Source organism: Dasypus novemcinctus, chromosome 6, assembly GCF_030445035.2.
Source record: "Dasypus novemcinctus isolate mDasNov1 chromosome 6, mDasNov1.1.hap2, whole genome shotgun sequence".
Taxonomy (NCBI): domain Eukaryota; kingdom Metazoa; phylum Chordata; class Mammalia; order Cingulata; family Dasypodidae; genus Dasypus; species Dasypus novemcinctus.
In genome coordinates this window covers 97,472,123-97,615,859 of record NC_080678.1, presented here as the reverse complement: position 1 = coordinate 97,615,859, position 143,737 = coordinate 97,472,123, and the positions used below count along the sequence as shown (strand labels likewise).

Here is a 143,737-nt window from a genome sequence, read left to right as displayed (position 1 = left end):
ATAATGTCAATAATTCACCATTAATTATATTGTTTGTGGTAGGTTTTTATTAGCTCAAAGAAAAGGTTTCCTTTTATTTTCAGTTGTTAAGAATTTTAAAAATCATAAATAGGCATGGGGTTTTATCAAATGCTCTTTTTGTATTTATTGAGATGGCCAAATTATTCTCTTTTGTTCTCTTCAGGTAGGGAATTATAGTGTTCCATTTTGAATATTAAAAATAAATCATATTCCTGGAATAAACTTTCCCTGGCCATGATGTATTATGCTTTTTATATATTGATGGTATTCAATATTGAGTATTACAATCCATAATTGTATATGGGGACCTCATATTTTTTAAATGTAATATTGAAAAAATAAATAAAGACAAAAACAAAAAAAAATGAATCCAATAGCATGTTAAAATAAGTATGCACCACGACCAACTAGGATTTATCCCAGAAATACAAGGCTAGTTCAACAGAAAACAATCAAACAAATTCACCTCATTAATAGAATGAAGGAAAAAAACATACACAGTCATCTCAATTGACACAGTAAAGACATTTGAAAATATCCAACACCTGTTTGTGATGAAGACATTCAGAAAAAATTGAGAGGAACTTCCTTGGCATTCTAAAGGGCATTTATGAAAATGCCATAGCTAATATCTTACTCAATGATGAAAGACAGAAAGCTTTCCCTCTGAGATCAGGAATAAGATAATGGTTTCTGCATTCATTACTGTTCTTCAACATTGTACTGGAAGTTCTAGCCAGAGCAATTAGACAAGAATAAGAAATAAAAGTCATCCAAATTGAAAAGGAAGAAGTAAAACTCTGTTCATGATGACAGGATCCTTTGTATAGACAATACCAAAGAATTCACAAGAAAAGTAATAGAGTCAAAAACAAATTCAACAACCTTGCAGGGTACAAGATTAACATTCACTGGGACCCCTTCTCCTCTGCCTGGGAGAAAGGGAGCCTCCCAACCTGGTTCCCAATGCTATAAGGTAGACACTGTTTTTCCTGCCATTTTGCAGAGGAGGAAAGTAAGGCTCAGATCTGGAGGCCTTGTCTAAGGTGAAAGGGCTTCTGAGGAGTGGGGATAATTGGATGGGGGAGCCCAGACCCTTCCCCTGACCCCTGAGTGAGGGGCCTCTCAAGGACTGACTTTGGAAGAGGGAGTGGATTTATGGCTCTGGGGGCCTGGGGCAGAACTAGGATCAAAAGGATGGAAAGCAGTGAGTCCTCCAACTCTCAGCTCCTTTCACCTTCACAATTGCCCTCTCTCCTCTCAGGCCTTCCTCACTGGTTGTCCTGCACCTAAAATGCTGCTCCCCAGATGTCTGGATTTTGGGTTTTCTCAACATTCAGATTCAGATGCTATTTCCTCCGGAAGCCTGCTCTAACCCGCTGTAACTAAACTGTCCCCTTCCTGCTTCACTGGGTGTCCCGCTGTCTCTAATTTACTAGGTTCTAGTCTTTTCAGTTGGGAGCTATACTGTGATGACAGTAGGCACTCAATAAAGATGTGGCAGATGCTATAGGCTTGCCCTATAGGTTTGCCCCCTATGTCCCCTCAGCACCCCACTACTGTGTACCCAAACCCCAAAACAAGAACAGCACCTGCAGTTCTCACCTGGGGGCTTTTCAAGTCACCTGAGCCTGCCCTGTCCACACACTGGGCATGCTGGAAATGTCAGGGAGTCAGTGCCCCTTGCAGGGAGGCACACAGGACACAGGAGCTGGTGGGCCACTGCCCCAGCCCTATCCACTTCTGCAGGGAAAACTCAGATGAGTGGTCTACACTGTCTCCTAAGAGCCCCAGGACTGAGCTCAGGGGCTCACAGCAGTCACCCTCTGAGACCTGCTGCCTTGCACTCTCTGCCACTTTCTCATCGCCGTCTCCACCCCACCTTCCCTTCCTGAGGTACTTCCTGGGATCAGCCTGCAAACTACTTGCACTGAAAAAAGAAAACTATAGCAAGGGGGTTGCAATCACCTGGCAGCGTAGAGACGCTCTCTTTTCCTTTGCTGGCAGACACATTGGACCTTCCATAACTGGTGCCCTGCGGCTCAGTGTGCCTCAGCTGGCTGTCCCCGAGGTTTGGTGTGCCTCAGCTGGCTGTGCCCCGAGGCTCAGTGTGCCTCAGCTGGCTGTCCCCGAGGTTTGGTGTGCCTCAGCTGGCTGTGCCCCGAGGCTCAGTGTGCCTCAGCTGGCTGTCCCTGAGGCCGGGTGTGCCTCAGCTGCCTGTGCCCTGGGCTCAGTGTGCCTCAGCTGCCTGTGCCCTGGGCTCAGTGTGCCTCAGCTGGCTGTGCCCCGAGGCTCGGTGTGCCTCAGCTGGCTGTCCCCAAGGCCCAGTGTGCCTCAGAGCTGGCTGTCCCCGAGACTCACTGTGGCTCAGCTGGCTGTGCCCTGAGGCTTGGTGTGCCTCAGCTGGCTGTCCCTGAGGCTCGGTGTGCCTCAGCTGGTTGTGCCCGAGGCTCGGTGTGCCTCAGCCGACTGCGATCCCCTGACTGTGTGAACCGAGCAGGCCCCTGCCCACGCCTGGGGCTCTGGACTCTGGAGGAATGGGTCTGACCTTCCTACAGACTCCACGCAGTCCCGCTGAAGCCACCACGTCCTCCTACAGTGGAGGCTGAGGGCACTCTTAGTTAAACCAACGCGAGCTTGGCGTGGCCCCTCATGCCTTCCCTGCACTCGAGGACACAGTGGCAGAGCAGGGCTTAGGTCAGAGGTCATCTGTCAGGTCACTGGGCCCCCTGACGGCCACACCTGGGACTTCAGACCTCGGCTTCTGCTGAGAACTGAACATGAGGCTTCAGGAAAATGGGATTTCATGGACAGTCCCTCCCTGGCCTTCTCTCACCCTCCCTCCCCTCAGCTGACCCTTGGCTGGGGCCTTGATTGGGAGCCCCTCAACCCTAGTGAGGGGAGAAGGGGTGCAGCCCTCTGTGACCCCCCCTGCCTGAGTCCTCGGGGCTGGAGAAAACGAGCCTCCCCTCTGAGCTGCCCACATCTGAGAGGAGTGAAAGGGGGACTCTCCTGGGGAATTCTTCCTCCTTATTTTAAATCAGAGCAATAAACGCACATTTCCCGAGAGACAGAAATGAAGCAGACCCTGCAGAGTCAGAATGAGCTGGAATGGGCACGGGAACAAATAGCCCCACTCATGAAATGCCGCATGGGAGGACTCCCTCACCCTGACAGGGCAGAGGGGCTCCTGGCCACAGTGGGTGCTGAGCCGCCACGTGGTCACTCGAGGCCAATGACAGTGGCGGCCCTGCTAATTGGAACGTCACCCAGGAGGCAGAAGAGCTGGAGAGGCTGGCAGGGGCCTGCCTGGCCACGTGCCCTGACGTGAGCTCAGACGTGGCCCCACCTGACCACGGGGGCCCTGGGGTTCAGTCCAGGCGCGAGCCCAGGTAGGGAGGAGGGACACGTGGAGAGTCCCCAGGCTCTGGCACAGACCCCTCACGAGCAGGAGGACCTCGGAGCCAGCCTTCTGGTGTCACCCTGGCGTCCACGCGGAGGGGCCACGGCAGTGACACCCACGGGGCCTGGTGGACCACGTCAGCACACCTGTGCTAGCTGACCTCTTCCAGGTGGCTCACCTGAGCTAGAGGAGACCAGGGGATGCAGGCTGGCCTGGGGGCTATTACTGTGTCAGGACATGCTCTGGGAACAACGCTGAGGGGAGGCGCAGTTGGAGCCAGACCTCGCGGAGAGGTGGCAGCAGGACGTGATGCAGCCGTCATCCCAAATCACCTGCCAGGGAAGGGGCGGTGGGGGACGGGGGCTGCCCTGTGCGGAAACGCAAATGAAGGGGCTTTTTCTGGGCCCTGCACTGCACCTGTTAGCCCAAAAGCCCCCACGGTGAGGGTATAGGGGGCTGGAACCCGAGCTCCTGGTGGCAAGATGAGTCCTGAGGGTCCCCCACCCCACACCCACCCCACTCGCATGGCCTTCCCTGCTGAGGCCTCCACAGGCAGGGGCGAGACCAACCCAGGGAGGGGTCAGAGCCACGGGCCCCACTGGCCTCACAGTCCAGGGTCCCCTGCACCCCGAGAACCCCCGCCTTCCAGAGCCAGGGCCTCGGGCTCGCCGACCTCCTCCTCCTCTTCAGGCGCTGGCCTGGCCGGGCTCCTGCAGTGCCCGTTCACTGTCCCCCTCCTCAAGCCCTGGGCTGGGGGCCAGACCCTCTGCAGTCCTGGGTGGAGGCTCTGCCCACTCAGGAGCGAGGAGCAGCGCTGGTTGAGCAACGGGGGGGAGCAGTGCTGGTTGAGCAATGGGGGGAAGGTGCAGCCCCCAGCTGCGGGCACGCTCGCCCTTCCCACACGCACAGGTGGCCCCTTCTCTGGGCCCCAGTGGATGCCTGTGGTCCAGACCTCAGCCTCCCACATTCTGTCTTTGAAGGAATTTTCCTTCCATCTGTCTTTTTCTGTCCCTTCCAGTCCAGGCTGGCAGGGGTTCCTTTCATAGGGATCTCTCAGAAGCTTGTTGGTTTTCACGTGCTGCACAGGGGTCCAAGCCATCAGGCAGCAGGGCGTTCCCAGCTCCAACCTGGAGAGCCGCATTTGCAGTCCTGACTTGGAAGGAAACCACTGCCCGGTTCCATGCTCAGCTAAACCCTCACAGGGAGCGCTATTTTCTGGGACTTGCTTTCTCAAAGCTCAGAATTTTCCCAATCATCAATGTCTGTTTTTTTTTTTTTTTTTTTCTGTATCCAAGAGTTCAGTTTCCAGTTATCCCTTTCCTCTCACGTTTTATTATAAAGTTCAAGGAGAAGCAGGCTGCACTTTCCACCCACACTTAGCTTGGAAATATCCTCAAGTTCATAGCTCTTAAGTTCTCCCATCTGTCATCAGGACTCAATATTGCCAAGTTCTCTCCCATTTTAAAACAAAGACTGCTGTATTAGTCAGCCAAAGGGCTGCTGATGCAAAATACAAGAAATTGGTTGGTTTTTATAAAGGATATTTATTTGGGGTAGGAGCTTACAGATACCAGGCCATAAAGCATAAGTTACTTCCCTCACCAAAGTCTATTTCTACATGTTGGAGCAAGATGGCTGCTGACGTGTGCAAGGGCTCAGGCTTCCTGGGTTCCTCTGGGCTCAGCTTCTCTGTTTTCTCCACAAGGTCAACTGTAGAATATCAAGTGAAGGGTTCTGTCTCTTTCCCTGGGACTCCAGCTTAAGATTTCAGCATCAAACTCCAACATCAAAACTCCAACTTTGTCCTTTGCCATGCCTTTTATCTGTGAGTCCCCACCCACCAAGGAGTGGGGACACAAAGCCCTAATAACATGGCCCAATCAAACCCCTTATCATAACTCAATAACACCCAGGTACAGACCAGATTACAAACATAAACCAATATCTATTATTGGGATTCATAAACATATCAAACTGCTACAACTGCCTTTCTTCCAATTTTCAATAACACATACATTCTTTCTAAGGACTCATCAGAAATACCTTTTGCATTCATATTCCTACGAACAGGCTCTTCAAATAAATTTAAATGCTTATCTTTCAAGCACCTCACAATTCTTACAACCTCTGCCCAACCCAATTCCAAAGCCCTTTCCTCTGTTTTGTGTTTGCAATAGTAGCACCCCTCTCTCCTGGTACCCACATCTGTTCTGGTTTCCTAGGCTGCTCAAAGCAGATACCATGAAATCAGTTGGCCTAGACAATGGAAGTTTGTCCGCTTACAGCTTGAGGCTGAGAAAATGTCCAAATCGAGGTGTAGCCCAGAATGGAGATGGAGGGTGCCTGGAGGAAACTGCTTTTCTCAAACGCGCACAGGTGCTTCTGCCTGCGCTGTGCTGGGCAGCCTGTGCCAGGTGAGGCAGTGGCAGCTCAGCCACTGCTGTCCTCTGTCTTCTGATCCACGGGACAGGCTGGTGGCCTGGCCCAGGTGCTGGCAGGGGAACGAGAGGCCTGGGGTCAGCATCCCCTCCCAGCGTGGGCCAAGGCTGACGCTCACCCCAAGGGATGCTGTGTCTCTAAACACAGGCAGGGTCAACAGAGACAGAGGGCAGAGGTCAAGGTCAGAGGTCAGAGGGAACCAGCCTGAGGATCCAGGGCTGAAGCCCGAGGTCACTGGTCCCAGGGCTGTGTGGTGACGAGGACTTGCCCTCCCAGAGGTCCAAGGGTCTGAGGCCTTAGCAGGCCACGACCAGGTACCAGGTGAGCCGGGCAGCCCCGAGGACAGCAGTGGGGCCAGGCCCCTCTGGACTTTGACACCAGCCTGGGGAGGGGGAGCTTCAGGAGCTTGGAAGGCTGCATATTGAATCTGGGGGTTTCTATCGCCTAACATGGAAGCTTCCAGGGACCCACGAAACCTGCACAACTTTCCACAGGCCACTTCCAGATGCCCTCAGCCTGCGGTGTCCCTCAGTGCCTCTGTGCAAGGGGCGTTTCTATGGAAACATCAAAGCAGCCCTGCCAAAGGCTGCTCCTAGCAGCACAGGCCTGACCTGCCTCAGGCTGAGCAGAGGCAGCGACCCCAGAGCAGAGGACAGGGCTGAGGGGGTGGGGCCAGGGTTAACTGAGGGGCGTGGCCTGGAGTGAACTGGAGGTGGGGCCTGGGCATGGCCTAGAACTGAGCTGAGGGGCGGGGCCCGGGGCAGGGTCTCTGGCCTGGGGGTGGGTCCTGGGGTTGAGCCAAAGGGCGGGGCCTGGGGGCTGGGCCGCACAGGTTGAGCAATGGAGGCGGGGCCTGGGGCCTGAGGGTCGGCCCGGGAGGGCAGCCAGGACCAGGGCTCCAGAAGCTGGAAAGCCTTGGGAACCAGCAGAATTTCCTCCTGCAGGCTCCTGCCCTCTGGGTGCTGCCCGCACCCCCTCTCCCCCCGCCCACAGCCCCTGCACGGAGGACTGAGGGGCTCCCAGACATCTGCCCGGTACCCCTACTAGTCAGGGTCCCTCCTGGCAACCCACTGGTCACATGACTCCAACAGAGCTGCTGTCAGGGCCCAGACAGGGGGAGGGGCAGTTAGGAGGGGACCCCAGGGACTGTCAGGTGCTCCCGGAGTTCTCTGCACATGTTGGGGAGCCTCTGCCTCTGTCCTCTCGGGGTGCCCTGCCCCCTCCTGATCCTCTTCCCACAGCTGCTCCTCCTCATGGCAAGCTGAGCCCTGGGGTCACGCTGAGCTCCTCTCTGCCCCCTGCCCAACACCTGCACCCCCGCAGTCCCCCCTGCTGCCCCAGCCTCCACAGGGCTGTGCTGCCTGGGAGGCAAGGGCGGTTTGTCCCTCACGTGCAGGAAGTGGGGGTCAGCGCTCAGCCCACACCTCAGGAGCCCCTCAGGAAGTGGGAGGTACTGGGGGTAAAGGTGACCTCTGAAAAGACCCCCGAGCTTTGGCAACGGTAAGGCTTGACCCCGTGGCCCCAGGCACCGTTGTGCAGCCACCACCAGGAGGGTGGAGTGGAGCCCGGTGGTCCTGAGGGTGGACGAGGCTCTGCACAGCTCCCAGCAACCCCCAGACAAAGGGCCCGGGGGCGGGGCTGGACGGGGACCCCGCTGATCAGCTCAGGTGGCTCTGACACGTGGGAGCAGGAGAGTGGGTGAGACCCCATGGGGCGGGGCCCCAGTGACGTCCTGTAGAAGAATGACCAGCGGATCAGCTCCTGAGCCCAAAGGCGACGTGGGACCCTCATGCCCGAGGGACAGGATTCCTTGTGTCTGGGAACCCAAGCCCCCCCCCACCTGCACCCCCCACCTCACCACCCCACCAGGTGGGGCCTCCATGGGAAGCAGATTCTTGCTCCTGTAGCACCCGCCCTGGGAGGTGTTCCCTGGGACCCGGAAACCAACACAAGGCAGGAGGTGGGGGGTGGGGGACCCTGCCCTGGCTGGGGGCTTTCTCAGAGATTGGCTGGGAAGCCTGAGCCAGGGTGCAGGGCCAGAAGGCCTGGGGCTGAGGGTCACCCCCTAGTGCCTTCCTGCCTCAGCACCAGGTGCCCAGGTGCCCAGGTGGGGCCTGGGGGTCGGGGAGTCCCCTGTGACGTGCACTTGGCTCCAGGAGATGGCTCTCGTGGCTTACAGTCATCCCTTGCCATTTTAAAGAGCTGATCTCAAAACCAGTGTTTGCAGTCAGGGGACACACAGGACTAGGACTTCTGTCTCACCTGGAGCTGGTTTCCTGCCGTCGTGTCACACGTTTCACCACGTTTCCTTGGTTAGGCTGATTTTCCCCTTTCTGCAGGCAGGCGTCAAGCTCAAGGCGCCCCTTTGCCAAAGCTCAGCCTCTGCTGGGGATCAGCAAGTCTGGCCCTGAGCCCCCAATCCCAGCCCCCCAGCCCCCTGCAGCCACCCTAGTTCCAGCGACGTGCAGGGCCACAGGCGACGAGCCGAGCTGAGTCCTGGAAGCCACACAGGCCAGCTGGTCCCGTCATCACCAAGCCCACGGGGTCTCAGCATTCCTGGTCCCTGTCCCCGCAGTCCCCCCTTTCCTGACCAGCTCCCCCACGCTGCTCCTCCCAGCCCACGTTACCCCACGACGCCCTTAGGAGCACCCATTTCACGCCTGGAACTTGCAGCCTCCACCTTCCATGGCACCTGCTCCCCCTCCCGTCCCTCAGTCAAAGCCTGGATTTGCTCCCCGTGACTGTCACGTGAGGACGATCAGGCCACGCTGCTCAGCCAGCGCCAGCCCCGTGGTGCTGTGGAGACTGTGGGTGACCGACGTCCACACCCCATGGCCATGGACCAGGCTCTCAGCCCAGGGCTCCTGCCCTCCTGTCGGCACCGGAGGGCCCTTGCCACTTCACACCCAGCTAAGGGACGGCAGGTGAGACTGCCACAAAGCCTCGGGTCAGCAGGTGTGAATTGTAATCCAGTTCTGGGATACGCTGCTCACATTCCGTAAATCCCTTCTATCCAATTGAATCACTCCGAATCCCAATCCTGTGGTTCCAGTGGAGTATTCAACCTATCATCATTGAATTTTTCCCTGTCCCTCTGGTGTCTGGAAAGTTCTCCAGCAGCCCCACCCCAAGGATTTAGCCTAACTCTGAGCCTCGGATGGACTCCCCATCCTCTGCTACCCTCAGGCAGCCCCCACCCCATCCTCTCTGTAGCACTTTGATATGGTTATGAATTCAGAAAATAGATATTGGCTTACGTTTGTAGTGTGATCTGTACTTGGGCATGATTGGGTTTGGATTAGGGCTTTAATTTTGCCATGTCTTTAGGGTGTTGAGTCCCCACAACCTTGGTGGGTGGAGACTCACAGATAAAAGGTGTGGCAAAGGACAGAGTTGGGGGGCCTTTTAATATTGGAGTTTTGATGTTGGAGTTTGATGCTGAAGCTGGAGCCCCAGGAAGAGAGACTGAGCTATTTTCCTGAGAGTCTACAGCTGACCTTGTGGAGAGAGGCAAAGTCTAGAGAGCCTCATGGTCTACAGCTGACCTTGTGCAGGAAACAGAGGAGCTGAGCCCAGAGGAACCCAGGAAGCCTGAGCCCTCGCAGATGTCGGCAGCCATCTTGCTCCCACACGTGGAAATAGCCTTTGGTGAGGGAAGTAACTTAGGCTTTATGGCCTGGTATCTGTAAGCTCCTACCCCAAATAAATACCTTTTATAAAAACCAACCCATTTCTGGTATTTTGCAGCGGCACCCCTTTGGCTGACTAATACACTCTCCTACCTGCAGGCAGCTCCTGGGCTTCCTCTTCTTTGTCCCTGTCCCCAGAGCCCCCTGTCCTGCCCCTCCACCTCCCAGAGGGTCGAGGTCTTGGTGGTGGTGGTCTCTGCAAAGCTGTCTGCAGGCATGTACTGAGCAGAACTGAGGGCGTGGCTCACTTCACAGAACAGAGGAGGGAAAACACATACCTGGAAAAATGAAATCACATCTCAATAAGTTATCTTCCAGCATGAGCGGCTAAATTAAGATGTTGAAAGTTGCCACAATGAGCCAATGAGGCTAGAATAAGACATTTTGATTTCAGATGAATTTTAGTGATCCATTTTAGCCAAGAACTGGCTTTCTTTCCATCTTTATGTGGGAGAGAAATAAAACACCACGAGGCCAGGATTCCAGATTTCGACTACTTGCCAATTCCAGAACCTTCCGGCCGGGGTTCTGACCACCAGACGACTATCCCACAGGTTGGTGAAGGTGCGAGGAGCCCCCTGCTTGGGGGTGGGCCCTTGGCGCCTGTGCCCTGTCCTGGGAGAAGGGGCAGCGGCTGGCTCCCGGCACCGGCAGATGGCAGGCTGGGGGAGGCTGGAAATGAGGCCTTTAGGGAGAGGCGGTTGTGGACTGCTGGGGGGGAGCGTGGACCCCAACTCTGTTCTGCCCCAGCCTTCAGCACGTCCGGCTGCACCGGGGGCTTCTGAGCTCGCGCAGAGCACCCTGCTCCCCCGGGTGCAGGAGACCCAGCTTAGGGGTGAGTCGTCAGCAAGGTCCTTCCCAGGGCGCCCGGGACCTCCCTGGCCTTGGAAATGGCGGCGCCCCCGGGGGCGGCAGGCCCCCTGCAGGCTGCTTCTCCAGGAGGGGAGGTGATGGGTGACTCGCGTAATTTTGGTTCAGTTTTTAGGATGCAGGCTGGGGGCCTAAAGACCATGCAGCAAGATGCGAAATCCCTAGAGGAACCCTTTCCTTGAAAACCTCCTTATCCGATGGATGTTTGAGCTGGCGCAGCTCTGAGCAGAGAGGACTGGAAACGCCCCGAGAGGGGGCAGGGCGGGTGGGAGGAGCAGGGACTGGAGGCGACGCCTGCCTTCCGCTCCCCGCGTGTCACCCGGCAGGCCGCCGCGGGCCTCGCCCCGCTGCCCCGGCTGCCTGGAGGAGGCGCTGCCTTCAGGGCCGTGGCCAGGGGCTCCCACCAGGGCAGCCCAGGCGGGGGGCACGCGGGCGGGGCAGGTTTCCCCAGGAGCTTGCGGGGCCCGCGCGCCTCCCCTCGGCCACTCCTCTCGGGCATGAGGCCGCGTGGGCAGCGGGGACCTCACCACAGCTGACCTGGCCGCCCTGGGCCCGGGACCGCGGGAGGCGGCCACAGGGGTGCGCCCACAGGAGGGGAGCAGGTCTGGGGGCCCGTGGGCTCCTCCTGCGGGCGCACCCCGGGCGAGGTGGGGGGCAGGTGCTGGGGCCTCAAGGCCTTTCTGGGTGCTGCGCTCCCCAGCTCTCCAGGCCCCCTGCCTCGGGGCCGGGCTGAGCCCCCAGGCCCTGAAGATGAGGTGCTCTGGCCTTCTCTCCTCACACTGTCCAGCAGAGAAGTGGCCTGTTCCTCACGGAGACTCCCTGGACGCGGCTCAGCGCCCATCCCCAGCCCCAGCCCTGCCACACCCGGCTCCTGGGTGGTCATCACCGTCTGGTCACCCTGCCTCTGCCCACAGTGTCCTGGTGCAGCGCCCAGCTCTCCTGTCCCACCTGCCCCTGGGTCCTCTCTGCAGCCCCCCTGCTCCTCCCCTTCCCTGGGGACGGCCTCTGGGGGACAGCCCCTCATTCCCCAGACCCCTTCTCCTTCCTGCGGTCCCAGGATGGACCCCCGAGGGCCCTGCCCAGACAGCCAGCTGAGGCCCTGCCAGGGTGAGGCCCAAGCACTCGGGGCCTTTCCAGTCCCTTTGTCTTCCTGTGCTCCCACCCATGCCCCAGCCGGGCCTCCTGGGACCCCTGTCCCTGCCCACCTGGACAGGGAGGCCTCAGGCTCCTGCAGTCCCCCTGAGCCTCACTCCCCACAGCCCCCCAGAGGGCCAGGCAAACCCCCCTCATCTTTGCCCTTCCTGGGAACTGGGCCCTGCCTTCCCTCAGGCTGTCTGAGCTGAGCCATCCCCTGTCCTGTGTGCCCGGCAGGGGTTAGGGATGGAAGGGGACACGCCCAGGACAGTGTCCACCCCTGAGGACTGGGAGAAGGTGGGGCTGATAATGTGGAGAGAGGAATGGGATGCCTGAGGATAGGGAAGAGCTGAGAAGTCAGGAGGGGACAGAGGCCAGGGAGGAGGTGTGAGGTCAGGAGGTGTCAGGCATGATTCAGCAGGGGTCAAAAAGGGCTCAGGGAGGGGCCAGATGGAGTTGGGGGCTTCCCCAAGCACGTGGCCTCTGAGCCTGGGAGCACGTGGGTGTTTGGCAGGTGGAGAAGGTCGGTGAGAAGCATGGCAAATGCAGCGCAGTGTGGGCGGTGGCTGTGATTGAATCCAGCATGTCAAAAGGGTGGGGTACTCCAGGGGAGGGCAGCCTGGGCAGTGGGGACACCCTGGGGGTCTGCAACCCCCCAGGACTGCATATGACCCAACAGTAATAGAATGTGAGCCACGTATGCAAGCTGCCACAGCATTTAAGTTTTCTATTATTGAAAGTAACAGATATTACTTTTAATAATGTTTTATTTAACCCACTGTGTCCAAAATACGTTCCCTTCAAAATGCAGTCTTAGTTTCCTATGCTGCTCAAAGCAAATTTCAAGAAGTGGCTCATAGTTTGAACAATGGGAATTTTTGCTTCATGGTTTTGAAGCCAAGATGATGTCCAACCCAAGGCTCATCAGGGCGAAGCTTTCTTCCCCAAGACCAGCTGCCTGCAATCCTTGGCACCTCTGTCACATGGCAAGGCACATGGTGGCACCCATCTCTTCTGGGTTTCATTGATTTCAGCTTCTTGCCCCCTCTCTGAACTCCAGTAATAGGATTAAGGACTGTCCTGAGGAAGCTGGGCCACACCTCAACTGAAGTAGCCTCATCAAAGAGCCCTACTTATACTGGGTCCACACCCACGGGGTCAGATTTAAGAACATGTTTCCTGGTGTACAGACAGCTGCAAACCACCACACAGTCAATATAAAAGTGAATGGGATGTTTATATTGTTTTGTTCATACCAAACCTTCCTACCCAGTGTATTCTTTGCACTCACAGTTCAGTTTGGGCCAGCCATGTGCTCAGGAGCCACACGTGGCTCGAGGCTCCCACATTGGATGGCTCAGGTGTAGGACCCCGTACTCAGCAGACCTGCATCTATTTGTAATTCCTGTTTTGAATATCTCTCTGAATCAAAAACTAATCTCATCCTCATTTTATCTGCATTTTGCAATATTATTGAACTTATCTCATGAAAGTGACATCTAAATGCTTATGGAACCATAAATGACAGGGAATGGAGAGCATGCATGTGGTTCTGGTCATAGGCATACCCAGTGTGTCCCTCCAGCCTCCTCTTACTGATGGGAGCATGGGTTCCTTAATTGCGCATGCTGGCAAGGGAAAGTCCAGGGTTCATACATCAGTCTACTCAGCCAGACCCTCCCACGGGGCAACAATGGCCCCATCTACTAGAAAGAAGGACACTATGCTCTAAAAAGAGACATAACCTACTCAGTGAAGGAAGAGAAGTTTAAAAGCATTGCAGCTCAAGAATTAGGTTTATATTTAAAAATTGGTCTGATTACCTGTTTTTAATACCACCTCTGGTATTTCTGAGGAAATATTCTGTTAAACAAAGCATGACAATTCTAGATCCTTTGAAAGCATGCATATCACCCCCCAATATTATGATAAATTGGTTAATGATTTAAAAGGCAGTTTAACTCTTCAATCCAAAAAAATAAGTCTCCCAAACCAAGTTCCTCATATATAACTATGATTTCTTCTGACATTCTTTGCTCTAGAGTGAAAAAATTCTTTTTTAAAACACACTATGATGCTCCTCTATAATATCATATTTTTGTTCACTTCTGCATGATTTATCAACTCCCAAATTCTTTTGAATATCAACTGTAGAGTCAGATCCATGAAATATGCCAAATTATTAAAGATAATAATAAACTTTTAAAAAAGTAATTATTTATAAGAACCCAAAACTTGAGGTGGTGACATCAGCAAAATGGAATAAGATGTTTCTGGTGAATGGCTCTTCTTAGAATAGTGGAAACCTGGCAGACTCTGTCAGAAACAACTTTCCCAGAATTCTGGAAATTGACTGGCAATAGATAACTTTTCAGTAAACAATGAATCAGGAAAAAGAAAACCTAAAATTGGTTGGAAAGCTGCAGAACACCTTCACTTGTGAGCCCCTCCCCAGCTGTTGGCTTGGCCCAGCATCTGAGGCTTGATGGTTTGGCAGCCTGCACATCTTGAAGTGCTGGTCCCTGATGCCTGGTCTCTCACCCAAACACACACATTATATGTCTTTGTACATCAGCTCCAATCTGCTTCTTCGAAGACTGACTTAAAGCACGTGTTTGTTTTGCCTAACATGGAATTTGCCAAGGATGGAGAAACAGTGCAGAAAGGAGGAGCAGAGCAGGGGAACAGAGCTGAGATGACTGCAGTGCCTGGGGTGAAAGACTGTAATTGATACAAACAGCACAACCCAGGGCCCAAAGAGGAGAACCAGAGAAGAGAAACTCCTTTTGTAGAGAGAAAAGAGTTGCACATACTGAAAAATTCTTGAAAGGTCCCAAACATGCCAGGGCAAGATGCATGCTTAGAAACCCTGAGAAGAATCTAACTTTTCACCATAAGCTGATCTGTAGATTCAGTATAAACTGTGCTGGATATTGAAGAAGAATCTCAACACACAGCCAATATACCCTAAAATCTGGTAGAATTCCAGAGTCAAGAAGCCAAAGGAATTAAAAGCCCAGACTTTGACAAAAGATCACAAAGCATACAAAGAAACAGAAGAGATGGTCCATTGAGAGGAACAAAGTAAAACAACAGAAGAAGCACAGATACTGGACTAGTAATCAGGGATTAAGTCAACTGTCACAAATAAGTTCAATGAGCTAAAGGAAATTATGGACATAGAACTAAAGGAAATTGCAAAGGTGATGCATGACCAAAAGGGGCAATTAGAACATTTTAAAGAGAGAGAACAGAAAGTCTAGAGTTGAAAAGTACAATAAGCAGAAATATAAAATATACTAGATTTGAACAGGTAGAAGGAAGATTTGGTGATCTTGAAAATAAGCTAGTTGAAATTATTCAGTCTGAAGAGGAGAAAGAAAACAGAATTTAAACTGTGAGTAGAGCCAAAGAGATCTGAAGGAAATCATGAATTGTACCAACATATTTGCTATGGGAATTCCATTAGAAGAGAAAAGGAAAGGGGCAGAAGGAACATTTGAATAAATAATGACTGTAGCAGTTTGGTATTGTTTATGAATTCCAAAATAGATATTTGACTGTGTTTGTAAACTGTTCTGTTCTTCTAGCTGTATTAGATTGTATTAAATTCAGGGGTTTCACTTTTACTTGAGTAAACTATGATTGGCACAGAAGAGAGTTTGAATTTTGATGCTGGAGCCCTAGTAAGTAAATACGTGGAGAAGAAGAGCACAGAGAAAAAGTATGCAGAGGAAGAGAGACAGCTCTTTAGACATGGCAGAGGCCCCAGGAAGAGAGATGAGCCTCTATAGCTGACCTTGTGAAAAGAACTGAGCAGCTGAACCCAGAAAGAATCAGCCCTGAGGAGAGAGACATTTATCCCAACCTACAGCTGAGATTGGAAGAAGCTGGGACCACGGAGCCTGAAGAGGATGAAGGAAGGCTGAACCCTCATAGACATCACCTGCCATATTGCTTCAGCATGCGGCCAGTTGCTTTGGGTGGAAAGTACTTCTCATGGTACCTTGAGTTGGGCACTTTAGGGCCTGGTAACTTAAAGCTTCTTCCCCAAATAAATACCCTTTATCAAAGCTAACATAGTTCTGGTACTTTGCATCAGCACCCCTTTTGCTGACTAATACAATAACCAAAAGCTTCTCAAATTTGATGAAAGACATGAATATACACATCCAAGTGGACCAATAAATTCCAAATAGGGTAAACTTAAAGAGATCCGCACAGAGACCCATTATTATTATACTGTCCAAGGGCAAAGAGAAAGAGAAAATCCAGAAAGTAGCAAGAGAGGTGTGACTCATCACATACATGGGAATCCTCAATAAGATTTAGCACCTAATTCCCATCAGAAATGAGGGGAAAGAGCAAGCAGGATTTGAAGTGCTGAAAGAAAAAAATAAAGCCCTAAAATGTATATCCAGCAAAACTGACCTTTAAAAATGAGTCTTACTGTAAGACATTCCCAGATAAACAAAAGCTGAGGAAGTTCAAAAACTACTAAATCTGCTCTGCAAAAATCTTAAAAGGAGGTCTTCACATTGAAAGGAAAGGTAGGCAGTAGCTTGAAGACTTAGGAATAAACGAAGTTCTCCAATAAAGGTTCTCCAGCAAAGGTAACAACATGGGTAATTATAAATGCCTGGATTACTACACTCTTGCTATGTAACTCTGCTTTTTTTTTCTCACATAATCTAAACTACAAAGGCATAAAAATAATCCTATTTCAGGTTACTGGAAATACATAATATAAAGAGCTAATTTGTGAAAAGAACTAAAAAGAGGGAACAGAGGGGTATAGAAGCAGAGATTGCATATGGTTTTGAAGTTTTTATCAGTTCAAACTACATTGTTATATTCTTAGGATGGTAAATATAAAACTCATAGTAACCACTAAGAAAATATTTTTTAAATATACAAAAAAGGTAATGTGAAGAGAATTTCAACACAAAAGCAGTTTCAATACAAAAGATCAACTATACACAAAAGAGGAAGCAGGGAAATGAGGGACAAAAAAGGTATAAGATGTACAAGAAAAAAATGACAAAATGGCTTTACTACATCCTGCATTATCAGCCATTACTTTGAATGCAAATGGATTAAACTCTCCAGTCAACAAACAGAGATTAGCAGAATGGATACAAGAGCAAGATAGAACTATATGTTGTTTAGAAGAAATACACCTTAAATTTCAAAGACACAAATAAGTTGAACATAAAAGGATGAAAAAAAAATCCATGTATATAGTAACCAAGAGAGTTAGGGTGGCTATACTAAAATCAGAAAATAAACTTTGTGAAAGTTTGGGGTATGAACCCCAGGGGAAAAAGGATGTTCTTAATCTTAATCTCATTCATGTGGGAGAACCCTTTTTAAGTAGTACCATTTGAAGATGTTATTTTTAGTTAAAGAATGGCCCAACTGAATCAGAACGGGTCTTAACCCTTTTACTGGAGGCCTATTAAAAAAAAAAGGCCCCAGGGAGGAGCAGGAAGTTAGAAGTCAGTGGAACCCAGAAGAGAAAGGAGAGAAAATCACCATGTGATGGCAAAGTCAAAGAACCCAGGAATTACCATCCAGCCTGGACAATACCAACCCAAGGGAGAAGCAGTCCTCTTAGTCTTTGAACCAATGGGCCAATGAATTCCTGTTGTTATGCCAACCTATTTTATGGCCTTTGTCATAACAGCCAGAAAATTAAGATGGACTCTAAATCAAAATCTGTTACAAGAGACAAAAAAGGGACACTATATATTAATAAGAGGGTCAATGCAACAAGAAGATATAACAAATATAAGCATATGAGCACCTAATAATAGAGCCCCAATACATAAAGTAAACATTGGTGAAAATGAAAGGAGAAGTAGACAGTACTACATAATAGTTGGAGATATCGATGCACCACTTTCATAAGTGGATAGAACATCTAGACTGGAAATCAATAAGGTAACAGAGGACTTGAATAATACCATAAGCCAATTAGACCTATATGACATATAGAAAACAATCCACCCAATTACAGCCTAATGCACATTCTACTCTGTACATGGATCATTCTCCAGGACAGAATGTATGTTAGGGCATAAGACCAGTGTCAAATTTTAAAACATTGAAATCATACATAGTATCTTCTCCAACCACAGAAGAATGAAATTAGAAATCAAAAACAGAAGGAAAACTGAAAAAACTCATAAATATGTGGAAATTACACAATATATTCTTAAATAACCAATGGGTCAAAGAAAAATTTACAAGGGGAATAAGAAAATTTTTAGAGATTAATGAATGTTAAGGAAGACACAACATACCAAATCTATGGGAAGCAACAAAGGCAGTGCTTAGAATGAAGTTTATAGCTATAAACGTCAACATTTTAGAAGAGATCATCCATAAACTAACTACACATCTTGAGGAACTAGAAAAGAGTAAGGTAAACCTAAAGTTACCAGAAGGCAGGAAGTAATAAAGATCAGAGCAGAGATAGAGAATAGAAACACAATCAAGAAAATCAACACCAAAAGTTAGCTCTTTGAAAATATATTTTTTTTAAATTGACAAAATCTTTAGCTGCTCTCACAAAGAAAAAAAGAGAGATGATGCAAATAAATTCAGAAATGAAAGTGAGGACATTCTAATAATCTTACAGAAATTAAGAGTAGAAGAGAATACTTATGAGCAATCATATGCCAATAAATCGGATAACCTAGAAGAAATAGACAAATTCTTAGAAATGTAACCTTACCTAAACTAACTACTCTTGCTTCTCTCTGGGTTCAGGGTTCCTCTCTTCCTGGGGCTCAAGCTTAAGGCTTTGGCTTCAAACTCCAGCATCAAAAACCCCTAACTCTCTCCTTTGCCATGCCTTTTATCTGTGAGACCCCACCCACCAAAGGGTGGGGACTCAATGCCCTACTGGCAAGAGAGGATTACATGACTACACAATCAAGCACACCTCTGAATCCAATATAATCTAATATGCTCAGAGGAAAAGATCAGTTTACAAACATAATCCAAAATTTCTTTTTGGAATTTATCAATAATATCAAACTGCTACAACATCTTTCCAACAAGACTACATTTTCAAAGATGCAATAAAAATGCCTTGATATAGAATACTTTTACCTTATTCCTCAAAAATGAATCAGCTTTGTTTTTCTAGGCTTCTTAATGTGTCTAAGAAAATCTTTGATATTATAAGATGAAATATTTTCACCCTGGTCCATAGTGTATACAAAAACATTAATTTCGAATGCCACAATTATTGCTAAAAAACGTGTAAGGGCTCACTCAACAGTGATTATGCCACTTAATTTCTGAACGTCAGCTGCTCTGAGAAGTATATATGTATTTTAGTCATTTATAGTTAATCCCTTGTGTCAACTCTCACCCAAAGTGTTTCAAGGGCAAAGCTCGGCCTCCCTATTGTCCTCCCAGAGCCAGCGCTCCACCAGGCGCTGCCCCTCCACAGGAGGAGGGCGTGGGTGGGCTTGTCCCCACGGAAGGCTGAGCTCCTGCCAGGTGGGCGCGCTGTGCCCTTACAAAGGCAAGATGCCTAGAAGAGTTTTGATCAACGCGTCGTCTCAAACAAGCTATTTCCTGCAGCTCCCCCTGAAAACTCCAGAGATTTATGATTTGACCGTGTGTGTATTTTCCCACGACAGGCAATGAACAGATTTTTGGCTATCAAGTGGCGCAAGCTTTACCCCAGCGCCCTGCACAAGCCGTGGCTGAGCATAATGGAGCGGCAGCCACGGGTGGACAGACCGACGGATGGAGGACGGGGGAATGAATGAAAGAACTGCAGCCGAGCTGTCAGCCTAGGAGAAAAAAAAACAAACACAGAATCTCGTGTGTGGAGAAGACAGGAAACAGACGATGAAGACAGACAGACAGGAAGACGTGGAGGCGGGAGGAGAGGGAGGCAGGCGGAGACGGGAAGACGGGAGTGCGCCCAGGGCCTGGCGGAGCGGGCCCCCGGGCCCCTTGCCCCTCGCCCCAGGCGGCAGGAGGGCGCTCCCCACCTGGGCTCTCCGGGCGCGGGGCCGGCGCGGGGCCGGCGGTGAGGGCGGGCGCGCGCGTCTGCGGCTTTGACTCCGCCCCTCCCGCCCTCCCCCCCGCCCCCCTCCCCCCGTCCCCCTCCCCCTGTTCCCCCCCCCCCCCCCCCCCCCCCCCCCCCGCGCCACGGCGAACTCAGCGCTGGAGCCAGGGACGCCAGGTCCGGCCTTCCCGGGCTGCTCCGCCTCTGGGGCGGGGTCTCCGGGCGGGAAGGAACAAATGAATTAAATAAATACGAAAATATAATAGTAATAGCAGAGGCAAAATTTGTTTGAAAAGTATCCTAACACAAAAATAGTCTTGTAAAATTGAATATAAAGCAAACAGTGTTTCTCATCCTTTTTTTTCATTATAGCCCCCTCATAAGAAACATTTTTTCACTTTTTCCTAGTTAATCCCATGACGTTTTTTATGTTCTGTTTTGTTTTTAAAGATGCACCAGGGATTGAACCCTGGACTTGGTACTTGGGAAACAGGTGCTCACTACTGAGCTACACTGCTCCCCTCTCATGAAATGTTAATACCACAGATGTGCTCTTTACCTCTTATGTGCTGTATGTGCATCTGCGCTTCACCCGAAGAATGAAGAAGAATCCCCCCTCTCCCAAAAACTAATGTTTGCCCCTTTTGACGGATACTGTCCTTGTTGAGAATGTATACATTTAGAGAAGGCACAATTAAGCAATAATAGGAATAAGGTATAACTATAAATAGAGCAGAAATACTTTAAAAAGTCAAACATTCTGAACGACTTTACATCAACATGTGAATTAATAATCAAATTCCCAAGTACATAACCTGAGCCAGCTTTTAAAGGAAATGGAAACAATAAGGCTGGAGCTGCTAAATAAACTGCATTTATTTAGATCTAAATAATCTTCTCACAGAGAAAACACTAGGCTCAGATGATATCATACCAAATATTCACGCAGATTATGTTGGTCATGTACAAAATGTTTTCAAGGAGAAAGAAAGAAAATACACTCCTAGGTGCACTGAATGAGAATAGTACTACCAAAATATCAAGGTCAGTTAAGGATGGCACAAAAATAGATTACAGGTCAGCTTCCCTCATGCATGATTATAGATGAAAAAAATTCTAAACTATTAGCAAACTCGGTCCATCAGAATTAAGAAAAAAACATCACAAAGTTTATTTCAAAAATTTAAAATTAGTTAACATTAAAAATGGATTAATGTAATTGTCCATATTAATAGAGTACTGGAGAAAAATATGGCCACAAAATGTGAATAACAGTATTTAGATAAAATTCAACACTCACTCATGATACGTGGCAAACTTAGAAGATCCGGGTAAAGGATTTCTGCCAAAAGCTTTCTTCAGCGTTGTTGCTAGTAACATATTAGAAGCCCACTACCTGAAATCAAGCCTGCCTCTATCATAGCATCTATTCAAAAACTCATTGAGGACAAGGCAGCACACTCATTCATCTTTCCTTTCATCTTACACAGACACCCAAGCGATACATCAGGCAATTGTTACAAGTAAGAAGAGAGTATGCAAGGTGGCTGGATTTGTCATTAAATAATACAAAGTATGTCATGACAGCAATAAACAGTTGCAAAACAATACAAAACTACTCTAACAAAAGCAGCAAAATATAGGGTATTTGGGGGAGATGCTTGAAAAATGCTAGTTAAGGCCCAATGAATGAGACGTCCAATCAATAGGCCAAAATATTAAAATATGACAATTCTGTTGGCATGAAGGATGTCGGCCAGGAGACTCCTATAAGCGTGTTAGAGTTCACCAATTCTAAAATACTGTTTCTCTAAGATACTCTTTTATTTTAAAGACCTCTACAAAGACGAAAAAACCATATGTTACACATAATGAAACTTATACCTCTTAGAATTAACTAAGGCTTTTAAAATGTTTTTTTTAAATCAATTTGTATTCCCTTCCTTCCCATTCCCCAGCCTCCCACAAGGTGGCTCCCTCATCTGTCGGCTCATTGTCTGTCTGTCCCCTTTAACTGATGACCAAACCCAGGACCTCCCTCGTAGGAGAAGCTCATTCCCTTAAATAAGAATTTTATCGTATATCACTCTTGCACATACCAAAACTACTTTGGTTAAGGTATTTCTACATGTTTTTACATGCGCAGGTTGACATTTTTGAAGTTCTTTTTTTTTTTTTATTTTTATTTTTTAATATTTATTTATTATTATTATTTTTAATTACAATAAAAAAATATATATGAGGTCCCATTCAACCCCACCGCCCCCGCCCCCCACTCCCCCCACAGCAACACTCTCTCCCATCATCGTGATACATCCATTGCACCTGGTAAGTTCATCTCTGAGCATCACTGCACCCCATAGTCAATGGTCCACATCATAGCCCAGACTCTCTCACGTTCCATCCAGTGGGCCCTGGGGGGATCTACAGTGTTCCGTAATTGTCCATGAAGTACTATCCAGGACAAGTCCACGTCCCGAAAACGCCTCCACATCTCATCTCTTCCTCCCGTTCCCCACACCCAGCAGCCCCCATGGCTACCGTTCCCACACCCATTCCACATTTTCTCTGTGGACATTGGATTGGTTGTGACCATTGCACACCTATGTCAAGTGAGGGCTTAGATTGCACATGGGTACTGGATGCACTCTTCCTGCTTCTAGTTGTAGACACTCTAGGCTCCATGTTGTGGTGGTTGACCTTCTTCAACTCCATGTTAGCTGAGTGGAGTTAGTCCAATAAGTCAAAGTGTAGGAGCTGAAGTCTGTTGAGGCTCTGGGCCTGGGTGTCATATTATCAGTCCAGAGATTCAAATCCCCTACATATATCTTAAACCCAGCACCAACTACAATTCCAATAAAGTAGCATGCAAGTCTTGTGAAAAGAGATCCCCTCTGAGTCCATTTCCATCACGCAGAAACACCAGCTCCAAAGAAGGGCCATCTGTCATGGCAGTGAACCCCTTCTGCCATGACCATAGAACCCGTGGGTCTCTTTATCCCTCAAAAGAACCAATACCTGGGGTTGTATCTACCTTATCTGTCTCTTAGACTCTGTTCAGTTGTACATAGGGGTATTCCTTCTGACAACCTCCAGACTCTTTTTTAGAGACTCACAGCCTTATAATCTCATTTCTCCTTTCCATTTCCCCCTTACATTAGGTCAAACCGCTTCCCGAAGTCATGTTATTATATGTAGACAGGTATATTCTGCTGTTCCGCATTGAATCTTTAATTCAAGGTCATTTTCTAGTTGCTTCTTCAGCGGGTATGTGGTAGTGATCCCTCGGTGCCAGGGAGGCTCATCCCCGGGTGTCGTGTCCCACGCTGGGGGGAATGCATCACATCTACACGCTGAGTTTGGCTGTGAGAGTGGCCACATTTGAGTAACATGAAGGCTGTCAGGAGGAAACCCCCAGGCACAATGCTACTCTAGGCCTTGTTCTTATTGCAGGTGCATAGGCTCAAAAGTGTAGCCATTAGTATCAAGAGCCCACTGTTGGGCCCTCCTTCCTTCCTGGTTCTTGCCGTTGCACCTGGAGGATTGCCGCTGCTCTCCCAGGGCCCACAACAGTGACCCCCCGGCCAGGAGCCCAGTACCCCCCTAGCTGTTGTTATTAATTGTTTCCACTATGAGTATATATAGACATTACCATATACCCTGGGCATATGCCCTGTATAACTCCCTGTCAACCATATATATCCTGTCAATAACATCCCATATCAGTATTCCTCTGCTGCCATTGTTGAACCACTCTGTGATCCAAAACTTCCCGTAAAGTGAATCCCAACATAATGTCAGCTTCAGAAGAGTCTTAGATCACCAAAATTCATATATACAATATACAGTATTTCCCCAGATCCACCATAAAACCTTTTCCCTTCCACAGCAATAATCTTTTAACTTATTCATATCATATTTCCTGAAACTGATGTACAGATTCCAAAACTATAGTTTTCAAACAAGGTAACATTTGTGCTTACTATGTGGTCCATACTTTAGGTTGTACAGTTTTCTAAATTTTTTAGTTATCCTATGTTTTGTCTTATGGTTTTCATTATTAGTCTGTCGTCCCCTATATGTTTTTGGTGTAATATTAGCTGTTTTATATTCATCCTCGTGTACTCTCACATAACTCCTCTTTTGCCCCCTTATTTACCTTTATTCCATCCATTGCACGTCCATTTTCCCCTCCCCTTAGGGCCCACAACGCCTGCCAATCTAATGCCCTGGGAGCCGTCCTTTCTCACGAGAGATACAGTTCTCTCTATTCGACGGCATTAGTCTTCCCCAGGATATGGGTCCACCCCACCCAATGGTAGAACCCACCTTGGCAAAATGAGCCTTCAGCTATTCCCTCCGGAGTCCGTCCCGCATCAGACCATACCCCCTGAGCGTCCTAACCAGGTAACCCTCCTACTTATACTTTGATACGTTTTACTCAACATTTAGTTCTCAATGAACTTCTGGCACTCTCCCATGTTTGTATGTTGCCCCTCCCTCCCACCTATTTCTTGGACCATATTAACCCTCTTCCCATCCCCAGCCCCCCTCAAACCCAGAAAACCCCACCCGAAGGTAACCCCTTGCCCCCATTTTGTCCCTTCTTTGTGCTCATACTTACCCCCAGCTCATCACAGATTCCACCCCTACAGACATTAACTCACAGCCTTCCTCCACTCCCCGATTTCCAGTAAGCCACTTTTCCAGACTCTAGCTCTCTGAGGCAGTTAACTTATTTCATATCATTGAGGTCATATAGTATTTGTCCTTCAATGCCTGGGTTGCTTCACTCAACATAAGATTCTCAAGGTTCATCCATGTTTTCCCGTGCGATTGTAGTGTATTGGTTCTTACAGCTGAGTAGTATTCCATTGTGTGTATATACCACATTTTATTGATCCACTCATCTGTTGATGGACTTTTGGATTGATTCCAACTTTTGGCGATGGTGAACAATGCTGCTATGAACATTGGTGTACATATATCGGTTTGTGTCCTTGTTTTCAGATCTGATGGGTATATACCCAGCAGTGGTATTGCTGGGTCATATGGCAAATCTATGGATAATTTTTTGAGAAACTGCCAAACTGTCCTCCAGAATGGTTGGATCCTTCTGCATTCCCACCAGCAATGGATGAGTGTTCCCCTTTCTTCACATCCTCTCCAGCATTTTTATTCTACTGTTTTTTTCATGGCTGCCAATCTTATGGGAGTAAGATGGTATCTCATTGTAGTTTTGATTTGCATTTCCCTGATAGCTAGGGATTTGGAGCATTTTTTCATGTGCTTTTTAGCCATTTGTATTTCTTCTTTGGAGAAGTGTCTGTTTAAATCTTTTTCCCATTTTTTAAATGGGTTGTTTATCTTTTTGTTTTCGAGATCTATGAGTTCTTTATATATGCAAGTTATAAGTCTCTTATCAGATATATGGTTGCCAAATATTTTCTCCCATTGTGTGGGTTCCCTTTTTACTTTCTTGACAAACTCCTTTGAGGTGCAGAAGGCTTTAATTTTGAGGTAGTCCCATTTATCTATTTGTTCTTTTGCTGCTCGTGCTTTTGGTGTGATATTCATGAAGCCATTTCCTATTACAAGGTCCTGTAGATGTTTCCCTACACTGCTTTCTAAGGTCTTTATGGTCTTGGCTCTTATATTTAGGTCTTTGATCCATCTTGAGTTGATCTTTGTATAAGGTGTGAGATGGTAATCCTCTTTCATTCTTCTACATATAGCTATCCAGTTCTCCAAGCACCATTTGTTGAATAGGCCATTCTCTCCCAGTTGTGAGGGTTTGGTGGCTTTATCGAATATTATATGGCTATATACATGAGGTTCTATATCTGAACTTTCAATTCGATTCCATTGGTCTGTGTGTCTCTCCTTATGCCAGTACCATGCTGTTTTCACTACTGTAGCTTTGTAGTATGTTTTGAAGTCAGGAAGTGTGATTCCTCCTATTTCGTTTTTCTTTTTCAATATGTCTTTGGCTATTCGGGGCCTCTTTTTATTCCAAATAAATTTCATAGTTAGTTTTTCTAGTTCCTTAAAGAAGGCTGTGTTGATTTTTATTGGGATTGCATTGAATGTGTAGATCAGTTTTGGTAGGATAGACATCTTAATAATATTCAGTCTTCCTATCCATGAACAGGGAATATTCTTCCATTTATTTAGGTCTTCTTTGATTTCTTTGAACAATCCTGTATAGTTCTCGATGTATAAGTTTTTTACCTCTTTAGTTAAATTTATTCCTAAGTATTTGATTTTTTTATTTACTATTGTGAATGGTATTTGTTTCTTGATTTCCTCCTGATCTTGCTCATTATTGGTGTATAGAAATGCTACTGATTTTTGCGCATTGATCTTATAACCTGCGACTTTGCTAAACTCATTTATGAGTTCTAGGAGCTTTGTTGTAGATCTCTCAGGGTTTTCTATATATAGGATCATGTCATCTGCAAATAATGAAATTTTGACTTCTTCCCTTCCAATTTGAATGCCTTTTATATCTGGTTCTTGTCTCAGTGCTCGAGCCAGTACTTCCAAGACAATGTTAAATAGGAGCGGAGACAATGGGCATCCTTGTCTTGTTCCTGATTTTAGAGGGAAGGATTTCAGGATTTCGCCATTATAAACAATGTTGGCTTTAGGTTTTTCATATATACTCTTTATCATGTTCAAAAAGTTTCCTTGTATTCCGATCTTTTGGAGTGTTTTTATCAGGAAGGGGTGCTGTATTTTGTCAAATGCCTTTTCTGCATCTATAGATATAATCATGTGGTTTTTTTCTCTCAATCTGTTTATATGGTGTATTACATTGATTGATTTTCTTATGTTGAACCATCCTTGCATACCTGGAATAAATCCCACTTGGTCATGGTGTATAATTCGTTTAATGTGTTGTTGAATACGATTAGCAAGTATTTTGTTAAGTATTTTTGCGTCTAGGTTCATTAGAGAAATTGGTCTGTAATTTTCCTTTCTTGTGGTGTCTTTGTTTGGCTTTGGTACTAGGGTAATGTTGGCATCATAGAAGGAATTAGGCAGTGTTCCTTCTGTTTCGATTTTTTGGAATAGTTTCAACAGGATTGGTGTTAGTTCTTTCCGGAATGTTTTGTAGAATTCACCTGTGAAGCCGTCTGGCCCTGGGCTCTTCTTAGTTGGGAGATTTTTAATGACTGATTCTATCTCTCTGCTTGTGATTGGTTTGTTAAGATCATCAATTTCTTCTTTCGTCAGTATGGGCTGCTTATGTATTTCTAGGAATTTGTCCATTTCCTCTAAATTGTCATTTTTGTTGGAATATAGTTTTTCAAAGTATCCTCTTATGATAGTCTTTATTTCTGTGGGGTCAGTGGTGATATCACCTTTCTCATTTCTTATTTTGTGTATTTGCATCTTTTCTCTTTTTTTCTTTGTTAGTCTCGCTAAAGGTTTGTCAATTTTGTTGATCTTCTCAAAAAACCAGCTCTTGGTCTTGTTTATTTTTTCAAGTGCTTTCTTATTTTCTATTTCATTTAGTTCTGCTCTTATCTTTGTTATTTCCTTCCTTCTTCTTCCTGTTGGGTTACTTTGTTGTTGTTTTTCTAATTCCTTCAAATGTGCAGTTAATTCTTCAATTTCTGCTCTTTCTTCTTTTTTGATATATGAATTTATGGCTATAAATTTCCCTCTCAGTACCGCTTTTGCTGCATCCCATAAATTTTGGTATGTTGTGTTATCATTATCATTTGTTTCAAGGTAGTCATTGATTTCTTTTGAGATTTCCTCTTTGACCCACTGTTTTTCTAAGAGTGTGCTGTTTAATTTCCAAATTGTCGTGTGAAGTCTGGGTCTCTGTCCCTTGCAAATTTCCAGCTTGACTCCACTGTGGTCAGAGATATTGTTTTGTATGATTTCGATCTTTCTGAATTCATTAAGCCTTTCTTTGTGGCCTAGCATATGGTCAATCTTGGAGAATGTTCCATGTGCATTTGAGAAAAATGTATATCCTGCTGTGTTTGGGTGTAATGATCTATATATGTCTATTAGATCCAGCTCTTCTAATATACTGTTCAAATGTTTTGTTTCTTTAGTGATTCTCTTTTGAGATGTTCTGTCCAGAGTTGATAGTGGTGTATTAAAATCCCCCACTATAATTGTAGATGCATCTATTCTTTCACTTAGTTTTTCCAGCGTTTGCCTCACATATTTAGAGGCGCCCTTGTTAGGAGCATAAATATTTATGATTGTTCGATCTTCTTGACAAATTGTCCCTTTCACTAAAATATAGTATCCTTCTTTGTCTCTCACAATTGTTTCGCATTTAAAGTCTATTTTGTCTGATATTAATATAGCTACTCCTGCCTTTTTTTGGTTGTTGTTTGCTTGTATGATTGTTTTCCAGCCATTCACTTTCAACCTCCATGAGTCTCTGGGTCTAAGATATGTCTCTTGTAAGCAGCATATAGATGGGTCGTATTTCCTTATCCAGTGTCCCAGTCTGAATCTTTTGATAGGTGAGTTTAATCCGTTGACATTCAGTGTTATTACGTTTAGAGAGTTATTTATGGTAGCCATATTTTGGTTGGATTTGTGTTTGTTATATTTTGTTTGTATTATTTTATTTTCCCCTTCTATTTTTGTCTTTCTTGTTGCTTTTACACTCTCCTCCATCTCTGACTGTCCTGTTTTTTCCTTTCTTCCTGCAGAACTCCCTTAAGAATTTCTTGAAGGGGAGGTTTCTTGTTGATATACTCTTTCAGTTTCTGTTTATCTGTGAATATTTTGAACTCTCCATCATTTTTGAATGCTAGTTTAGCTGGATAGAGTATTCTTGGTTGGAAATTTTTTTCCTTTAGTACCTTGACTATATCATACCACTGCCTTCTTGCCTCCATCGTTTCGGATGAGAAATCAGCACTTAATCTTATGGAGTTTCCCTTGTATGTGATGGTTTTCTTTTCTCTTGCTGCTTTTAGAATTTTTTCTTTGTCTTGAGCATTGGATAATTTGACAAGTATATGTCTTGGGGTGGGCCTGTTGGGGTTTATGACCAGTGGAGTGCGCTGTGCTTCTTGGATATGTACATCTGTCTCTTTCAGTAGATTTGGGAAGTTTTCATTCATTATTTCCTGCAACACTCCTTCTGACCCCTTTCCCTTCTCTTCTCCTTCTGGAATGCCTATAATACGTATGTTTGAGCATTTTGCGTTATCATTCAGGTCCCTAAGTCCTATCTGGATTTTTTCTACCTTTTTATTGACCACTTCTACTATCTGTTTGATTTCTAATGCACTGTCTTCCACATCACTAATTCTCTGCTCTGCCTCTTCTAGTCTGCTGATATTTGCTGCAAGTGTATTTTTGATTTCTTGAATTGTGGTGTTCATTTCCATCATATCTGTTATTTTTTTGCGCATGTCTGCAATTTCCCCTCCAAGTGTTGTCTTCACGCTGTTAACCTCTTTCATTACTTCATCAAATTTGTCGGTGATAAATGTTCTGAGATCTTTCATTGCTTGTGCGAAGTCCTGCCCCCCTTCCTGATTTTCAGTTTGTTGATTGGATTCAGCCATGTTTTCCTGATTACTGGTTTGGTTTGTAGATTTTTGTTGCTGTCTTGTCAACATTTTTTCTTGATGGCTTTAATCAGTTCCTTAGCTTCTTTGTCTAGTCTTGGAGATTAATTAGCTGTTGTTTTTGCGTAAGTGTTATATCTTCTCTTTGTCACTTTGTTCTTCTTATTCCAATTTCTTATTGCTAGTTAAGCTCACTTTAAAGGAAAGTATTAGTGCTGGGGAAAGTCAATTGTGTAAGGAAGGAAAAAGTGTGAAGTAGTATTGGTGATATATGTTTACAAAGCAACAATATGAGTTCTGGGAGGATGGAGGTTAGATCATGTAAATTGTGTAGAGTTATAGTAGTAGGAAAGTACCTATAATGAGGTAGACGACTGAATATGGGAGGAATGTGGTACGTACTAAGAGGCTATTGTTTTCGTGAGAGAGGGAAAGAGAAAAGAAAGGTAATAGTTTCAGGGACGAATACCAGATGGAAAACTAAACAAAGGTATTAGAAATTAAGAGTTAGACACTTTGTGGATCAAAGAAAGGGAGATGGAATATAGGAGAGATAGCAGATGGTGGAGGATATCAAGTTGTAGGGGAAAGGGGATAGTGTAGATAGGCTAAATCTATTCACAGAGAAATGAGGCAGTGGAGGGTGAGGAAACCCAGCAAATGTGAGGTATTTCCTGTAGGACCTATTGTATTGTTAAGGTAAAATAGTATAAGAAGAATATTGGGGACAAGAAAGAGAGGATAGAAAAAAAAAAAAAAAAAAAGGAACAACAACAAGAAGAAAAAAAAAACCAAAGAACAGAAACCCCGCTGCCAGGATCGGCTGGGCTCAGCTGGGCTCCGGTCCCCCGCCCGCCGCCCGCCGCAGCTCGGCTGGGCTCGGCTGGGCTCGGCTTTCCCGCCTGCCGCCCGGCGCGGCGCAGCGCGGCTCGGCTCTCCCGCTCGCCGCCTGGCGCGGCGCGGCTGGGCTCGGCCGAGCTCAGCTGGGCTCCGCCCCCCCACCCGCCGCGGCTCAGGCGGGCTCGGCCGGACTCGGCTACCCTGGCCGCCACCCGCCGGGGCTCCGTGCGGTGCTAGCTGCCTCAGCTCCACCTACCCAAGGAGGGAATCCTCCACACGTAGCTGGGATCTCCGTGTATATTTCACAGATGGATCCTCTCTGTTACCTTCCCTCCAAATCGATGTCCAGACACCTCCGGACCAGGAAAAATCCCGAAACAGCCGGTCCCAAAGAGTCTCCGACACCTCCCAGCCAATTCCCCCCAGGAGCTAGTAACCGGGAAGTTCACTCAGCCGCCATCTTGCCTCCCCCTCCTGAAAAGTCCCAATTTATATCTTATAGACCAGTCCTTTCCATTACCTTCCCACCAAATCGATGTCCAGACACTTCCTGCCCTGAAAAAATCCTGAAAAAGCCTGGTCCCGGAGAACCTCCAGCGGTGCCCAGCTGCCTCTTCCCAGGAGAGACGGCAAGGCAAGCTCACTCAGCCACCATCTTGCCGGAAGTCTGAAGTTCTTGCAATGCAGAGTTGTCTGTGCCCCGTGTTGCGCAGTGGACTCTCCAGGCCACTGAAAGCACTGGGGAGGCAGCAGCTTTAAAACCTGGTGGAAGTGCCTGGGCGTCCTCCATGGAGAGGCGGGTCCTGTGTCCCCCCGGCTGACCCCGGCAGGCTCCTGACTTGGGCCAGCAGAGTCCAGGGAAGTGACACATCTGACGGGTGAGGTGACGTCACAAAGGCCAAACCCTTTCTGCCTTGTTCCCTGGAGGCAGAGCTCCTGGAGGCCTGAGCACCTCATAGGCGTCCAGTCCCCCAAAACTTCGGGGCTGGGGGGAGCCAGGTCAGCTGGCAGGCCCTGGGCAGGGTGTCCCTCACAGTCCCAGCTGAGCCCACATCCTGGCCTTCCCCACCCAGGTCCCAGCCCTGGAGGGGAGAAGCCCTGGGATGACCAGTCCCCGCCCCTCGGGGGCTGGTGGCTGCTGGGGTCTTGGTGTCTGAGCCCTGGGTTGTGGAGCTGGGAGCAGCTGTCCCGCGTGAGCCTAGAACCTGTGAGCATGACCCAAGGGCTGCAGCTGCGTGTCCTGAAGGCTGGGGGTCTGTCCCTCAGCCCTGACCCCGGAGCACCCTCATTCCACAGGCCTGGGGCCTCCTGCACAGCCCCCTCCTCAGCCCAGACCCTGCCACCACGGGCAGCTTCAAGGTCAACCCGAGTGACCTTGAGCACTCTGACCTCCCAGGCCACAGGCCGACTCATGCCCCGTCAAGTCCCTGTCCCCCACTCCGGGGTCCTGGCTCCTGGTGACACTCTGCATTTTGTGGACCCCTGGAACCTCTGGCACCCTAAATCAACATCCTACTCTGATCGACCTTGGCTCCGGGGGCTTATTTTTAACCAACCTCCCCCCAGCGTGACGCCTTCTCCCAGGGGCTCCAGGCACCCTCTGCCTCCCCCTCCCCCCCAGCAGCTGGGATCCTAGGCCCTCCCTTCAACAAGACGCTCACACCCCGAGCCCCTGCATGCCGGCTTCGCGCTCCCTCCCTCAGCAAACACTTCAGCCCTGGACGAACCCCATGTCCCCCCAGGAAGCCGCGTGGAGGAGAAAGACCCCAAAGGACCAGCCGGCCCCGCAGGGTGGCCCCACCACCGCCTCCACGAGGCCCAGCGCCACTGGCATCTGACTCCACAGTGTGGGGACGGCTGGTCCCAGGGCCCGAGGCTCCTGGTCTGATAAGGGCTGAGCGCGGGGCTCCCCTCCTCCACGCACAGGGCACTTCCCCGCCCCCGCAGCCAGAGGAGGCGGTGGTCGCTGTGCTAAGCCCGTGCCCCCATCACTGCACCCCCAGCCCAGAGCCAGCTCCAGGCACCAGTGGACTCAGAAGGACCCTGGGCTCAGGGATTCAGACACTGCACTAACCACCTGGAAATTTTTAATTTCCTCTTGAACTTGTGTTTTGTGGTGACATCTGATGGGACAAGGAGCATAAGTTGGGGCTTGGAGGCTTGGCTCTCAGGCTGGTTCCTAATTCTGCCAGACAGGGTCTGCCATCCCCAGGTCCCCAGCCCCATCCGGTCTCCCACTCATTTCTCCCACACAGTGACAGCTGCCACCATCCATCCCCAAGTGGACTGGGCATGGGGCAGGGTGACATGCTGTACTGGGCATGGGGGGCACAGCCCCAGACCTGGCTGGCAGACCACTCTGTGTCTGCCAAGCAAGTCGGTGGGGGAGCCTCTCTCACCCCGATTCTGATGCTGAGCATATCCTGGCCACCGTGTGGGAGGGGTGGGCAGCCACGGGCAAAGGAGAGCCTGGCTGACTTCCGTGCACCTTCCACCAGGGCACGGCACGACGGAGGGTGGAGGCAGAAGGGAAACTCAGGAGCTGGTGGAGTGCACAGGGGGTACAGTCTCAGGGCAGCAGGGCCTCTAAGGAGCCCACTCCCCCAGGGAGTATCCCCAAGCCTGAGGGAACACACATTAAGTAACAACAACAAAAAAAACCCAGAAACACCACACCTTGATGGGCCACTCCTTTCTGCACAGGGCCCAGGAGCTAGGCTGTCAGCTCTGCCCTGGCACCAACCACAGGGCCTCGTAAGTGTCCACCGAATAAAAGAAGGACCACAGTGTCCTTTCCAACACACAGTGCAGAACCGGCCCTGCCTGCAGATGGCCTCTGGGGACACTGAGCCATACTCCAGGGGCTGTGTGCTGCACCCAGGGATGGCTGGGGATGGCCTGGGGATTAAGGCAGGGGCAAGCTGCTCCCACTCCCTCGCCGCCGTGCAGACCCAAGTGGGCTCTGCTATGCCCACTGCTCGGTCCAAAGCCAGTCCCCACGCTGCACCCCCACCCATGCCTTGTGCTGAAGGCCTGAAGGTGCCTCCCGAGGGGTCCTTGGGCAGCACTCTGTGAGGCTGTGTGCTACCCAGGCCTCTCCTGTCCACTCCCAGAAGCGCCCTTCCCAGCTCTGACCCTCAGACCTCAGCACCAGGCTCTGGGGTGAGCAGGACCCCCCCGCCCCTGGAAAAGCAGGCCTGGGGCTTCTTGCCTGGAAACCTTTGTCTACGTCAGTCCTGGCCCTGAAATGCCTAGTTATGTGACCTTGGCATTGTCCTTAACATCTCTGAGCCTCAGTTTCCTCCCCTTTGAGATGGGAGTTAGAATACCTTCATATACCTGATGATTAGAAATCATATGTCCAGTCTGTGGGGGTCTCCACCTGTCACCGGGGATGGCAACTGCCACCTGGAAACGTCAAGACCTGGATGATTCCAAAGAGGGAAGGACTGGGTAGCCTGGGAGTCTTCTCTCCATTTAATACCCCCACCTCCAACGCCATCTATTCCTAAGTTCTTAGGGTTTCCCTACAGGATTCCATTCAGGGGTCCCACAGGGGCCACGGGGCTCTGAAGAGGTGCCCTCCCTGATGGGACCACTGAGAGGAAGACGGTGGTCGGGTCAGGCAGGTGAGAGGCCAGGGGCAGCACTTGGGGGCCCCGGATGGGGCGGCACCAGGCCTGTGTGTCGCGACCCGCTGCATTCGCTTCCCTTTCTCTGGCTAAAGATGTGTTGGTGGCATCTGCCTCCAACAGGGCCCGAACTTCCTTGTGACAATAAGAACAACGTCCCCAGAGCTGAGCGTGTGACTCTGTGCCTTAGAAAATCTGGGCTCCAAAGTTCAGGCCCTGCTCCCAGTTTAGATTCTTCCTCCACTGCCAACCCGAGGCATGTGCCGTGGCTTTAATGAGAGAGATTGGGGGGCGGGGGTGACAACTCAGGCAGCGAAACAGTCCTGGCCTCTTCAACCCACCTTCCAATATCTCAGGGACACCCCCTGGAGAGGCCAGAGGCAACCAGGACCACGGAAAAGACAGGGGCCACCTGGAAAATGAAACGGCCCCATCATCCAGGTAAGTAAAGCCCGGGCTATGTGACCCCAGAGGCAGGGAGGCCCCAAGGGGACTGGGGAGCACCACGGCCAAGCCCGAGCTTCCTCTGGCCCCTCAAGGCCCTTGCCCTCCTGGACAAGGGATGAGCCCACCCCCCGCCGCCCAGCTGCCGCAGGGGCTCCTCCCGTCCCCTCTGCACACAGGACCCATCAGTGGTCCGCGCCCCGGGGCTGCCCGGTGCCACGTGCAAAGCCCACCTGCAGCCCTTCTGCTCTCCCCCATGCCTTCCCTGAGAGCGCCCATGGCTTGCTCGCATCGCCACAGCTTCTCTGTCCTCTCACCCAACACCCGCCATGTTGCATCACCCCGAGGACGGGGTCTGGCTCGCACCCCTTTCCTCCAGTCTGCTTTTCCCGGTATCCGGTCCCTGGGATGCGGCGCATAGTAGGAGCTCCTAAAGGGCTAAGTGGCAGGTGAGGCCAATGGCAGCTGGGCCTCTGGGACCCTGTGTCTTGCGGGTTTCTCATGAAGCAGGGGCCAGCTGGGGGCTGCATGAGGTGGGGAGGGGTCCGCGGAGGCCTGTGACCAGCAGCCCCTTGCAGAGGCTGTCGCCGTGGTCACACATGCCCCCGCCCCCCAAGCCTATGGGAGTGGGAGGTCTGCCAACTCTGCTGTGGGCCTGCATCTGGGGGAGCGGGAGGGGTCCTGGAAGCCCCTGTCTGTCCCGAGGGGCTCTTTCCCAGGGCACAAGGGCCATTTCTCCTGGAGAGAAAGCTCTGCTGGGGCTGGTGCAGACCGAGCCCCAGGAACGGTGGAGACCCAACCCCACCACCGCTCAGCTCCCTTCCAAGGTGTCCCTGGACAGGGCTGGGGGGCGCCCAGCCGCAGCCCAGAGCCAGTGGGTAGGAGGGTCCTCAGCAGCCTCCCACGAGCCCCACCCCACCCTGCCCGGTCACCTTTCCTTCCCCAGGCCCGAGAAGGTCGCCCTTGACGCTGCCCTGCGCCCACCCTGAAATGCCCACAGCGCCTCAGCCTGCACCCTGTGAACTGCAGGCCCCAGGCCAAGAGCCGGATGATTCCTGAAGAACGCCCTCCCTCGGAGCCCGTGGCTGGCCCCGCCTCCCCCACTGCCTGCTGCAGGCCCTCAGCGCCGGCCCCTCCTGCAGGGCCTCGGTTTCACTCTGGAGCTGGTCAGGGGAGGACCGCCTCCTGCGAGCACCCTCTGGGTTCCACTTGCAGCCCCCGCAGGACTGAGAGTAACTGCGGACCACAGAGATGCCTGAGCCCAGCCTCTGCCTCCAGGCTCTGCTCCCAGACCGGGGTGGGGAGAGCGGGCGGGGGGCGAGGGGGTACCAGGTACTCACCCACAAACACCCAGAACCCAGTAACACGCAATCAATAAAAAACGCAGCGATTTTGAGGGTCCTAGTGGCCCTCTGTGAGGGTCTGGGGGAAAAGAGGGCCTGTTTTCCCCCCACCCCCTCCCAGCCCGCAAAGATCCTGTGACTCCCCCTTGCTATTGTGAACTGCCCCGCAGAGCTGCAGGTCACAAAGTGGCCATGTCAACCTCACGGCTGTCATAATAACAGGGCCCCAGGGCGGGGGAAGGGGGTGAGCAGGCAGGTGCAGCCGGTGCCCAGAGCCAGCCGCTGCCCCTCCTGGCGCGCTGCGCGGGTGCGTGGCGAGGACGTGCGGGCCTAGGCCAAAGGCGCGGGCCGGGGCGGAGGCGGAGGCGGCGCCTGGCGGCGGCCCTGGTACCGCCGGGGAGCCCAGGGAGATGGGGAGCTGCGCCCCCCGGGCGCCCGGGCCCGCCCTCTTCTGGCTGCTGCTGCTGCTCCTGCCGCCGCAGCTGCTGAGCTCGGGACACAGACCCCGCCACGTTCGGGGCGGGAGGAGCGCTTTGCAAGAAACGGGAGAGCAAAAGGAAAGCTGCAATTCTGAGTTTGACCTCTACTTCATCCTAGACATGTAAGTGGGCGGCGCCGGGAGCAGGGGCCCGGGAGCCGGCGGCGGGCGGTGGGCGGAGCAGGACCCAGCTCTGCAGCAGGTGCCCCGCGGCCCTTCTCTCGCCTGGCTCCGGGGGGCGCTGCATGCTGTGCTTCCATCAGGCACGACCAGAGAAGGCCCTGGGAACTCCTCGGTTCCGGAGGCAGAAGGATGCTCCAGGCTTTTGTGTCCAAACACTTTTCCTTTTCAGGGGAACAAAGCCACCGTCGTGTTTCTGGAAGGCGTCCGTCCCTCCATCAGGTGGACTGGTCCTTGTCCTACTTCGCCTTAAGCAGGCAGCAAGGGCAGGTGATGGCTAGGAGCTCCCTCCTCACTCACCAGTTGGTAGAAGCTCCCAGTGGAGGCTGTTTTGTTTTGGGCTTTGCAGGTCCCAAAGAAGCTGCCCTGTGGCTTCTTGGGGCATTTTAAGTGTCACTAGTGCTTGGAAAGTCTTCTGCTTTGCTTCTTCTGGTGGCTTTGCTTCCTTCTTCAGTCACTTTCAGGAGCAGCTGGCGTGTCTGCTTGTGGCCTTGGCCCCTGCGCTGTGGCTCACATGCCTCCTGGCCCCTGTGGAGTTGTCCCTGACTGCACTGTTGGACAAAGAAGGAAAGGGAGGTGCAGGGTCAGCCTTGGAGAGATTGTCTTGCTTCTACCTTCAGTTCCTCCTGTTGGGTTGACTGTGAACATTGCGTTCATTGACTAGTAACAGAAGTGCAAGCAATGGTAATTCTGCTGGAGCACTTACAGTTTCACCACCCTGGAATGGAGAGGAGCAAAGGGGGGTGTCCATCCAAGTCTGGGTGGGAGGGGTGAGGCCCCAGGGGTGAGTGAGGGACCCAGGAGCAAGTAATGGAGGCAGATCTTGGAAGAGAATCCCTTCCTCTGCCCAGTGGGGGGACTTCTGACACACCCTGGACAGGTCTCGCCTGGTTGATGGCCCCTTGGAGAGTGGATCAGGGTTGGAGGACAGCTGGGTCTGGAGGGGATGACAGCCTCTCTAGTTCAGTCTTTCCGGAAAGGGCAGTGAGGCCAGAGGGCCCCCCACTGCTGGGCAGCCATCCCACTTCTCTCCCAGGCTCTGCTGTTTGGCCCAGTGGGGGCACAGCCCAGCCTGGGATGGAGGAGGAGCTTGGCACCGGTGGGGTGTGAAATCACATTAACTGAGCACTTACTACATGCTAAGCAACGTACTGGACACTTTAGTCCCCGACAACTGAGGGAGTGCGTTCAATTGCCCTCTTTTAGGATGAACAACTGAGGCTTGGAGGGGCTAAGTGGGTTGGTCGAGGCCAGCTAAACCTAGTTTGCAATAATTCATCAGAAAGTGGAGGATCTTCTCCTATCCTGTCTCCCAAGAAGATGGGGGACTAGAAAGGAGTAAGAATGGATGGCTGAGCGACATTGTCCCCACCACCCTCTCCACACATGACTACTTTGTTCTTTTGGGTTTTTTTTTTTTAATTCTTATTCATTCTACATCCACTGAACAACCCCCACCCCTTCCCATCCCCTGGTAGCCTCCAATCTGCTTCCTGTCTCTACGAATTTGCTATTTGAGGTTTCTCATGTCAGTGTCGTCATATACACTTGTTCTTATGTTCCCTGCTTCTGCCACTCAGTCTAATATGAGTTTTCAAGGTTCATCCATGTTGCAGCAGGTCTCAGAGTGTCATTCTTATTTATGGCTGAAGAATGTTCCATTGTGTGTATGTACCACATTTTGTTTATAAATTCATATGTTGATGGATGCTTGAGTTGTTTCCACCTTTTAGCTATTGTGCTGCTGTGAGCAGTTATACAGGGGTCTGGAGGAGGCCCTGTTTTCATTTTTTAAAAAATTAAATACCGAGGTGTGGAATTGATAGACTGCATGCTCTTTCTATATTTAGGTTGTTGGGGAACCACCACACTGCTTTCCACAGTGGCTATACCCTTTTAATTTCCATCAACAGTGTACTAGAGCCTAATTCCTCCATAGCCTCTCCAACACTTATTTTCCTTAGTAAAAAAATAGCCATCCTTGTTAGTATGAAGTTTTTCTTCTGGTTTTAATTTATATTTCCTACATTGCTTATAATTTTCTTTCCTTGTGATGTTTTTATCAGGCTTTGCTATCAGGGTCATGCTGTCTTCATAGAATGAATTAGGAAGTTTCCCCTCCTCTTGAATTTTTTGGAAGAGTTATAGAAGAATTGATATTAATTCTTCAAATATTTGGCAGAATTCACCAGTAATGCCATCTGCTGGTGGACTTTTCCTTGGAGGAAATTTTTTGATTATTGACTCAGTGTCTGTATTTGTCATAGATTTGTTGAGGTTTTTATTTCTTCTTGGGTCAGTTTAGGTCATTTGTGAGTTTGCAGGAATTTTTCCAAATCTAAATTATATTATTTGTTGGTGTACAATGGTTCATAGCATTCCCTTATAATCCTTTTTATTTCTGTAAGTTCAGTAGTGATAAGACCATTTTTGTTATTTGTTCCTTTTCTCTTTTTTTATTTGTTAGCCTAGTTCACCAACTTTTAATTTTGTTGATTCCCTCAGATGTTTTTCTTTTCTCTCCAATCTAATCTTAATTATTGCTTTCCTTCTGCTAACTTCGGAGTTAATTCGCTATCTTTGTAGTTCTTAAAGATGTGGAGTCAATTGGTTGATGTGCGATCTTTTTCTTTTTTATATAAGGCATTCATAGCTATAGATTTTCCTCTGAGGATTACCTTCATTGTATCACGTAAGTTTTGGCATGTTGGGTTTTTGTTTTCAATCATTCTGAGAATTTATAAGAGAGAGTCTATGTTAGGACACAAGAAAGCCTCAATACATTTCAAAAGATTGAAATCAGACTAATACTAGGTAAATTCTCTCTGAACAATGCAATGAAGCTAGCTCGAAATCAATGAACAGAAGGAAAATTGAACAATTTACAAAATATGTGAAAAAAGCAATGTTGAGCATCCAATAGTTTAAAGATGACTCAAAAGTTAAATTTAAAAACTCTCAATATGAATGAAAACATAAACCCAATATGCCAAAACTTACGTGATACAATGAAGGCAATCCTAAGAGGAAAATTTGTAGCTATGAGTGCCCATGTGCACTTGAGAAAGATGTGTGTTTTGCTGTTGTTGAGTGAAGTGTTCTATATATGCTTGTTAGATCTAGGTGGTTTATGGAGTTGAGTCCTCTATTTCCATGGTGATATTCTGCCTCAATCTTCTACTCAGTACTGTAAGTGGTTATTGAAATTTCCTACTATTATTCTAGAGGTATCTATCTCTCCCCTTAATTCTGTCAATGTTTGCTTCATGTATTTGGGGGCCCTGTTAGGAGCATATATGTTTATAATTGTTACATCTTCTTATCGAATTGATGCTTTTATCAATAAATAATGTCCTTATTTCTCTCTTATAAAAGTTTTTTGAGTTAATGTCTATTTTGTCTTATTTTAGTATAGCTACCTTGGCTCTCTCTGGTTATAATTTGTAATTTGTAGGTTATTTTTTCCCCCTTCTTTTCACTTTCAACCTATATGGTTCTTTAGATCTAAAATGTGTCTCTTGGTGCGCGCGCCCCCACGCGCCAAGCGACACTTACATCCACCTGCCTCCCCACAGGGCTCCGAGGAGGGGCGTCTTTCGCGCCCGCTGCGCCGCGCAGGCGCGCCCCGCCGCGCGCGTCCCGTCTCCTGGCGACCGCCTCTCTCCACTTTTTCCTTGTCCGCTGTGCCTTAACAGAGCGCGCATGCGCCCGGCAGTCCCTCGTCGCGCCTTCCCTCGGCTCTGAAACGCCTGCAGCGCGGTGCGCCCCTGTCCTCCGCGGTCGCGCGCGGTTCTGGACTCGCCTTTAGTCAGGCGGTTCCTCCCCGGCGCTGCTCGTTGGCGCTCGGAGGTTGGCGCGCTCTCCTGCGTTTGGGGGGAGCCCCCCAGGTCTCTGGGTCAGAGCCAGCCTGTCCCAATGAAATAGACACTAGTGTTTTACAGCAGTTCTCGGATGGTCTTGATAGGGTATAAGCCTAGGCATTTCAAAAGAAAACTCACACTTTGAAGAGACACAATTCCTTGTATTTCCAGCAATCAAGTTGAAGAAACGTTTCTCCTACCTACAAAAGTACCTGAAAGCCACGTTGATATTTGTTCACCGGTCCCAATGGGATTTTCTCTTAGTAAATCTGCCCTCAGGTATCTGCTATGCGGATCGATTCAAAAGTGGACGATCACTTCATGCGAGGAACTGAGGAAAGCAGGTTGGAACCAGTGACTCGGTTATTTCAAAACACCAAGAAGATAAGATTAGAAGACACAAACCAAGGAGACTTTACAAGGAGTAAAGAGACTGGCATGGGATCTCTTTCAGCAAAAGCTTGGAGTTCAATGACATATGTTAAAGAAAGTGATGGAATAGAAATGACATGTGGAATGAACTTATCTGAACACATTACAAAGAAGCCAAAATTGCTTTTGATTAAGAGAGGCTATTGAATGAAAACTCAATCTCATTAGGAAAACTTAATCAAATGATGGAAAACTACTGCTTACATTTCACTATGTATGAATCAATTTAGCTTTTTTTTTTTGAGGCTGCATATTCAAAAGACAGTTGCTTTAGGGAGAACGAGCCTTCCAAAATTCAAAACATATTTCTCTGTTATATTCTATCCTTGTAAAAACCGGAGTTTACTAACAATCTTTAAATGGCACCAAAACATACAATGTACTTATAATGCATTTCTTTAACAACTGATAGAAAAAACAGTTCCTAGACAGTTTGATAGCAGTATTTCACACTATTTCTGGGGTACCAGTTTTGCATATTTCCAGTTTGGGAGTTTGCACTAGGGCACTCTAACTGCATTTTTGCATTTCTGTTCTGCAAAAGATCAGTGCAGATAAATTTGTAAATGACTGGTAAATTACGTTATCTTCATAAGCATCTTGTATTTTAAATCTTCCTTTAAAAATGTTTTTTCCCCACATTGAATCCATTTGAGTTAGAAAATAATTGTCCCCAGGTATAATAGTTTATCCTTCAGTTGCTATCATTTTATAACACCAATAATTGCTATCCTTATTAAAATATCTAATAGTGTGAAATAGCAGTATTATCTCCAGCAATGTTAGATGAAATTAAAACTATTTTGGACAAAATAAAAAATAAAAAATAAATAAAATGTGTCTCTTGTAAACAGCATACACTTGGATCTTGCTTCTTGATTCATTTTGCAAATCTGCCTATCTATCGGAGTATTTAATACATTAACACAAGGTAATAACTGAAAAGACAAGACTTACTTTGGACATTTTGCTCTTTGCTTTTTGCATATCATATACCTTTTATATCCTGCCTTTCCTCCATTATTTCCATCCTTTTCATTTTTAAGTTCTATTGCAATGAGCCATTTGGAATGACCTCTCATAAACCTTTCTGTAGCTATTTTTCGTATTTTTGCCTTTGGTTGCCATGGGGATTGTATCTGATATCCTAAGTTTATTACAATTTAGTTTGTATTGATATCAACTTAACTTCAATAGCTAGATATACTCTGTTCCTATATACTCCACTTCCCTCTTTCCATTTGATGTTATTTTGTGAGAATTATGTTTTTAAACAGTATCCTCAATGTATAATGTATTATCCTAAATATCTGTGGTTGTTTTATGCACTTGGGTTTAAGCTATATAAAAAATAAAAGACATTATTTCAAATGAAAAAAGTGGAAAATAATATTAGCGTTTACATTAACTCATGTAGGTATCTATAATGGAGGCCTTTATTTCTTTTTATAGCTTGCAATTAATGTCTTATATTCCCTCCCCTCAATATGTAAGACTCCTTTTAACATTTATTAAAAGGCAGGTCTATTGGTAATGGACTCCCTCAGATATGATTTATCTGAGATATCTTCATTTCTCCCTGATTTTTGAAAGACTGTTTTTCTATTTATCATATTATTGGTTGGCAATATTTTTCTTTTAGCACTTTGAATATGTCATCCCACTAACTACTGGTTTCCATGGTTTCTAAGAAGAAGCCACAACTTAATCTCACTAAGGATCCCTTGTGCATGCTCTATCACTTCTTTCTTGCTATTTTTTTAATTATCTTTTTTTAAAAGATACATAGATCACACAAAATATTACATTAAAAAATATAAGAGGTTCCCATATACCCCAATCCCCCACCCCCATCCCTACTCCTCCCACATCAACAACCTCTTTCATCAGTGTGGCACATTCATTGCATTTGATGCATACATTTTGGAACACTGCTACACATAATGGATTATAGTTTACATTGTAGTTTACGGTCTCTCCCAGTCCATTCAGTGGGTTATGGCAGGATATATCATTTCCTACATCTGTCTGTGCAATATCATTCAGGGCAACTCGAAGTCCTGAAAATGCCCCTGTATCACACCTCTTCTTCCATCTCCCTGCCATCAGCAACTCCTGTGGCCACTGTCTCCACATCAATGATACAGTTTCTTCCATTGCTAGAGTCACAATAATTCTATAGTAGAATACCAGTAAGTCCACTCTAATCCATATTTTATTCCTCCATCCTGAGGACCCTGGGATGGCAATGTCCACTCCACCTCTCAATCAAGAGGGGGCTTAGGTAGTACATGGCTGATGGATGGGATTCTCCTGCTTGCAGTTGTATACTCTCTCGGTTCTCTGGTGTGGTGGTTGACCATACTCACCTCCCTGTTAGCTGACCTGGTTAGTCCAATGAACCAGAAAGTAGGTTTTGCCACTCTGCTGAGGCTCAGGGCCCAGCTGGCACATGAACCATCCAGAGATTCAAGTCTCCTGAGCATACACCAACCCCAGGGCCAACCACAAGTTCAGTAAAAGTGACAGAAGAGGCATGTGTAGAGAGGTCACATCTGAGTCCAACTCCATCACACTCTGGAGCACAAATTCCAAAGTACGGCCCACTGGCAAGGCACTGGACTCGAGCCATCTGCCACAATCGTAGGATCTGGGTGTCTCAGTAGCCCTCAGGAGCACCACTACTTGGGATTGTATCTACTTTAGCTGTCACTGAGATCCTGCTGAGATGTTCATAAAACAACCCCTCTAAAGTCCTCCTGACTCATTTTGAAGTCTCTTAGCCATATAAACACAATCTGAAGGAGTGCTGAGTTCCCATTCCAGGGAACTCTGTCCCACTCCCCAATGGAGAAGCAGCAATCTCTTGCTATTTTTAATATACTCTTTTTGTCTTTGGGCTTTGATGATTTCACTCTAATGTGTCTTGGTGTATATCTCTTTGAGTTTTTCCTGTTTGGAAATCATTGAGCTTCTTAGACTTGTATATTCGTATCTCTCATCAGATATGGGGAGCTGTCAGTCATTTCTCTAATCTTTTCCCCCATTCTCACACTCTTCTCTCTCTGGGACTCCAATGATGAGTCTATTTTCTCCATTGACTTGTCCCACAGGTTGCTCAGGCTCTTTTCATTTTTTCTTTCATCTTTATGCTCTTCAGACAGGATAATTTCAGTTGTCTTATCTTCAAGTTTACTGATCCTTTCTTCTGCATGCATCAATTGGCTGTTGAAGCACTGTCTTGAATTGTTCAATTGAATTAATGTATTTTTATGCTTCAGAATTTCTATTTGGTGCCTCTTTAGAGTTACTATCTCATTATTGAAATGATCACTTTGTTCATATATTGTTTCCCTGAAATCCTTTCATTCTTTCTTGATGATTTCCTTTACTTCATTGATCTGTTTAACTGAGTTATCTATAATCTTTGATTAGTATTTCCAGTAACTGGACTTCCTCTGTTATATTTTTTGTTGAATTCTCTTTTCCTGTGACTGGGTCATACTTTCCTGTCTCCTTGTTTTTTAATTTTTCTTGATAACTGGACATTTTGAGTATTATATTGTGGTCATTCTAGAAACCTAGTTCTTCCACTCCTCAGTCTGCCAGACCAAGAAAAAGAAAAGAAAAGGAGGGGAAAAAAGGAATGGAAAGAGAGAAAAAGAAAAAGAAAAAGAAAAAAAACTACAAAGAAACAAAACAACCCTGTGATGGTTAGGCTAATGTGTCAAGTCGGCTACGTAATGGTGCCCAGTTGTTTGGTCAAGCAAGCACTGGGCTAATTGTAATACAAAGACATTTCATCGACCTTGATCATCAGTAGTTCATTGCATAGATAGATGATTACTACTACAATCAATAAAGGAGATTGAGGTCAGCAATGAGTGATGTCTTATCCAATCAGTTGAAGGCCTTAAAAGGGAAGTGATTTCAGCATTCAGAGAGAGCATTCCCAGCTCTACTTTGGACAGCCACCATCTCCTGGGAACTCACAAGGAGCTTCATTGGAGTCCCTGATTTGCAGCCTGCACTGCAGAATTTGGGCTTTTGAATCCCCACGGTCATGTGAGAGAATTTTATAAAATTTCATACACTATTTACAGATCTCTCCTGTCCATTCTATTTCCCTTGAGAACACTGACTAATACAGCTTGGTGCCAGGCGTGGTTCTTGAGGAACAGAATCTTAAAAATGGGATTTCTAAAGTAGTTCTGGGAGTTTTGCAATTGGCTCTCTACTCTGATTGGATTCAAGGACAATAATGACTCCCTTTCCAATAATCAAGAGGCCACTGACAGTCCATGGCAAGAGTTGGCAATAGAGATATACAAAATATCACCACTGGATTCAGCTATTTCCATGCTTAGAAGAGGCAAGGATCTGGATGAGAGTGTTTTCAACACCGTAACAGAGTTTTGTGGAGTCAAAAGGTACAATGATGTTGGTTGGTCATTCCTAAATACTCTGTATACAGTTACAGAAAAAAAAAAGGAATGATTAAAGCTTCAAATTTGCAACATGATTTGAAAGTTTCTATGCATGCTCTGAAAGAAAACCTTATTTCATGCAGCCACAGACTTGAGATCTCTGAAAACCAGACCCAGAGTCTCATCGTACAAGTGCTGAGTTACAATGGAAACTAAATCTCAACCTCGCAGGGTGTCTGAGGGCAATGATTGGAAAAGAGTGGAATCCTGAGGATTGAGTTGGAGACATATGGGTTGATAATTATGGTAACAGTGGGGACACTGAAACCCTAAATTCTGCTGAGACTTTGCCAGATATATCTGTAATGGTCTGCCCTGTGAAGACCACTAAGTGTCAAGCTTGTATTAGACAGCCTCTAGCCTGTCCCAGGAAGTCCAGACCTCTTCCCAGCCCTGAGGCAAACCAACCAAATTCCAGCCTGCACTACCCAACCTCCACCCTGCCCTGAAGAGTCTGCCATCCAACCCCTGCCTGAAGAAATTAATCCTGTATCACCAGACAAAAATGAAAATGAATGTCCTGAAGTCAACAGCTTGCAAGACATTTCTAATCCTTCTTCTTATCCCCCCCACCACACCTCTTCTCTTCAAGACCTATTAAAAGACTAAAATCAAAACAAGTCTCCAAAGGCAAGGTACAAAGTGTGACCCATGAGGAAGTACGCTATACTCTAAAAGAACTACCTGAGTTTTCCAATTCATATAGACAGAAATCGGGGGAATATGTGTGGGAATGGATATTAAGGATATGGGATAATGGTAGAATGAATATAAAGTTGGATCAGGCTGAATATATTGATATGGGTCCACTAAGCAGAAATTCTGGATTCAATACTGTAGCTTGAGGGGTTCAGAGGGGATCCAACAGTTTATTTGGGTGGTTGGATGAAACATGGACCAAAAGATGGCCTAGGATGTCTAAGGTCAAGATGTCTGATTTACCCTGGTATACTGTAGAAGAGAGAATTCAGAGGCTTCGAGAGATTGGAATGCTAGAATGGATTACCATTTAAGACCTGTCCACCCAGGAAAGTCCAGGACACACCTTTAACCAGGACTGTGAGGAATAAATTTGTAAGAATAATTCATCTTCCCTGAAGAACTCTGTGGCTGCTTTTCTCTTTAACCCAGATATTACTGTGGGAATTGCTGTCATGGAACTAGCATCCTTCGACATTATGGGGATGATTGGATCTCTGCCTGGTGAAAGCCAAGAATCAGCAGTTAATCACCAAAGGCAAGATGGGTGTGGCTACCACAATGAAAGGCAGACTCAAAGCAGCAATCAAAAGAGTCTGAGTCACATAGAGCTGTGGTGTTGGCTAATAGAACATGAAGTATACCTAGAAGTGAAACACATGGGCAGTCTACAAAATTCCTACTTGATCTGTATAAGCAGAAGAGTTCTAGGCCGAGTGAACAAAACCTTAACTTGAACTGCAGATGCAGAGAATCATGGCCCCTAAATCAATTCCCAGACTTTACAGACACAGAGTCCCTTGAGTGAGGAAAAGACCAGGTGCCCTTGGGGAAGGTACACTGGATCTCTGACTTGTGGAATAAGGGCTATTATGATAGAAAAGGCCAAGTGGAATCCACTAGAACTGTCCCTATCTAGCAAAACAGTAAATCAAAAAGCAACACCAGATTCCTGGAGGGATTATAGAGATTGGTGCCACCAGCAAGTATCTGAAGGATTCAGGGGTGGTGATTTCCACCACCTCACCATTCAACACTCCTATTTGGCCTGTGCAGAAAACAGATGGATCTTGGAGGATAACAGTAGATTACCATAAACTTAACCAGGTGGTGCCTCCAATTGCAGCCACTGTCCCAGATATGATATCATTGCTTGCACAAATCAACACATCACCTGGAATCTGATATGCAGCTATTGATCTGGCAAATGCTTTTTTCTCAATTGTCATTAGTAAGGACCACCAGAAACAGTCTCCTTGCAGCTGTCAAGGTCACTAATATACCTTCACTGTCCTGCTCAGGGGTATATCAACTCTCTAGCCCTATGTCATAATATTGTACGTGCGGACCTTGATCATCTCTCCCTCCCACAAGACATCACACTGGTCTATTATATTAACGATATCATGTTGATTGGATCTACTGAGCAGGAAGTAGCAATGAGTCTAGACTTATTGGTAAAGCACTAGCGTGACAGAGGATAGGAGATAAATCCAACAAAAATACAGGGCCCTCCATCTTGGTGAAATTTCTAGGTGTTCAGTGGTGTGGGGCTTGTCAAGATATCCCTTCTAAAGTGAAGGATAAGCTGCTGCATCTTGCCCCTCCTATGACCAAAAAAGAGGCACAATGCTTATTTGATCACTTTTGGATTTTGGAGACAACACATTCCTCTCACCCATTTACCAAGTGGCCAGAAAGGCTGCTAGTTCTGAGTAGGAACCAGAATAAGAGGAGCCTCTGTGACAGGTCCAGGCTGCTGTGCAAGCTGCACAGCCACTTGGGCCATAAGATCCAGCACATCCAATGGTGCTAGAAGTGACAGTGGCAAATATACATGCTGTCTGGAGCCTTTGGCAGGCCCCTATAAGAGAATCACCATGCATCCACTTAGGATTTTGGAGCAAAGCCCTACCATCCTCTACAGATAACTACTTTCCTTTTCAGAAACAACTTTTGGCCTGCTACTGGACTTTAGTAGAGGCTGAATGCTGAATCATAGGCCACCAAGTTTCCATGAGACCTGATTTGCCTATCATGAGCTGGATATTGTCTGACGCATCAAACCATAAAGTTAGACATACACAACAGCACTCCATCATAAAGTGGAAGTAGTATATACAAGATAGGGCTCTAGCAGGTCCTGAAGACACAAGTAAGTTATATGAGGAAGTGGCCCAAATGCCCACAGTCACTCTTTCCATGTTACCTTCTCTTTCTCAGCCCACAACAATGGATTCTTGGGGAGTTCCTTACAATCAGCTGACTGAGGAAGAGAAAACTCAGGCCTGGTTTACAGATGATTCTGCACAATAGGCAGGTGCCACCCAAAAAGCTGCAGTACTGCAGTCCCTTTCTGAGATGTCCCTGAAGGACCACAGTGAGGGTAAATCTTCCCAGTGGGCAGAACTTGGAGCAGTGCACCTGGTTCATTTTGCTTGGAAGAAGAAATGACTGAAGGTGACTTTATACACTGATTCGTGGACTGTTGTCAATGGTTTGGCTGGATAGTCAGAAATTTGAAAGGAATATGATTGGAAAATTGGTGACAAAGAGATCTGGAGAAGAGGTTTGTGGATTGATCTTTCTGAATAGGCAAAAAAACAAAAACAAAAACAAACCAACATGAAAATATTTGTGTCCCATATGAATGCTTACCAGAGGGTGTCTTCAGCAAAGGAAGATTTTAATAATCAAGTGGTTAAAATTACCTGATCTGTGCCTAGCACCCAGCCTCTTTCCCCAGCCACTTTTGTCATTGCCCAATGGACTCATGAACAAGGTGGCCATGGTGGTAGGGATGGAGGTTATGTATGGGCTCAACTACATGGACTTCCTCTCACCAAGGCTGACTTGGCTACAGCCACTGCCGAGTGCTCAGTCTGCCAGCAGCAGAGACCCACACTCAGCCCCTGATATGGCACTATTCCCTGAGGAGATAGGCCTGCTACCTGGTGGCAAGTTGATTATATTGGAGCCCTTCCATCATGGAAGGAGCAGTGATTTGTTCTCACTGGAATAGATACATACTCCAGATATGGCTTTGCTTTCCCTGAACATAATGCTTCCCAAACTACCATGCATGGATTTACTGAATGTCTTATCCACTGTCATGGCATCCCATACAGCATTGCTTTTGATCAAGGAACCCACTTCGCAGAAAATGATGTGGGGGGAATGGACACGTGCTCATGGAATTCACTGGTTTTACCATGGTCCCCATGATCCTGCAGCAGCTGAATTGATAGAACAGTGGAATGACCTTTTGAAGACTCAATCACAGCATCAACCAGGTGGCAATACCTTGCAGGGCTGGGGCAATGTTCTCCAGGAGGCTGTTTATTCTCTGATCACTTTATGGTGCTGTTTCTCCCACAGCCAGGATTCATGGGTCCGGGAATCAAGTCGTGACAGTGGGAGTGGCACTGCCCACTATTAATCCTAGTGATGCACTAGGAAAATTTTTTTGCTTCCTGTCCCTGCAACCTTAATCTTTGCTGGTCTACAGGTCTTAGTTCCAAAAGGAGGAGCGCTTCCACCAGGGAACACAATAATATTTCCACTTAACTGAAAGTTGAGACTGCCACCTAGCCACTTTGGGCTCCTCTGAATCAACAGGCAAAGACGGGAATTACTGTACTGGCTGGGTTGGTTGATCCTGACTATCAAGGGGAAACAGGACTGCACCTAAATAATGGAGGCAGGGTAGACTGCCTGGAAGGGCCTTTAGCATGTCTCTTAGTACTACCATACACTGTGATTAAAGTCAATGGAAAACTGCAACAACGCAATCCAAGCAGGGCTAAAATAGTTCAGAACCTTCAGGAATAAAAGTTCGGGTGATCCCATCAGTAAAAGAACCACAGCCAGTTGAAGTGCTTGCTGAGGGTGAAGGGAACATGGAATGGGTAGTGGAAGAAGGTAGTGAGAAATATGAACTTCAACCATGTGGCCAATTACAGAAATGAGGACTATAATGGTCATGAATCTTTCTTCCTTGTTCTGATATGAATATGATTGTATATGTACATAAAATGAATATGTAAAAGGTTCTCTTTCCTGACCTTTTCCCTCATCATTTGGCATAAGTTATGTTAGTTTCTTGTTATAATATTTAAGGATGTCAAGTTTAAGAGTGAATATTACCCAAGGACTTGCACCTTATTCTGGAGGGAATTAGTATGTTTCTGGTTGTACACAGGGCAATTGAATATTGTTGGTGGAACTATATATGTCTGCCATTGTTTTTATTTAGAGACTTAAGTATGGTTTAAGGTAATGTGTTTGGCTGCCAGGTTAACAAGTGGTGGACTGTGATGGTTAGGCTAATGTGTCAACTCAGCCAGGTAATGATGCCCAGTTGTTTGGTCAAGCAAGCACTGGGCTAATTGTAGTACAATGACATTTCATGGACTCTAATGATCAATAACGTGATTGCATAGATGGCTGATTACATCTACAATCAATAAAGGAGATTGCTGTCAGCCATGAGTAACAATCTTCCCCAGACAGTGGAAGGTCTTAAAAGGGGAAATGATTTAAGTATTCAGAGAGAGAATTCCCAGCTCTACTTTGGACAGCCACCATCTCCTGGGAACTCATCAAGGAGTTTCATTGGAGCCCCTGGTTTTAACCTGCCCTGCAGAATTTGGACTTCTGCATTCTCACAGTTGCATGGGAGAATTTTATAAAATCTCTTTCTATTTACATGTCTCTCCTGTCAGTTCTGTTTTCCTACAGACCACTGACTAATACAAGCCCCCCTCCTAATTAATCTACTCCTTCTCCAAGTCTCTCAGTAGATACCAGTAGGAAACTAGAACCTGCTGTTGCATGAGCTGAAACTAAGCTAATCTGCTTGTTCTTCAGGAATCCACAAGACAAAGAAACAAAAAAGAGAAAGGAACCAATATAAAATAAAGGGGCCCTGTCTCTGTTCATCTCAGTAGATGCTGTTGGAAGACCAGAATCACTACCGGAGAGAGGGCTGAAAATGAGGCTAGCAAGTCCCTTGGAGATACACCAGACCAAGAAACAGAGAGAGAGAGAAAATGAGAGAGAGGAGAGAGGAGAGAGGAGAGAGGAGAGAGGAGAGAGAGAGAAGTAACCAGCCAAAAGAAAAGGAAGGAGAAAAAAGGTGCACTGGCTCTTTATGACCTGATAGATGCTGGTGAGAGGTTAGAGGCTGGTTCTTTTAAGGTGACAAAAACCAAAGCTGGCATATGTGCTGGTCTCTCAAGGATCCCTAGATCAACCTCAAGCACAAACCCGAGCTGTGGAGGATGAGGTTTCCTCTGCCCACTATGGCCACAGCCAGCTGCTCCTGGAATCCTGGCTTTGTTTTTATAGCCACCACCATTTCTGCTAGCAGTGTGTCCGCTGAGGAATGGAGGCTGGTTGGAACTTGCATTTATAAAAGCTGAACTCAGAGTAGGCTTTCCCTTCATCTTTAACACCTGTGGTTATTCTAAGTGTCCAATCTGGTTCCAGGGTTACCATCTAGTTAATTCTATTCTCTTTTTCAAGCTTACTCATTTTACTGGTGGAGAGAGAAATCAGTAAACTATTCTACTTTTTTGCCCCTAATGACTCATCCTTGACTTCTTAAGGGGGGAGAGGCAGCATAAGATTCCCTAGCTACCCTTGGAAGGCAGAGGAAGAGGAGAAGCAACTCAAGTCCCTTGTGCCCCAAGATCAGGCCTCAGGATTGAGGCTGCTCTACAGCCCCCCCCCCATTGTTAGTCTTCTTATTTGCCATTCCAGCTGACCAGGACAGACTGCTACTGAATTCTGCAAATGGAGGGCATGCTGAGGTTGGCCAAGAACAGCCCTTGCATAGGGATATCACAAGCCCCAAGCTTGTTTGTAGCCAAAGAGGGTCAGAGGAGGCTTATGCAGACCACGGTAGACTCCTTAGCCCATGGGCCCTGTGCTCATCCAGGTGGACATGAAAGATGGGATGCCAACTGGATGAAGAAGTGCTTGGAGGGCAATGGCATCCTCCTTTTTGTGGCTGCCTGGATGAGCATGTGGCCAGGGGTGCTATCCACTACTCCAGGAAAGAGGGATTATGACCACTTAGAAGGCAGCCCCAGCACTGGAGATGGAGAGACCTGGCTGACTGGCCCCATGGCATTCAGCAAGTTGCTTCATCTCTCTGCATCACAGAGTCCCCATCAGTAAATACCTGCCTTGCCAGATTGTTCCAAGGATGAAGGTGGTTTGTAGGTAGTTTACCTAGCATGGTGACTGATGCAAAATTGGAGGGTGAATATGGAGCAAACTGTCAGGGAGGCAGAGACACAGACTTTGGGAAACGGGAGGGTCCCCTGAACCAGCCATGACTCCTGGGCTCAGTCCTCCTCCCACATGCCACCAGGAGGCAGGATGTGGGGTTTAGAGTGCCCCTGCTGGAAATTGGACCTGGACTCAGGTCAGGCACACCCAAAGTGCTCTGGGACCTTTTGCCCATGGATTACACAAGTCAGTTCATTTGTTAATTCCTTGACTCACAAATTATTGCTGAACATCTCTTTCAATATAATTCAGTATAACATCTCATCAGTCAATAACTGATTTAGGTAGCAAGGAGAAGGCAGTGTCAAAACCAGAAAAAGTCCCTGTCCTCATCGAGCTTTAATTTTATTGGGAGAAAATAGAAATAAATATATACTAAATACATGAGAAAAATAAACAGTGTGCTAGAGGAGGATATGAGGGGAAAACCAGGAAGACATGGGGGGGGGGAATGCATTCTCAACCAAGAGCTGAGGTGTTCCTCAAGTGCCTAGTGATCTTTGTCTACCCATTGTCATCTAAGAATGTGGCATTAAAATAAGATTGTGGCTCTGTGTGCCAGGAGCCCTTCATAATTTGTGTATTCCATGCTGGACTTTCTCAGGACTTTGGGTTTCCTGTGATACATTCTATGGGCAATGAGTACTTGCTTTCTTCACTGTTCTAGAGCCTAGACACTCCTTCCAAATCATCTCAAACTGGAAACTAGACAAGGTGTGGTGAGCTGTAGACTACTGCTTCTCATATACTTTTTCTAATTATTCTTCTTTAGGAGGTCCTTTTCACACAGGGCAAAAAGAGAAGAGGAATAAAGAGAAGTTAAGTGAACAGTGTTAACATTAGCTAGGAAAAGGAATGGTGTTATACATGGTACTAGGGACTGCCAAGGGTAAAATCTATGTTGTGGGTGGGTTTTCAGAAACTAGTTCTTTGCTATTTCTCAGATACTGGGGTAAGATCCAGGGTGTTTGTGCCTCCTGCAACGGGCAGGACAGGTGCTTTGTGACTGGAGATGGGTTCTTATCCAGGAAGTATAGCAAATGAACTGACCTGCCTGAGCCACACCTTTCTCATCTGCAAAATGAGAGTATTGCTTGGATCCTGGGGTTGGTTTGGAATTGGAAATTGTACATGTAAAGTGCCTGGGACATAAGCACTAGTGACATTAGTGGCAGTCCTGATAGAATTAGAATAATATGTCCTTAGTTTCCTCATTGACTGCTGGCAGTTTTAGATACAGCCTAGAGGAGGCAGTAAGAGGGTGGGGAGGAGACAGTTGCTCTTGGGTGTATGGCAACACATATAAACAGGACATTGAGAATTGTTTTAGTTTCCTCATTGCCAAATCAAATACCATACAATAGGTTGGCTTAAACAATGAATGTTTATTGGCTAATGATTTTGGGGCTGAGAGAAGTCCAAGTCAAGATGATGCTTTCTTCCCAAAGGCTGGTGTTTTGGGACTGGCTGCTTATATCTTAGATCCTGAGCTCCTCTGTCATGATGCAATGCACATGGCAGCCTCTCCTGTCTCCTGCTTCTCTTCTAGGCTCTGTTGACTTCCACCTTCTGGCTGCTCCCTTTATGGCTTTTTCTCTGTGCCCTTACCTATAAAGTCTTCAGTAATAAGATTAGGACCTATACTGGACCACATCCTACCTGAAGCAACCTCATCAAAAGGCACTGTTTGCAAGGGTTCAAACCCAGAGGAACAGATTTAGTTTAAGGAGATTTCAATCTCTGGACTGGCTATGTGCCAGCTGGGCCCTGAGCCTCAGCAGAGTTGCAGCTCCTACCCTCTGGTTTGTTGGACTTGCACAGGTCAGCTAACAGGGAGGGGAAGATGGTCAACCACCACACCAGGGAACTGAGAGTGCCTACAACTCCAAGCAGGAGAATCACATCCATCACCACTGTGGGATCTATGCCCCCCTCGATATAGAGGTGGAGTGAACATCACCATCCCAGGGTCCACAGGATGGAGGAATAAAATATGGATTAGAGAGAACTTACTGGTATTCTACTATAGAATTACTGTGACTAGTAATAGAAGAAACTGTAGCATTGATCTGAAGAAAGTGGCCATGGTATTTACTGAGGGCAGGGAGAGGGAAGAGGAGATGAGATGTGGGGGCATTTTGGGGACTTGGAGTTGTCCTAAGTGATATCTCAGGGACAGATGCTGGACATTATATATACTGCCATAACCCAAGGAATGTTTTTATGGGACACATAGCGCCAAACCACCAGAAGGGTGCATGTGTTCATGGGTATGGTGTTTGCTGGAGGAGAGAGGAGGGGCCTCCAGATGGTTGGGCCCTCTGATGGGTGGCTTAGGAGAGACTTGAGCAGTCACAGATCCAAAGAGAGAGCCCAGAAGGGCACAGGAAGCCTGGGACCACCCCATCTCCATGGCACTATGCAGGTCGACAGATCTGTGGGCTTGCAAAGACCTTGAACCCTGAATAGAAACACAGATGTGAGCAGCTTCCTACCTGGCCAAAAACTTCCTTCAACCTCCTCACTCTCCTTCCAGGCAGTGAATATAACCTGGAGAAGCTTCTCCATTTGCTCAGTGGGAGAAAGAGTCTGAAAGTGGGGGCAGGAGTGGCCTGTGGCTTTCCCTGCTGGGCAGCACCTGAGGCAGCAAGGCAGTTGTCTGGGTCTCCTCCTGCTCACCCCCTGGCATTGACAGCTGGAGAACTTCCGTGCCAGGAGTGCCTGCACTGTGCAGGTGACTAAGAAAGAAGGGAGAGAAGAAGGTCCAATCTGCCCCCCTCCCTTCTGCAACAAGGGTTCCAGAGTGAATGTCTTCTGTAAGGGGGAGGTCGGGGAGAGTCTGAAACCCAAGAATGTGAGTGTCCAGGGCAGCACGTCCGCATCAACCGTGCCGTGACCTGCTGAGCTGGGCTGTGTCCTCCAAGGGACTTTGGATGGGACTGATGCAAAAAAGCAGACACTGGGAATGGCCATTGCCAAGTAGGGGTGGACCCAGGAGAGGAGGACCTTCAGAATCCACTGGGGCTTTGCTGGCCAATCCATCGCCCCCATTCCTGGGCCTCTCGGCCCCACCTAGGGTCCACCCCTCCTTTGGCCTGGGACTGACTTGGGGAAGGCCCAGGTCCAAGAAGCTCCGCTGACTTGGACAAATGGACCAGGGGTCACCCCCTGCCCTGCTCACCAGATGCGCCTTGGTGCCTGAGGGCCGCTGCTCTCCAAGGCTGTGCCAGGGAGGGAAGAGAGTGTTAGAGAAGCTGCTGGACTTGGGGGACACATAGACACTCTGCTTGCCCAACCAGTGCACCTCGTCCCCTGACCTTGCCTTTTTGTTTTCAGGTCGGGCAGTGTGAACAACAACTGGCTGGACATTTACTACTGGGTGGAAGATTTAGTGAAAAAGTTCCAGAAGTACGGCTTCTCCGAGCTGCGGGCCCCTTGGCCTGTGGGAGCTCGGCCCTGGCCAGGCAGAGCACACATCCCTTGGAGCCTCCAGGGGCCTGCACATCCCTCGGGTGGGAGCCCCGAGCCCAGGGCTCTGAACCAGAGCAGAGGACAGATGGACAGATGCAGATGCCAGTGGATGTCCCCTGTGGTGGCCAAGGGGTGGTGCCAAGGGCGGGGGAGCTCAGTAAATCCATCCACGGCCAGGACAGGGAGGTGGTCACCAGCTCCCCAGAGGGGCTAATTGGTGGAGGAGGGAGGAGGGGAGATGGGGGAGGGGAAGGAGGGACAGAGCTGCAAGAATATCACAGTAGAAGGGAGACGCCTTAGGGACGTGAGTGCAGGTCTTGATGTCACTTTCAAGTGTGTGCAGGTGTGTGCAGGTGTGCACAGGTGTGTGCAGTTGTGCACATGCATCTTCTGGGGTGTTGGGCTCTAGGGGTGGGCAGAATGCCATCCTGGCACCTGCTCTTGCGTGAAGCCTCCAAGTCCTTCACTGAATGAAGCTGTGGGCACTGCCTGGTGGGGAGTTGGCCCAGACGTGAGACGCGGTGGGGAGGGGGCAGCTGGCTGGGGGCCTGGCCTGGCTGCCTGGGTGTGCAGCTTCCAGCTGTGAGCCACCTCTCACGAGTGGGCACTTCCTCACAGCCCAAAGCTGAGGATATCCTTCATCTTGTACTCCGATCACGGCACTACCCTCTTGCCGCTCACAGCAGACAGGTAAGTGGCACCTTGCCTTCTCCAGGCAGAGGCAGGAAGAGTGGGGCTGGCGGAGCACCTGGTGGGCTGCAGGGCTCAGGGCCCTTGGGGATGCCAGTGCCTGGAGCCCCAGCTGGGCTGAGTGGGGAGCCAAAAGACTGGGGGTCATGTGGGCCTGGGGGTGGCGTGCAGAGAGCCGTGCTGGGAGGCTGGCACTGCCTCTCTGGGGAGAGGGGTTGTGTGTGTATAACAGGAATGGGGGGCTGGGGAGTGCAGGAGATGTGAGCGTACAGGGGGGACACGTCCAGGGAGCCCCGAGTCCTCAAGCAGCAGCCCTGGGGGCGCGTGGCCTGCAGCAGAGCTGGGGCAGCCTGGACTAATGCTCCCACAGGACTGAGGAGGGGTGGGGCAGAGGGGTGGGGTGGGGCCTGAAGGGTCCCTGGGCCTGGGAGCAGAGGGAGCCCGACCCCTTTGGGGGGTGTGGGGAGCGTGTGGCCACGGGCAGCAGGTGCAGGGTCCTGGAGGATCTGCTGTGGGGGCAGAGGCCAGAGCACAGGGGCTGAGCAGCCCCCGCTAGGCTGTCAGGACAGTGAGATGGGGAGGGGGAGGGGGTCCTAGGGGAAGAGGCACCTGCAGGAGGAGGGGCTTGCCCAGAGAGGCGGAGCCTGCACACCAGCCTCCAGGGGTCCCAGCCCCACCTCCTAGACTGGGTGGGCCTGTGAGGCCACCCCCACTGCCCCCCCACCACAGCCCACGCTCCTCCCAGCTTTCAGCCTCTCTCCCCCAGCAGCCCAGGAACCCTCTCTGGCCTGTTGGCTACTTCCTCTAGCGCCTACACAGGCAGCTCGTGGGGCTGAGCCCCCCAGGGGGTTGCGGAATGGGAGGGGGAGGGCGGCCTAGAAGCAGGATGAGCTTTCCCAAACTAAACCTCCCATGGGCCGCCTGCCGGGGTCCCACAGGAGTTCGTGAAAACACCAGTCCCTCATGAGGCTGACTTGCAGCTGCACGTGCAGGGACGGTCAAAGGCAAGACCCCCTGGGACTGGGGGCCGTGGGCCAGGGACAAGCTCCGAGCAAGCCAGGTTGAGCCCATGGGGACAGCGGGGCCCTGTCTGCGTGAGATGCACCGTGTCCTTGCACGTCCACGCAGAGCGACTGTGGGAGGCCACGCCCACCTCCACTGCCTTTTCTGTTTTGTTTCAGGAAAAAAATCCAGGAAGGTCTTAAGGAACTTAAAGCTGTAGTACCTGTAGGAGCTACGTACATGGATAAAGGATTTGAAATGGTACAGACTGCTAGAGCTCAGAGAATTTTTCCAGATTGATTAAGTTTTCGGACTATTCCTTGGATCATCTAATGCCTCTCTCCCAATGTTCCTTCATTTATTGCAGGCAAATGACCAAATTGCAAAAGCCACCGCTGGAGGTAAGCCCCCTCCTGCCCTTCGTGGTCTCAGGGGTCAAGGGCAAGGCCAGGCTTGGGCATCAGCGCATTCCAGGTCCTGATCCCTCCCCCACGTTCTAGCTCTGAGCTGAAGGAAGTTCCTCACGGTCTCCGAGTTACAGATTCCTCCTCTGGACAAGGAGGCTAAGTTAATACCCATTTTGCCTTTATGAGAACTAAAGTGCCTGCTTGCACCTTTGGTCTTGAGAGGCTGCAGGTGCGTCCAGGTGAGGCCACTTCCCTCTCTGACCTGCATTTGGGAAAAGAAAAGGAAGCAGCCAATGTTTCCGCACAGACGTAGGGTTTGGTTTACAGAATGTCTTCTCGATTGCCACCCTTTGCTGCCCACTGTGGCCTCTGAGCTGCACTGTGGCTTTCGGCTCTTCTTCCTTCCACCCTGTGCCTCCCTCCCTGATGGTGCTGGGTGCTGTCCTCAGACCAGGACTGACGTCCTTCCAGGTGTTACTGGATTTTATTTAGGTTCTTTGACTATGCTGCAGAAACAAATTTCAAGAACATGTCAGGGGAGTTAGGCTAGTAATTTATTCAGGTAGGGAGGAAGGAGAAGTGGGAGATAAATAACAGATTAGGGGTTCCAGGTAGAGAGGAAGGGGCTGAAAAGTGATAAAGAGAGCTAATTTACAAGCTACACTTCCCCATTATAGATTATAAATGCCCAGGTTTACTTGTGTGGCCACATGGCAGAGGGAAAATGGTGAGATCAGTGCCCAGAGGGCAGGAACAGGTCCAGGGGCAAGAGGAGAGTAGAGAGTGAGAACATGCATTCAGGCCCCATGCCTGGCTTTTTGAACTATTAATTATTCTGCCCCTTTGCTAATGGCAGGGGAGGGGTTCCAGCTGTTTGCTCTTTTGACTGATTACCTTGCCCATCAATTACCCCGTGAGCGCCCAATGACAAAGTCCTTGGAGAATATCCGGGGCTTCTCCTGCCTTCCAGAAGAAGTCTTTGTTCTGAGAGGCAGAATCTTGGGGAGGGTCCTCCAGCAGCCGTCTTGGGGGTTACTGATGTCCACGTGGGCTTCTTGCCAGGTTCCAGACCCATCTATTGATTCCCTATCTTACGAGCCTGCTTCATACCCCCCTCAGTGAGTTTATACTGTCAATCTTAAAGGGGTGCTGAAGGGAGATGATCATTTTTCTGTAGCTACATTCTACTGTTTAGGGGCAGTAGGCTCTACCTGACAAGTGTAAAACTCCCTTGCTCTTCTATCTCAGTTGGAGGAAGATGGATCTGGCATCCTGTATGAAGCTGGATGAAATCCTCATATGGCTAACAAGATATTGATTCTGGAAGAAATAAACTTAATTAGAATTTTTAGAATATATGGTCCTACTGAGAGAACACTGGACCACAGAAGTAGAAAAGGCCAGGTGTCTGTAAAGGCTGCACTTCTCTGACAGCAGTGGGTTTTATTTTGCAGGTTTTGAATACTGTTTAGGACTGTTTTAGAGTAATTAACATAGAGATGACTTTCTTCCTTAAGGAAAGGACATACTATTCCCGTGCTGTAGTTAGCATGTCAAGTGCCCTGCGATTTTGCATCACCACAGCAGCAAGAGTCTGCTTGCTGTTTTGGAGCTTCTAAGGCAAAGCTGGTTTCATTTATGATGTTAGGTAGCTCTAGGGAGTAACTAAAACAGATAATGGGGTTTGGTATAGATTGCCAACCCCAGTTTTCAATGGAGGTGGTTATGCCTAAAGCAGCCAAGAGGGAGATGAGAAGAGACATTGCCTTTTTCAAATGAAAACAGACAAGGGTTTTCTTAAGGTGATGGGTTAAAGACCCAGATGATACTTAGCTTTGTCTCTTGAAGAGGTATTTTAGGCCATCCAATGGCTGGCACTCGTATGACCCATCAGGTGCTTCTGGTGAGTCAGTACGTCCTTGGACCCCTGGCTTCACTCGGGATAAGTGTACCCAGCTGGCAATGCCTTTAACTTTAACAGTGGTGGGAGTGATTAAAACCACAAGCTAAGGTCCTCTCCAGTTAGGCTTTAATTGAGAGTGAGGCCTGTTTTCTTGCCAGGTTTTGATCAGAACCTGGTCTCCAGGTTTACTTTGGGTAAAGATAATTCATGGGTAGGAAGAATTTTGTTTCCAAGCTCCTGGATGACTTTTGATTTTTCCCTAGGTTGATAAAATATTTTGTGAGCTCTTGAATTTCTGGATCTAGTACCAGGTCCTGGGTAAGGAAAGGCTGCCCATAGACCATCTCAGAGGGGCTCAGCTGAGGTGGGTCTTTGGGAGCTAAACATAGCCTTAGGAAGGCCATGAGCAGACTGGTGACCCAAGGGGATGCTGTTTCCTGGCAGAGTTTAGCTAGAATCTGTTTTAAGGTGCAGTTAAATCTCTCTGCCTTCCCTGAGTATTGGGGCCTCCAGGAGCCACGGAGATGATATTTAATTCTGAGGGCAGCTGATAGGCTTTGGGTTAGTTTACTAGTAAAGCCCATTATCACTTTGGAGGGACTTAGGAAGTCCAAACCTGGAACTATTTCCTTATGAGAGCTTTAGGCACCTCATTTGCTGTTTCTCTTCTAGTGGGAAAAGCTTCCACCCACCCAGTAAAAATATCTACCACTACTAAGAGGTACTTAAGCCCTGCAAGATGGCATGTGGGAGAAGTCTATCTGCCAGTCCTCTCCAGGGTATGATCCCTGCACCTGGACAGGGAGGTTTAAGGGGGGAGGATGGTGAAGCCTCCCATTGTCTGAGTTATTAACTGCACACAGGGAGCAACTCCCGGTAACTTCTTTGACTGTCTTCACCAGGCCCTGTCCTTTGAAAACCTGTTTGGCTAAGCTGGTTAGGGCTTCCCTCCCCAGACGAGTGGCTTGGTGAAGTCCATGAAGGACTTTCCACTGCACTGCTCCTGGCAGGTAGACTTGAGTATCCTTACCAAGCCACCCATCAGCCTCCAGGGTGAAGCCCAGGCTAGCTGCCCTGGACAGTGCATTACTGTTATTTCTTGAGGTAACACTATGGCTTCCAATAAGCCTAGGATTTCTTGCCTGTGCTTAATAGGTGATCCACTGTTCGTAAGCAGCTTCATTCTCACCATATAGTAGAGTGAGCATGAAGGACAAGGAAAGCATACTTAGAGTCTGTAAATATTAGCCTGTTTCCCAGCTACTAGCTTTAAACTTTGGGTAAGGGCAATCAACTCTACTTTCTGGGCTAAATTTCCAGGGGGGAGAGATTTGGCTTCTATGGTTTCAAATTGAGAAACCGCTGCATAGCCTGCCCTTTTAATTCCTTCTTTAATAAAACTGCTTCCATCTGTGAACCATTCAATGTCTGGGTTCACAAGAGGCGCATCTTTTAAATCTGGCCTGCTTGCGTAGTTTTGGTTAAGAGTTTCAAGGCAGGAGTGGAGAAGGGGCCCCTCAGGATCTGACTTTGGCCGTCTACTGGTAGTAGGGTGGCTGGGTTGAGAGTCTGATCTGTTCTTATCTGCACCTTAGGGGTCTCTAGTAATCGAGCCTGGTATTTAATTAACCAAGTACCTGTAAGCCACTTGTGGCTCCTGGTCTCAAACATGTCCTTCACCTGGTGTGGGGTGAAGACTGAGAGGTTGTCCCTAAGTTAGTTTGGTGGCTTTCTTAATTAAAAGGGCTGTTGCCCCCATTGCTCTTAGACAAGGTGGCCATCCCTGTGCTGTACTGTCCAGCAGTTTGGAGAAATAAACTACTGGTGGAGAAATTCCACCCAGTTTCTGGACTAACACTCCTAGACCCATCCCCTTCTCAGTTATGTATAGAAAGAAAGGCTTCCTTAGGTTAGGAATTCTAGGGCTGGAGGGCCAATTAAGGCTTGTGTTAGGACACGGAAGGCAGCTTCCTGGCTTGTTCCCCACTCTCAGTGTTGGTTATCAGCCTCTGTAATAGCACTGTGAGTGGCTGGGCTATCTCCCCAAACTTAGGTGTCCCCAGTCTACAGTAGCCAGCCGTTCTAGGAAAGTCCTCAGCTGCTTCTTTGCTTGAGGTGGGGGAGTACTAGTGATGGCTTGAACTCTTTCTGGGGAGAGAGACCTTTCCCCTGGGGCAAGGAGGAATCCTAAATAGGAGAAGACTTTCTGCTGAGAGATGTGTGCCTTGGATGCTGACCTCCTATAGCCCCTATCAGCTAGGAAATGAAGGACCGAAAAGGTGTTGACATCGGAAACTTCCTTCATTGGACTGCAAAGCAATAGGTCATCCACGTATTGTAAAAGGACACTGCGGCCAGTGGAGATCAGCTAGGTCCTGAGCTAAGCATTCTCAAAAATATGGGGGCTGTCTTGGAACCCTTGAGGCAACACAGGCCATGTAAGCTGGCCTGGGGGCCTAGAGTTGGACTCCTGCCATTCAAAGGCAGAAAGGAATTGGGAGTCCAGGGGGAGAGGAATGCAGAAAAAGGCATCTTTCAAGTCTAGATAAACCAAGACTAGTCTTGTCTAGTCTTGGTTTAAATAGCACTGTACAGCGGCTGGGCTACTGTACACCAGTCGCAGTTTCCGGGACCTGATTTAGTAGAGTGTAATGGTTGGGTACAACTGGATGAATGGGTATTACAAAGCTATTGACTGTTCGGCTTTTTCACAGGAAGAATCAGCATGTTGCTGGGAGATTGGCAGGGAATTACTAGGCCATTCCCCAAGAACAATTTAACCGTGGGCTGGAGGCCTTTAACAGCCTCCTCCTTGAGGGGGTACTGCTTTCTATGAGGGTATGGCTGGTTAGTATCATAAGAAATGGAAACTAGGGGAACTGGAAGAACCCTTCTGGGTATCCCAGTTTCCCAGACAATAGAATTTACTCTTGATTGCCTGGGGAATAACTGCTGATGAGACACCTGATTTTGATGAGGGAACCCTGGCTAAACACAGTTCCACATTCTTCCTTTGAGCCCTGGGCTGTAGGCACCTTAGAGGTTCTATTGATCCCTCCTAGTTTAATGCAGGGTCCCAGGGTACAAAGCAAATCCTGCCCCAGTAAGGGGTTGGGACATTTAGGGACAATTAAAAATTGATGGCTTATGATTAGGTTTCCTATTTGGCAGAGAAGAGGCTCAGTGAAAGATCTCATTTTAGTTTTACTGTCAACACCCACTACCGCATAGGTTCTGGGGGAGGGAGGTTTGGAGTGACAGGTCAGAACTGAATAGGTGGCTCCTGTATCAATTAAAAAATTAATTTCTTTTCCTGCCATGTCGAAGGTCACCTGGGGCTCCTCTAGTTCGACGTTCCATGGAGTCATCCAAGGAGCTGCTCTTTGCCCTGGGCCCCCTCAGTCCTCCATGTGGGGAGGGGGGCTGGTGCCACTAGGCCCCGGGCTGGGCTCCACCTCCCCTTCAGGATTCGGTGCTCTCCTGAGTCCAATGCCTGTTTTCCCAGACTGGGGCAGGGACTGGGGGCTCCTTACGTAGTTCAGGGCAGCTTTTCTTCCAGTGTCTTCCACAGTTGAAGCAGGATCTCAACAGTCTGGAGCCTGAGCTGGGGTGACCCTGGGATGGTCGGCTGCTCTTTATGGTAACTGCAAGTAGCTGAGCCTCCTGCCTGTCCCTCTTTGCCCTCAATTCCTCAAAAGTCTGGTCACAGTTGTCAAAGATGGAAAACGCTACTTTTAAAAGAGAATTCATTTAGGTCCCAGGACCTAGAGCTAGCTTTTGGAGTTTCCTTTTCATATCTGGAGTTGCCTAGCTGATAAAATAGGTTTCCAATACAACCTGTCCCTCCAGTGAGTCTGTATTAACTTGGGTATACTTTCTCCTAGCTTCTAGTAGTCTCCCTTGAATCAGGGCAGAATTTTCCTTTTCCATCTGGGTTATTTCCTGCAGCTTATTATAATTAACAGACTTGACAATGTACTTTTTCATTCCCTCTAGTAGGCATGCTATTGCATGGTCTCTTCCTTATGTCTGCTTGCCTTCTTTGGTAGTTCCAGGTAGGATCAGCCTCTGGAACTGCCACAACCCCTCTAGCTTATTGCTGGGGCTGCTGGGCAGCCTTCCCATCGGCATGCCCCTGGGCTGCTTCCCAAATTCAGCAGTTTTTTGCAGGGACATAGCACAAGACTAGGATGACATGTGTGTCTCCTCACGCCAGCTCAAAATTTAGGGTTAACTTCTGGAATTCCTTGGTAAACTTATCTGGGTCTTCTGAAAATCACCCCAACTGTTCCTTACACTGAGTTAAATCTGTCATAGAGAAGGGAGTATGGACTCTAATTGTTTCTGCTTCCCTTATTGTGTAGAGGCCGTTTTTGCATCCCCTATTAAGGTGGAAAGATGCTCCACTTCTAGTGACTCCCACTGGGGTAGCTATAGGCACATGAGGCATGGAAGCAGGGGCTGGAGGGGGAAACTGAGGAGGGGATCATCTAAGATAATCACCTCCTTTTCAGGGAGTGGTTTCACTTTCTGAGCATAACATAACTTACAAGATCCACTTCACCTCATGTCCTGATATAGAGCCATAAAAAGCTGAACATATGAAACCTCTGACTGCTTTCTTTCCTTCTCACACAGGAGGTCTGTCTGCAAAATATGGTCATAATATAGGGCACCATTTACAGGCCAATTCTGGCCACCTTCCAGGCTATACTGTGGCCATGCAGTGTAGCAAAAGAAGATCAGTTTTTCCTTCCACCCTTCAGTTGGTAGGGTTGTCCAGTTCTCGAGAATACCCCCCACTGGGGAGTCTGCTGGTATGCTTGCAGCTGCACCCATTATTCTAGGAAGAATGAAGAAGCACCTTTTAGTCGACGGTTCTGGCATCCCAGAGTCCTAGTCTGACTAAAATGTTCACCACTCCACATAATTTGGAGCTGAAGCTCTGTCTCAGTGTCTCAAGAATTTCAATTTTCAGAGCCTGCCTGGCCCACAAGCATCCTTGTGGGCGACCTAGGTCCTGGGTGATATTTTATTCCAGATATCAAATCAATGCACCCAAGCTGAGTTGGTGGGAGACTGAGCAGCAGCCCCAAATCAAAGCACCTGAGATATCTGTCTCAGGGGATATTTGACTGCTCTCTGAATGGATGGGCCCAAGGAATGGGGGCCCTTCAGTTTCCTGCTCTGGTTCTCAGCACCCCGACTTTCCAGGGCCCAAGACCCACTGCACTCGACATGCCCAAGCCTTCAAAAGTCTTGGGGGACATGCAGAGTTACTTCCCACCACCCGGGGAATCAGGGGCTCTGATGCCAGACATTTCCGGGGCCACCTGGACTTGGAAGACAGATCAAATAGATCAGATGCCCTCCAAGCCCAAGAGAGCTTCCTCCTCCTCTCCTTTCAGAAGCTCAAGGCTGTCCTAGTTCTATGACTTTACTGTCTGATAGTTTCCCAGTTAAACCAGCCATCAAAAGGCCATTAAGTGATTGATGATCAATTGCTCTAGCTAACAGGCTTTGGGGCCCTGGGGCAATAGCTTCCTGGCTAGACAAAGGCACTTTCCATTTTTACTGTTTTTAAAACATTCCAAAGCATTCTAACACAAACCTGTAAAGAGAAATTCATTAGCAAGAAGTAGAAAGGTAAAACACTGGTAAAGGTTAGATCAGGAGCATCCTGTGGTCCCCAGGGAAGGGAACAGCATCCGTCTTGGCTCAGCCCATCTTGGCTCAGCCCACTGCCTTCCCACTTCATGCCCCAGGTAACTGGGTGTGGCCAGATAGGAATGCCATTGGCAAAGTTGTGGATGCACTGGGAGGGGCAAGCCCCCTGCTCTGCCACTGCCTTGCACCTCCTAGGGGACAGGGCAGGAGAAGGCAAAGGCAGGCAGGCCTGAGGACAAAGACTCTGGCTGCTAAAAGGGCTTGAAAAAGAAGTTTCACAGGGCCCAGTGCTCTGCCGGGAACCTCCGTCTTGGCAGGGCCATGATTTAAGCCACTGCCCTATGACACAGCCATCCTGGCTGGGGTCAGATGGCACAAGCCTGGGTGCATGGCAGTGACAGAGCCCCAGTCTCTTCCCTCCAGGGATTACATCCTGTGGGGGCTCATAGGCAAACCTGTTTAAAATGGGGAGCCCAAGGAAAGCATTAAGCAGGCTGTAGGCCATAGCTTCACTCACCAATAAACTCTAGGACCGGCTCTGCCAAATATGTTAATGGATTTTATCTAGGTTCTTCAACTATGCTGCAGAAATAAATTTCAGGAGCATGTCGGGTGAGTTAGGCCAGTAATTTATTCAGGTAGGGAGGGAAGAGAAATAGGAGAAAATAACAGATTAGGGGGCCCAGGTACAGAGGAAGGGGCTGAAAAGTGATAACGAGAGCTAATTTACAAGCTACACTTCCCCATTATAGATTATAAATGCCCAGGTTTACTTGTGTGGCCACGTGACAGAGGACAAACCGTGAGAGCAGTGCACAGAGGGCAGGAATGGTCCAGAGGCAACAGAGTGGAGAGAGCGAGCACCTCAGGCCCCCCACCTGGCTTTTTGAACTATTAATTATTCTGCCCCTTTGCTAATGGCAGGGGAGGGGTCCCAGCTGTTTGCTCTTTTGATTGATTACCCCACCCATTATTTCCCCAAGAGGGCCCAATGACAAAGTCCTTGGGGAATATCCGGGGCTTCTCCTGGCTTCCAGAAGAAGTCTTTGTTCTGAAAGGCAGAATCCTGGGGAGGGTCCTCCAGCAGCCATCTTGGGGGCTATTGATGTGGACTCTGCCAGGTTCCAGATATTCCTTATCTTACTAGCCTGCTTCACAGGTTTCATAAGTGGGATGCACTGGGGTTTGTAGAGCCCTTAGCTGGGCACATGGTCCCCCATCAAGGGCCTTGGCCAGGGGCCCTGGTGCTCAGGACACTGGCAGGAACCCCCAGGCCTGATGGTTCATGGTCCCCTTGCCCCAAACCTGCAGCCCACCCTTTATGGTAGGTCAGCCTGCAGCTCTCTTTGCTGTTCTGGAGTCTTCCACCTCTCAGGTGTATGAACTGGGTTTCCCTTCCTAGCACAGGTGGTACCATCAGGTGGGGGAGGGTGGGGCAGCCAGGTGTCTGGGGCACCAGGTGGGTGCTGGGCTCAGGCCCTTCTGCCTCTGGGGTCTGCTGCAAAGCATGCAGAGTAGGGTGGCTGACACATGTGCCTCCCAGTGAGCTGCCCACACCTTGCTTGTGAGGACTTGGTGTGGGGCCCTGGGCTGTGTCCTGCACGGGCAACCCTGAGGTTCTGCCACCTGCAGCCCCCTGGTGCACCCCAGGTGCCGTTCCCATCTGGCCCCTCTTTGCTTGTCCCTCAGGTAAGAAGGTTTCCAGCATGATCATAGCCTTCACTGATGGGACGCTAGAGCCAGTCGTGTTTTCAAACACTAAGTCTGAAGTGAGTTCAAGCCACAGTCATGTGCATTTTGCTCCACATCTTTGGATGAATTGTACTTAACACCTTCTCTCTCTCAGGCTCGAAAGGCTCGGCATATGGGGGCGACTATTTATGCTGTGGGTGTAAAAGACTTTTTGCAATCGCAGGTAATCAGAACTGGAACGCAGGGGCTGCTCTTGAGCCTGGGTGGGGGAAGGTGTCAGAGGTTGCTTTCCCAGGCTAGCCCAGGGATGGTTTCCTAACCCCCTCCAATTACTTGGGGCCACCCCTGCCCACTGCAGAGGATGGGAACGGTGGGCTTGGGCACACCCCAGCTGAGGGTGGATGGGCCCATCCCCCCCATGAGTTCTGCTGCAGATGAAAGGATCTGGTCCAAGGGTAATGGGCAGTCTGCTGCCTGTGGACCCCACCGCCCCCTCAGTCCCCTGGCTGTGGGTCCCTGTCACTCTCCTCCTCATAGCTGGAAGGGTTTGCAGACACCAAGGAGCATGCGTTTGGGGTGCTCGGAGGTTTCAAGGCCCTGCAGAGCATCACTGACAAGGTGAGTGGGAGCTGGACACAAGGAGGGGTGGGCGTGAGCGGCTGTGGGAGCTGGACACGAGGAGGGGTGGGCGTGAGCAGCTGTGGGAGCTGGACACGAGGAGGGGTGGGCGTGAGCGGCTGTGGGAGCTGGACACGAGGAGGGGTGGGCGTGAGCGGCTGTGGGAGCTGGACACGAGGAGGGGTGGGCTGTGGGAGCTGGACACGAGGAGGGGTGGGCGTGAGCGGCTGTGGGAGCTGGACACGAGGAGGGGTGGGCGTGAGCGGCTGTGGGAGCTGGACACGAGGAGGGGTGGGCGTGAGCGGCTGTGGGAGCTGGACACGAGGAGGGGTGGGCTGTGGGAGCTGGACACGAGGAGGGGTGGGCGTGAGCGGCTGTGGGAGCTGGACACGAGGAGGGGTGGGCTGTGGGAGCTGGACACGAGGAGGGGTGGGCGTGAGCGGCTGTGGGAGCTGGACACGAGGAGGGGTGGGCGTGAGCAGCTGTGGGAGCTGGACACGAGGAGGGGTGGGCGTGAGCAGCTGTGGGAGCTGGACACGAGGAGGGGTGGGCGTGAGCGGCTGTGGGAGCTGGACACGAGGAGGGGTGGGCTGTGGGAGCTGGACACGAGGAGGGGTGGGTGTGAGTGGCTGTGGGAGCTGGACACGAGGAGGGGTGGGCGTGAGCGGCTGTGGGAGCTGGACACGAGGAGGGGTGGGCGTGAGTGGCTGTGGGAGCTGGACACGAGGAGGGTGGGCGTGAGTGGCTGTGCTAGAGGAGGGGCCGCTCTCAGCCTGCCCCTCCACCCCGCTCTGTGTTCTAGCTGGGGGAGAAGAGCTGTATTGAGCTCAAGTCTCTGGATCCTGTTGTTGCCTGCGTGGGAGGTAAGAGCTGAGGAGTCACCGCTGTGGTCACAGGTGTGTGTGTGGAAATGCCTGTGTGTGGGTGAAAGGGCATGTGTGCCCGTGGTGTGCACATGTGAGTGCTTGTGTGCATTTCTGCATGTTTCTGTGTGCCTGTGTGTACAATAATGTGGTGATGTGGGCATATGTGTTCTGTGGATTGTGTGCATGTTCACATGTGTCTGCTTGTATTTTTGTATTTAGTGTATACGTGTGAGTGTGTGTGTATGGGCATGCATGTGTGTGCATGCAAGTGTGAGTGTATGCACCAGGGTGAATGTGTGCATACGTGTGTGCCCGTGCATGTGTGTATTTTTGAGAATGTGCATGTGAGAGTGGATGTTTGTGGATGTGTGTGCATGGCATGTGGTCTTGTATGCATGTGGTTATGTGCATGTGTATGTCTACGTGTGGGCATTTATGTGTTTATGCTTTCTATGTGTTTGTATGTTTGAATTTGTATGCATGTATTGTGTGTGTGGTGTGAGAGTGTGTTTGAAGTGTGCAGGAAGGTTCACTTCCCTGGAGCCCCTCAAGCTCGGGGCTGGAATTAGCGGGCCTGGGTCAGGAGGGAGTGCCGTGTGGAGGAATGGGTTTCAGGCAGACAGACCTGCGTGGAACAGCGACGGCATGGGGACCCCCTGCCCTCCCTGCAGCTGCTGTAATGTTTGCCAGGGGCGAGGCCCCGGACGGCCCCTCTGTGTCAGCCTTTCTGACATGCATGCCGAGACCAGCATGGGCTGGGGGTGGTCCCTGGTGGCCAGGAAGAGGCAGGAGCTGGTGTAGCTGCCTCAGGGCTCTGCACCCAGAGGTAGGATGGGACTGCCCCTGTCACGAGGGCTTCTCAGGAGCAGGGTCCCGGGGGCTTCCCCGCCACCCTGGGTACCAAGAGGACAGGGTGAAGGAGCAGCCCCTGTGTGTACAGAAGTCCCACAGCTCCAGGCCTGGGGGCACAGCTCAGGCAGCCTGGGTGCCTCGGGCCTGCCTGGGCCAAGCTCTGCTCTCACCTGTACCCCAGGGGTGACTCCGCCCACTACCAGCATCCCATGGGTTTAGGGAGTCCCGTGGGATTTCGGGGTCAGAAGCCCCTGACTTGCCACTGGGGTTGGGTGATGGTGGAAGGAGCCTGAGGACACAGGGCAGCCCAAGCCCCTCCCAGTGGAAGATGCACCTGCACGGGGTGGTTCCCACAGTGCCAGCTGCCTTCCCTGAGCAGCCTTGGATGTTTGTTTTGGGGAAAGCCCACCTTGAGTGGTAAGATTAGAAGGAACTCAGCCCTGCACTCTTCCTCACAAGCCTATGTCATGTTGTCCTTGCAGGAGAATACCGAGTGGTGGTTCGGGGAAGTGGCCTTCAGAACACAAGGGACAAAAGCTCAGTTATTTGCAGATTTAAGTTCACTGACAACAGCATTTGGGGTAAATATCTGCCTCGGTTCATTGGAGTGAAAGGACCCCACACAACGCTGTGTCGCCTCTCAGCCAACCTTTCCCCGCCCTCGCCGACTGTGCACTGGGGTTAGAGGCAGCGTGGGCAAGCAGGGGGCGGGCCAGGCCGGTGGGGGGCTGGGGGCTGGGCCCCCTCCCACCCTGACTGGAAACGCCCCAGGCACCTGGAGCAGGGCTGAGTTCCGCCTCACAGGGCGTCCTCCCCAGGGCCAAGGACGGAGGCCGCAGGTGGCTCTGAGGGCATGGGCAGCCAGCCTGGGCCCTGCGCCCTGCCTGGGCCACTGGCCCCTGCAGGGAAGGTGGCTCATCCTGAGCTGAGATGAGGAGCCCTGGCCAGGCCTGGGCTCCAGAGTCCGAGGCCCAGGCCCCAGGGCCTTGGCTCCTGAGCCTGTTTTCTTTCCTGTAACACGAGCGTGCTGGTCACAAGATCTCATAAGAAGAGTGGGAGGTGCCCTTGAGGGCATAATAATTGTGTGAAAATGTAAGAAGCAGCCTATTACTTGGAGGCACTGAGGTGCCAGGCACGTGGCTGAGGGTGAGCGGCCTGAGGAAGCAGAGGGCCCAGCAGGCAGCCCCCTCGGACACAAATCCCGGACATCGCTCAATTCATCTGCAAAAATTCTAATTTCTCTAAAAGAGAACTTGTTCCTGTAAAAGTTAGCGCAGGCCACACGTCCTAAGTAGATGTCCCTTCACCTCTAATTTCTGTGCCTTCCCAGATTTTTGTTGTCACAGCACTTTGCACTCTCTGACATTTATTTCATTTGTAATTTCACTTTGTTGGATCTTCTGTTTCTCTACCCAGGCCCTAGAATGTCCCTCCCTTGACAGTTCTCTGCCCACCTTGTTTCTGTTAAATACCATCTTAGTTTGCCAGAGGGCTGCTGATGCAAAGTACCAGAAATGGGTTGGCTTTTGAAATGGGAAATTTAGTACAATAAAACTTCCAGTTCTGAGGCCATAAAACATCTACATGAAGGCACATTCCGAGACGCTTTCTCACCAAAGTCAGCCACTGGTGAGACCACCCTGCCATGTGGCAAAGATGGCGGCCATCCCTGCTGAGGTCCCCGCCCTCCCTTCTGGGCTCACCATCTCCTCAGCCTCGAGCTGCTCGGTGGGCCCAGCCCCCTGGGGGCTTCGCTGCCAGCGGCCCTCGAGTCCTCTCTCACGTGGCCGCATCAAAATGGCAGAACTCCCTTTTCCTGTGTGTCTCTGTCTGTGTCTCTGTTTATATAAGACCCAGAAAGAGGGTGGAGGCCCAACCTGAGTCAGGCCTCACTCACGTGATGCACTTGAAAGGGTCTCACACCCACAGGAATGGATTATTTCAAGGCATAATATTTTAAGGGGTTTCACCAAACGAAAACTCACAAATACCACAGCTGCCCAGCATCTTGGGCAAGGCCAGGGATCCCCAAGTGTCTCTAAGGAAATGAAGGCTGAGAGAGAGGCCAATTGTCTGTCAACATGAGCGCAGCTTGCTGAGGGCCGCAGGAGGTGGTGGCTGGATGAGCTGGCTAGTGCACTCACCTGCTCATGTGATTTGCCTTTTAGATGAAACAGCAATCACTGTGGAAGAGAAATTCATAACTTGCCCAGGAGTAGAAATGGAGGAACCTGGAGAGTAAGTGCCCCGGTCTGGGGACCCTCGTGGCAGGAGGCCAGATGGGCAGTGGTTTAGGGGCCCTGGGTGAGGACACCCTTGGCCAGGGCACCCGGGGAGCCCTCTGTACCTACCCTGATGGGTGGCCCTGGGGGTGGGCAGGGATCCACATGGCCCGGCTCCGCTGAGGACGGCAGAAGGTGGAGGGTGCCTGCCTTAGTTTCCCCATGCTGTGACATCTACCAAGCCCTGGGTTGTCTTGACAAGAGGGATTTCTTGGCTGCCGGTGCTGGGGCTGGAAGCTGGCTCCCTCCAGGGTGGGCAGCGCTCTGGTGCTGGCAGCTGGCAATCCTGGGGTCCCGTGGCTCCCCCACCACACGGCCACGTGCTCTCCTCTCTCTGCCGGGTTCCCAAGGACTTCCAGTGTCTTCTCCTCCAAGTGGCTTTCCCTTGAAAGCCCCCAGTCACAGCACTAAGGGCAGTCTCATTCCCCTGACCACAGTGTAGTGATGTCCTCAGAAGGTCTGTTGACGATGGGTTACACCCCAGGACTGGGTGCATGTCATGAACATGGTTTTTTCTGGGGCATGTGCTTCAGCCCATCTGGTTCCAAAGGGCTCCTGCCACTCACCGGAGCTGAGCCCACGTGCCCTGCCCACACGGAGGAGCTGAGGGAGCCCCCACGTGGCTGCGGTTCACGTGGCACATGGCCGCATGGTGGGCAGATGATGCCGGGCTCCTGGGGCCGGCCGTGTCCCTCGGGGTCTCCAAGCCAGGCTGACCTCGTGCTCTGGGGAAGGAGCTCTCGCCCCATTCTCTCCACTACCCCGTTGCCTTGCTGGCAAAGTCATTGCACCCAGGAGAGCTGGGGGCCATGGGGAGACCTGCTTGTCACCGGCCCATCCCCTCTGTGCTTTAGGAAGGTCTTCGTTGAAATCAGCCTCAACAAAGGGAATAACTTCTTTGCCAACAACCTTAGCTTCACCAGTGTCCTGTGCGTGAGTACTGGGTGGGGTGCCCCCGTTATGGGGCCTGTCAGCCCAGCCCTGATGCAGACACACTGGGGGGCAGCTGGCAGCCAGGGTGAGTGGGTGGGGTAGGGGTCCACCAGGACCAGAGTCCAGGCCTGCGGCACCTCTGGCCATGTGGGCCCCAGGGCCCACCCTCCTGGTCAGGGTCCAGGCAATGGAGTGGGGGACCCTCTGCTGAGGCCCCTCCCAGCAGGGGAGCTGGGAGGCCTGTGGGGGTCTGGCCCCCTCCCAGGCCTCATGGCACCGCCCGCTGCCATCGTGCAGGCGTCCTCGGCTGCCCCTCTGCCCGCTGCCCCTGAGCCCTACAGGAAGCTCGTCCCCTGTTGTGGACGGGACAGCTTGGTGGGATGGAGGGGTGGATGGGGGTTGGCCCTGGGGAGGCTTGTGGGCCTGAAGGAGCCCCCGCCAGGGCAGCCGCCCACAGCTCCAGGCAGGTGGACGTCCCGTCCCCGGGCAGCAGGCCTCGGGCGGTGGAGAGCGAGAGGCTGGGGCAGGGGGCCAGGCGGGAGGACGGCGCTGGCCGCAGGCATGTGTCAGGGAGCAGCCCCGAGGACACAGCCAGCTGCTGACAACACTCATGCCTCCCCTTGCCCGACGCCCTCAGACCCTGGCCCAGCGTGGGCTTTCTGGGAAGTCTCCCTGCACCTCCCAGGCGCCTACCAGGCAGGATGGGCCCTTCCCTCCACCAGCGTGTGGAGAGCTGGGAGGGGCTCAGGAGATGGGGGGCCTGGCCTCTGGGCGGCCGGCCCCCAGCCATCTGGGTGCTGTGTCCTCTGCTTCCCCACAGCCCCATCCTTGTCAGCCGAGGCCTCCTCTTGGGGTTGGGTCCTTCAGCCCAGAAGCTTCCGGGCTATCTTGGCAGGCCTCGGAGGCAGGGGCTCGGGGCACGGTCGCAGGCAGTGACCACGGTCCTGGTCCCTGCCAGGGCCCTCCGGGGATTCGGCCCTGGACTCCTGACCCCCCTGGGGTCCCTCGAGATGGGGGCCTGAGGGGAAAGGGCAGTGGACACGAGGGTCCAGGGGCAGGAGCCGGGAGGGGGCCATGCAAGGCTGTGGTCCTTCCACAGGGAGAGCACCCTACCACCCCCGTTCGCAACACTCCACGCCAGGCCCAAACTAAACCACACCCCAAAAAGACCACCACCACCATGACGACCACGATGATGACCACCAGCATCCCTGCCAAGCCCCGAAAATTCCCCCTGCTCCCCGTGGTGGTCGGCGTGTTGTCACTGACAGGCCCACTGCTGCTGTGCTGCCTCTGCTACATCTGCTGGCCCGTGAGCACACGCCCCCTTGGCCCACCCGGTGGCACCCTCCTGGGGGCAGGTCCCAGCAGCTCCCAAGACTGACCACGGCTCAGGCTCCACCCCCCCCAGAGCCTAGCAGTGCCCTGGCCTCTGGCCCCGCCTGCCACGTGGTGCTCACGGGGAGGCTGTGCATGCTGGGCCAGGCTGCTCTGGTGCCCACGGCCCTTCTAGAGGTGACCAGAGGCCAGCGTGCAGCAGGGCAGCAGGAGGACAGAGAGGAGTGCTCCTGGGTCAGGAAGGAGGGAACTTCGAGGGGCTGGATGACCATCCCGAGGGCTGCAGGGAGGAGGAGGAGAAAGTGGGGGTGGCATGGGGGGCAGAGAAGGAGCAGGCGGGTCCCTGCCCAGGGAGCGCTTGAGGGAAAGCCAGTGGGGACCATCCCGCAAAGGGCTCTTGGCTTGGGGTGGCCTCAGCCTGCCTGGCCTGCCCCAGCCCTCCAGGGAGGGGTGGTGTCCCTGTGACAAAGGAGGAAACTGAGGCTCAGAGGCAGCTGTGCTGGCCACAGCCCTGCAGGCATCAGTCTGTGCCCCGCGGCTCTGAGCAGGGTCCCCACCTCTCCCAGGGGCTGAGGCTGAGCCCAAACCGCACCTTCCAGCACAGGTTATGTCTTTTTTTTAATATATATTTTTAAAGGAGCTTTATATTACATAAATGCTACATAAAAAATATATACATAAGGGATTCCCAAAAACCTCACCATCTCCCCATCCCACACTTTCCCACATCAATAACAACCTTTCCTAGTGTGGCACATTTGCTAAAATTGATGAACACGTATTGAGGCATTGCTACTAACCATGGACTCTAGTTTACATTACAGTTGACACTCTGTCCTGCACAGTTTCGTAGGTTATGGCAAAATCCATAATGCCCTGTACCCATCATTGCCCTGTCCTGGAGGACAACTCCAATGTCCTGAAATTCCCCTCACGTGACACCTCTTCTTCCCTCTCCCCTCCCCCAGAACCTCTGGTGGCCACTGCCTTTATATCAATGATAGAAGTTCTTCCATTGCTAGAATAATGTCTATAATAGAATAGTAATAAGTCTACTTTAGTCCAGTGTTCATTCCACAGTCTTGAGGATTTGACAATGGTGATGCAGTTTCTGATTGAGAGGGACCCTGTTTCCCAGGCGGTAGGTGAATGTTACTCTCTTGCTTGCAGTTGCAGACACTCTCTGTTCCTTGGGATGGGCGTTGTCCATCATCATCTCCTTGTTAGTTGTGCTGGATGAGTACAATGAACTGGAGAGTAGGTGCTGCAACTCTGCTGAGATTCAGGACCCAACTGGCACATGGATGGACCAAAGATTTTAAGTCTCTGGAACATACATTTAATAAGTAGAGTGCTAATGATATTTCAAATAAAAGGGGCAGAAGAGCCTTGTTTAGGGAAACTATACAAGAGTCTAAGTCTGTTACACTGAGGAGCATAGATTCCAGAGTAAGGCCAGCTGATAGGGTGCCTAACTCCTGAGCTGCTCTGTGCTGCTTTTGGTGTTTGGGTGTCTCTAGCTCTTAGGAGCCCTGCTGTTTGAGGCATTGTTTACCGTGGCAGTCAATGGGATCCTGCTGAGCCTGCTGAGATGCACAGAGTGTAACCTCTGGAATGACCTTCTGATTCACTTTGAAATCTCTTAGCCACAAAAACTCATTTGTATTGAATATTTCCCCCTTTTGGTCAAGGTCTTTGCATGCGTTGTTGGTTGTTGGTTGGTGTTGGTAATAATCCCTCGGTGCCAGGGGGGCTCATCCACAGGCATCATGTCCCATGCTGGGAAAAGGATAGTGTGTTTATATGCTGAGTTTGGCTTTCAGAGAGGCCACATTTCAGCAACAAGGAGGATTTCAGGAGGTAACTCTTAGGCAATGTATAACACTAGGCTAAGTTTCAAATTCACAAGGACAGGTCTGTAAGTACGGTCGTCAATATCGAGGGCCTAGCATCATGGTCTCTCCTCCTTCACTAGGCACTGCCCTTGAACTTGGGAGATTCTTGCCATGCTGTTAGAGAATGCAGCAGCACTCCCCAGCATGGGAATTCAATATTCTTTGGTTATTGTGTGGGTCCTCAACCATCCAGACAGTGAACGCTTGAACATATTCATATGCCTTCGAGGCATGCCCCAGGTGGACCTCTTCCCACATTTCTGTAACCTAAAGCTTCTTTGAAAATAAAGTGGAAAAAATAAGACCCTGGGGGAATATACAGGAGAAATTATTACTGTACATACAAGACAACAGACCTTACAGTGATGAAAGACACAATGTCTAAAAAATTATTATACTATTTTTATTTTTAAAGTTTTTTTTTGTATGTTACTTGTTATTTTAAATGCTAGTATTATTTCTTTTTCTTATTAATCTTATTTGGCTATGTCTTTTTAACATTCTAGTGTAAAAAGAAGCCACCGGACCCATGTAGGGTAAGTCCTAAGTGCGTCCTGACTTCCTGTGAGCTCATCTGCCATGCACCGAGCCTCCTGTGGCCCATGGAGGGGTCTACTCCCACCCCAGGAGCTCCACTGCCTGTGCCAAGAGCCTGCAGAGCAGGAGGAGGGGGATGCAGGGGTAGGGGGACGGGCACTGCTAGGGAAACCAGGCATCCCCCTTCCCAGGCTCCCACCAAAGGGGCAGTGTGGGCAGCCTGTGGGGGGTCTGCCACAGACCCTCCTGAGACAAGTGGGACACTTGACCCCTGCTGGCTGGCAGGATGGCACTTACCCAGGACTTGGGGAAGCTTCTGGAAAAGGAGCCTCATGTTGCAAGGACCCAGCTCTGGAATCTTCCATGCCCTTGTCTTAATCACGGTCTCCTGGTGGGCAGAGGGGCCTGGCCAGGTCAGCCCTTGGGGCCTGCATGGCTGAGAGTGGGCGAGGGAGCTTCTCTGGCACAGAGCTGTGAGGGACGCCCACCCAGGGGAGCCCAGGGCCAGGTTCAGGGCAGCAGCCATGGGACCAGGTGGGCCTGGGGTGGTCGCGCTTTCAAAGCTGGAGCCTGGTGGCTGAGGGGCATCCCCTGCCCATGCGTGGACCCCTGGCTGGCCCAGCACATGGTGTCTTCATTTGCCAGGGCTGCTCTGACAAATGCCATGCACCGGGTGGCTTGAACCCAGAGGTCACTGTCTCTGGTCTGGAGGCCAGAAGTCCAGCTTTCTCCTGGGTCCACAGGTTCCGGTGCCAGTCACTGCAGCCCTCAGGGTCCTTGGCTGGCCTCGTGCCTCGACCACACAGTGCTGTCCTTGGTCCCCTCTGTCCTCTGCCTTTAGGCTCCTCCTGAGTCACGTTTCCTCCTTCATGAGGCTCCTGGAGTGGACAGAGCCCCCACTTCTCTGTGGCCACCCATTCATTAGTGACGTCCTGGGCACGTCCTGTTATAGACGGCTCCCCCCAGAGAGCACGGCTGCAGGCGTGAACCCCTCTCTTCTGGAGCCCTTGGTCCAGGCCCCACACAGGGCACAGCCTCAAGGAGGCTCTGCCAATGGGGGCGTCAGAGGAGCGAGGGGACAGGGGATCTTTGCAGCACTTTGGGGACGAGCCAGATGCTGTCTTGTTTGCCCCAGAGGATGCTCCCTGGGGGCGTGGGCGCTGCTGATGGAATCCGGGGTCCCTCACTCGATTGTTCCTTATTCACCCCACAAACATCGGCTGAGTGGCAGCACCAGCCCTCCCGGTTGTGCCGCCCTGGAGCAGACGCTTTCTCTTCCTACAGACAGTGTGCTGCAGCCCGCCGCGGCCCATGGTGATGCCCGCCCGCTGTGACTGCCTGGACACCGGGTGTCTGAGCCAAATGGAGGTGAGGAGGGCCCCTGTCATGCTGAGCTTGAGGTGCAGAGGTCCAACCAGAAGTCTCCACTTGTGGGGTGGCGAGGGTCCTGGGCATCTGGCTTTCTCCCTAGGTGCCAGGGGCCAGGGTGGGCACAAAGCAGAGGGCCCCATGCCCCCAGGGGCTGCAAGCCTGCCCCCCTGCCCCTCCCCTCCCTCTACCTTGGGAGCACAGGCCTCCCTGCCCCTCCTTGGGCTGCTGCCCAGCGCCCTGTGCCCCCATAATGCTCCCCTCAGGGACCTTTCCTGGCTCCTGGTGTAGCTCCTCCAGCCTGTGGCCTTGTCCCCTAAATGAACCATTGACACCCCCACACCAAAAGAGTGTCTTGTTCCAGATTCTGACGCTGTGACCACAGTGACCACCACCCCAGCAGGCATGCAGGCTGCCAGGCTCCTGCTCCCAAGCTTTGCGTGTTCTTGGGGTTCAGCTGGGGTGCCTGACCCTCTCTGGCAGTGTCACCCCACCATGCCATGTCCTCATGCCATGTCCCCTTTGCAGGGCAAACTGGAACTCCTGTGTGCTCTTGCTATGGAGAACTGCAGCTCTGTGCAACTGATGTGGCCCTCGTTGGGGAGCATGGTGAGCAGGCAGGGGTGCTGCCCCCATGGCGGGTGGTCACCCACAGTGCTTTTCCCTTGTGACAGTTGCCCACAGACGGAGTCCCCAGCCCTGGGAAGTGGTGCTCAGGAGCACATAGGCCCCAGGGGACTGAACGTGGCCACCAACATGCTCTTTGCCTTGTGGTCTTTATTTTTATTTTTTCTTTAATTAAAGCCATTCTCAGGATGTGTGGTGATATCTCATTCTGGTTTGGATTTGCACTTCCCTAATGGTTGGTGATGTTGACATCTTTTCAAGTGCTTATTTGCCAACTGTGTATCTTCTTTGGAGAAATGTCCATTCAAATTATTTGCCCATTTTTCAGTTGGGTGGTTTAACTTTTTGTTGATAAGTTGTAGGATTCATTTATTTATTCTCGATATCAAACCCTTACCAGATACATGGTTTCCAAATGTTTTCTCCAGTTATGTAGATGGTCTTTTCACTTTCTTGATAATACCCTTTGATGAACAAATGTTTATAATTTTGATGAAATCCAATTTAACTGTTTTTCCTTTTGTTGCTCATGGTGGTGGTATAATGTCTAAGATTCCATTGTGTAACTTATTGTCTATCCTACAGTATGAGCCATATGCACTTGAGAAGAATGTGTATTATGCTGTTGTTGGATGAAGTATTTGTATATACATCAGGTTTGGTTGGTTTATAGTATTGTTTAAGTCTTTCTTTCCTTATTGATCTTCGGTCTAGAAGTTCTATTCATTATGGAAAGTGGTGCATTGAAGTCTCCTACTATTAATGTAGAACTATCTACTTTTCCATTCAATCTCTCAATATTTACTTCATATATTCTGCAGTGCTGCTATTAGGTGCATATATGCATTCTCAATAAATTGACCCTTTTGTCAATATGTATTGTACTTCTTTGTCCCTTATAATAGTTTTTTTACTTTGTCTGTTTTATTAGGTATTAGCATTTTAGTATAATATATGAGTATATTAATATTGTATATAAGTATACCCATACTGGATCCCTTTTGATAATCCTACTTGTGTCTGAATTTAAGGAGAGTCTCTTCTTAACAACATAAAATTGGACCATGCTATTTTATCCATTCTGCCAATCTCTGCCTTTTGACTGGAGAGTTTAACCCATTCACATTTAAAGTGACTACTGGTAACACAGGCCCTTCTGCCAGTTTATTTGGATTTTGCAATTCTTATTCCTTTTTTGTTCCTCAATTCTCCCATCATTGCCTTCTTTTGTATTATTTTTTCCTTTCATAGTGAACCATTTTGAACACTTTCTCATTTATTTCTGCATGCCTTCTTCTGATATACATTGAGGTTACCATGGAGTACACATTTTAATACCTTAACAAATGTGTACCATAGGGTATGCATTTAGCCTCTTAACAAAAGTGGTTACCATGGGGTACAAATTCAACATCTTCAATCTTTAACAATCTTGTTTGATTTATTACCAGCTTAATTTCAACAACATTTACAAACTATGTTCCATAGCCTTCTGCCCCCCATTCTTTATGTGTTCTTGTCACAAATTAAATCTTTATACATTTTAAAGGTTGGGTGTCCCAACCCATGGGTGTATCATTACTTTTATGCATTTGCATTTTAGATCCCATAAGAAGTGAAAACTGAGTTACAAATTGAAAGCACTGGTGTTTATAATTAGCCATGCTCTTACCTTTATCAGAGATCCTTATTCTTTTATGCAGCTTTGTTCTACCATCTACTGACCTTTTGCTTTTAATCTGAAGAACTCCCTTTAGCATTGCTTATAGTCCAAGTTTAATGATGATGAACTCCCTATGCTTATGCCTTTATTTATCTTGGAATTTCTTAATCTCTCCCTCATTTTTGAAATACAGTTACTCAAGATAAAAGTTCTTGGTTGGCACTTATTTTCTGTCAGCATATTCAATATGTCATCTGTATTAGTCAGCCAAAGGGGTGCTGATGCAAAATACCAGAAATTGGTTGGTTTTTTAAAGGGTATTTATTTGGGGTAGGGGCTTATGGATTCCAGGCCATAAAGCATAAGTTACTTCCCTCACCAAAGTCTATTTGGAGCAGGATGGCTGCCAACGTCTGTGAGGGTTCAGGCTTTCTGGGTTCCTACGTTCCTGGGGCTTGCTTTTCTCTGCATTCAAGGTTCCTTTCTTCCTGGGACTGACTTCTCTTTCCTCTGTGAGCTTACGTCCTGGAACTCCAGCTTAAGCCTTCAGCATCAAACTCCAGCATCAAAACTCCAACATCAGAAGACCTCCAACTCTGTCCTTTGCAATGCCTTTTATCTGTGAGTCCCCACCCACCAAGGGTGGGGGCTCAATGCCCTACTGGCACAAGAAGATTAGCTAATTACTTAATTAAGTAAGCCTCTGAATCCAATATAGTCTAATATGCCCAGAGGAAAAGATAAGTGTACAAATATAATCCAATTTCTTTTTGGAATTCGTCAATAATATCAAACTGATACACAATCCCCCTGCCTTCTTGCCTCAGTGGTTTCTGATGAGAAATTGGAACTTCTTATTGAAGCTCCCTTGAAGATGATGTGTTGTTGTCTCCTGTAATTTTCAGGATTCTCTGTTTGTCTTTGGCATTAGATAGTTTGATTATAATGTGGTGGTTGCGGATCTCTTTGAGTTTATCTTATTCATAGTTCATTATAATTCTTGGATATGTATATTCATTTCTTTACTTAAATTTGGGTAGTTTGCCTGCTTTATTTCTTCAAATAGTCTCTTAGTCTCTTTCACTCTGTCTTCTTCTAGGAATCCCATAATGCATATATTGGTAAACTTGATGTCCCACAAGTCTCCTGGTCTCTCTGTTTGCTTTTCTTCATTCTTTTTCCTTTCTGCCCCTCAGCCTAAATAATTTCAATCATCTTCTCTTCAGGTTCACAGATATTTTCTTCTGCCAGCTCCAATCTGCTATTGAACCCATACAAGGAATTTTAAATTCCATTATTGTGGTCTTTAATTCCACTATTTCTGTTGGGTTCCCTTTTATAATTTCTCTTTATTGAAATTCTCATTTTTTTCACATATAATTTTCCTGATGTCCTTTAGTTCCTTATACATGTTTTCCATTCTCTCCTTGAGCATATTCAAAATCATTTTCTAAAAGTCTTTTTATGTTCAAAGTCTGGTTTTATTTGTTGATGGTTTCTGATGTTTTATCTTGTTCCTATGACTGGGCCATCAATTCCTGCCTCTTTATATGCCTTGCAGTCTTTACTTGCACACTGGATGTTTTAATAGTTTAAGGTGTTACCTCTGGAATTTATTCCCCGGGCTTTCTGGGGCCCTGGAAGGAAGTCAGGCCTCACCCTCACTCCCAAGTCTCCCAGTCCATGGAGGAGCAGCAGCCAAGGACAGAGGTCAGAGCACCTAAGACTCCCTGGGGAGGGCAGGGGAGCCTCTATAGAGGGGGTGACAGCCAAACCCTCCAAGTGGGAGTAGAGGCTGGATGCCAGCACTCCAGGGAGAAAAAAAGCATATAGGACCCTACAGGTCCAGGTGGGGCCTGAGCCCAGCCCACGGGGCCAAGGAAACTGCAGCCTCTGGACCCAAATCAAATGACTTCTCCATGACCTCCTGTCTCTTCTCTACCTACAGGGGAGGTGCTTCGCCTTCACCCCAATGAGGGCCTGGAGGTTGCCGGTGATCTCTGACCCAAGACTGCGCCTTTCTCCCAACTGTGAGAGTGTCCCCTTCCCCGTGTGCCCGGGGTGCTGCCATTCCCCCGGTGCATATTCTCAGTCCTCCCGGATGCTGCCACTGGTCTCGCCCTGTTCCCGGGCACAGGCCGCCTGCCCTCCATGAGCCCTGCCTGCAAAGCCCTAAGGCGAAAGCACCAAAGGGCCAGGATTGTTGACTTGCTGAGGTGGACACATAGTTTTGGTTTTACAGTAAAAAGATGTTGGCATTTGTTGCTGATGATTAAAAGAGTTTATTACATGGTGAGTTTCTGTCCTCTCTGAGATGCATGTACGCTCCACCTGCTAGAATAACGCATCCCAGGGCCCCGTGGGGATGGGCATTGATTGTGCCTCTCACAGCACCTCGTCTTCATCCATCTGCCAAATTCCACTCCATGAAAAAGCCCAAAGAGCCTGTTTCATGTGAATCCAGTCCTGTGTCTCCCTCCCTAACTTCATGCAAAGAGAAGCCTTTGAATTTCTCATCTCCTTTCTCCATGTCCCTGGTTTCCCACTTTGGAGTCCCACATTCTGAACGTGTCATAGAAGGTGGTGAGGAGACCCCAAGGCCACTAGCTGGAAGCACGACTTCTCTGTCCAGGTGCCCCGAACTGTGCCCAAGCCCAGAAGGATTCCACTGAACTGTGTCCTCTCCACTAGAGAAGAAAAACAATTCCCCATCTGGTTCCATCTGCCCCTGCTGGAGAATCCACACCCAAGAAGGATGAGTTTTAGTGAGCAGTGTCCTCCCACCAGGCGCAGCCCACGGTCTCTCTGTGTTTGTGAAATCACCAGGCCCACAGGCCCCCAGATCCTGGTGTGGGGTCCCTGAGCACCTCAGGAGGGTCTGCAAAGTCAGCTGTGACTGAGGGTGCCCAGGCATCCTCTATTATATTATTTTTTCATTTAAAAAATTTATTGAAATATATCATTCATACATGAACATACATAAATAATAGGTATGTAGTATAAGTTGTACACTTACAAAACATCATACTGGGCTCCCACACATCACCCCACCACTAATACCTTGCATTGTTGTGAAGCATAGCAAACTATAACAGAGCATCATAAAAGTATTACTCCTAACTACAGTCCATATCTTACATTTGGTGTATTTTTCCCCAACCCACCTTATTATGTTTTTTATTCATAAACCTTACAATTTATCTAAAGTGTAAAATCCATTGGTATAATCAAGAATTGGGTATTCATCATTTCTATCAATTTTAGAGCATTTTCATTATTTAAAAAAAAGCAAACCACTGTCATACCTATATATTAGCAATTCTGATGACAAATTCTCTTATGTGCTCTCACCATTTCTATTCATTTCCAAACATTTCCAAACTACTTTTTACTGATTCTGCTCAGATTAAACCCAGCTTTCCATTCCATAACTACACTCTCTTCTCTGGTGACATATTCTAGTTAGCCATTCTTCATTTATTTATTTTTTTAAAGACTCATTTATTATTTATTTGCCTCCCCTTCCCCCCCACCCTGGTTGTTCTCTGTGTCTATTTGCTGCATCTTCTTTGTCCGCTTCTGTTGTCAGCAGCACAGGAATCTGTTTCTTTTTGTTGCTTCATCTTGCTGTGTCAGCTCTCCGTGTTTGTGGCACCATTCCTGGGCAGGCTGCACTTTCTTTTGCCCTGGGCGGCTCTTCTTACGGGACGTGCTCCTTGTGCATGGGGCTTCCCTATGCTGGGGACACCCCTGCGTGGCAGGGCACTCCTTGTGCATATCAGCACTGTGCATGGGCCAGCTCCACATGGGTCAAGGAGGCCTGGGGTTTGAACCGCAGACCTCCCATGTGGTAGACGGATGCCCTAACCACTGGGCCAAGTCCACTTCCCAGCCAGTCTTTATTGATCTTACTAATTAGGAAACTAAACTCTCCACCTCAGTCCTGTCTTCTTGAAACTTTCAATTGAGTAAGGCAAGAACAGGTTTTGGTGTTTAATCAATACTGATTGAAAGAAATAACCATAATTTCTCCCATGTTTAAAAAAAATTTTTTCTGGAGGGGCCCGTTTCTGCGTATGCAGGTTGTATGTGCAGGCTTACCCCGGGACAAATAACCACTGACCTTCAAAGCCTTCCTGTCTGGCGTTGCTGCTGTTTCAGGGAGCCCCCTCTCCCCCTCCTGCCCCTCGCCCTCCTGTGCAGCCGAGTCCCCCATCTGTCCAGCCAGCTCCCAGGACGGGCTTGGGGAGAGCATTTCCCACTCACCTCCCAGGCCGTCTGTGTGCCAGCAAATCCTCTCCCAAGCTGGTGGTAAGAAGGTTGTTCCTGTGACAAAATGCCGCATAAGGCGAGGCCAAGCAATGGGCCAAGTCAGAGCCAGGAGCGAGTGAGAGGGGCTTAAAGCCCTGGGGAGGGGCGCGGCAGTCAGTTTAGGCCCCATTTGGAGACTCGATCCCAGGTCAACTGTACAAGCGGCTTCCCCACACCGCGCTTCCTGGCTTTCTCTGCAGGATGTGAAGCCTGACTCTGTCAATTCTTTTTTCTGTTTTCTTTTTATTTGTTTCACAAAGACTAAGAGCTTCTGGTTGTATAAATAAGAGAATGCTAACGAGGAGGAACAGGACATTGCACTGCCGGCTGTTGGAGACACTCATTCCGAGGACCTGGCTAGCACGTCCTCCACCCCAGGGGCAGGAGGGGCCACAGGGTCCTGACGTCATATGGTAGGAGGGAGCTACACCCCTGAGTGTGGTGACCCGCTGGCTGGAGGTCCCAGCAGGCCACGTGCCAGGTGTTCCAAGAGCCCTGACCACTGCAGGGGAGGGCGTGGCAGGACCCTCTGGACTTTGACACCAGCCTGGGGAGGGGGAGCCCCCATGGTGAGAGGGGGGCTTCAGGAGCTCGCAAGGCTGCAATATTTTTTTTCAAAATTAATATAGTTTTTTATTATTTTTTTAAAATGTTACGTTAAAAAATATAAGAATTTCCCATATGCTCCCCCGCCCCACTCCTCCCACATCAACAAGCTCTTTAATCATCGTGGCACATTCATCGCACTTGGTGAATACATTTTGGAGCACTGCTGCCCCGCATGGGTAATGGTTTACGTTGTAGTCACACTCTCCCCCACCCATTCAGTGGGTTACGGCAGGATATATAATGTCTGGCATCCATCCCTGCCATGTTGTTCAGGACAACTCCAAGTCCCGAAAATGGCCCGCATCACTATCGCCTAACATGGAAGCTTCCAGGGACCCAAGAAACCTGCACAACTCTCCACAGGCCACTTCCAGATGCCCCCAGCCTATGAGTCCCTCCGTGCTTCTGTCCAAGGGGCGTTTCCATGGAAACATCAAAGAGGTGCTGCCAAGAGCACAGGCCTGACCCGCCCCAGGCTGTGCAGAGGCAGAGACCCCAGAGCAGAGGACAGGGCTGAGGGGGCGGGGACTGGGTTTGAGCTGAGGGGGTGGGGCCTGGGGTTGAACTCTGGGGCGGGGCCTGGGGGTCGCGCACCGCTGGGGGTGGAGCCACGGGGGGGCTGCGGCCGGCATCCAGGCCCAGGGCTCCAGAAGCTGGAAAGCCTTGGGAACCAGCAGCATTTCCTCCTGCAGGCTCCTGCCCTCTGGGTGCTGCCCGCACCCCCACAGCCCCTGCACAGAGGACAGAGGGGCTCCCAGGCAGCTGCCCGGCGCCCCTACTCGTCAGGGTCCCTCCTGGTGACCCACTGGTCATGTGACTCCAGCAGAGCTGCTGTCAGGGCCCAGACAGGGGGAGGGGCAGTTAGGAGGCGGCCCAGGGGCTGTCAGCGCCCCCAGAGTTGTCTCCACATGTTGGGGAGCCTCTGTCTCTGTCCTCACGGGAGGCCTTGGCATCAGGAAACCGAGAAGGGACGCGGCTGGAGATTTTGGGGTGCAGGGCCCTGCCCTGGGTAGGCCGGGCCGGAGTCTGTCTCAGATGCGGCTGAGCCAGGGGTGCAGGACCTTCCTGCCTCAGCACCAGGCGCCCAGGCGGGGCTGGGGGTCGGGAGGCCCGTGAGGTGCAGATGGCTCCCAAATGGCGCTCCTGGCTTACATTCATCTCCTTGCCCAATGGCATGCCCAGGCTTTGCGGAGGATGGCTGAGGGGGCTGTGAGCAAGCGGGGAGGGTTCTGGGCGGGAGAAGCGCCTGAGAAAGGCCCTCTTGTGTGGGAAATGCCTTCAGAACCTTCTGGATGTGGAGACTTTTGGACCCCAGAAACAAGGAGAGAGGAGCCTGTCCCTCACCAGCTGAGCCCCGGTGACAGGGGAGTCAGGGGAGCAGACCGAGGGCTTCCCAGAGGCCGACCGGGAAGGGAAGGCGACAGGAGCAGGGAGGCTGGCAGCATGCACCCCTCCTCACAGAGCCAGCCAGGGGCCCTGAAGGGGCCTTGACGGGGCGCCTCCCACTGGATCCTCACAGCAGTCTTGGGCGTGCCGGGACAATTCTGAAGTCGCTGTGTGCAGGTGTGATTTCCAAATTGGGTGTTATCGAGGTCTTCTTGTAGGGTTTATGCGCCCTCTTAATTCTGTGTGCGTCTTTGCCAGGCTCTGTTGCAGGTTCTGTGTGGAAACTGGGTCCATTTACACACATTTTACGTGTGTGGGTGAACGCGTGCCAGCAAGCGTGTGTATCCCTCACCCTGTTTCTGCACAGGTCGCTCTGCTGGGATCTAGAGGCCCTGGGGTCCATCCCCGAGGTGCCTAAAGGATGCACAGCCTGCAGGCCGAGGTCGTGCCCCGCCCTCGTGTGGTCCCCGCGAGTTCCTGTCCCCTGGCCTGGACAGGGCTGGCATCAGCCTCCATCTCCCGCTTCTCGCAGGGGACTCGGTGCCTGAGCATGGGCTCTGCGGGCGTGGAAAGGAGCCGGCCCTGCACCAACGCCTCGGCTTAATGATTAGAGGGACGTTACCCAGCCAGTCCTGGGAGCATCAAACCAGGATGGGGCGAGGTCACCCACTACAAGGCTGGGCTCTGAGCCATGGTCCCTGCGCTAATGCCCTTCTCGGGCAGACGAGGGCCAGGCAGGGCCAGGAGGAGGTTTGAGTCTCAGCTCCCTGTGGGAGGAGCAGTCATAACAGCCCTGGCCTCGGGCAGGAGCCCTGCATGGTCAGGAAGGCCATGCTCTCCAAGAGGGGACAGAGAACAGAGCAGGGATCCCTGAGCTGAGAACTTGCTGCATCACAGTCTTGGGGGCACATTAGGGAGCTGGCGGTTTCAGCAGGGCCTGGCAGGAGCCTCTCCAGCGCTGGGCTCCTCCCATCCTTCCATGTGGGGGAGAACACATATTCCAGCCAATATTTTAAGTGACAGGTGGGAGGGATTGCTAATACTACATTATAAAGTACCTTAACTACCTGTGAGGACATAGTGTTATTTGAAGGTGGATTTGAAAATTCCTATTTCAAGCTTTAAAGAAAGTAGTAAAATAATTTTAAAAGAAATATATTTCTTATGCTAGGAGAGGAGAGAAAATGGAATCATAAAATGCTTACTCAAAACCACAGAAGGCATAAAAAGAAAGAAAAAGATGTTAATAGAGAAAAGTGGTGGGGGAGGAGGTAGGGTAAATGGGAATCTATATTTTCAATGTAGTCTAAAGCTTCTTTAAAAAGAAATGAAAAAAAAAGAAGTAAAATAAAGAACAAGGACAACAGATAGAAAATAGTTACAAAATGATATATATTAATCCAAGCATGTCAATTGCTTTAAATGTGCATGGTGTAAATACAGCAATTTAAAAACAGACTATCAGCGTGGATTAAAAAAATAAAAAGATGACCCAACTCTTTGTTGTCTGAAGAAACCCATTTTAAATATAAAGACAAACATGAATTTAAAGTAAAAAGGATGGGAAAAGATGCACCACACAAACACTAATCAAATAGAAAGCTTTAATAATTCTGTTAACTTCAGACAAAGCAGATTTCACAGTAAGGAAAATTATCAGGGATAAAGAGTGGCATTACATAATGAAAAAGTGGGCAGATTTTTCAAGACACAACAATTCTGAATGTATTTGTGCCTAACAATAAAGCAACAATTACGTGAAGCAAAAAGGGTAGAACTGCAAGGAGAAAAGACAAATCTCTCTGGAGACTTCAGTGCTCCTGTATCATTTACAAACAGTTCCAGTAGGCAGAAAATCCAGAAGAATACATTTGACATGAACAGCAACAATCAACTAGATTTAGTTGACACTAATGGAATTCTTCCTCCAAAAACAACAGGATACACATTCTTCTCAAGCATCCAGTGAACACTCACAAAGATAGCCCAAACCCTGATCCATAAAACACATGAACAAATTTAGAAGAATAGAAATAAGGTAAAGTATGCTCTGAGATCACAATGTAATTAAAGTAAAAATCAGTAACAGAAAGACCACTAGAAAATCCAAAAATATTTGAGGATTAAACAACACATTTCTAAAAAACCCATGTGTCAAAGAAGACATCTCAAAGGAAACATAAAATTTGTCTCAAATATCAGGGCTACCTGCCAGATATTGAAGCTGTTTTCTTCTTTGCCTTGCTATCACTTTGATGGATAATTTATACAATCTTGGCAGAATCAGGAAATGTATTCGATTATATATAATGTTTCCACTTAGGCCAAATGCATTCCTGATTGTCCTTTAATTAGATACCTCCCAGCAATTGGATACTTATATATGGTGGTAAATTACAGAAGCTTTACCTAGACCTTTGGGATCATAGGTTTTCTCTTAGAAATATCGAATACCTGTCTCCCTTCACTTAATTTTTTTTAAAGCCTATAGGCTAAAGGTTTAGATTCCCCACTAGTCCAGAAAATATATCTGTTTGGTTTGAAAAAGCAACAATTTTTTTCTCCAAACAGTACGTTAAGAATATGAAGGCCAACATGAATTTTTAAAATAAGGAAATCTGATTTAATTATTTTAGTTTATATACTTTTATTGAAACATATCTCTTAAATTTACAAATTTGAATACTGTTATGGATAAATTATATTTGTACATATTGCATAATAGGAACATACAGAAAGTTTCAATACTAACTTAAGTTTGTTTCTTTTTCTGTAGATACCTAGAAATGTGTCACCTTAAGTCTAATTCATGGCTTCGGAAAAGAGCATTTTGCCTTTGCTTGTCTTTCATTATGAGCCAATCTCCTATAATAGATTGATCACCATTGGCAGTACTGATCACTAGAATTTTAACTGGATGGCAAAGTTTAAGTAACTCTTGCTTAATTGTATTTCTTCTAAGACTCGCTTAAATATCAAATCAAATTTACTTACCTTATGATTGAAGTAGTTCTATCAATTTCAGACATAACACTTTCTGGCATGTTTGAAACAAAGTACTCCCTAAAATATACCACTCTATGAATATCAGAAAATAGGGCACTCTCAAATACCAGGCACATTAAATTCTGAGTCTACTTAAGATTGGTTTATATTGAGAGAAAAAAAATGTGTCTGCTTTCAGGAGGAAAAATGGCTTCATTCAAACAAATTATCCAAAATTTCCTCCTGATGATGGTGCAGCTATCAAAATAAACATCATCACACTTGGCACATGTGCAATAGAATGAAGTTAGAGATGCCAATCAAGGTCTTAGTTTTCCTTCTCTGCAAAAAAACATGATGAAATGCATTTATGTTTCTAAGCTGCCAACTTTCAAATCACTGGTATCTTTTTATACCAAACATATATATTCAACTCCCACCCCAGTGCAGAGAATACCATAAACATTTTATGTATAATATATCAGTAATAGGTCACTTATTTAAAAATAGAAAATATTAACAGAAATCCATCACCATCTCATATTTCCTGTCCTTCCAAAGCAAAATAAATATTTCACAAAGCAATGAGTGTTTCATGCAATGCACATATACATTGTACTTGGGAAACTATGTTTATGCTAGTGTTCCAATATATTTGTTTATAGATGTGCATTATTGCCATTTGCATGTGAATAATGGTCAACCATTTTCTATTTGAGTCTCTTTTCTTGGAGGGCAGCATTCATCTCTGTTTAAATTATATGCACTTTGTAAGATATTGGAAAGCTAAGCTGTAAGACAAAACTCTCACTGTTGGTTTTCCTTTCTGGAAAATGGGGCATAAAGCCTTGTTTAAGTGAGTGATACTACTGAAAATAGAATACATCCCTCTGAGCCTCTCCCATGACCAATCAAGAATGAGTCAAATCTGAAACATGAATCTAGAAGAATAATGCAAACGTCCAGCTTCAATTTACAAATTGAAATGTACAAAGCCCAATCTTTGGCAGATCAAAGGTATTAGAGACATTCTGACAGTAAATTGTGTGGCTGTGCCTGAATCCTGTGACCCACGAGGTAAGACAGTTTGTGAGCAAAGTGGCGAGGCACAGGAACACAAATCACACTCTGTAGGAGGAAGAAAACTAAGAGGAAGTTTCTTTTTTTTAATTTAATTTACATCTATTTTCTCTAGATTTACATTTTCACATTTGTCACATCACAGATTAAAACATAGGCATGCAAGTTTGACCCATTCATTTTACAGATCTGGAGGAAAACCGGGATCAGAAGATCCTTACTGGCAAGTTATAATACATGTGGCACAGCTTGTAAGTCAAATGCTCACTGTGTCTGGGGTCAAGCAAACAATGTCATAGATGACATTATAATGTGTGGGAGTAACAGTCCCATGTTTCACAGGCTGACTCACAATGAAGAAACCATACCTGGAATTATACAACATATGAGAATCAGCTCATTGTAGAAAAAAAGCACGTAGTGAGTGGAGGCTCTGAAAACATTTAGTCTGTTACTCAACAGAAACGCATTCCCCAAGCAGAAAGTGTTTCCTTAAATGACATTCTGTTGAACAGGTAAACAATGACACAGCTCCATAAAGGATATTTAAACCATTGGGATGGTACTGTCAGGTGCTTTAGACGAATAAGGTATACACAGATGTCTAGACAGAAAAATAAAATTAGCACGTTTGCTATTACCTACATATTATCTCTCAACAACATACATTTCAAAAATTTATATTTATATTGTGTGTGTGTATATATATATGTTGTATGTTGTATATGTCAAAAGAACTTTTATTTACTCTAGTTTAAAGATTTACCCATACTGTTGGATAGATCTTATTATCCAGAATTACATAATAAAGTGTTCCTAGTCCATTCCGTTGCCTGTTGAGTAATTCCCCATCATATACAGGCTTCAAAATTCATTATCCATTCTCTTGTTGATAGTTTCCTCCTAATTTTTTTTCCAGATTAAAGACATGAGGAAGATTCTAATGGGTGGTTTCTTGGGCACAAAACGCAAGTCTTTCTCTAAAGTATATAGCCAGATTGGCGCTTAGGTTGAGCACCTACAAATTCAGAATTGCTCTCTTTCTGGTGAACTGTTAGTTTCACTTATTTCTTTATATCAATATATCCAAGGCCAGAATTTTGGGTTAATATTCTGGTGTATTTTTCCATCCCTTTTTTCCCCCAATTTTATCATACTTTTAAGATTTATTAGGAGTGTTTCTTCTAAAGAACAACTAACTTACTGATTTTTCTCCAACCTGTGTTCTGATTTAAGAGGCAAGGTTAATCTGTTTAAATTATCGGGTTTATTTTATGTGGACCCTATTAATTTGTTCTTTAAATTTATGTTTTATCTGTGTTTTGCTTAATCCTTTCCTGTCTTTTACTAGATTGATCAATATTTCTGCCTTTCTTTCATTTTCATTTATCCCTCCCCCCACTCTATTGAGATGGAAGTCAAGTTTTATTTCACTTCATGGTTTCCCATATATTTTAATTTACATAGTCAACTTAGCAAGTCTAAAGTTAATCATTTAAACTTTAATTTAACCATTGTACCTAGCAACTGAGGATCTCTGGATTCTTTAGCCCTGATCCCTATTTTCCCATGCAAATGGTGTTATGTCCAATATTTTATATCTACCTAGTTCTTACATACTGCCCAAATTTGACATTTATAAGGTCAGTGTTTTAAACTCCCAAATATTTTTTATAGCATTGCTTCTTGAATCTCATTCCTTCTTTATTTGTTCACTTTCCTTTCCCCTAAATATATACTTTAAGGTAGTTATATTTCAGTGAGGGTCTGATGGACATATACAATATGTATAATTATCTAAATCTTGTTTTATTTCACCCTCACCTTTGAATGATAGTTTAACTGGGTACCAAATTTTAGGGTGAGAGTTACATGTTAGCGTATTGAGGATATTATTTCAATGTCTTCTGCTTTCTATGGCTGAATGGAATTTTTATTGTTTATCAATAATATATTTTCCTCTTCTGATTTTAAAATCTCCTGTCTTAGATATTTTGATGTTTCACTATGTGTCTAGGTATGGATTTATTTTAATTGTTCTTGCTTAGGTTCTATTATTCCTGAATCTAAGGAGTCAGGTTTTCAGCAATTCTCTCTTTAATATTGACCCCCTTCCTGCTAGCTCCATCTTTTTGAACTTCTACTCAACCTATAGCAAATCTGCTCACTTAGTTTTACATTTCGATAATCTGTATTCATACCTTCCATCTCTCCATGACTCTGCACTGAGTTCTGTGAATTTCTTTGAATGCATTTTGCATTTAATTATTTCTGTTCTTTTGTGTCTAATCTGCCCTTTAACCCTTCTAATTTTCTCACTTCTACCATCTTTATCATTGCTAGATATTCAATTACAAAGTTATCTTTCTATTCAACATTTATCAGTTCTCTTATGCTCTGTTCCATTATACATATATATAATCATTTAAAAATTCATTTATATAAACTATTTTTTTTCATGTTTAGTTCTTTTTATTAGGGTAAGTGTGTTTTCTCTCCTGTAACTTGTTTCACTTGCAAACATATATAAACTATTTCTAACACTTTACCTGAAACTTGTGTGTTTAACCCTATGTTGTATTGCCTGCAGCTTCCCTCTAAGAGTTGCTTCCTCAAAAAAAAGACAAAGCAATTTCTGAATATCATTTTCAATTATTTCATGATGTCCATATTATCCAGTCCTGATTTTTAAAAATTAAACTCTGTATTTTGTTGCCAAATAACTGTGACTATTACTTTGGTATTGAATCACCCCGGTTCAGAGGGGATAGGTATTACATGCAGAAAATTTGCACATAAGAGAAAGTGGGCTTTAGTTTAGTTTAGATGTTGTCCCCTAGAAATGCAAGAAAACATTTAAAAAGAATAAACCTCCTTAGTGTGTTAATTAAATACTGTGATTTTTAGGTTATATTTGCTAAGACCTGACTTTGATGATTGAGGAGTGTCAATATAAAACACAATTTACTCTCTCCTATAATCATAACATACAAATTAGGGCCCCACTAAAAAAAACAATGTTTTTGGGTCACAGACTCCTATGAAAGTGAGTTTAAGAAACCAATCCGGCCAGACCACCAAGCACAATTCCTATGTCCAAATAAAGACCCACAGTGTAAAAGTAATAATATAAGCTCAAATTGGTGTAAAGAACCAAAAATACTTTTTAAGGAGAAGTTATTTGAATTAAGTGACTTTGCTAAACTGAAGTAATTTAAGAAAATTATACAATCAGATCTTTAAAAAATGAAAATAAAACTACAAAAAGGCTTATCATTCCCTCTGGGCAATCATGCCTGGAAGTGGAATTTGAATTCTTCCTTGAGACTCAACAAAAAATCTGTTGATACATTTCTTCATCATGATTACAGTTAGTTTGGTACTTTAAAAAACTGTGATAAGTGCTACTGTGTCTACTCAGTCTTATCATGGAAGCATTCAATATGTGAAAGATCATATACATAGGATCTCTTAAAAGAGTTTGCAGGGAGTGGGTGTAGCTCATAGGTGAGAGCTTGCTTCCCACATAGAAGGTCCTCCATTCAATCCCCAGTACCTCCTAAAGATAATAATCATATGGGGACAGCAGCACTCTAGGTACCCAATATCACTGTTTTAGGTTTATGTGTCTATTTCAAGATGTAAATAAAAAGGTGTCTACTCCAGTCCAGCCACCTACTCCCCAGGGGAAAGGTCCTTTCCTCCAGCCTTAGGAGCTATTCCTGCTATTCAGGCAGGGCAGCAGGGCCAAAAGTCACACAGATGGGGCTAGACAAGCCAGATGGGAGGGCTCCCCCTCCTGGTAACTGCAAAACTCTGGGTGAAGGGGAGAGGAGTGCAAGCCACTGGCCAGGCTAACATCATGGATCTTGTGAAAATCTGAGGCCACCAAGCCTTCCTACTTCAGGGCTGGAATGGAGATTGAAAATGGCAAAATTTTTACCCTGGAGGTAAAGAAATATCTGCTCCTCCAATATTCCAATTCTCCCTTTTTTCCCCCTGACTCTGGTATGGGGCTCAAAGTCAAAAGCAGTAGGGTCTCCTCTCCTCCCCTTGCCTGAAGCCCACCATTGGTGTCAAGTTCCTGGTCCTCATAGTTAACACTTGGAATTCCTTTGGAAATATATATATATTTTGGTTTTTAGTTTTGCTTTGGAAATGTTAAAGACTCAAGTGCAGATCTCACATACACACATGCACACATACACATAAAGGTGGCCCTTTGCACTGTAGATACTTACTCAAAGGACTTAGCAACTAGTTTTAAGGAGGTTGAGCTGTGGTATTCCATAATCTAGCAATGCTTGAAGCTGCCCATCTCCCACCCTATCCCATTACATGATAATAACAGATGGCAGGGCTCTTAGTCCAGGCCTTCATGGCAGCTGAAAAGAAACCAGACACCTGTGTTAATGAACAGTAACCATTGGTAGTTTCAACAAATTTGAGGCTCCTTTTTGACACTACAGCACTTAGGGTCTTTCACAGCCTAAACCTTCAGTCTAGTCCAGGACTTCTCACCACAGGACTGTCGACATTTGGGGGCCAGATAATTCTTTGCTGCAGGAGGTTGCGCTATGCATTGTAGGGTTAGCAGCATCCCTGACCTCTGCACACTAGAGGCCAGTCACCAGGCACACCCCCACCCCAAACTGTGAACCATGACATTTGGAAAGTCTCTAGACAAGGACCAGTGTCCTCTGGGGATGGGGGTCGGGAAGGCAGAAGGTTGCCCCAGTTGAAAACTATTAGTGTTGACCACACAAGGAGGTCTTCAGCCCATCCACAAGCTCTTGCCCTGATTTTTGGAAAACACATCGAGAGTACCATGTGCGCTGAGATTATAAGTGATTGGTTTGGAAAACAAGAGCTTTAGAATCTTACTTCCCTTCTGAATGAATCTATAACATCAACATCACAATCGGAATTGAGGATCTTATTAAAGATCAATTCTATATCCCCCTACAGAGCTCACCGAAGTCTTGGTCCCCTATGACATCAAACATTTTTACAAAACATTGATGTGCACAAAAGGAAGAGATAAGGGGGCATTTAACAGCAATACTACAGAATACACCCACTTTCACTATGCATGGCTGCTGCAGTTTCCCCTATGGGAGAACACAACAACAACAACAACAACAAACAAAGAGCCAGAACTCCTGGGGGCCTCCTCCTGGAGATGGAGTTCTCAAACTCTGGCTCATCTACAACCATCTGCTTTGAGAAAGCAGCTCTCTTGGGAATGGTGACAGCTATTGTAACAGGCACACAATATGTCAAGAAAAAGTCTACACTTCCCTCAAGTTTCAACTGTCTTGTTGTGTTTTAGTTTACTTCAGCGCATCTTGACCACTTGTCCTGGGATGTGTGTATTTGTCTGCCTGCCTCTCCACCAGAATTTAAGCTCCATAGGAAAGGGCAGGCATTTTTGGTCTACAGGTTAATGACTGCAATCTAAGTATTTAGAAAATGGTACTCAACAATATCTGTTGAATGAATGAAAGCTTAATTTGTCCTTATCACTGCAATATCATTCTCTAATTCCCCTCCAGGAAAACATAGCAAAAGAAGGTTTTCGTTTTGACAGAGAATATGGTGGCTGGTCAAGTTAATCATCTGTCAAAATAAAAACAGTTATTCTTGGGGAGCAGATGTCGCTCAAGTGGTTAAGCACCTGCCTCCCATGTAAAAGGTCCCAGGTTCGATCCCCAGGACCTTGTAAGGAAAAAATTTAAAAATAAAAAGGTTGCTCCTTAAAGAATACTCTTGGCAGTTATGCTTCACTGACCACAAATATTATGATGAAACAAAATGGTGATTTATGACAGTCATGTATCATGTAATGCAGAAGGAATTATGTACTGAAGTGTGCAAAAATTCATTTCAGGGAGCAGTGTGGTTTGTACCCAAGAGCAGAAAAGAAAAGGGCCTCTGGAGAAAAGGAAGGCCTGGTAGCTAGAAGCAGCCTTCCTCTTCTGGGTAGTTTATGCACAAATAGACAAGAACCCCCAGATCCTCCTTTCTGGCTGCCTCTGCCTCCCAGTTGGGTTTCCATGTTTGTCTTCCTTCTTGTACTGATGATCCACCTGGAGATGCAGGCTGCATTCCAACAATGGTCCCCCAAATGCCCTACTCCAAACCCAGATCCTGTGTATATGCCGAGTTACCACCCCTGTGATGATATATGCTATGGGGCAGAGTTCCCCTTAAAATAACATTTTCCAAGGAGGAATAATCTAATTACAGGAGACCCTCTAAAGCAGAGTGTTACTTCTGGCTGGTGGCAGAAAAGACAGAGGGATTAACATCAGAAGGAAGACTCAGTTTGCCCAGGCTGGTTGGAGATGGAGGGGCCACTTAAGAAATGTGGACGTGCTCTAGAAGCTTATATGACCTGACAGCCAAACCCCAACAGGACCTCAGTCCCACAACAACCACAAGGGATGGATTCTGCCACATCCATGTGAGCTTGGAAGAGGACCCCAGGCTTCCAGGTGATGATGCAGCTCGGCTAACACACTTGGACTTTAAACTTGTGAGGCCTGCGCCCATACCATGCCAGGTTTCTGAGCCACAGAACTGTCTAGTCACAAACAGATGTTACCTGGAGCTGCTAACTTTGTGATGATTGGCTAGGTAGCAATAGAAAACTTTGTGAATCCTTCCACTGTATTTTGGAAATATACAGAAGGGCAAAGAACAACTTTTCTTTCCAGCTCCTGACCTCTTGAGAAGCTGGCAACTTCTTGTTTGGCTCACCTCTCCAGTTTCACCCAAAGACCGCTCTCATTCTCTAGGCTTAACACCAACTAAACAACATCTGCAAACGCTTACTCACTGTGTTAAATCTTCATTCAAGCTTGACACAATCCTGCAATTGACTTCTGTCAATTTTCAATATCATGGAAACAATCGATACCAATAAACATTGCTTGCTTTAGCTTAAATTTTAAAATAAAGGTAGATTTAGTTATAACAGAATCCAAGCAAACTATAACCACTGAATTAAAAAGAGTTCCTTAGGCTCTTGTCAAACCCCACTAAACACAAACAAATAAGGAGGAGCCAATGAGGGAAGTGGATGTGGCTCACGTGATTGGGCTCCTGTCTAGCATATGGGAGGTTTGGGGTTTGATTCCCGGGGCTTCCTGGTGAAGCCAAGCTGGTTCACATGGAGTGCTGGCCTGTGCAGGAGTGCAGGTGCAACAAGATGATGCAACAAAAAGACACAGAGGAGAGACAATGAGAGATGCGGCAGACCAGGGAGCTAAGGTGGCGCAAGAGAGTGACCACCTCTCTCCCACTCTGGAATGTCCCAGGATGGGTTCCCTGTGCCACCTAAAGAGAAGACAAACAGACACAGAAGAACACACCACAAATGGACAGAGAGAGCAGACAACAGGGTGGTGGTGGGGATAAATAAATCTTTTTTAAAAAAAGAGAGTAGGCAACGAAATCCAACATACACCTGTGTCCACCTTCCAGAGCTCTCCTCCCATCTTGATAGCAATGCTCATTGGCATCTGTGATCTCTCTATGGTCCGCACCAGCAAGCACTGGCTCAGAATGGGACAGTCGGTACACAAGTATTTTTTTATGCTATCATACTTGTCTTCCCTGTTGTTGGACAGCATGCAGATGACCTTGAAAGCAGACACATGTGAGACTCCCAGAGAAACAGCCAGGCAGTGATAGGAGAAATGAAAACCATCAAGGAAGCAATTGAGGTGGAGCAATGACCAGCTAGAGTAGACTGATTAAGCAAATATTTGGGTCCAAGAGGGTGACATTTCTAGAGCTTTCATGGCAGCTGTGAGGGAGAGTGTGTGGAGAGACAGGCTGCAATGTAGGCGATTTGGCAGTTGCATCAAGAGCTTAAACTTGCACAGGTCCTTTGGATCTAGTGTTTCAATTCTCTGGCATTTATCATGAAGCCAACAAGCAGGGTTAAAAAAAACACTCACTGCAGGATTCCATCATAAGGATATTCATAAGGTGGCAGATTTGCCCCAGTGGTTAGGGCATTCGTCTACCATATGGGAGCTCCGTGCTTCAAAACCCGGGCCTCCTTGATCTGTGTGGAGCTCGCCCATGCACAGTGTTGATGTGTGCAAGGAGTGCCCTGCCATGCAGGGGTGTCCCCACATAGGGGAGACTCACATGCAAGGAGTGTGCTCCATAAGGAGAGCTGCCCAGTGTGAAAGAAAGTGTGTATGGCCCAGGAATGGTGCCACACACACAGAGAGCTGACACAACAAGACGATGCAATAAAAAGAAACACAGATTCCCCTGATGCTGACAACAACAGAAGTGGACAAAGAAGAAGATGCAGCAAATAGACACAGAGAACAGACAACTGGGGCTGGGGGAAAGGGCAGAGAAATTAATAAATAAATAAATCTTTAAAAAAAAAAGGATATTCACCATTTACTGGACAACCATGATCAGTCAAGTACTTACCAAGCATTTCATTGGACTCAGTTCATTACTTCTACAACCTACTGAGTTAGGTACTAACCACAGAACAAGCTGGAGAGTTCTGGAAACTGCCTGTTTATAAGCAACAAAGGAGGGTATCAAATCTTCACTGGTCTCAAGGCCTGGGCAGTCGAGGAGAAAGGGCTTGTTCCTGATTCAAAAGGAAATTCTTTGAAATGTTTCTTATCACATCATGATGCTCACAGGACCCTTTGGGGAGGCATCTTTTATTAGACTAGGAAATTCTCTGATTTTGGGAGTGAGGGTTCAGTCCCTGTCCTCCTGGTCATCCCTCAATCTCTGGAGAACATAAGAAGAAAGATTCTGGGGCTAGTCCTCTCCCCATCTAACCTACACCCTTAGAATATGTAAAAGGAGATGACTTGATGTAGAGAAGAGTCTATTGTACCAGGAGGTAAACTAGTCAAGTTCCCCTTCAAGAGGTGAAACAAAGGGTGGGTAGGTGGGTTGGTTTGTTTTCAGAAATCCCCAAATTAAAAGGCAGACCTTAATTTTTTAGGCAGATGCTAAACAAGCAAAGAAATTCCCATTATGATAATGAGTTGAAATCCAAACACTGACCAAACTCCATCCCATTCACAGATTCTCACATGTAAAATGCCATGCTGTGAGAGCTCCCAACAGAAGATTTCTCTGCTCTGAGGACTTAAGGCCACAACACCAGATGACAATATAAGATGGCACGTGATCAAGAAATAGGAAGCGAGCCACAGCATTTGAAGAGAATAGGATTATGAAAGCGAGGCAGCTCATGTAAGAATGATAAGTACAAGGAATTCTTCAGCATAGCCTGAAAAGTCCTCCTTAGTGGAAATTGTGAAGGAGAGAGAAGTCTAGGTTTTAGGTACAAGACAATAGGACAAACAGCTTGGTCACGTGGTCGAGAAAGAACAAGCTCCTAAACAGCATGCTGGAAGAAGCAGAAGAAAGAGATGTGTTAGGAGAAAGAACTGAAGGAACAGTTGGTGAAGGAATTCCCATCCCAGAATGACAACTAGGTCTAAGGCACTGGCTAAGGGAGAGGAAAGGGAAGATTCCAAGAGAAATACTGAGCTTTGTAAGAGACATGCTGGAGGAGATGTGTTATAGATGTAGTGAGTTATAAGTAGGGAGAGAAGACTAACAATCACATTTGGAGATTAACATCACCCACAGCACTTAGAAATCTAAAAACACCATAGAAATTTAGAGACTTCTGTGACAATTTCAAGTGTATGAACCTCAGAGAATTAGCATGAGATGATACTAAAAAATAGCTAAACTGCAGCTGCCTGAATTCAGCTACACGAGAGAGGTAAATTCGCTTTCCTGGGCTGGTTTCAGAACCACTTGGCAACACTCTAGCTTCTAAAATGCATGAGTATGCAGCTTTAGAACTACTCAACTGCTGAAGATGGATCATATATCAAGTCGATATGTACCATCTGTATTTTTGATGAAGCATGTTCATCTAAGACTGTTAAATAGGATTCAATTGTATCACCCACATCAATCCTATAAAATACATATATCATCTATATACATAAGATAATGTAGAACAAAACATATAACAAGAATTTTACATAGCCCATGAAATGAATTAGAAAATGGCATAAGATACAATGCTGAGACAAGCATCCTAGGGAAAATTTTGTTTTTGAAAAAACAAGTTCAATTTTCTGAAAACATGATTGGGAGCTAGTTATTACTACCCATGCCAATTCCAGATCAAGTTGCTATTTCTGAAGCCTCCTTCAACATGTATTCCACTAGCCACAAACCATAGTTCACAAAATCAAGGTTCAACATATGTCTAAGGGAGACAAAACAAAAGACTTTTTGTTTACAAAATTTTAAAGGGTTTTGTCAAAGAAGGAGACACATTCCTACAAATTAATATTTCAGTTCCTCTGCTGCTGGATTGCCAGGAACCAATTTTTAAGCTGGAATGGATTTCTGCTCTACATACTTACATTTTGGACTTTTCATAGCTATGCCCATGTTTTTTGTCACTTTCTGCAGACTCCGTGCTCAAGACATGGCAGCGTTCTGATTTTTCCTGGTGCACAGCAAGGGCCAGTCATGGAGGGACTTTGTCCTGAGTAAGAGCCCACTTCTATTTCTTTTGACCAGTCTGCAAGTTGTGAATGGGAGTCAAGCTGGAGAAGAATTCCAAAGCACATTATAAATCTGAAATGTTTTACCAACTGCGACTTCCTAGTGAAATACTACAAATGACAAGCTCCAATGCTGACTGAATTACTCACTTTTCCTTAAAAATATGAGTTAGTAAAATTGGAAATCTCCCACGGCTTACAGTCTTTTAGATTGATTCTATGAATTTGTGTCTCCATGGATAAATTTGGATTATTATGCCTTGAAAAAATGCCCACATTATTAAGTGATAAAACCATAATACAAAGCTTACTATGTGCCAGGCATTTTCTACACATTCTTATTGCAAGCCTGTTTGTTCCCTCATGGGGAAGGGATGGCTAATTTGAGAAGACACAGTGGTCACAATTATAGCAGGACCGAGTCCATTCCTCTGGCGTCATAATTCATTTGCCCCAAAATTGACACAACAATCTTGAAATGCTCTTACCATTCTTTCTCCTTGGATCATTTTTACTGATTTCAAAACTCTCCCTGAGAAGGACTGAAATTTGCTATCAAATTTCAGATCACAGCGTTGAAGCTCCCTTTGCACACACTCATCTCTGAAAATGGAAAATAGCTCATGAAAATAAGCAAGAAGCAACCCCATCGTTTGCAAAAAGCAGGTCGACTGTCCTTTGAGCCGGCGCTCATGCCTGCTGCTGCTGTGGAAATGCTGTGGACAAATACCTCCAACTCCAGCGCTGTCTCAGTTTCGCACCACTGTTCATGTAAGCACTTGAGAGCCTTTCCTTCTTGCCCCTCTTAACCTCTTTCAATATTCTAATGATGCAATAACTAGAGTTGGCCAAAAAATGTCATTTTCTTCCCAATTGTCATTTTCTAGTAGAAGAAGCTGAAATGCTGAGGATCTAGACAGGCCTTGAGTTTGGTACGCACAGCCAGAGAAGGAATACTTACTTTTGTGTAGTAGTGATGAATTTTTAAAAATTCAGGTTGCCTCTTTTCTGGATCCAACCTCATATGGACCACCAAATCTTTCACCATCCTATAATAATTACACTTCTTATCTGTTAAACTTTTAGAAAAGAAAATCAAAAGGTCTATCTGAACAAGCAAGGATCTACGTTTATGTCAGAGAAGACTAAACAGTGGCATCTGGGAGAGGAGGAACCCAGCAAGACTGGGCATCTAGTTCCAGGGGTATGGCAAGGTGCTGCCAGAAGCACACGTCTCCAGCCACAGGCCTGTGGGGCTCAGAGGGGCTCACTGTGGAAAGACCACGTGGCCCAGCAGTACCTGTCAAAGGGAAGGACTCAGGAATCAGCAGCACAGGTTCTCTCGGGTAGTTCCTCTGGCTCTTCTTCCACTTGACCTGGCTGATGAAGGGTGGCTGCCTGGGATCCATGACCTCTTGATGGTAGTGCTGCACAGGAAAAGCAAGGGGGCATGGCTGCCATTCTCAGGTGGAACCTCACTGACAGCCACGAGCAGGTGCACAAGGGTTCACCTTGTTCTGCTTCTTTCCGAGCATGCATGGAGGTGAGGAGGTGCACTGGTGGCTGTTTTCTCCAAGTTAGAGATGAGGCTCTAAGTTCTGTTTAGAATTCTCTCACTCTACACCTCCAAGGAACCATCCCTTGCCTTTCTCATTAGCAGACATATGTGTTGCTGCACAATGCATGCCAAGGAGCACAGGGCCATTTTCAGAAGAGACAGAAATAGGTGCAAAAGGCCAGAGGTGGCTGGGCATTTGTTGGTGGTGGTTTTCTTTTTGCAAGAAACCTAGGAGTGAGCCTGTGCTGCTGTCTGGAGCTTTCCCACGCAGGAGCACGGGGTTTACACACGCTGGTAGTAGAAGCACCACCACCTTTCACTGGTCCCCACTACACCACAGAGCTGAACAGAGCTCGGGGTGTGCTGTCCTTCCTGTGGGAAGATTTGCATCTTGCACGCTAATCCTTACTCTTTTCATAAATACCTTCACGTCATCCAGTGCAACATCAACTTCTGTATCATACAAATATTGTTATTCCTATTCACATTATTAATAAGTTTCTATTGAAAGCCAGGGCTGAATTTCTCTTCCTGGGACTCATGTATAAATTTAGAGGATTTCAGGTTTTCATTACACTGTTAAAATTAAGCAGTTTGCCTCCTTTTGTTCTGCCTTTCACACAGGGTCTCTAGACACGACCCTAACAATTTCAAATGTCACCCCCCATTTACTCAAGTATTTTACTGCAGGAGCCACCTCTTTATTTTTCATCCACAACCAAGTCTTCTACCTACTGTTTAAAGAAATAAAACAAAGTAGAGTTACTGTGGCTGTAAGACATTTAAAATGGAGCCAGCAGGTCACTCTATGGGGCACTCTTACAGAGGCCTGAATGAGATGTCACAAATGATACCATAAACTTCTAAGTCGGCAAAGCCTCAAGCAACAACGCTTCTCAAAACCCCAAGAACCTCTGAACCACAACATAAACCATAAGGTAAAGAACTCAGTTAACCATCTAACCTGAAGGACAAGAGCACCCCAAATACCCACAAACCACAAACAACTTGTCAAACTTCTTTCCTTTATAAACCCTGTCCTGGAAATGCCAAATGGGACATGATTTGAGGTGCTCCCTGAATCTGTGCTTCCCAAATTGAAATTCTAAGACTCCAGATAAATGGGTCTGTTGTCTTGCAGCTTAGTTTGCCATGTCTCAGTTGACACTACCGATACATGCAGGAAAGCAAGTTGCCCTATTGAAAATTGTGCCTTAACCCACTGCTCTGTGACATGGACACACATGAACTAGTAAGTATTCCCAGCTAATTCTGGGGTATCTGATAAGTGCCAGGCATGTGATACTGAAGATATTACTAAAAGCAAAATGGACAGTTTCTGCCCCCAGAAAGTCATAATCTAAAAGGGAAGCAATTAATAAAATAATCACCCCCGTGTGCAGGTACCAGCTGAGATACCTGCAGTGAAGTACTATTACCTCCCTGGGGGCCTATGGGAGGAAGGGCGCCCGGCTTGCCACAGTAGCAAACGGTGTGGCAAGAAGTGATACCGCCTCTGCCCACTGGGCCTAGATAAGTTGACCACGCCTGACTAGGCCTTTGCTGCTAACGGCTGGCCGGCGCTGCCCTCCCCCTTTTTATCTCCCGCCTAGCCCAACATCCGGCCAGCTCTCACTCCCCCTTTCCCCTCCCCTATTCCAAACCTCTCAGCCAGCCCTCTGCCTAGCAACCACTTACAATCACCTATCAGGAAGCAGTACCCGCCCGCACCTATCAAATCCCTCCACGCAGTCCCTAACCCTATAAAGCTGTGTCCCCTTCCGCAATAAACCGGACTTGCGCACAGACCTGGTCTCCATGGCTTTCTTCCTCCCCTTGCCATGCGTCCTCCATGCCTGAGAGCCCCTCTGAGGCTGTCTGCCACAGCCTCAGACGCCGCTGCGGTCTAGCCTGACCCCTCCAGACCCCCCCGTCAGCATCGGGGTGCAAGCCGCCCCAGCCGCAACTGGTGCCCGAACAGGGACTGGGGCCGGTCCGACGTGACCACTGCCTCACCCCCGTGGGACCTCGCTCCCACCCCTTCGCCACGCTCTCAAGGTAAGGACCCCCGTTATCGGCCCCCGGCAGAAAAATGGGCAGGCGTCTATCTTCCCACCAAGAGCCGCAAGTCAGAGCGCTTGCTGGCCTACTAGCCTGCCACCAATGTAAAGTTTCGGGCAGGCAACTCCAGGCTTGCTGGGATCTACTGGTCCCCTTCAACCCCTAGGTTTCCACTGCCAATCTCTCAGACCCTGATACCTATCTGAAATTGGCCCCGCCTATCAACAAGGCCAGCCACAAGCCCGAAAATCCACACAAGCTTATAAGGCAATCAACTCTGTTCCAGCAAACGCCCACCCCTGTTCACAACTCCTCAAGCTCCCTACTATCTACATGACAATGTAGCTCTGGGCTAGTAAAGGCTAATAATAGTTAATCCACTGGTATGAGAGAAAAACATGGCAACATTGGTGTTCTGTTTTATTTCCATGCTAATTCTAATTGGACTTCTTTAACCAAGATATTAAAATTAGTACAAAAATTTTATCAAGGTTTAAAAAGGAATTTCCAGTTTTAAATCAATAGTTTACTCCTGAACTTCAAGTCTCAGTATAGTCTTACAGTAATTATCCAAAAATGTGTGCTAATGGTCTGCCTAACTGCTGCTCAAGTTATTTTAGCTGATTGCTGATAACTGATAGGAATGTTTCCGAGTACAGGCTTTCGTGTTGCAGGCAGCATGGATTCCAGAGAAAATCTTGAAAGGTACAATCTAAAATGTGCTATATAACAGAGGATTTAAAAGCAGCTATACTAAGAAAAAGAATTATGAATTAATTGTAAACTGTATGTTTCTGTTACTGTGTTGTGATTGTTCTGTGTTTGTCTGTTCGTTCAATGTCAATGTATATTGTGATACCTCCGGATGGTAAATATAAATTACTAGAAATCTTTAAAAGAGCTCTATCCAAATGGCCAAAAATTAAATAAGCACTTATATTAATACTTAAGTTTATTATATCAATACATGAGCTTAAATGTTAATAAAATATCTACAATAATAGAAATTGTAAGTCTTGATTGACAAGATTAACTGTACGTCTTCATAAAAGGTTGTTCTTGCCCAGATTAAAATGAATAACTTATTTTTCTTCACAGGATAATATAAAGAATGTAAAGCTTAAATGAATATTAAAAAAGGTTAAAAGTTTGTGAAAATGCTAACTGAAATGTAATAAGTTTTGCAAAAAGGCGTATTTTGTCCTAAAGTAAAATAGCTAATTTTTCATGAACTCTTGAAACTTAATTTGCAGATGGCAAGCTGTAAAAGGTATTGTGATAACTTTAAGTAAGGGAATGTGTTCTATAAACATAAAATTTGTCTTCAATAGTCTATATGGTTATAAATAAAAGGTTTAATAAAGCATTGTTTACATTAAAGTATTAAATGGCTAATTCCTAAAGGTCATTCTTAAATATATATAAAACTGAATTGATGATGATAATAATAAAGGGTAATTTTATAACAGGAAAGATTGGCAGCAACCAGCCTCCCCTGCCAACTTACTTCTAGGAAACTGTTTCTAATATTGCATGCTACTAAGTATTTAAAGAAAAGTTCATTATTTTAACAAACTTGTTTAATGTTCACAGTATTGTTATAAGAGGTTTGCTTGATAACTTTGATGTAGGCTATATGGAATGTGTTTTTATTATTAAGGAAACAGAAAATAATTTTGTCCTGAAATAAAATAATTGACTATTGGAAAAAGTAGAGTATAGGATGAAACCTGAGTGAATGCTAAAACTGCAGAAGATTAATGGACAAAGAATTTTTACAGTTAAAGTTAAATAAAATTTAATGGGTCTATCTATAAAATTTTACAGGCTTTGGTGTCGGGTAGTATGCTGATGCAAAGTTGAAAATTTTTGTTCTTTCTCAAGGCCTCTACCATTAATCTGTTTTAGTAAAAGTTCTTATCCTCAGTCAGTATACAAAGAGAGTCTGTCTTATGTTTCTTGTGCTTATCGTTTCCTCGGTGTTCCAAGAAAGAAAGCTTTATCTCTTAAAGGAACATAACGTTCAAAACTGCTTTCTCAAGACCTAATCCTGAACAGTGGCCTTTTGTTCCAAACTAATTGTAGGAGATTTGTTCTTTTACCTTGAAAGAAAAATTAAAGTAATAATTAAGTTCATTTAATATGTTATAAGCTAAATAAAGGTGTTTTACAGTGTTATAAAATTAACAACTTTTTCTTCCCTTAAACCCTCTATTAATTAAAGTCGTATGGATAAAAAGTTTCTATGAATGCTTAAAAGTATATAAAGTTACCAATATTTCAGCATAATATTAAAGAAAAGTACAATATGGTTAATTATAGTTTTAATTATTATAAAAGAGTATATGTCACAAAAACAACCCCTTACCATAGATTAAAGTAACAACACTAGTGTGCAGCAATCCCAAATACTGCTAGTTTGTTGCAAAAAGTTAAAGTCCAGCTGTGTTGCTATCACTTTGTTTTAAAACTTGCTGAGACTCTCTTTAGTGTCTTACACAAATCAAGCCAACTGCATTCCTTTATCTGTAAAGAACCCAACAATAAACTTTTGCAGTGCTTTTCAAGGCTATGTGCATAGCCCAACCATCTTGTACAGTATTTACTAATAGTAATAGTAATGAAAAAGCAGCATTAAAAAAAAAAAAAAAACAGCATGTGTTACTTTCCAAAAAGAACAGGTTTAGCCAACTCCTTATTCATCTGCTCAATGCACGGAGCTTTGAGCCATCATTAAAGTTTTACAAATGTTTTAAGAGTCCTTGAATATTGTCTCTGATTCTGAATATGTATGCCTTACTGACAAGCACACCACTGCCCTTTTCTCTGAAAACCCCCGTGCTCAAATTCTTCTAGAAATCTTCCACGGGACCTTTAACTGCCATTACCCCCCCACACACAAGTTGCTCCAGGGCCTCACAAGGCTCCCCCTCTCCCCACTATACCACCCTTTCCCTGGCTCCAAGCCTCTCTCCAACTCCACTACTGTCTTCACGGACACCTCTAAGACCAAGTTTACTTATATTGCCTACTCTCCCAGCCGTGACTTGCCAACCATTTACTGCCAAACCCATCCCGGATCGGTTCAGGTGGGCGAGCTACTAGCCATCCTCACTGCCTTCCAACATCACGGCAATGAGCCCGTCAACATCTTCACTGATAGTCAGTACGCCCTGCAAGTTTGTTCAGTTATTGCCCAAGCTGTTTTCTTTCCACGTGACACACCCATTGATCAAGCACTCCGTGCCTTGCAGCGAGAGCTCAAGCTCCGCACACAGCCATAGTACATTTCTCATATTCGCAGCCATTCAGGGCTGCCCGGGCCTCTAGCCACAGGCAATTCTGCTGCCGACCAAACCGTCTCCACCCATACAATAGCCACTGTCGGAGACTTGGTCAATCAAGCCAAACTTCTCCATTCTAAGTTCCACTTTTCAGCAGCCTCACTTCAACGTCTTTTGCCGGGCCTCCCCAAGGAAACGTGCAAGCATTTGGTGCGCGCCTGTAAAACATGCGCCCCCTTCTTGCCGCTTGGACCGTTGCAGCCACAAGGGGTCAACCCCCGCGGCCTCAAGCCAAACTCCCGATGGCAAATAGACATCACCCATGTGCCATCATTTGGGCGCCTCAAGTATGTCCATGTCACAGTCGACACCTTTTCTCACCTTTGCTACGCTGTCCCCTTACCGGGAGAAACAGCCAAGCATTGCATTAAAGCATTGCGGCAAGCCATCTTACTCATGGGGGTTCCTTGGGATGTTAAAACCAATAATAGGCCTGAGTATCGCAGCTCCTCATTCGCTGCATTTCTCCAGCTCTACAACATTACTCACCGCTTCGGCATTCCATACAACCCCCAGGGGCAGGCTATAGTAGAACGCATCCACCGCCAGCTCAAAGTGCAAATTCAATGAGAGAAGGATCTACGCCCACATAGTCAACCAGGCGACATTATCACTGCCTGCCTCATTCACATAAACCTCCTCTCCTTTGATAAAAACAGTCTTTCCCCCTCCATAAGCATTGGGGCCCCTCCTACGCACCAACAGTTGCCCCGATGGTGTTTTGGAAGGACCCAGAAACAAACAATTGGCAGGGACCCAGTCCCCTTCTCACCCAAGGCAGAGGGTTTGCTTGTGTCTTTCCAGAAAATGCCTCCCAGCCGCTCTGGATCCCCGAAAAAAACGTCAAACCCGCCACCGGCCAGCAGCAGGTTCCAACGATGGATGATGAGAGCACTCGCCCATCGGATGGAGAGGCTAAATATGGCCACAGATCTAGCCCATGACACCCTCCTCCTTGGACAGCTAGTACAGCTTGCTGTCTGCGCCTTAGCTTCAAACAAAAAACCTAAAAATCTACACTCTCTCCTGCTTTTCATGTTAGCTCTGCTCCCCTCCACTACGGACCAGGCTAGTATAAGCCATCGGCCCTTTAACTGGACACTCTCTCTTTGGCAGCAGGAAAAGCTCCTCGCTAATAACATTACTGCGGGTGCTCCCTCCTTCACAGTGCACATATGTAATCTCGCCAATCTTCCTGTCATCAGTTCCCTCGTAGACGTTACACACAAGACTCACCGGTGTTGATACAGCTCACTTACAGGCCTTGACGGCCCCTATAATCATGAAGTCTCAGGCTTCTATATTTGTCCTTCCACGGCCAGAGGCTGCTATGACCCAGCACACTATTACTGCCCCTCCTGGGGGTGCAAAACCATGGCCCACGGATGGTCGGGAGCTCCCAATAGGGACCCCTACCTCTCCCTTTCTTTTAAGGATAAAAGTCACAGGAGCAGCATTAAGCCCTACTGGAGCAGCATTACGCTCACTGTCAAAAACCCTGAAAATGCAGGCTGGCTACAGGGCCGCACCTGGGGAGCCCGACTTTACATGAGCAGGTATGATTACAGTGCCTTTTTCATTATAAAGAAAAATTCAATCCACACACAATCCGCCGCCGTGGGCCCAAATCAAGTTCTCAATCCTCCCCACACATGGCCTCCCCCTCCACCCTCTGTTTCTCCTTCTTCTCCCGCTACCACCTTAAATCCTTCCATCACTAGGTATCCTCCCCACCGCCAAACCCTGCCACCCCCCAACCCTCTTGTAGCCCTCCTCAACGCATCATTTATCTCCTTAAACTTATCCCAGCCCAACCTTACACAACGTTGCTGGCTCTGCTTCTCTGCTGCGGCTCCCTTCTATGAAGCCATAGCTACCAACAGCGCCTATCGCACCTCCCCAGACTCCACTGGTACCTCTTGCAATTGGAACCAAACAAAAAGAGGACTCACCCTCCGATCAGTTTCCCAGACTGGACTCTGTATAATGAAAATCGGCGGCAAAGTTCTCCCCTCTATGCAGTCCCTCTGCAGCCTAACTCACACCCCTAATGCAGCTGCTAAGTTCCTAATTCCCCTTAATAATACCAAATGGCTATGTTCTTCCTCCGGCCTCACTCCATGTCTCAATGTTCAAACCCTTAACTCCACCAGCAACACCTGTGTGCTCATACTCATTGCCCCCTGTGTTCTCTTTTATACTGATAACCAATTCTTTGACTCCTGGCAGCACTTCAGCTCCCCGCAGCACGAGCAGAAACAGGAAGTCTTCACCGCCATCACAATTGCCACCCTTCTAGGTCTTGCCGGCGCAGCCACTGGAGCTGCAGCTCTCAGCCTCCAAGATAATTCCTTTTCAACCCTTAGGCAAGCTGTCGATGCAGACATCGCCCGCCTTGAGACTTCCATGGCCCACCTTGAAACATCTCTCAACTCCCTGTCCGAGGTCGTTCTCCAAAACCACAGGGGCCTAAAAGAGGGGGCTCTGCGCAGCATTAGGAGAAAAATGCTGCTTCTATGCTAACCACTCTGGCCTCATTCGAGATAACCTCGCACAAGTTAGGGAGGGCCTCCACAAGAGAAAGCAGGAACGTGAAGCCGGATGGTCTTTCTCTTGGGGGCTGCCCAATGGAATCCTTTCTTACTTTCTCCCCTTTCTAGGCCTGCTCCTCACCCTTGTCCTCCTATTAGCCCTAGGACCCTGGATCATCAGGCGAATTGTCCGGCTTGTCAAAAATCAAGTTAACTCTGTCCTTAGTAAGCCGATCCAGGTCCGGTACCAGGGAATCCGCACCACCGATGAAGACGCACCAGGAGTCTCCATTAATTGCTGTCCTCCCCAAATGGCCAGCCGCCTCTCAATGCACCCAAGCCCCAGCTCCCCTGCCCCTACCCCTTCTCACCGCCCATCCTAACCCCTTACCCTTACCCTTTCCCCTCCCCCACCCTGTTTATCTAAGGCCGCCAACATTCCATCGAGGCGCTGGACTGGTTAGCCAATGACGGGCAACGGGATCGGCCCGCCAGTCAACCTAAGGCAGGGACACGGCCTTTTGCTGCCGCGCTTCCCCATGACGGGTAAGACTGGCCACCTGTGTGGCATGGGTATTGCCCGGCTGGGCACAATCCCGACCTAAGACAGGCACAGTCCCCCTCCCTCCTCAAATCAAGCTTTTCGGAGGAGCTTAATAAAAACCAAGGGGGAAATGTGGGAGGAAGGGCGCCCGGCTTGCCACAGTAGCAAACGGTGCGGCAAGAAGTGATACCGCCTCTGCCCACTGGGCCTAGATAAGGTGACCATGCCTGACTAGGCCTTTGAGGCTAACGGCTGGCCGGTGCTGCCCTCCCCCTTTTTATCTCCCGCCTAGCCCAACATCCGGCCAGCTCTCACTCCCCCTTTCCCCTTCCCTATTCCAAACCTCTCAGCCAGCCCTCTGCCTAGCAACCGCTTACAATCACCTATCAGGAAGCCGTACCCGCCCGCACCTATCAAATCCCTCCACGCAGTCCCTAACCCTATAAAGCTGTGTCCCCTTCCGCAATAAACCGGACTTGCGCACAGACCTGGTCTCCACGGCTTTCTTCCTCCCCTTGCCATGCGTCCTCCATGCCTGAGAGCCCCTCTGAGGCTGTCTGCCGCAGCCTCAGACGCTGCTGTGGTCTAGCCTGACCCCTCCAGACACCCCCGTCAGCATCGGGGTGCAAGCCGCCCCAGCCGCAGGGGCCTCCCCCAGGCCCAAGGATGCAGGCAGGTACATGCATGGAGGCGGTTGTTGGGGTGCCCAAATGACTCTTCTGAGTCAATGAACCTTGAGGTGAAAGAGTTAGACTGACCAGACCCAAGTAGAGGACACATAACCTTTGACCATGGTAAAAGTGTAGAAGTTTCCATCTCCCCCACATCATCACCCCCTTAGCTCTCCAGCTGATATCCATGCCCTGTCATTCGAATCCCTTCATCAAAAATGCCAGTGATTCCCCTGTTTCCTTATCCCTTCACCGAGTCGTGCGGGCTCACCTGTAACTCTGGTCACCAGAATGGGGTTCGGTGGGAGCACCCAGCAACAAAACCCTGCTGGTTATTCACACCTGCAGCCTTGGCACACTCTTTGAGGGGTGCTCCCCAGCAAAGCCTACCTCTTCTCAAAACTCCTATGTGTCCCCTAGTCTCCCTCCTCTAACCCACTCAGCCAATGACCTGGTTTATTTTCCACTGAGAGATACAAGAATTCAGAAAGAAACTCCCACCCCTTCTGTCCACCTTTGCTACCTTCCCTTCTACCAGGAGGTAGAGTACAATGGATGGTGTGTCCTGCTCTCCAGAAAGCTCTGTCACTCTGCTTGAGCTCTGGATTCTAGACAATGTCACCTCCAAGGGTGTGTCCATTATCACTTATTCTGCTTGCATCCTAAATTATCACTTCATTCTGTGCTATTTGAATATTCTCATCAGAATAAAAACATACTCTAGCTTTCCCTAACTTAAATATATTCTCCTCCAGCTATGAAACTATGCCCCTTCTCATCATTTTGGCAAAGCTGGCCACCGTTTTTCTTCAATAACTTCACAACTGGACTTCCATCCTCACTTGCAAAGGTCTCTTCTGGTTTTTGCCTTATTTAATTTCTTGGTAACATTCCTCCTTGAAATGTATTATTCTCATGGCTATATATTCTAGGTTATTCTTTATAGCCCAGGTAATGACATAATATCCAGAGGCACCTGGAAACAGCATCTCCAGCCTGTCCTCTCTCTGGAACTCCAACTTACCAACACACCCTAAAAGCAGTCTTCATCTACCCCTTGTAGCAGTACCTACGCCATGCCTCCTTGAAATTATTCCACCTCTAGGCACAAGAGGATGGCATTCCCAGCCTGTGGTCTGCTGCATTCAGTCCATAGGACTGAATTTGGGCTGATAGGAAGACAAGCAGAAGAGGGCATCACTGCCACTTCCAGCCAAAGGCACATACACATCAGTGCACCACTTCTACTGGTCTTCCTCTAACATGCCACTGTGGGACCACTTGTCAAGAGGGAAGAGCCACAAATGGTAACACCCTGGATCTTTGAGTCATGCCTTGGAGCTGAGTTTCCCTGAAGAGTTCACTCATGGTAGACTTGGTTCAAGACAAATTAAATCACTGATACAGGGAAGCGGACTTGGCTCAACAGATAGAGCATCCATCTACCACATGGGAGGTCCATGGTGCAAACCCAGGGCCTCCTTGATTCTTGGTGAGCTGGCCCACATGCAGTGCTGATGCGTGCAAGGAGTGCCATGCCACACAGGGCTGTCACTCACATAGGGGAGCCCCATGCACAAGGAGAGAGCCCCGTAAGGTGAGCTGCCCAGTGCAAAAGAAAGTTCAACCTGGCCAGGAATGGTGCAACACATGGAGAGCTGACACAAGAAGATGACACAACAAAGAAGAGACACAGATTCCAGGTGCTACTGACAAAAATAGAAGCAGACACAGAAGAACACACAGTGAATGATACAGAGAGGAGACAACTGGGGGGAAGGAGAGAGAAATAAATTTTTTAAAATCTCTAAAAATAATAATAGTAATAAAATAATAAATCACTGATACAGCATTTTGTGATCCTTTCAGATCCCATCTTCTGCCCTTCTTACAGTCTTCCCCATCTTATCAAATGGCACCAAAATCAAACCACTTCTTAATAAAATATCCAAGGGTTACATCACACTCTCCTCATTTCTACACCCACTAATCCCAAGCCATCAAGTCCTGCCCATTCCCACCTACTTCTCCTGGCCACCTCCTCCCTTGCTAAACTATTTGACAGCCTCCTCGCTGGTCTCCTTGCCTCCATTCTTTTCCACACCTCTGCAATCCACTAGCAGACAGTCTACAAATCAATCAATTTATCCTTTCATTCATCTACAGGAAAAAGATTCAATGAATATGAAATCAAATTCATTTGTCCCAGGCCCCAAAACTTCCTACAAGGTGGCCCCCACCTTGTAGAAGTTCTCAGACTTTTTCCTTAAGTCTCCTGAGCCATGCTAGCAGGGTACAATCTGGATACGGCAGCTTCTGAGCTGAGGAAGCTGAGCTCCCAGGTGTGGAAAATAGTCACCTAAGGCCATCAAGCCACAATTAAAATAGCAATCAAGTGCTGAAACCCTTACTGTGATGGTGTGAGCCAGAGGCTCACAAGGGGAAAGGTTCTGGCTTACCTGTTCCCTTTCCCTCTTGAATAGGACTGGGTTGGATGGGGAGGTGGGGGGGGGTGCTGAGTCCTTGACTGCAGCTCCCACCGGAGAAGCCAAGGGCTGGCTGTGCACAAGTCTGGTGTGGGGAAGGCAGCGCTGCCAGGTGTGACCCCCAGGTAAAAGCCTCTGGGATCAGAGGGACCCCAAATCTGGGCAGTCCTGGACTCTCTTCAGTCCAGAAAGAGGATGTGGGCTCTGCCAGAATCCTCTCAGCAAGAATCGGATGCAGCAGATGGTCTAAAAAGATTCTGGGAGTGAAAAATCACCACACCCCAGGGAAGACCCTCCCAGGGGGGCATAGTGTCAGGAAAACCTAACTGTAAATGTTAGAAGGGGAGCCTGATCACCTCCCAAGAGGACCCCAGTACCTCCAGAAATTCAGGGGAAAGTCATCTTCTCCAGGTCTGAAAGGAAAGAGGAAAAAAAAAAAAAAAAGAAACCTGATGTTTAGGTTCAGCTAACTGCAATTAGCATCTGGTTCCACCTTCACTAAGATAGTGGAGGTTTGATTACAGTGGGGAAAACGTTGATGGGTTTAAGTCTAAATGCATCCTGAAAATTGGTCTGGATTTGGAAAATCTTGGTTACAGGAAAATTGTTTGGTTTTTATACTACAGCTTGATCTGAGTATAAGTTCACACAGTGAAAAAGTTTAGCCAGAAATAAATCTTTGTTTTGGTGCTGAGTTGCAAATAAGCTTGCTCTGTAAACAGCAAGGGTAAACAGAAAGTCCTATTAAAGGTTTGGTTTGAAAGTTCCCCTCTTCCAGGAAGCGGATTTGGCCCAAGGATAGGGTGTCTGCTTACCACATGCGAGGTCCATGGTTCACACCCCAGGCCTCCTTGACCCATGTGGAGCTGGCCCATGTGCAGTGCTGATGCACGCAAGGAGTGCCATGCCACACAGGGGAGCCCTACATGTAAGGAGTGTGCCCCATAAGGAGAGCTGCCCAGTGCAAAAGAAAGTGCAGCCTGCCTTAGAATGGGGACCACACAGGGAGAGCTGACAAAACAAGATGACACAATGAAAAGAAACACAGATTCCTGGTCCCGCTGATAAGGATAGAAGCAGTCACAGAAGAACACACAGTGAATGGACACAGAGAGCAGACAACTGGGAGAGAAATAAATTAAAAATCTTAAAAAAAAAAAAAAAAGAAAGAAAGTTCCTTATTCCTAGGATTACAGTGGTTGCTCAGGGGCAGCCGAGCCGGAGGAATAAAGTTGTGGGTCAGATTGATGTGCTTTGTGCTTCTGTCTCTGTTGTTCAGAATGTTTTCATGCCTCTGGACAATGATGCTGAATTGTGTAATTGTGTGAAGTAGTGAACTTTGGTTAACCTGGAGCCCTCCCTTGTCACTGGCAAAGGAGTGAAATGATTGTAATTTATAAAGCAAAACCATGGAGTCTGAATGTGCACACGCTCTGCTCTCTTGCCTCTGGGTCCGTTCGATTTGCTGGGGCTCGGGGGTCATCTGTGTCTACACCATGCACCCTAGTTTATTGGAGCTGGCCCCAGTCAGGATGGCTGGTGGAACAATGGCTTGAATCATGACCCTGCCAGGACAGGGGTCCCCGGGAAGGCACCAAGCCTGGAAAGTTTTCTCAAGCCATTTTAGCAGGCTGGAACTTGCTGCCATTACCTTCTCCCTCCTCCTCCCTTAGGAAGATGCATGACAGCAGTGGAAAGCCAGGGGCTGGCCTCTCCCAGTAAGTCCATACCTTCAACTTGTAAGCCACATTCCCATCTGATCATGCCCAGCTGCCTAGGACGGGGGAGATGGAGGGGTGCTGAACAGAACCCGGATGAATGCAATAAAAATTCCTCTCCCAGGGTTTCACAGCCAAAATACATTTGCAAAATTAACTTCTGCCCAGATTCTGCCTCTCTGAATTTCTCTTCGCATGTCTCTGTAAAAATGCTTTGAAATGTTTTGAAAACTGTAAAACTGGTAAAATACCTTTGTCCAGAGAAAAAACTATTGCCTAGAACAAGAAACCTCTAATTACTTAATAGCCCTTTTAATAGTTTAGCTGGGAAACTGTCTGACAATAGTCATAAAAACTGCAAAGGAAAAGAACAATTTGGCTTGGCAACATCATGCTAAATTTAATCAGCCTATCTCCCAATACCCCGGAAATGCTAAAGATAAAAAAATAATAATTCTTCCATTTTAATCTGTATTTAACTTTATGTTCAACTTTAAAATCTATGCTGAACCTTGTCAGTTTGCCTGGTCCTAGAAAATAAAATTTAAAGTTCACTTGTTGAATAACAGTAAAAAAGTAGCTGGACTCAGATGTGATCTTTGTCCACAAGCCTCTCCTGTTACTTTTACCCGATCTGCATTTGGTGCTGGGTTTAATGTATACCCAGGGGACCTGAATCTCTGGACTGACCATGTGATAGCCAGGCCCTGAGCCTCGACAGACTTGCAACTCCTACACTCCTATACTCTGGTTTATTGGACTTACCCCACTCAGCTAACATGAAGGTGAAGAAGGTCAACCACCACACCAGGGAGACAAAAGTGCCTACAACTGAAAGCAGGATAATTGCATCCAGCATCCATGTGGAATCTAAGCCCCCTCATGATATAGATTTGGAGTGGACACAACCATTCCAGGGTCCACAGGATGGAGGAACAGACTATGGATTAGAGCAGACTTACTGATTTTCTATTCATGAAATATTGTGATTAGTAATCAAAGAAAATATGGCATTGGTGTGGAGAAAGTGGCCATGGTGACTGCTGGGGGTAGGGAGTGGGAGGAAGAGATGTGATGTGGGGGCATTTTTGGGGCTTGGAGTTGTTCTGGGTGGTGCTGTGGGGAGTTACTGGACATCGTATGTCCTCCCATGGCCCACTGGTTGGACTGTGGGAGAGTGTGGGCTATGGTGTGGACCAGTGACCATGAGGTGCAGTGGTGCTCAGAGATGTATTCACCAAGTGCAATGAATGTCTCATGATGATGGAGGAGGTTGTTGTTATGGGGGGAGGAGTGGGGTGAGAAGGGTCGGGGGTATATGGGGACCTCATATTTTTTTAATGTAACATTAAAAAAATAAATAAAGGCAAAAAAAAAAAGTAACCAAGAAATGAATTTTTAAATACCAATACTGTCTTGCTGGTAAATTTAATGCATAACTCACGAATGAAATTTATTCAGTTACTAGAAAAGCAAAAAACTTCACAAGGTTGTCACTAATAAAATTCTTGTGACTTAATTAATAAATTCACCTTAAGGTAAAAACTTACTAAAAACTGTAACTAAAAATTAAAATCATTTTATAAGTACCTATATATATATAAATGTATAACTAAACTGCTATAGTGGAGTAAATATAACCTAAATTTCAGCTATTTTAATAGTAATATTAAATTAATTTACCTCTGTTTATGGCTACTTCAAGGTTATCTAGTGCGTATTATAATAATAGTAATCATAACTCAAACTTATCTTATAGTTATTTTATAACTAATTTAACCCTTAAACTTCAACTATTGTGATAGTAATTATAAACTGCATTTGCCTTTGCTTATGGTTCCTGCAGTTCTGGCCCACCCCTTGACAATTCAACTTGATAATTAGACTATGGGAAACTTATAGTTGGATTTAGAAAAGTTTTATGTATATCACTTTTCTGTCATTCTAAATAATTTTGTTCTTCGCATTTCTTTACCCTTTTAAAGGGAAAGTTGTCTTTTTCCTTGACCTTTCCCAATACTATAAATTAATTCTGTTTGGCCATTTCCACGAGGAATCAGAAATAAGTGTTGCCAAGTTTTCCAAAAGTAAGCAGTGCTCTTCCCAGTGTACGAGGCCTTTCCTTTGCCCAAAAGGCCTTACTAAGCAACCCCCATTGTTCAGGCTGTCTCAGAAGGAAGTGAGTCAGAGCTACCAGATTTCTTTTCAGTCTAAGCAGAAGCTCCAAATGCTTGCCAGGTTCCTCCAAACAATGTAACCAGGAAAACCAGTGAGAAGATTATACTCTGGATTAGCCAGCAAAGAAAAAAAGTTTTAAACAACTAAGTGGTGTTTCTGTATCAAACTATGCATGCCTGCCTATTTGCTCAAATTGCTGAAGTTAAATATGCAGTTATATAAGTAATATATATATATTCCTAAAACCCAAATTGAACTAGGTGGTATTAAAAAATCATATGGAAATCTGAATACAAAAACTATTGGAAAAGTTATAAAAATCCTTATTAAGTTACAATTGGAACAAATTACGTAATTGCTTTATATTCCAAAGCCTAAAAATCAGTATGCTTTAAAAATTATTCACAGTTTTAAAATGATCAAAAACAGAAGATTTTAAGCCCCTGTACAGAAAAAGAAAACAACATTCTTTGTTTAAAAAATAACAATTTCAATTTGTTTAGCTTAAGAATTATGTCTTTGGTTCATGGGATACCAGGTTAATAAGTTTACATTATATATATGGAATCTTTAAAATAATAAAAGCTGTAAGCTCATGTTTAATAAAATTAAATTAAATATAGGCCTGCTTTCCCTTAAATGCACAAAGTAAATCCCATTGCTTACTAATTGTAATCTAAGGTAAATTTGCCAGTCTGTAATTGTTGTCAATTGTAAAGAGTTTATAAAAACATCTTCCCAACTGAAGCATTTAAATGGCTCTAGTTCTAAGGGCCATTATTAACTAGAAGCCTGGATTAATATGAACAGCAATAAGTAACTTCATAGCAATGAAACCTGTCTGAAAGTCACCTCGATGTGCATATTCAAGTAGTAATAATAAAAGTTTCCTCTATTCCATTGGGAATCTTCTGTTTTAATTTTACCAATAAAAATAGGTTTACTTCCACTGCTAAATTAAAATGCCTGCTAATTAATGTCTTTAAGATAAAAGTGTAAAAGCAAAAAGCAAAGGGGAAGCGGGCATAGCTCAACTGATAGAGCATCCATCTACCATACAGAAGGTCCAGGGTTCGATCCCCAGGGCCTTCTGACCTGTGTGGAGCTGGCCCATGTGCAGTGCTGCTACGTGCAAGGAGTGCCATGCCACACAGGGATGTCCCCATGTAGGGGTGCCCCATGCCCAAGGAGTGTACCCTGTAAGGAGAGCCACCCAGTGTGACAAAAGGACAGCCCACCCAGAAGTGGCACCACACACACACAGAGGTGACACAGCAAGATGACACAACAAAAAAGAGATGCAGTTTCCCAGTGCTACCAGATAATGCAAGCAGATGCAGAAGCAATGGACACAGAGAGCAGACAACCAGGGGAAAGGGAAGAGAAATAAATGAAAATAGATTTTGTTTTTAAAAAGTAAAAAGCAAAATACTAAAAAGTTAAGTTCATTTAATATGTAACACATTGCGTTGAAAATGTTTAAAAGGTATATAAAAATCAAGAAATAAACTTGAGCATTGTCAAACTCTCTTTTACATTCAAAACAGGCCTTGAATACATTGTAGGTTGCCTCTCCATATGAGTTATTGGCTAGTTTGGTCACTGACCCCTAAAACAATAAAAATATCTATGACTTCTCTGGCTGTGCTTCTGAAGTGGATGGAAACTGCTTTGCAGTTTCAACCTCCTGCAGCAGCCAGCAGTGGCTCAGTACAGCCAAATGTGCAATGGGCATCATCTTCAGACTGGCACTGTTTCAGAGTGCCAGAATGCACTAGGCACCAGGCCAGTGAAATGTACTCCCTAGTTTCTCTCTAGAGTCAACAGTACTGCTTCTGTGCAGAACATACGAAGTGGAACAATAAATACCAGAATACTGTAAGTAGAACTTGAAACACAATTGACCTTATGGTCTGCTCCCAGGGAGAGAAAACATGCGAAGTATTGCAAACCTGAAACTTAAAACTATTAATTGAAGCTCAAAACCCTTATGCATTAAGTAACCACCATCTTGGCTGAAAACAGTGGAGTCAACAACCCTTTTAATCTAAAGGCCACCAAACTAACTTGGGGGCAGCCTCTCACAGCTAAGTACCTAAATTGTTATCTATTACAATTTCTCTCTGAGGGTTAACCAAGAACTTAAAATACATATATACTGTTCGCCACCAACTTTTAAAAGAGGTGCCATCTTTACGGGCACCTAACCTTTTCTACCTCTGTAATCCAGTGTACTCTTAAAAAAAAAAGTATTCTAATTAAATTTGTTTCTTTCAGAATGAGCATCTTATTAGCCAGTTTCATACAAAATGCCAGATCCATCTTCCTCCAGGCAAAATAAGTCCAGGTATGAGCCCTGAAGCCAGGCTGAAGCCACATGCCTGTGTAGCTCTGCCACGTGAGAGGTGTTTGCCTTTGGCCAGGTTGCTTGACATCCTGTAAGCCTCATTCTCCCCCTCTCCAGCTGGGGCTTCCAGCACTGCCAGGCTCATCGGGCTGTGTGGAGGGGCCAGTAAGATGTGCATGTGGCTCTTTGGGTCCTTGCTCTCTTCTGAATGGAGAGAAGAGCAGAGAGAGAGAGAAATTAAAGGGACATTTACACCCCTTTTCTCCACTCACCATCTAAAAGTGGGTTGGACATAGCTTCTCAGAGACCACCCAGGCTCCAAGGGTGGGTTTCCCCGGTGACTGCCTCCGAAATAATAGAAGACGACGACATCCTCGTGTGTCTTGAACCCTTTGGGCGAGGTGGGCAGGTGCACACACATGCAAACACAGCATGCACGCAATGGGAGAGTTGAACGATAGACGCATCTTTTCGGAAAGAGGAGCCACCAGCCAGAGCTGCTCCTGAGCCTCTTGTACTGTCATTTGGGACTCTAGGACATGCTTCCCATGATGGATGCAACAGTTAAAACTCTGAGCCCAGATATGCAAGCATCTCAGAGAATTTGAGGAAGGGAGAGCTTTGAGGCTGGAACAGTGGACGAGGTGGTCACGGAGATGCATCTGGCCCTGCTCAAAGATGGTTCAAACAGCAACTCCCTGAGCAGAGGTAGGTGCCCCCCCCGGGGCCCCTTTCCCACGGTGACCGGTGACTTGCTGAGTTTTGCCTTCTCCCGGGGATTGCTCCAGGCCTCTTGCTCCAACACCCCTTCTCCCCAGGACATCCCGCCAGGAGGAGAGCTCCAGGCAACATGCCCATAGCAAGAGGAGGACATCAGATCTGCTCCATGCCCCAGCTGCCGGGAAATGACGGAACTCACCAGAGAAGCATCCTGGGGGCTGCGGAGAAATTTCAGGGACAGAGAAACGACATTTAATGCCTGAAGGGAAAAACCAGTGGAAGCGGAGGAAGAGATTGCTGCTGCGGTGGCAGGACGCGGTGGGGCCCTGGCCCTGCTCAGGATGCGCTGTGGTTGCATGGATCCAAAACATTGAAAGCAAATATTGACTCTGACTCCTGAAAAGCCTTTAATTATTTATTTTGAATAATTTGATACTGGAGTAAATTAATGCTGAAGCATTTCTCTGTTTGTGCCAAATCGGCGCGTCTCAGTGGGAACCCGGCCCGTCTTTGCAGGCAAGCGCGCACTCACAGTAGGCAGTCCATTGCTGCAGCGTGCCATTAAGTTAATTTCAAAAAGAACCAGTAAAGATATATGGAGCAGGCAGTAATAGCATGGAAAATATCCAAAATTACTAGACCCAGCAACAGAACTCGGATGCCATTTTCATGCACTAATAATTTGTAGTCTACATATTGAAGGTAACTATAAACGGGCTACGTTCTGTGCTAAAGCATTCAAGTAATTAAAAATACACCGTTAGCAGGCTCTGCCTTTCAGCATTTGGGAACCAGAGGCCTTTTATCCCCCTTTTTTTTTCTGGGTAAATGCAGTTTGCAGGCTGTTTTCCAGGGCCATGCAGAGGTCCTGTGTCACAGGGATTATATCCATTTCCTTGTTTTCCTTCAGGGGTTTGAGGTGAGTTTCCCCACCAGGTCAGAGAAGGAGCCCACGATGCCACAGGGAGGCTCCTGGGAAATCAATTTCATTTTAGGTGAATTACTATGTCAAGGGTTTGCTAATGGGACAATTTTGAATAAGCCCCATGAAATTAAGCATCTGAAAGCCGAAGGGTCCCCTCAAAATATAGCATAGGTTTTTGCTAGGGTGGGGGAATGAAAACATTATGGACAAGAAAAACTGTCAAACAACAGATTTAACTTCTAAGGCCAAGTGGAAAGAAAAAAGAAGACAAAGTATTTGAAGTTTCCAGGGGCCTCACATGACAGAATATTTCCTGCTTCTTCATGGATTTCCAGGAGGAATTATCTCTTTTCACTTCTATTTCATTCCCAACAGCAACTGTTTAGGCTGTGTTCATAAGCTGCCCATTTCTACAGGTCCCTGTAGGAAAGAGATCAATTTAACCAAGGAAGGTTTCTTAAAAAAGGCAATCTTTTTACTATTCATGAAGGATATCGATATTATAGCAACCAGACTCAGGCAGAGCCATTGTTCCTTTTCTAACTCCTAGAGAAGGTATAATTTCAACAGTAAAAAGCCATTTAACTATTAATTGGGTCTAAGCTATAACCATGCAATTAGTCAAGTGATCACTCCAAAGGACAGCGGCTTTGATCTTCAGAATGAAGGGACAAGATAATGACAAAGAAGCCAAGTTCCTTTTTAGGTGAGCAACTTGGGTTTACCTTCATTTGACGGTGCTGGTTAGGACTTAATTCTCTCGGGCTACCCCAGGGTGGCCACTGGGAGAACCAGGACTTCGGGACTCACCCTGGACCCCAACGAGGACCCAAGAACATCTGTGGAGGGTCCATCAAGGCTCTCTCTAAAGTCGTCAGGGGCCTTGGGTAATTCTCTGGATAATTTACCCAAGAAAATTCAATTGCCTCTTGAGGTTTCAGCAGTCCCTGGAGAGGTATTTCAAAAGCCACCGCACAGAGGCCTTGAAATCAAGGAGTGGAAAAATCGGAGGCTGGTTCCCTGCCCACCCCCTGCACCCCTAGCCCGAAATCCTCCCCCTCATCTTCCTGTCCTGCCCCTGGGCGGGGGGGCGACCTCCCCCTCAGCCACGCCCACCCACTCCTCTGCGGTCCCGGCAGAGCAGCTGCCACCTGCCCAGAGCCCCGCGACAACTGACTCATCCGCGATGGCTGAGCCGCAGCCGGGGACTGTTTTCTAAAGGTCTTTCTGGACTCTGTCTTCAGGAGCTCCCTGACAAGCAGGGCCAGGAGAGGGATGCACGGAGGAAGTGGGAAGACACCCAGAGGCCGTGAGAACCACGGGGCCACCCCTAGCTTGGCCTGGCCAGGACCATAGACTCCGCCGTGGCCCAGGAGGCACCACGAAGTCTCCCAGCATGGCCGGGCCGGGGAGCCAGGACTCGGCTCGGCCCAACGGCTTGGCGGGTGTCCCTCCCTTTTCCCAAGGCCAAAGACAGACAGCGGCTTCCTTCCTCGCCAAGAGCCTGTGAAGAATTCTTTAAAAACCGTCTTGCTTGCAGAACATGTCCTGAGTTTCAAGCAGCATACAAGCCAGTTTACCTATGTGGAATCTGAGGGTAAGAAAAGGAGCCCCACACTTTCCCCGGGGTCTGGCCAAAAGATGCCAGGACTTGGTTTTCCTCCAATGGACGGCAGGGTTGGCTTCAGGCCGAGGCCCCGCTCTGCCCGCCCTCTCCTACTAGGCTCAGGTAAAACTTGCAAGAAAATGCTCCCTGCAGATGAGAGGGCCACTGGACCAAACCCAAACTTGGAAGCCAGGGAATCCGTTTCTCTATCATTTGCAAATAAAATGAGTTTCAGAAACACAGTGGCGTGTGTGTGGCGCATGAGCTTGGAGCCTGCAGGCCGCAGCTGCATTATGCAGATTCCCATCCACGGGAACACCAGGAAACGTGTGCCAGGGTTCATGGCACGCGAGAGTTTATAACTTCATTTCCTGTAACACATTTCATGCAAATTGTACCCCGACTTGCTTTGCAGAATTAAATAATGCAGTTACATACCCTCGGAGAATTCGCCCACTGAGTTAACGTGGGAGAATATTCTGGTCCCACAATGTACGAAGTCAACCCTTGGTTTCTCGCTGGAGTCAAACATGCACGCACGTGCATGCAGACAGGAACACAGGCAAGGGGAAGGCTTACTTTTATTCAACGCTTTCACTGCGTAGTGACACATTGAGGGTTATATTTTATTTATACAACATTTTCAAACATTTTGACCTGCATTCTCATAACAGCAAAAATATCGGAGGTGGTAGGAAGCGAGAGTTCCTCTAAACACAGGTAGGGGACATGCTGCTAAAAATTTTGGATTTTGGATTTTGGGTTAAAAGATGGTGAGATGAGGGGCAAAAGCAGCACCTCCTCCCCGCGCTCCCCCCCCATAGGCAATCCCTGTAGGCAGTGGAGAAAATGTAGTAAGTACAACTAAAATTGGATTTAATCATTGCTGCTAATAAAGGGCCAAGGCTAGATGGCAATTTACTGTGCTGTCGGCAAAATGAATTGCTTAAGGCACATTAGCAGCACATTAGATAACATACACACAGTAAGTAAATTATGATTAAAATAACCACAGAGTAAATACTGTACATGCTGTACCACAATAACTCTTTTCAAAAATCTTCTAGAGATACCTCCCCCAGTGAATCTGTTTATCGTCTCCTACAATTTTTATCAAACTCAATAAGCATATTTCTTGCTCTGCAAAATGTTTTTGATTGGTCTTTTTATTTTTCCACATTTGGTAAATGAAAGAATGATGTCATGCGACAGCATTAAATACTATTAAGCAGACCATAACTAACATTCGCTGCATAAATTATACGTAAGCTGACACTTTTATGCACTTTGTGAAGAATTGCTTCATGGGTTACGAAATCTTTCCCAAAACAAGCTCCAAAGAATAACATGCCTGGTTCTGTTTCATGGCTACAAATTGGTAACTGAATTAACCTTCATTTATTAAGTTTTCACAGGGAACCCTTCTCATTCAAATACTTGTAGATGATAATTTATTTTTATCTGAGGCATAATTTTTCATGTGGCGTTTTTGCCAAAATCAATATAACAAGAGCCAAACCCCATTCCCTCTTCTCCATTTATCCCCTCCTCCTCTTGGCCGCTCACCTACCTGTGTCTTTCCTAGCCGGGAAGGTAAACAAATGAGGCTGCATCATAATAATGGCCTGTGCCAAAATGCACAGTGTATTTCACCAAACTTAGGAGTCTTCACACGCTTGCCTAAAACGGCTTTCACATGCTCAAGCAGGGAGTGCGGGGTCATTTCATGGCAGAAAGCCTGCATACTTCACTTCTGATTCCCAAGGAAAACGGGTGCCAAAAGTGACGATGACAAGCCCAGGTTTTGAGATAGACCAGATTAACAGAAAATGAAATTGCAGAGGGGCTGGGGAAACACCCCCTCTGGACACAGCAGGTCAGCTCCGCTTCCCAAGTGCAGTGGGCACTGGGACATGGCTCTCAAAACCCAGGCAGACAGCTGCTCCCTCGTGCTCGCGGGCAGCTTTCAGAGAGCGCGAGTCCAGAAGGAAAAGCACTGCGGGATCGCTAAGGCAAGGGAGGCTAAGGACCACCGACTGTCCTCTCCGCATAATCCTGACAATGTCGCAGGGAGTTTGCATTCTAATCGTTCACGAAGGAAACTCATTTGCTGCTTCAGGACTGAAGGGTTGCTCTTGTTTTTTTATTTTCTGGAATTCAGACAATAGCATGTATATAAGCAAAATAGGTATCAGAAGAGATCAGTTTTGCTAATACATGTGACCTGCCCAGTGCCTGGGAGCTCAGCAAATACATAATCATTGCTGGCATTATTAGAATTTTAATTGATATGTCTGTTACGGCTAAAGTTTAAATTCTGGGTAATGTGACTCTAGTTCAACAGATTTGTGTCCCACCTCTAAATTCATGAGAGTAAGCTACAAGTATGCTGGTGCATTGTAGCCCATTTCTTTATACCTTTCACTCTGAGCCAAACTGGTCTAGCAAATTCTGACACCAAGCCTGTTAGGAGTTTGATTTAGTGGAGACGTTCTGCATTGGCATATACCTGAAGACTATCCTGTTAATTTATCCTGTTCACTGTCCTGTTCACTGAGTTCCTGTGGCTGGTTAGCCCAGGCCCAACCTGGGCCTCAGAACTCTGTGACTACCAAACTGTCAACCATCCCAAGGTCAGTGTCTGAAGCAGAGCGGATGGAACAACCCGTTTTCTACAGCTGCATGTGTTACGGTGTCGAGACAGAGAGCTTTGCTGTGGCCGGCCAATGAGAATTTCAAATATTAAAATAGAAGAGCAGATTATGTGCAAGAGGCAGCTCCCATTTCAGGGATATTTTATATCTGTGTAGACGTGCGTGTATGTATGTGTGTATACAGCAGATAAAATAATGGCTTTTTATTCCCGCTGCAGCTCGTTGGGATGTTTTGCCAATTGGAGGCACAGTTCTCTGGGCTTTGCCCACCTGAGCTGGGGCCAAGTTAGGAAAGACTGCCTCACTGCCCTGCTGGAAGCCACCCCAGAACTCCACGTCAGTCATCGGTGGCATTTCTTTGGAGTTGCTGAATTGGGATGAGCAGGACACAGGTAGGGCACAAGTAGCGAGTGAATGCAAAGCTGAGGCAGGGCTGGTGAGTGCCTCGATGGGTCTAAAGATGTGGACAAGTTGGACTACGAATGCGGGAGCGGAGCTCCAGTACGAATGCCCTTGGGGCATCAAGGCGCCTCACGGCACAGCCCGCCTGAGTCCTGCCAGCAAGGTCCAGGGAGAACAGGGGCAGCTGCGCTCCATGCCCAGCAGCACCTGTGACTCCAGCTACCATCTTTGCTGATGACTCATGAACGTGCGCCTCACCCCAAAGCTCTCTTCTCATCTCCAGACAGGCATGTGACTGCCGCTCTCACCCTGGAGCACTTGCCTGTGCCTGGAAGGTTCTAGGTGCTTCATGAGTCAGCATATCCAATCCCAGCACAAGCTGGGAGGAAGCAGAGGCTCAGTAATGTCCAGGCACCTGCCCAGAGGCAGCAAAGCAGGGGGCTGTCTGGGGCCCTCGCTGCCAACCATCCTGATGGTCAGAGAACCTGCCCTCTCCACCTGAAGTCCCACCAGCCCTTCTCGCTCCACCTGTCTCCAACCTCACCTCTTCCTCCTTCGCCAGCCCGGCCGACCTCCTCTGCATACCTTAGAAGATGCAACTGCCACACACCTGGCCAATTTCAAAGGTTTACCTGCATGCTACAATTCAGGGCTCACCTGTCCACTGCAGCCACGAGCCACCTCCTGCCCCAACGGCCCTATTTGACATCACGAGTTTCCTTTGTCTGTGTAACAACTCACAGCAAACTCCACTCATTGATCACCTCGTGGAGTCCATGGGCCAGGAGTCCTGGACCGCATATAGCTGGGACCACTGTTGGGGTGTCAGCCAGGCCACATTTTCATCTGCATCTTGGGGCCTCACCCAAGCTCCTTCTGTTTTTTCTGTTCGAGCTTGTTTTCTTGTGTTGCAGGACTGAGGCCCACAGCAGCTAGAGTATCCTTCTCTGCAGGCAGTTCACAGCTGGTTATCTGCCCCTTGGAGACCAACAAGGGAGACACTCTTCTGCTTTGAGCTTCTTTTTTCAAGAAAGGCCCGGGAGCCTCTTGGGCGGGGCTTGCCTGATTAGGTCAGGCCCACCCGGGATAATCTCCATTTAGATTAACTCAGCGTCCTGAGATTATGGGCCCCAGTTCCATCAGCAAAGTCCCCTCACCTTTGCTGTCACAGCTCAGCACCCCCTCGGGTGGAAGGAAGCAGGCAGTGCAGGAGGAAGCAGGCAGAGCAGGCCCAGGGTGCAAATCTCGGGGTCCATCCTTGACAGGAGGTGGAGGACAGGATGTAAGCCTCTCCATTGACAGGCCAGTGCTCCTGGGCTCAGGGGTGGGACTCACTCCCGAGCAAGATGCTCCAGGAAGCCAGAGCCATGGCCACCCTAGGCCCAAAGCCGCTGGTGCAGCGGCATGCCGGGGCCTCCAGACACCCTTGTGTTTTCTAGAATCCCCACCCAACGAGGCCCAGAGGCCAGCTCGTGGCTCTGGGTGGCCCACCTTCTCTTCCCCAGAAGAGCCCTGCTGCCTCAGAACCAGGATTTCTCGAGTCCGGGGAGGCAAACCTCCCCGTCAAGGGCCACGTGGTCAGTATCCCAGGCCCTGGGACTCAGTCTGCTGCTTCTGCTGCCGAAGCTTGAACGCAGGTGCCGACAGTGAGAAAACGAATGAATGTGGCCACATTCCAAGAAAACTTGATTTCCAGAAACTGCTGGATTTGGTCCTGGGGCTGCAGCCGGCAGCTCCGGTGGGCAGGGGCTGTAGGGGAGGGGGCGCTGGATGCCCGGCCTCCTTGTTCTCGGGCTTCTGCCATGCTGCCAGCGCTCACCCGCCCCGCAATCGCCGCCACACTTTCCTCTGCCTTCCTTCTTGGCCTTTAAGCACTTGCAAGGCAGGGAGGACCCCCGATGCCTAACGATATGGCATTTTATATGTGCTCAAAAACTATTTGTGGACTAAACGAATGCATGAAAAGCTGACCAACCCTCCCAAAACGCTACAGATAATCCAGTAAAAGCCCTAGCATCTGTTCTTAACAGAGGGAAATCTCCACCATGAAAGCACATTGGTCGGGTTCGGCCCCCTGTTCCCACAGGGCCTTAAAGAGTCCTTGGTGGGACCTCCCAGCCGGCTGTGAGCCGTGGATTCAAGGCCCAGATTTGCTCATAAAGGACTCTCCCTGCCCTCCCGGCGCTGTGCTCCTGTCTTTCAGAGCAAGGGAAAGAGCAAGCAGTAACCTGACTTTCATATTGAACTGCAAAGCAGGTCCAGGAAGAAATAGCTGTCCACCCAGGTGTGCACCCCAGCCTGCGTTTAATACACAAACTCAGGCTAGGGCCAGCCACGCAGAAGGGGTTCAGCCTCTGCAAGGAAAACCAGGACTCTGGGCGCCTTGGGCAGAAGGCCAAGGCGGAAAGGATTTCTGCTAAAACCACTCTTCTCACCCACTTCAGCAGAACACCAAGGCACTCAGATGAAAACCTGCCTCTTAGAGGAGTGTGTGTGTGTACACATGCACATGTGTGTGTGTGTGTGTGTGTGTGTGTGTGTAGAGGAAGGAGGGGCTCTGTGCAGGGAGAAAGTCTTCTAAATGCATGAGGCACCTCATGGGTACATCCCAGGCCTGGCTGCTCACAGAAGGCCTGCACCTGTCCCTCAGCCCCGTGGCCTGTTTCCACATGGCAGGGGAGCACTCACTGCCCACCAGGTGCTCTCCTGGTGCCCCAGGTCGTGGAAAAAGGGTGGGAGGCAGACAACCTAGGGTTGACCTTTTCAAGGTCAAATTACGACACCTTTATTTGGATATTGATCCTTTCGTGGGGAACTTTAGACTTCAGGAGAGTATTGGATGCTTTGGAAGCTTCTGGTTAGAAAAAAAAAGAATGTGAGTTGGTGTTTAGAATTGTGGCATTCAAGAGATGCGGGTTTAATTCTCAACGCCTCTACTGCATCACTGGGAGATTCTGGACACGGCAGTTAATATCTTCAATTTTCCATTTCTTCATCTGTTTGCAAAAGGTGAATTGTTGAACTCGAAAGTTTGTGCAAACTCCAAATTCCATTTTAAGGCTTATTGTAAATCATAGGCCTGCCGTCTACATGGGTGAAAACTATCTACCAGAACCTAGCCAAGCTTGCAGATGCACAGAAATCAAAGTACCCCACAATCTTGGTCCAATCTTTGCCCTGCAGTTTTGTTCCTTGTTCTTCCTCATTTTGCCACCTTGGAAATGGAGCATTCAATTCAGCAAATATTTATTGGGCTCCTGTGCGGTGCCACCACTACTCTAGGCACTTGTCTATTTGTGACTGAAACTAAGAGCTTTCCCTTGGTGGAGAGATAAGCAATTAACAGTAAATATAAAAGTAATACCTCACAGAGCAAAGCAGCCTGTAAGTGCTGTGAGAAAACACAAAGGAGGGAGCAGGGAAGGCAGATGCCACATGGGGTGGCCAGGGCAGATTGCATTTAAAAGAGCTGTTGGAATAGGTGCCAGTGAGAAGAGGACATTTGGTCAAGGACTTAAAGGGACATGGCATTGGCTGTTTGGATATCTGAGGATTAAGTGGTGCAGAGAGAACAACAACCTGTGCAAAGGCCCCGAAGTGGAGCACCCCCGGCATGTCCAAGGGACAGCAAGGAGGCCCGTGCGGGTGGAGAGGCGTGAGCAAGGGGGATGCAGCAGGGTCCGTGATCAGAGCCAGGGCCAAGAGCATCTTGCAGGCCACAGGAAGACCCCAGGGCTTCAGAGCCCAAGGCACAGGGGCTCCTGGGCCTGTGGGGGTTTTCACAGGGAATCCAGCACGTTGGGTGATGGGGGTGGAAACTGCACACGTCTACACTTTACAGTAGAGCTGAGCGACTCCTCCAGGGGTAAGGGAGTGCCTCCTATTTGATGGCCCCTGCTGTACAGCCCTCCATGCTGTGAATCAGATGGAACAAACCCTTTACCCCTGGAACTGTGCAGTCTACACAGAGCACCAGATTATCTTAAAGGAAACTCATCAGCACTGGGCAGCACCCTGCAAGGTGGAAATTCAGGGAGTTTTCAGCACACATCCCTGCCCTGGGACGTGTACAGGATGTGCACTGGGGGACAGAGCCGAGGCACTGCACCCCCTGCTCTGCAGCCCCTGCCTGGCCCTGCTAGCCCTCCGCTGGAAGCACATTTGAATTCCCCGTCTCCCCAGTCCAGCTGGATGCCTCCTCCAGGAAGCTGCCTGAGCTCTCAGCAGGAATTTGCTTTCGCCTGCTCTGTTGCTCCACAGTAACCTGCACCCACCCTGTCCCTTAGCGGCACCTCCCACTCTCTGCCCTCCCCGCTAGGGCTTTGCAGTTCCTGGACCCCTGGGGCACAAGGTGGACCTTCCTGGTGTCACGTATATGGAGATCCACCTGTGGACAGGGAAAGGAATGTCCCCGAGATTTGCTCAAGGGCAGCCCAGCCGGGTGCTCCTTCCAAGTAAGCCCTGCCCTCAGGCGGCAGTTAGAGGGAGAGACCAGGGCCCACAGAGGGGATTCGCATGAGGCCTTCCGATATCCGTGTCCTCCGGGCACAAAGCTGGACACCCGCACCCTGGGCTGAGCCCCTTAGGCCTCCTCTCAGGAGGAAGTGCAGTGCGGGCCAAGGGCGCTTCACACCATCCAGCCTCTGCTACACTCAGGGAACGACGGGAAACCCAGGTGGACCGCTTCTACTCAACTCAAGTCAAAAGACACTGCTCAACGCTGGCACTTTTTTGGGGTGATAATTTCCCCAAATGTTGGAAACCTGATGTCCTCACCTGCTCCAGAAAACAAATCCATCATCAGCCCTCTCCTTCATCGCCACTCCCCTCATCCTCGGGGTCTCACAGCGAATAAACCATTGACCCAAGAAATTCATGACAGAACACCAGAGTGACTTACAGTTATGGGAAATAAAAAGAGGGAAATATTTCTCTAATGATTAGAAGGAGTCTCAGGATGAAAACACTCTTCTTCTGCCGACATAAAATAAAACACCCTTGACTTCACGCACAGAACTCTATAAAATGTCTGCCATGGTTGCCATGTTGGTTTTCCAAGGCCAAGGCAGAATCTTCTGGCTCCCCACGTGCCAGTGAATTCACAACCCTCAACATACTTACTATGCCCTTGGAGGAGGGAAGCAGGAAGAGGGTCGGGAACGATGAGGGCTCCTGTCAACATGTATTTGTTTTTTTTCAACTTCTTTACTCTTAAAACATCCTCTCAGTTAAACCACAGAAAGACTGATATCCCTCGTTCACATGAAAGAACAGACCGCAAGCCTCAAAATTCAAATAACAAAAACACTCAAGTAACTCTTGATGTTGTTAAATACAAGACAAATATTTGTGTTTCTTTTGCGCCAACATTTTTTACATATTTGTGGAAATGTCGAGGGAAAACTATCTACTGTGAAGGAGAAAAACAGAATCGAGTCGGCAGAATGTCTTACTAAATTACTCCTTGAGGTCAGATTTCCCCACGCACAAGCCACAGTACTTTTAGGGGAGAACAGACCCCCTAAATCAGGGAGTCCTAACTTTTTCCGTTCCACGGACTCCTTTGCCAGGCAGGTAAAAACCACAGACCCCTTACTAAGTCCACACTCTGCTGTGTATTATTTAATAAATATATCACACCCCCACCCACATGACCCCCAAGAATAATGTTGTTTATTTTATTATTTAAATTCAAACTTGTTAAGACCCCCTGCCCTCCAAGGAACTTTGTTACACTCTTGGCACTTCCTGTAACTGCCCACAAATTAAAAGGCAGGAAATCTTTGGTTTAGATTCACCTCAATACCCGCAAATTCATCTCTGGTAAACAAGAAAAAACTCCTCTCCTGTGTAGGCAAGGATTCTTAGTTCCCTCATGGCCTCACAGGGCAGCGAGTAGCCCACCATAGAGGCAAGACAACTCTCCATCAGCCTGCTTGAAGCCCCGGGCACCTGGAGCTGGCTTGAGCAAGAGGACTGCTGTCTGGTGATGTCCCAATGTGCCCTACGGTCTCAGAAGCGGAATGTGTGGTACTGCTGGGATGTCCAGCCATCCACAGGACAGAACCCAGGGCAACATTGCCCCCAGGACAAATGTTCACCTCAGGCATGTGGAATAATTCCTCCTGTAGGAATACTCTTTCCGGTATTTATGCCTCCATCAGTGGAAAATTCTATGACATGTGCAGTTTTCAGACTGTTTTGTCAACTATCATGCATCGTAGAAAGCTGGGGACCCCATAACTCAAGTATTGTCCCACACCGTAGATGCTCAACAAGTATCAGCAGCATGAATGAATAATGTGGCAAGGTTTTCCTCTTGAGATAGAGTTAAAAGCCAAATAACTTATGGATTTGTTCACTAAGTCTGCTTATTTAAAACAGGAATTAAGCTATTTTAAAATTAATTAGCCATTGCCCCCCCAAATACCAAACATTTAAGATGGGTAATGATCATTAATTTACCAAGAATGAAATGTCCACCAAGACAATTGTCAATAGGAAAAAGGCCAACTTCTTTATTAATTTTATTTTCGATGGTGGAAACACTGAAATCTGCTAAACTGAGCCAATTCCATTCATTAAAAATGACAAAGCCAGGTCTTTCAAAGGTTTGGTAGTGATCTAATAATAAAAGTGTTTAGTGGGAAATATTAACTTTTGGAGACCAAATAAACACTTCCAGACAATGGCTAACATGATGCTTGTGGCAGATAATATTCTTTCACGTGGAAAAGCAAGGCAAAGCATGTCTCAAAAAGTACTTGGGGGAAGCAGACGTGGCTCAAGTGATAAAGCATCCATCTACCATATGGAGGGTCCAGGATTCAATCCCCAGGGCCTCCTGGCCCGTGTGGTAAGTTGGTCCATGTGTAGAGCTGCCACGCATGCAAGGAGTGCCATGCCACACAGGGGCAGACTCATGTAGGGGTGACCCATGCACAAAGAGTGTGCCCCATAAGGAAAGCCATCCCACGTGAAGAATGCACAGCCCTCCCAGGAGTGGCACCACACACACGGAGAGGTGGTGCAGCAAGATAATGCAACAAAAAAGAGACACAATTTCCCAGTGCTGATGGATAACGCAAGCGGCTGCAAAAGAACACACAGCTAATGGACACAGAGAGTAGACAAAGGGGAGGAAGGGGAGAGAAGTAAATAATAAAATAAATCTTTTTTTTTTTTAAGTACTTGGGTGATTTGAAAGAAGTGATGCATCTACTCAAGTACCAGCATTAGAACCAAAGACTAGGCGGGCAATGAAATGACTAAAAGCAGTTAATGCCCAGGCAGCTAGGAAGCACGGATGAACCACAGGCATTACTGAAATTTCACACTTACCTTCAGTCATTTAAACTCTGCCAAGTCTTGGTATCCTGACACTAATGGGATATCCAACTGGCCATCTGACATAAGGGTTTAGTTTTTTGTGGTGCCAAAATAAATGCTGTCCTAATCTTGCAGACACACTCAAATTATGAAACAGCAACCACCAGGTTCTCTTGGGGACCAATTTAAAAACTCATGTGGATGAGACATAGCAGGTCTATGCATGTCAAGCTCACTTGTCAGTCTGTCTTTCTGCTTCCCAAAGAATGGCTCCCATTGAGCAGGCTCATAGCAATGACTCCATTGGTGTCAAGGTGTGCAAAATCTGTGGACATGCTGTGGACACGGATGCAGATGTGGATGTGGCCGGAAACTCAGATATGGCTGTAATTACAGACATGATGGGGCCGTGGTGGAAGTGGAGGTGACGCTGGGGAAGGGAAGGGGGCTATGGATGAAGGTGGGGGGTTCTGCAGGGAGATGACGATGGTGCCATTTGGGGTCTATGCCTAATTTCCACATGCAGGGGCTGCCACATCTTGCCCCTCTCCAGTCGGGGATGCAGTGTAAGTAGCCCACCTTTTCTATTCACCCTTGAGCCATTTCTTGGGGTTGTCGATTTATGGTATGAAAATGGCATCTTATTCAGAAATATTGTGAGCTGCAATAGTCTGATCCATTTTCTTTCCTCTCACCATCCAGGCCCAGCTCCCTAAGATCCAAAAATACCCTTAACTAAGAGTTATTGCCTCCTCCTGCAGCCTCTATGTCTTCAAGGAGCTTAAAATGGGTGGCAAAGCAGGGTACCAGAATCAAAGAGTATATGCAGTTGAGAAGTTAGAAATGTTGATCATACCCTTAGGTAGCTAGTATGAGAAATTGCTGCACTTGGAGAAATGTTACGATAAATGAATCTTCAAGAAGTTACTCACATCATAACTTCTGCTGATGAAATGCCACTGTCTTAGTTTTCCCAGGCTGCTACAACAACGTAGACTGGATAGGTCAAGTGGCAGGAATTCACTGTCTCCGCTGGGGAGGCTGGAAGTCCCTAGTCCAGGTATCGGCAGGCCAGGATTCTACCTGCAGCCTGCAGCATTCTGGTCTCCTCCTGGCAGTTTTCCACCATGCAGTGCTGCAACTCTCTGTGCCCCTAACTGCCTGCCTCTGAACCTCCTCTGCTCCTACGGCCCTTGGCCACATTATCATAAGGCCCACCCTCACTCAGCCCACCCCTCCTTAACTGATAACCTCTTCCAAGGTCTTATTTACAGGAGGTTCCCATCACAGGATTGGAGTTAGAACTTGAAAATGTCTTTGTGAGGGACATGATTCAATCCCCAACAGCCTGCTAGAGCCAAAAAGAATTATGATAATCTGCTAGGCTTTTTAAAAATACCCCAGGCCTATAGTTTATTTCAGAGAATAGTCTCTACTGGCTTCCATAAAATACCCCTAACGAGTTAAGGCACAGCTGGCCAATCGTCTCCTCTCACGCTGTTGGATTTAGTCAACAAGTCAATTATGTATTCAGCAGATGTTTCAACTCTATGGGCCAACAAGAACTTTATAGCCTCGATGCTACACAAGCCACACGCCCACACACGCACACTCACACTCGCTGATTGCCCCATTACTGGGAAATTATCTCAAGATTGCATAAGATTTATAGACAAATATCCCAACCCACTTTGCTCGAGTCAGAATGGCATTCTTCTGAGATCTTCCGGGATTCTCTGTGGCTCTCCTGGAAACCCCATGGTAATTACACACCACAATTACCATGTGTATCTTCAATGTGGTATGGCTAGAATCAAAATTCCTCCTCTATGCCTGTCAGAGCAAAGAACCGAGAATCTCTCTGAAGCTCAGCCCTTGGCTGGTAACCTCAAAGTTCTGAATTTCTTCCACATGAGAACCCAGGACTCCCTTCTTTTCTCCTGAAAGGCCACATGACAGATTCAGTTAGGGGAGAGGAGCGCTTCAAAAGACGCGTCTCCATGCTTTGTCATCGTGCCAGCGTCTTATGTTCAAGATTCTTCCCCCAGAGTTTCCCATCATTAGTGTTACCCTTGTGGAGAATCTTCAAGGGTCACCAAGAGAGGTTGGTTTTCAAAGACATTCCGTCTTCTCCAGCCGTCGTGGCATGTGTGGATGTCCCTCTCTTCTCCTAGGAGGCCGTGGCTGTCTGGGGCCAGGCTGACGGATCTCAGGAGGAGAATGTGGGTCTGTGGGTTTGGGTGACGCGTCACATCAGAAGGTGGCCGGGAGACGCTGAGCGGAGGCACCCCCTGCTGAGTGTGTGTGGGTGAGAGCTAACTTTTCAGAGTACAATTCATGAAAGAGAAGCGAGGTCAGGCCACACCAGCTTGGAGAAGAGGCAGCCCTCACCGTGAGCCCTAAGGTGGCCTCCCCAACACGGGCCGCTTGCTTGTCCCCATGCCCAGGCTCTCCAGGACCCTGGCTTTGCCTCTTCCCCGTCGCGTGGCCCATCTCAGATTCCTGCAGAAGACAGCAGGGACCAGCCTCTCCGTTTTGCCACAGGTGGCCCCCCCCCCCCCCCCCGGGTCGGGGCTATCTTTGCCCAGTGGCACGGGCAGGGCAACGGGAGGCTGCTCCTCCGAGCCACCTTCTCTCCCCTCCGTTCTAGTCACTGAGGTCCCCCGGGCTGCCCGCCCACAGCCGCCCCGAGCGCCCGTCTTCCCTTCAGGCTGTGGGCTGCGTGCAGGGGTCCCACTGCGGCCCCACCAGCAAGGCCGTCGCGCCCAGTGGCGGGGACTGGAGGAGCGGATCCGCCAGAGCGGGCGCGGGGACGAGCGGGGCCCGGCGGGAGGGCCGCGTGGGCCGCCGGGCGCCTTGGCGAGCTGGAGGAGAGGGGGACGCTGGCGCGGGGAGGACGGCTGGCTTCTCCTGCAGCAGTTCCCCAGGCCCTGCGGGGGCGCCCCAAGGAGCACCCCGCTCCCGCGCTACGCTGCTGGCCGGCGCTGTCCTCAACGGAGGAAGCAAAAGCACGTCTCCAGCTTCTCAAAAACAAGGAAGGGACAGCACGAATCGACGTGGGCCTCTCGAAATAGGCTTCCTACTGCGGCGTCTAACGGCTCAGGGTCCCAGAGCAGCGCCGGTCCTCAGCCGGGCCGCTGACCCAGAGCAGACCCGCCACCTGGCCATCAGGTGGGTTGTCCGCGTCGGGGCCGAGCGCAGCAGCCCGGGGCGCGGCCAGGGTGCCCTTGTGGGCCCGGGCAACAGGGAAGGTCCCTTTTCCGCTCCAGGTAAGAAGGGGCTGCGTGCATCCCGGGTGCACCCCAGGGGTCGCCGGGCTCCCCGAGGTTAGAGACCACATCGCCCACCCCCCATTTCAGAATCAAGGACACTGGGCCAGAGGGGGCCTTGCCAGGGCCTCGTGGGGGAGGCAGGAGTGGAGTCTTTCCACACGTCCGGCCCTCACGCCAGGAGGGAGCCAAGCCTAGCTGTCCTGCCGCGCGCAGGAGGCGCCGCGCGTTTCTCCAACGCGTAGAGCAGCCTGAGCGTCCGCCAGCCGCGGGGTCTGACGGCCGTGGAGGGGCCTTGGCCGCCGGCGCCCGCCTGGAGGGGGAGCTGGCCTTTACTGCGAAGGACTTCCCCATTCCCCGAGCCCCCCAGGACTGTGCCCTGTGGGGATCCTGTGTGCGGGAAGGAAGGTGGGGTTGTTTTTAACACGCTGGGGTAGCACGGGCTGGCGCCCTTCTGCCGCTGCGAGGCGTGGCGTTCCCGTGTAAGTGGGGAAGCGGGGAGCGGGGCCAGGCAAGCTGGCGAGGATCCGGCTCAGCAGCCAAAGCTGAGGCAGCCAAGTTGATGATAATGATCGGGGCTGCTGGGGCGACTGGGGCGGCCAGGCGGGTTCCCCTCGGCGAGGTGCGCCTCACGAACTGGGTGGCAATTCAGCGAGATCATGAAAAGCCAACTAGGAGAGCCTTTTTTTTTCAAATTGTTGTTGGGCACTGAAAGAATCGCTAAAAAGTTATAGGGATGCTGCGGCCCTGAGGCTGAAACGCCTGCTCCCCTTCCCAGGGGCCCTCGTGGCTCAGAGGCAGGTCGGGGGGCAGAAGGGTGAGGGGTGCGGGGCTGAGCTGACCCCCACCTCCTCTGGAGTACTTCTGGAAGCAAACGTTAGTCCCATCCTCACTGCCAGCATATATTTTGGAGCAATGGTGGCTGGAACCATTTCCTAATGTTTTGGGAAGCAGAATTTGGACTTGTTCTGCCAATGTGGGAACAATATTCATCTGTGAGAGGCTGGGAAGGAAACGGTGCGTAGACAAGCGTGGGGGAGGCTTGGAAGGCAAAGGCCACAGACAGCTAGCTCCAATGTCAAAAGGGAGGGAGGAGAAAGGAGAGAGAGGCTGGCCGGGGCGGCCTCATCCCTCAGTACTGATACGAGAAAGCATGGAAAATCGAGAGTGCTGTGTAATCCCCAGATCGCTGCTGTTTGGCTAGGGAAGGCATCAGGCAATTCCTGGCTGCAGGCTACCTCCCCAGCGCTACCTCTTGCTTCATATTTAAGTGAACGTTTCCTGACGAGATGCCAATGGCAGCTCCAGGAGCAGCCCAGGTGCAGAGGGGCGGCCACCGCCCTGGGTTAAAGCTTCCTGGTGGGGGCCCACGAGCCGGGGGCAGGAAGCACTGCTGGGGACAGCCTGCGCCCAGGCCTGCCCGGGGCCCCCGCCCAGGCCGTTCGCTGAGCCCCCACGGCGTGCCAGGAAGACCACCCCCAATGCCGTGTCCTTGGAGAGGTGAGGACCCCGGCGCACAGAGGGAGGCAACCCCGAATCCAGCGCCTGGGGCTCCTCAGCCTGGCCCAGCCCTCTGAACGGCAGGGGCCCAGCAGTGCCAGCCCCGCTAAAGGGCTGGATTTCCTGGCTCTAAAGGCAGCTGCAGGTCTCATCAAGGGGAACCTGAAACTCATTCCTAGTTATAAGAAGACCCCGGTCTCCTCCTGGCCTTGGGCCCCCTCCGGGGGTCAGCTGGAGCGCTGACCCCTCACCAGCACAGTGGCTCTGCAGGGGCCCCGCATGCCCACACCCCATCCTTCTGTCAAGGAGGACGCAGAGCACCAGTGCCCAACGGCTTCCTCTGCACCCTGACAGTGCCCTCCCGGGGTCCCTTAGAACGGTTGTGGGGGCAGGTGCGCCTTGTGGCTGGCTGGGGTCTGCGGAAGCGGCTGCAGGGTGCAGGGTGTGTGTGAGGAGCCCGCCCTGCGGGCGCTGGCCCAGGAGAGCTATCCTGCCTAGTGCTACTGTGCCCAGGGTGCCGCGGACTCGGGAGATGCAGATCCCACCCCCTTGGCAACCGCCCCTTCTTGGAAGGGGGCTCTGGAAGGCGCCCCTCCACGTTGACCACGCTGGTGCTGGCCTGGCTTTGCAGATGAGAAAACACGCGCAGAGAAGTTAGGCGATGCTGCCAAAGCCACACAGCTCCTGTGCCCCAGGCGGGCCAGCTTGGAGGCCCCGTTCTCGCCCTGACCTCGCCGCTGTCCAGGATTGAAGGAGATGGGCAGGAAGGGCGTGTTCCCCCAGCCCCAACCTGCCGCCAGTGTGCCTGGAAGCTCCCGTGAGCTCCCCGTCCCCCGGGGGCTGGGCTGTGTGGGGACAAGGCAGCACCGGAGGGAACCAGCCTGGAAGAGCAGAGCCGCGCCCTGTGCGCCCCGTCCAGGAGAGGGAGTGAGCCCTCAGGTCTCCATCTGCTCACCTGTCAGATGGGAAGGTTGGGGCTTCCGCACTGAGCCAGGCTGCCCTGGGTCCAGTCACTGTCCTGGGGGAGGCAGCCCCCTCTGGCCTCTGGAGCTGGAGGAGGGGAGCGTGCAATGGGGGGAGAGGCCCCCAGGAGAGGGAGTGGGGGCTGGGGACAAGGGCCCCTGGCACTGCCCGTCCTGCGGAGGTGGGACCTTCGGCGCTCCACGGGCAGCGGGGTGGCCTGGCCGCTAACATTAGGGCAGCAGGCAGCCGTCTGCTCACACCCTGCAGTAGACGAGGCCGCAGAAGACACGGCAACCACCTCACCTGCTGGGTTAGTCAGCCAAAGGGGTTCCGAAGCAAAATACCGGAAATGGGTTGGTATTGATTTGGGGTAGGAGCTTACAGATCCCAGGCCTTAAAGCATAAGTTACTTCCCTCACCAAAGTCTATGTTCATGTGTTGGAGCAAGACGGCTGCCGACGTCTGCGAGGGTTCAGGCTTCCTGGGTTCCTCTGGGCTCAGCTCCTCTGTTTTCTCCACAAGGTCAGCTGGAGACTCTCAGGTGAACGGCTCTGTCTCTCTCCCTGGGGCTCCAGCTTCTGCATCAAACTCCAACATCAAAACTCTAACATTAAAAGCCCTTTAACTCTGTCCTTTGCCATGCCTTTTATCTGTGAGTCCCCACCCACCAAACGGTGGGACTCAACGCCCTACTGACACAAGAGGTCTACATGATTACTTAATCAAGTAAGTCTATGAATCCAATAAAATCTAATATGCCCAGAGGAAAAGATCAGTTTACAAACATAATCCAATATTTCTTTTTGGAATTCATCAATGACATCAAACTGCTACACCTGTGTTCAGGTATGCCTCATCGGGCATTAAACGAGCCTGCAGGTGGATCTCGTGGTTACTGCCCATAGACTTTGAGAAGCAATGGAGAATAGGAAATATGCTGGAAGCAGAATAAATGCCAGCTTCCCTAAGGGGAAAAGAACCAGCCCTGAAAACTAGACTGGTGGACTGCTCATGGATTGTGAACTCGACTCCCCGGCAGATTATCACGCAGACTCTAGAGAGCCCGGGCAGGGCAGCAGCAGTGGTCAGCAGCCAAGAGCCCACATACATGCCCTTGCTTTCCTGGGTTACTGCTCGGAAAGGAAAGGAACAACGTCACAGCCTTAAATGACCTTGACTCAGGCAAAATATTTGTCTCTCGAGGGTAGTATGGGGTAGCAGCAGGAGCCAAGCGCAGGAGACCAGGGTGGGATCTGATTGCCCCATTGGGGTCCCTGGAGAAGGGCTCCAGAGAAGACTGCAGCCCTGGGCTTGGAGACTGCCACCCATTGCCCCCTTCCTGCACGCTGTAGTTTTCCCAGATAGGCACTGCTACCTCCATTTTCCAGAGCTGAGCACCAAGACTCAGAGTGCTAACACCTTGACTTGCTCGAGGACACACAGCCCAAAGAGGTAGACCTGAGAGAGTAATCCTGAGACTCCAAAGCTGGCTGCCCAACACGCAGAGGGGCAGAGGCCATGCCTGGGGGCACGGCATCCTGAGCGAGGAACCAAGCATCGCAGGCAGGAGGCGAGGAGGGGAGGATTCTGGGAGAATCCGTGACACAGGGGCTGTAGCTCAGAGGGGGCTTTTGGGTCTTCCCTCTAGCATGCTGGCTGGGGTGGGAGTTGCCTTTGTTTAAACACCCAAGGGTGGAGCCAACACAAGGCAGCAAGGATCCCATTTTACAGGTGGAGAAACCAAGTCGGGGAAGGTAAGTCTTTTGCCCAACTTCAAACAGATGGACCACATCAGGAATTGACCCCGCTTCTGAGTACAAAGCCTGGGTTTTTGTCCCCTTATTAATAAAACTGGAATTAGAACACAGGGCCGATTTATCTCAGGTGTTTCATATTTGGATCCAAATAAGACCTGGTTGTGTGAACATGATGAAGTACCATGAGCCCAGCTGGCCCCAGCTCAGTAAAGTGGATCATAGCTGGGAATGGTGCTGATCAGCGAGTTACTATCCACCTAGGAGATAGCCCTGACACCGTGCTGGCTGCAAACAAAGTTTTGCCCTTGACTGGACCAGAACATCATGTCCCAGATGCTTGCGGTATCAAGTTTGTTGCCGAGGAGCATCAGGCGGGAGCAGGTTGCCCTCATGCTCTGTGATAGCCCTGGACTCCAAAAGAGCAAGCCAGTTGAATGACACGAAACAAAATAAAATTCAGCAGGGATGCACGGGGAGCTCTGTATTTGGGTTTTAAAAAATCAATTATACAAGCACAAGATGGGAGTGATGCAGGTTTACAAATGTTTGCCTGAAAAAGCAGGAAAGATTAACAGCCACAGTGTGACATGGCAGCAAAAAAAAGCAACGGGTTTGCTGGCCACCTCGGAGCTTCCAGGTGGAGGCATGGTGACGCTGGAGCAGTGTGTTCTCTTCCAGGCGCCACGTTTTCAGAGGAAAATGATCGCCATGGAGTGGATTCAGAGGCAGTTACCTAGCCCATGGAAAGCCTCGACAGGGCATTTGAAGGGCAGGTTTTGCAGCAGGGAATGACCCTCAGAACAGAATAGAGGGCCTGGGGGCTGCCCTGTCAATGAGAGGAGGAAGTCTCTGCCACGTGACTCTGTTCAGGCCAGAAAGCCTGGAGGCCCTGAGGCCTGGAGCAGGGAGACGCAGGCAGCGTGGGGGCTGGGGGCTGAGGACCTGGGTGGCCTGGGTTTTGGGAGGCCCCCTGTTCCTGCTTGGGGCTGCAGAGGAGGGCCAGGTGGCCGGGGCTGCAGCTCCAGAGGGCAGGCCCTGCCCCCACGCGAGTGGCCTCCCGCTCTGCATTGCCACTCTGAGCCGCAGAGTCCACCTGAGCAAGTGTTCTCTGGCTGCAGGAGAGCGTGACCCCACTGTTCTAGTGACCCAACACCAACCAGCCCTCAGAGTTGCGTCCACCAGCCTCGCACCAAGCCCTTGAAGCCGGGACATCACGATGAAAAGGGAGACGGGAAAACGCACCCATCAGAGAATCCAGTAAAACGTTGGGGGCGGCCCGGCATCAAGATGATAGAAGTATTTGTTTTCGTCACTGCTTCCGGAGCATTTGGCTAGACGATGAGACAATTATCCAATTATATCAACTATCGGAGGCCAGCGGGCTTGTTAAATTGGTCGGCCCTGCTGACTTGTCTGGGAAATTGGGCTCCTCGGAGCTCTTTACCCTTCAAGTTCATGGCAAATGCACTCTTTCTAACAGAAATAACTCTAAAGTGATGTGGAGAGGACAAGGATCTTGGAATGAGTTGACCCTTTGGTTTAAATGCCGTGATGGTTTTAACCTCGCAGCAGCACTCACAGCTCAGGTGGAAAGCAGGCAGGTGAGATGGCCAGGACTCCGTTTCAGCCATGCCCGGGGCAGCCGGGAATGGCAGAGAGTTCCAGAAAGAGCTCAGTGCCTTTGCTGCAGCACATCCACTGCAGGGGTAACGCTGTTTGAAACCACGTGGGGTCACCCAGGCTTTCACGCTTGGCCTGTTCACAGCCCACGATAAAGCCGTCTGTGGCAGGGACAGATCCAGGGAGCAATCAAGAGTTTGTCAGACTCTGTGGATTCCAGAAGTGGCAGATGCTGTGGTCCTGGCCTCAAGCAGCACCCACGTCTGCTGAAGAAGCAGCAGTTGTCACTTGGGTTGAGGTCCATTGGGCACGCGCTGGGTGGACGTGCTTGGGGCACTATGTTTAAGCAAGAGAGGCTACCGAGGGCCCCCAAGAGAAAACAATAGCCAAGCAGGAGAGGGACCCGGGAGTGGAGGGAAGACAGTGAGCATCCTCAGAGCAGGCTCCTCGCAAAGCCAGGGAAACGGAAGCCAGTGGCCTGACAAGAGCAGAAGGGGTGTTGGGTGTGCAAAGTATTACAGGAATGCACAGATATTGGAAGAGCAACACTACTAATTTCAAGAAACATTCCTGGGAGGGTGTGAAATTTGCACCAAACCTTGGAATAGGAGAAGAACCCAGCAGGTGGACATGTGAGGTCTAGAGAACAGCACGTGCAATGCTACAGGGATACTAAGGATCGGATGCATGGAGGGCAACCAAAAATGCCAGGGGCCACAGGTGTGGGTGGGTTGGGGTAGCCAGAACAAGGAAAGCAGGAGAAATTAAAGACAGATTATGAATGTCTTTGATTGCTATACTATGGAGATTGAAGTTAATGCCATAGGCACTGGGGAGCCATTGACGGTTTTATAGCAGGGGAATGGCATGAACTAACTTCACCTGAAGACAAAAGGCATGCACATGTTTTTAAGACAATGCAACCACACAC

At 48.3% G+C, this 143,737-nt stretch overlaps 1 protein-coding gene and 1 long non-coding RNA gene across 2 annotated transcripts; both read left to right on the top strand.

The window, feature by feature from the left end:
• The first annotated feature begins 30,713 nt into the window (after positions 1-30,713).
• LOC131278991 (uncharacterized) lies at positions 30,714-35,183 on the top strand. Its single transcript, XR_009186338.2, has 3 exons — positions 30,714-30,869; positions 33,980-34,064; positions 35,014-35,183. It is a non-coding gene; the product is annotated as an uncharacterized lncRNA (long non-coding RNA).
• Positions 35,184-36,223: 1,040 nt separating this feature from the next.
• LOC105744277 (anthrax toxin receptor-like) lies at positions 36,224-104,334 on the top strand. The gene is made up of 16 exons (XM_071215559.1): positions 36,224-36,338; positions 55,180-55,251; positions 55,933-56,004; positions 57,186-57,267; positions 57,374-57,407; positions 66,673-66,752; positions 66,830-66,898; positions 67,213-67,293; positions 68,096-68,156; positions 69,494-69,592; positions 71,180-71,249; positions 72,148-72,226; positions 73,326-73,538; positions 75,966-75,995; positions 77,281-77,364; positions 104,119-104,334. The coding sequence occupies exons 4-16, from the start codon at positions 57,247-57,249 to the stop codon at positions 104,332-104,334; spliced, it is 1,137 nt and encodes a 378-aa protein (XP_071071660.1). The 5' UTR covers positions 36,224-36,338; positions 55,180-55,251; positions 55,933-56,004; positions 57,186-57,246.
• The last annotated feature ends 39,403 nt before the right edge of the window (positions 104,335-143,737 follow it).

Excerpts from the sequence above, each read along its gene's own strand:
- LOC105744277 (XM_071215559.1), top strand. The coding sequence starts at position 57,247 with ATGGATAAAGGATTTGAAATG. Across the intron at positions 71,250-72,147 it reads GAAATGGAGGAACCTGGAGA|GAAGGTCTTCGTTGAAATCA; the intron begins GTAAGTGCCCCG and ends TCTGTGCTTTAG. Across the intron at positions 75,996-77,280 it reads AGCCACCGGACCCATGTAGG|ACAGTGTGCTGCAGCCCGCC; the intron begins GTAAGTCCTAAG and ends CTCTTCCTACAG.